Source organism: Gymnogyps californianus, chromosome 4, assembly GCF_018139145.2.
Source record: "Gymnogyps californianus isolate 813 chromosome 4, ASM1813914v2, whole genome shotgun sequence".
Lineage (NCBI taxonomy): Eukaryota > Metazoa > Chordata > Aves > Accipitriformes > Cathartidae > Gymnogyps > Gymnogyps californianus.
The window spans coordinates 69,859,182-70,003,360 of record NC_059474.1 but is presented as its reverse complement, the minus strand read 5'-3'; the positions used below and the strand labels follow the sequence as shown (position 1 = coordinate 70,003,360).

The 144,179-nt window shown below is 39.9% G+C and overlaps 1 protein-coding gene across 4 annotated transcripts; it reads left to right on the top strand.

The window, feature by feature from the left end:
• Positions 1 to 33,132: 33,132 nt before the first annotated feature.
• On the top strand, positions 33,133 to 134,912 carry GAB1 (GRB2 associated binding protein 1). 4 transcript variants are annotated; one of them, XM_050896161.1, is made up of 11 exons: positions 33,133 to 33,461; positions 91,503 to 91,797; positions 103,180 to 103,393; positions 110,684 to 111,288; positions 113,445 to 113,530; positions 113,831 to 114,041; positions 127,166 to 127,255; positions 129,460 to 129,553; positions 129,917 to 130,040; positions 132,976 to 133,098; positions 133,347 to 134,912. In XM_050896161.1, the coding sequence occupies exons 1-11, from the start codon at positions 33,390 to 33,392 to the stop codon at positions 133,503 to 133,505; spliced, it is 2,073 nt and encodes a 690-aa protein (XP_050752118.1). In that variant the 5' UTR covers positions 33,133 to 33,389; the 3' UTR covers positions 133,506 to 134,912. The 4 variants fall into 4 exon arrangements, with proteins under 4 accessions (XP_050752118.1, XP_050752115.1, XP_050752116.1 ...); XM_050896158.1 differs by having other exon boundaries at positions 113,738 to 114,041; XM_050896159.1 differs by lacking the exon at positions 127,166 to 127,255 and having other exon boundaries at positions 113,738 to 114,041.
• The last annotated feature ends 9,267 nt before the right edge of the window (positions 134,913 to 144,179 follow it).

Genomic DNA, 144,179 nt, shown 5'->3' with positions numbered 1-144,179 from the left:
ATCCAGCAAGCGGGACAGCCAGCGCAAGGAAAGAAGTAGCATTGTGCAAGCAGGAGGACGGAGGAGAAGGGATTGGGATGGAGAGGAGAGCAAATTCTCCTTTCAGTGGTTGTGAAACTTTGGTTCAGCTTAGCCTTTTTGGAAGTTGTGCTCCCAGGCCAGACCTAGTCAGCTAGGAGCTGTGGGAACACACATCTTCTCGAGGGACATGGGTAGAGAGAGTCAGGCTGGATATCCTTGGCAATTTCTTCTACTTCATCACTTCGACACAGGATATATGTTGGGGGAAGAATAACCCCTATCATAAATCTTCTCCTGTTATTAATTATACTTGTTCAATTATATGGCAGTAGTGCATAGCAGAATTCAGACCCGTTCTTGATGGTGGCTTATTACTGGGTCTTCAGACATAAAAAAACCCCAGGAAATAAGATTCAGAAATCAGATCATTAGATGAAATATATTTAGGAAGTGCTGAAATGCTTGACAACGCAACTCTTGAGGTTGTTGTGAGCATCCCTAATTTAGTCTTCTTGTGTTGTGTGCATTATGGTACCTTCTTCAGTGGCATGATCTCATCATTATCTTTCCTGCAGCTTCCCTTCACATGCAGAAATTAAAGGTTCTATGTAGGCTTTGGATGGGTAATAAGTAGGTCACTAGGTGAATTGTGAAGACTAAATATCTTACAGCTATCGAGCTCTTTAAACAGTCAATTCTGTACTTAAAGGCAGACTCCAGTGTAAAAAAATAGTTTTTACCCATAAAACTAATGATGTTATCACAAAGCTTGCGTGGAAGGGGGCTGAACAGCAGTTGTGTAGGCAATCTAAGTTTTGGCAATACCTGGGTTTAGGAGAGCTTGATTTTGCCATCTTAATTGTGTGGATGGGGCCTGCACAATTGCTTGTGTGTCATTAACATTACAGAAATGAATAACCATTCAAAAGGTCTTTCCTATGTGTATTGTGTTCTTTAGTCCATGAGGATTAACTCCTTTCTAGGCAAAGCTTCAAAAGGGAAAATTATGTACTATTAAAAGAACTCATTTTAGAGCTTCATATTTTCACTTAGATCTTAATCAAGCTATTATTGTTATTAAAATATTCTGAAGTGAATTCAGATTTCATAAATATGGATTTTTTTTTCTGAGCTGCTTTTGCATGCAGAGCAAGTTAGAAATGTGGATACAGCCTCTAATGGGACTTTATTGGTTCCCATAGTATTTGCTTACAGTTTTTTCAGTGACTCAACTGGAGACCCTAGTGATCTCTGAAGTCTTTGCCACATTTATTTCTCTGACATCTCATAAAGTCCCAATTGCAAGAGAGTCACTTGCTAACTCTTCTACATACAATTTTCTTGAGATTGTCAGACAGGTACATTAAAAATCTGAATTAAATTGGCAAACCAAAATGAAATAGCTCGGGATAAAACTCCTATTGCATGCTTAAGTCCCCTTTTTTGTGGCTAAGTATTACAGCATTCTCACAACTGGGATGCATTGTGCCTTTTAGCATCTTTATTTTTTGTTTTTGTTAGTTTAAAACCATCTTTTAATGTTTACCTAGTATATCTAGGATTTTTTAATTGAGCTTTATAATAGCTGTCATCTGTATGCTCATAAGCCCAGCAATTCTGTACTCTTTGCTTGCTTTTGTGGCCTTTCAGTAGCTATTAGTGAAAAGCTTTGCATACACAAATACACAGCAATCTTTTAACTTAAGCTAAAATAGAAATAACCATCTCCCCCCTTCCACACACACTTAGGCTGTTCCTTCTCCCCAGCATTAATTTTGCCCCTGACCTTTGGTTCCATTAAAGCGCATTTGTGATGAATGAGCCTGTAATATCTAATGTATTCAGGACATTATACATCAGGCAATAAACCACAGGAGGAGGCTGGTAATTGCTAGATTTCTCTCTTCGGGGTGTTTGGGTTACCTTCAGCTATCCAACAGCCTTTCACTGCTACATGCGATAGCTAATAGTCTCTCATGTTAATGTTTGTTTTTCCGCTTCAGTTCATTGCCGAGCCTGTCCCAATTGCCTTTTCTCTGTTCTCCATTGAGCACCTTCTAATTTTTTTTCTTTTTTTTAATCAATACTACTTCTAGTTAGCATAATGAGTAAAAAAATGTGTGCGGCACAGATCTCTTCCCTCCAGGTGACCGCTGTGAGTTTGTAAGCTACAAGGGCTTTAGAAAGCTGCAGGCGATGTGGCTTTGGGACATCTGGTAGCTCGTGGCTGCCCGCAGCACAACAGTCTGATACCAGTGCAAAGCAGGGAAGCCTAAACCCGGTTTCAGTTCCCACTTACACCCTTTGAATCTGAAATAACTGACTTCTGATTTATAGGGATGCAAAGGAGAATGGAAATGAGCCAGTAGCTAAGAGCTCCTCTTGCTGGAGCTGTTACGTGTGACGCCAGTCGGCTACGGGGTTTCTTTTCGCAAAGACTTTTACAACTACAGAGTTGCTGAATGTATCCGATGCACTGAAAGAAATTCTTTTTTAAAAAAATCACGGAACTAGCTTGTTGGAATTGCTGTTTAAACAAAGTAAAAATGCTGGAATAACTATAAAATACTGGTTTGGCTGACTGAATGTAAAGTGACCATAGGAGATAGCTGAGGAAAATAAGCACTATGGTAATAAAAAGAACTGGTATACTGGTTGTGGCTGGGACAGAGTTAATTTTCTTTGTGGTAGCTTTTATGGTGCTATGTTTTGGATTTGTGGCCAAAACAGTGTTGATAACACACCCATGTTTTAGCTATTGCTGAGCAGTGCTTGCACAGCATTTAGGTTTTCTGTTTCTCATGCTGCCCCACCAGTGAGTAGGCTGGGGGGGCACTGGGAGCTGGGAGGGGGCACAGCTGGAACACAGGATGCTGTGCTCAGCAATAAAACCTGGGGGAAAGGAGGAGGAAGAGGGGACTTTGGGCACAAGGCGTTTGTCTTCCCAAGTAACCGTTACGCGTGATGGAGCCCTGCTTTCCTGGGGATGGCTGAACACCTGCCTGCTGGTGGGAAGTAGTGAATTAGTTTCTTATTTTGCTTCGCTTGCACGTACAGCTTTTGCTTTACTTATTAAACTGTCTTTATCTCAACCCACGAGTTTTCTCACTTTTGCCCTTCCCACTCTCCCCCCGGTCCTGCCTGGGGAGGGGTGAGCGAGGGGCTGTGTGGGGCTCAGCTGCCCACTGGGGTTAACCCACAACCAACGGTTAACAGAATTAAACTCCTGGCTGGGTGCAGTTCTAAACCACTCAAGAGTCCTAGGAAGAAATGTTCTCCAGATACTGTTTAAAACAGGACGGGATACACTCCCAGGATCACAGAACTGCTGAGGCTGGCAGTCACCTCTGGAGGTGGTTTTCTCCAACCCCCTGCTCAAAGCAGGGCGAACCAGGGCAGGTTGCCCGGGTCCATGCCCATGGGTTTGATATCTCCAGGGATGGAGACTCCACATCCTCTCTGGTCCCTCTATAATTTTGTTTGGGAATAGCTCATAACCAGAGCTAAATAGAACACACTCGAACATACTGTTTTTCCAGGAATTTAGGAAACATTAATTTCTATTTTTCTAAACAAAATTCCAACCTTAAACTTGCCTCAAGTAAGTTAAACCTTTTAGAGCAATTATAGGTGACTTTGAAAGGGTATATTACATGCAAAATGGATGGTAAAGTTGCTTCCTTATTCACTTGCTCCAATCGAGCGGCTCTAGAATATTTTTTTCTCCGTTTTCTCTATTTGCTGTCTTTAGTGACCTTGCTTTAATGACCTTGAAAGTATAATGGGCCAAACTTTGTGCTGTCATACATGGGATTGGTGCCACTAATAATAGGTCTTTTTTCAGTGATCTTGACTGAGGCTTTGGTCCAGTGTTTCCCAGCAGTGCTGCAGAAGTCATGCACCTGCTCCCATCTTCAGTGCATCACAAACTCAGGCGTAAATGTTCCATGGAGTGCAGAAGTACAATTTTTCTTTTTTTAATTAAAACAAAAAAAGCATTTCCTCTATCTGACAGACAAGTGCCTACCAGATTAAAATGTGGTTGAAAAAGCTCTCCTTGTAAAACTGGTAATATGGAGTCTTTTGCCTATGAGTAATGGATTGGAATCCATACCTATTGGCCAGAAAGTCGATTTTGCTAATTTACACCACTGTAGCACTTCCAAAACCCCCTTTATGGTGGGGGTCCTGTTATGCTATCGCCAGAGGAAGACACCTACCCTGCCCCTCCTAAAGAAGCCCTTATGGTTTATATATGAAACGAGCACGGGGAGACCCCTGGGGATATAAAATAAAGATTTTTAAAAAGAAATAGAGCTTGCCATGGCCCAAGAGATTTGGATCCAGATTTTCCAAAATTCAGAATTGTTTTAGAGCCGAGCACTTACCCCACAGCCACTTTTAATTTGAAAATTAATTTCCTCTTTTTTTTTTCCCAAGGTCTTCTTAAATATCTTTAGTAAATTAAAACTAAGTACTGCCAGCTCTACCAACAACTTTGCCTGTACGGATATTCCATGAATAACTTCTACTTAAGAGAATAAAGTAAAAAAGTAATAAATTCAACCTTTCTTTCTCCCAGTGTGCAGTCCACTCCCTTGCACAGAGTTCAACTCTCAGTCCAGACCACCCACATCATGAATGAATGCTCTGATCTTGCCCTCCAACCACCTGGAACTGGATAACTGCCTTTTAAAATAGACTACACCCTCTTTTACTTCCTAATGTCTCAGGTATATTTTTCAGTGCTTAAACACTTTGCAGACAAGACTAATATCCACTCTACTGCTATAATTATTACTGCAATGTTTACCATGTGGGGAAAAGGAAAAATACAGGACAAAAGCTATCGGCACACAAAATTTTCACTAAACTAAAATTACACCTCATTATCCATTTCTGCACAACAAGAAAGTCAAGCTTTCGATAGGGAACCAGAGGACTCAGGCTTGCACACCTGTAATTCCTGTGATTCTGGAGCCTGCAGAAATTTGGGGGTACATAACCTCTTGGTTCAGCAGACTTGGTGTTACTGGTTGGTCCTTTAGGAGAAACTGGTTCCTTGAATCTGCACAACGCCCTGGTGATTTGGGCCTCACAAATCCGCCCACAAATCTGCAAGTAAATGTTCTGGAGAATTGACATCTCTCAGTGGCTGTTGTCACTCACACCACTCTTAGATGCTGGACAAGAACCAGTCTTGTCATCCTTAGGACTTCTACTCTGAGAGAGGTAATACTGAAGGGAATGTCCAAGCTTGATGAGGCTGGGATGAGAGACCTGAGAAGCAGCACCATGAACTGTGAATGGAAGGATCAGTGAGATCTCTTTCTGTCTCATGGGTCTGTAGGGGACTTTAGCTTCTTAACTCCTTGGCATACCCACTGAGAGCAGAAAACAGGCTAGAATGATATAACTATAATATAATTATCAAAAGATATCCAACTGGTCCATTCCCATCTGCCTAACAACTTCAGAGATGAGGTCTGGGAGGAAAATTACCATCTGTGCTCTGGGAAAGAAAGAACTTTAATTTCACTTCTGCTGAAAGTGTACCTGACTGCGGGAAGGGCCAGAGAGAAGGGTCCTGCTCAAGGAATCACCAAGACAAACTCGTGAAAAATAGCAATTATCTATGGAAATACCATTACGCGTTTCTACCTAAGAGCCTCCATTTCTAGACACTGTTACAGCATCAGCAATCAGGATTGTCCACCATTTCTCTACTTCCAACCTTTGTTACATTCAGAGAAAACAGATTTTTTTAGAAGATAATTTCTGCTAGCGATATGCAGTGCAGAAGGGAGAGGATTAAGGAAAATAAGAAACTACTGATAAAGACATCAGAAGTGAAATACTGATCAACACCTAACTACATAAATAAAAGATCATTTACAGTAAATGATGGACTTCGATCTTTGAGTCAAATTCAACCATGGCGTAACATCAATAATTGACCCTAAGGATTTGTTTGGCTTTTATTTTTGAAATGTTCTCATCTTGTTTCTGGAAAAAAGATGTGATAACAGATTTGCAATGTGCCTGACCTACATTCTTCAAGTTTATAATGGCCCAACCTAGCCCGCATTCACATTCCAGTGTCTCCTCCTGAATAAACCGAAGCACCTTCCAGATGTGGTTGATATACTGATTATACTTCTGCACTGCAAAAGTTATATCAAGATTTCTTAATCACAAGCATTATTGTTTGTTTAATTTAGGATTTTGCCTTCCAGTAAACTCATCTTTTCATAGTGACAAAGCCAGTTCTACACGGTGCAAACTGGAAGCCCTTTGAGGTTGATTTCCTGCCATTACAGGAGGAGTCAATCACCACTGCATTAGCATCAGTAGGAGATACGGGTTGAGAGGACTGCAGACCACCATCAAGCCAAAGAAAGGGAGGAGGGAGAAGCACAAACAAATTTGGAATTTTCCGAATTAATCCTTTGTTGTATCCTGGGTTATCTGTTTTGTCTTTCAGATTAAAAACTCCATGGGATACAGAAATGTCTACATTTTGGGATTTGTGTCACAATATTGTCACAAGAATTACAATTCAGCACTGATGAAACAATGCCAGCTGTGACAACTTTATCTGGAGACAGAAAGAAAAATATTTTTTTAATGCATCCGTACCTGTTTTAATGTGTTTTAAGGTAAAATTCAGCTCCCCTTACAGTCAGGGCTTTAGAAAATATGTTAGCTATTCATAGGCCTAATACTTTAAATTTGTTCCTCTCATTATTCATGCAGGAGGCTAAACAATATTTAAAAATGGGTTAATCACTATGGTTTTTGCTAATACGTCTAAAAACATAACCTGTTTTCCCGGACTAGATAGACACTTATTGCAACACTGCATTTTAAGCTGCATTCCACTGCTTGGAAAAGATGTACTTAGTTCTTTGGAAAGGATCTCTAAGAAGTGAGAAATTAAAAAATGCTAGCCTCATCAATTTTTAGAGCCAGTACATTTCCCTTTACTTGATGGTTGCCAAGAACTTTTATCCACTAAGAATATACTCACTTACATATATTCAGTTTGCTTACACAGATCTATACATTTTGAGATTGCCAGCAGTTACCAGACTGCAGAGTGACTGTTACACAAAATACTACTAAGCAGATCCCTCAGATCCTACAAGACCATCCATATAAATGAAAGCTAACATTGTTAAGCAAACTTTGTTAGATTAACTGGCTAATGAAGGGGAAAAAAATTTATAAAATCTGTCTAAAATTATAAAAATTAATGTAACACACTTGATGTAAATTTGACAGCCCTTACTCCGATGTACTTCTCTTTATGGCATGACCCTTGCTTACATGTCAACCTGAGATGAGTCTGGTAATAAAATATTGTGATTAATATAATACCTTCCTTTCTAATAACTGGAAATTCATTGTAGTCTCTATGTTGACATTCAAATATATTTTTCATAAGGGATTATTTTTCTTTTTGTATCCCTCAGACTTTCTTTATGCTCTTTCTGTAGTACTTTGCTATGTGAGCTGCTCAAAGATTTCTGATAATAACCTTTATCAAATGAATTGCTTTCACTTTTCTACTGGTTGTCCCCTCCCACCTTGCTATGATAAGCTTTTTATAGTTATTTCCATTGCTATGGCTGATACAATCAAAGTATATGTCTGTGGCTGCTCAGGTCTGGAAACAGAGTCTACCTTTTTCTAGCAGTGTTGCTAACATCAGTGCTGCTCTTTTTTTCTAACCAGAAGGCACACAAGGATATTTGCCAGCACCACGTTTCAGATTATCCAGTTTTCTTCCTTTCAACATTAATTTCTTGTAATTCACATTCACAAGGCCCTGTGGGAAAAGCAAGCCTTTTGTCAGACATTTTGAGATGTCATGTTTTTATTTTAACTCTAGTTTTTGTAAGGGAAACTAGCTGAACATGCTGTTCCCGGTTTTTCCCCAGTTTCTTTGGAACGTCCTCCTTGGCTGGCCATACGTGATTCCAAGCTAGCTAGTCATAGTGACTTTTTGCTTGCCTTCTACTTTTATTTAGGATAACTCATTTGAATTTTGTTTCTACCACATTCGGTGATGGCTCCTTGCTGTCTGTTTTTATTGACTCAGGTATTCGTTGCATTGTGCCAGTGACCGACAAAAAGAATAGCATGCCATTTTAATTTCATAACTTGCCCCCTTGTCAGCTGCTGATAGCGGAGGCTTGTGATGAGCTCAGTGAGACACTTGGAGATTGTGCCTGCCAGTGTTTTCCGTGGACAGTGCTGGACACAGCTTACTTCAGACCTGTTAGGGAAACTTCCCCTCAAAAGTGCTCCCTGCCCTTTTTGGTGACACTTCTGTGATTTCACAGCAGGCACTCGATCATACCTAGGGATGATAGTTTGGGTTCTGTTGTTCACTATATCCTGGGTGCAGTTTGCTCTGCTGAACAGAAATGATTTGCATGCAGTATCAAGGAAATCATACAGCTATTACAACTCCTCTGCTTGTATCTCCTCAGGGAGAGCAACTCCTTTCATCCAGCCAGTTAGCCAATTCCCAAACACCTACACAGCCAGCTACACAGGACCGGGACAGATCAATATTTTGTTTGCCAATTGCTTTTCACAACAAGCTTTCTGGTATATTCTCTCTGCCTGCTGCTTTCCCAGCCTCCCTTTTCAGAAGAGAAGATACCACTGCCTCCTGTCCTTATGGTGGCTCCCAAGGCTGGGTCCAGCTGTGCTCCTGCCGGGGACCGAGCAGCTACAAGCCGTCCATGGGATCCGCAGGGTGCAGTTTGCATCAGGCAGTGCTAACGGCAGGCTCGCAACCCCCCGACTTCCTTCCTCCCTCCCTCAAGGAACAGGGGTCTGGCCTTCAGATCCATACTTTCTCTTCTGACCTCCTATACTACGAACAGTTCTGCTGAGGTGGTCAAAATGACATCTCTGCAGTATCTCCAAATCTCCAATAGGATTTTAACACCAACTGGGTTCTTACCAGAAATATACTGTGAGTTCCAGTTGGGTGTGATAAAAACAAGCTCGCTTTTTTTTTTTTCCCTGTTGTTCTTGTGGTGGTCCTCTGCATAGCTACTAACTGAAAAGAAGAAACTCCCACTATTCCATACAGCTCTTCTGCTCTGCATCTATACATCTATACTACAAGCTTCCCTCACACAGAAACTTCATGTTGCATATTATGACATTAATTTTTTTTTTTTTGCACGAGTTCAGAACAGTCCATATTTCGGTGCAGATCTCACTACAGTTCCCTTCCCCGCGTGTTTGGTTCAGCACTGTCTTAACATAGCCAGTAGCCTTGCTGTGTGCCTTCCACAGTACAAGCTGCCATGCCTTTGTCTCGCAGGGGGAAAGTCTTATCACCCAGTGACACACATGGATTATTTTGTTCTTGGGAGTTCGCTTTGGTTTATTCTGTCCCGGGGGGGAAAAAAAAAGCAGTTTTTGGATGCCACTGTGTGAGTCACCTTTCCTTCAGCAATATGTACTCCATCAACGGAGAGAAGGGACGATTCTTTTAGGTACTCTTCTGCTGGATGCTCCTTGAGGTAGTCTCATCCTCTCAATGTGATAGCCAGCTGATTTGACCACTCTCTTGGGAAACTTTAACAGTACAAAACCACATTTTTCTGTTCATTTTTTCTCTGGAAAATTGATTTAAAAATAGTGTGCTGCCACATACATACCAGTGCAAAACATAGATGCCAGTTTCTAACAGTTTTATTGCATATGCATTATACTGAGCTTTACTATTTAAACACAGATGTCATCTGGAATGATGTATACTTTGAATTATGTATGTTCGAAAAGCTGACTGTTACTCAAAGTCATCAGAAATCTGTCTCTGTCTAATTTCATGGGTTTTCTAGTAGAAGGTGCTGAGTGACCCCAGTTTAAGGTGGGCCGAGAAACGTTTCTCTGTCTCTGTAGGCCCTGTGTGTGTCTGCTTGCTCCAGAGGAGAAGCAGAGATGTGAACTTCCCCTGCCATTCCCTCGTGGGTCAGCCTGGGAAGCCCTCTGTGCCCCGATGCAAGAGCAGAGGTGCTAAATTGCCCACCTCCATCCTGTGGAGTGAGGGGCTGAGTCTCTCTCTCTCTGCCTCCCAAATCAGCGCGGCCAAGAAATGCTCCCGTTCTGCGAGGAACACAGACAGCACAAGAAGTGGTAGAGGAGTAAGAAGAGGGTGGACCCACGGGGGTGGTGACCAGTGGTGGTGGCCCTTCCTCTGGCTGTAGAGCCAGCAGGTTCATTTCACAGCTGCCCGCCCTTCCCCTCTTCCCAGAACAGAGCAGGCTTCAAAGCACAGCATAGTTAACCAGAATAACTAAAGAAATTGACTTAGTTTGGATTTGATCGGAGCGTTTCCAACTAAATTTAGCATGTTGGTTGTCCTTTCCGGGGGAAAAACCCCTGCAAAAATAGCCTTTCTTGGGAATACACCACGCTTCCAGACAGCATACCCTCTGAAAAATAGGAAATTATCTTTTTCATATAGTACAAATCCCAGATGGAAGAAATCAAAATATTTCCCACATCCGTGAGTGAGTCTGAAAGGAAAGATTTAACTGTCACCTGCCCGTCAACGAAAGAAGAAATCAGATCTTGATCTGATTAGAGCATGACTGTGCATTTATTAGCCCAGTCCTTCTGGGCAGAGCTATTAAGCATAGGGAGAGAGAAGAGGTGATACCTGGGTCCATTAGCTCTGGGGTTCACACCGAGCCATATCACACCGTTCCGGAGGGTGCTCTGCTCCCAGCGTGAGAGCAAACAGGACTCTCTAAGCGGAGGGCACGGCACAGCCAGGAACACTACGTGATGCAGAGGCAGAAAGTTAGGCACTGGCCGATCGTGAGGGCAAACAGCAGAGAGTGAAGATGAAATCAAATACGTAATGGGGCAGATGAACAAGTGAGGGGTTAATATGTAATTAGGAAAAAAAAACTGGTGAGAGAAAAGAGGAAGACAAAGGGAAGGGTAAAAAAAGACTGCACCAGAAGGAAATTTACTGTACAGAGAATAAAAAGAGAAAGTTGGACCTGTGGATCCAGAACTTCTTTTCATAGCCCTAGGAAAATGAGAAGAGTCAATATGAATATAAGAGCAGTGAACTGAAAACCGAACAAGGGAAGATAACGATAGTCCTGTAGATATTTTAGGGAATCTTCTGAAGTCTTTGAAATGCTGACAATGACCAAAGATACATTAAGTGATAGCTACTCCGAACACATAGGCAGAAATCTTTCTTTTAGATAACCATCCTGCTCATTCCTTGAAAAATCCCAGAAAGCAGAAAGGCTTTCTAGATAGACTTTCTTATATCTCATAGATAGGTATTAATTTAAGAGGAAATGAATATTTTGTAAAAAAGTCTTATTTTGAGTTGTACTTTCTGAAGGGTCAGTTGTCTTTTTGAATTGAGTTAAAGAAGTTGGAGTAACCAGAGTTCAACCTGAGTACCATATACTTACTCTTCAGCCCCAAAGTGAGAGGAAAAATATGTTTAGTTTTTGTTTGCTTTGCCTTTTCTAAGAGGTTCAGGGAACACTCCATAACTTCCCTTGGTGAAATGTTGTCTCTGCCATTTCACCAAGGGGACAAGAGTGCACAGCTGATCTTTCTCTTCTAGGGAAGGGGTTTATTTTGAGGTTAAGGGAGACAGCTACTGAAAAAGAATCCTATTTAATAAAGAAACAAGCAATTCGTTTGGCAGAGCAGACAAAAAAGGCCTGACAAAGGAGCAATAATAGCGTTAACCTCAGGCTGTGTGTGGTCCACAGATGAAGTGTTTTGAAAGCCATGGTTTGCCTGTCCTCACTGAGCGGAGAGAAAGAGAGAAAAAAAACAAAAACCTTGTGCCATTGCTGCCTGTGAATTTTTTGTCTTGTTACAGGAAAGGCAAAGGAAACCATGAGGCCAACTTCTCTCTGCTTGAGATTGAACATCCTATTCTTGTGGTCACGGCAAAAACTAAGCAGTGGTTTGGGCTTCCAACAGGCCCCCGTTCCAAGTTCTAGATTTCACCGAGAATACCCTGAGTTTAACTAACCACTTTGTTCCTTAAATCATTGTTTTTCAAGGGAAATTTAATTTAAAAGATGTATTTATAACTGAGTGAAATCCTATGCTATGCAAACAAAACGATTATTGTTTGAAATAATTCCCGTCTTGTTGGGACTATGTCCAGAAGTCATATTTTGTCAGAGCCAAGCTGCAATGGAGTGACTGGCGTTCTCTTCCAAACCTAGTAATCCACGGCTTCAAGGGCCAAATCCTGCCTCCAGCTCCACCATTGTACATTCAAAGTTACTCCACTGACTTCACATTTGGCCCTATATGTGGAAAACAAGATTTCACCTCTGTGTCATGTTTTGCTTAATTTCTTCTTGAACTTCTCTTTGTCCATTTTGCTCTCAGATTTAAAAACAAGAATTTAATCCAGCCAGTAGATTAACTCAAGCAATAAAGAGTCCATGTAACGTGGGCCAAAAAACAGTAGAATCTGGAATATGCTGGTGCCTGGAACTGAGGTCCAAAGGCATAAAGTATCTTTTGCTCTGACTGACGGGAAGCTGCCTCCTATTATTTTTGTATTTTTGAGGAAGGGAGAGCAGTCTAGTTCATGCTATTGCATGAACTAAAATATATTTTAATTAATTCCGAACACCAGGGACTGTCAGCTTTAAGGATCTTACTTCATCATGTTTTTCAGTAAATTGTTACCATGATTGGTTCTGCCTTAGGAGCCAAACTGAGCCTGGCCCTTATGTGTGTGAGGGCCATGAGGAGGAAGGAGTCTAAGTTACCAGCCCTTCCCCTCACATGGCTCACACAAAAGTAAAATAAAATGTCAGTCTGTGCCTTCCTCCCTTTCCTCCTTTCCTCCCTGTTATGAAAAAGGAGGCAAAGAAACAGGTGGGAAAATAGTTTTGCTAACCTGAACTACTCCAAAATCATGAGACTGATTGAATGATTGTAGATCCATATGGGACATAGGATTCATCTTTCCAAACTTTTGTCTACAACCAGGAAATCTCAGACCTTTTTAGAGAAGAGTGGAAGCTGGGGCTCTCAGATGTCTCCATGTTGACATGTCTCTGGAAGCATGGGCTGTGTAAGAACACAGAAGTATGAGATTAGGCAACAAACACTGTTTTTCAGCTCCACGCTCATTACTGGAACCGGCCAGACTTGCATATGCAGGGAAAGAAATAGAAAATAATCCTGTCCCGGAAAAGTCATTCCTGCCCTATGTGTGTGAATTCAGAAACCTAAGACATGATTTATTGTTTCCTTAATGGAAATTAAAACTATCAAATACATTATTACAAACATTTCTTACAGGCAATAACATTAGAGGTGCAGAAGCAACTGCAAAGGATTATCAGTGGTCAGCATATTTAGCCTTTGGGAACTACCTAAGCAAAATATGTTTTCATATGAACACATTGCCTCAAGGTTCACACCCTAACTTTGGTTTCTATTGAAAGCGCAGATACATTTGATCAAAAATTTAGCAAGGCTGCCTTTGCATATCAAAAACATATTCCTCTCCATTAACCACATTCCCATCTGCTTTTTATTCTGTCCTTGGTTTTTTCTGTCCTCTAAAGCTTTGGCTTGCTTTATATAATTTCACAGGGTTGTGTGTGAAGGAGTTTCTGTTTATTGTTGTTTTTATTATTACTAGTGTTGTTAGGTACACCTTCGCAGGGATCGGGGATGCTGAGCAGAAGGAGGGGGTGGGAAGCAAATGGCAAAGTAGTTGGTTGCTTTGCAACTCTTCCTACAGCAGAACCTGTACTGCCTCTTCCCACCTCTTATCAAGAAAGGAGTCAAAAAGTTTATCACACCCCAAAGGAGGTATCTCGCGCGACGCATTGTTGCAAGCTACTGCTCCAGGTTTCGTTTAATGTACAAGTCACTGAACGTTATCTTCCTCCCATGGCTTCTTATAGGAAAGCATTCATGTATAAACAGCTGATAAGAGAAATGGAAAATCTCTGGGAAAAGAAAACTGCAGCTGACAGTTTTATGATCACTCTGCAGAATCTCAGGTTGTTTAACTGTAAAAAACTATTATTATTATTATTAAACCATTTTCTGCTGAGATTTTCTTTGCAACAATACTGCTTGTTGCTTCCATCACTTGCTCTCGTGCACAAAAGAGTCAAGGGCTCAACACAGTCCATTTCTCTGATATCTCCTACACCCTTTTTTGCTCATTGGGACACAGAAGAGTGTAGCGATGCATGGGGCAGGCCTGGGCCTGCTCTGCGTAAGTGCAGCCGGGCTTCAAATTAGCTTGGGGGTAGGAGATAGACTGATCTGCTCCTGTTCCCCAGGTTAAATGGGGAGATGGTCCATTGTATTTCAGTAAATTTACATGGGGAGAATATACCTAAAAAGCTCATACAAAGCTTCCCACTATGCAATTTTTGAAGTGGGAAGCAGGTAATGTTAGTAGCAGAGAAATGTCAGGTAGGGCTTTAGAAGGGATTGCTACTTCTTCAATTGTGTGTTTTAAATACCATAATTAACGAAATTCCTACAGGTATTGCTGCTAGTAAGGTCTCTCATACAGATGGTCTGAGATAGTCTCAAATGATCTTCCATCAGGAACACGCGCTAATTACTTTGCATTGTTGTACTAAGCAGGAATTTCTTTGTTAGAAGGGCCTGAAAAAGACTGTCCCCCTCCCAGTAAATAAGCTCTTCCAAGGCTTTCTCCAGACACTAATAGGAAAAGAAAGGAACTGGGAAGCCCTGAGATCCTGGCTAGTACATTTCAGGAAGAAACAAGACAGCATTATTTTTTCATTTCCAATACTGGTCTAAAATAAAAACTCAGGATAGAAAATTACACTCCAAACATTCAATGATAAGGCTATTCAAGCTAGGTTTTCATTCAGTTCAAGGACCATGCCAGAAATTGTTATAGTGCTTGTCAAAAGAAATAGTCATGATCATTTAGACAAAATAATTGCCTTTGACCTTTCGTTTCCTAGTGAATAGTCTTCCTTCTGAAGAAAGCAGACTTCCTAATGGTGGCAGTTCTCCAAAATGGTATAGAAGTGCTTATTCATTAATGGCGTGAAGTGATTATCATTGGAAAATTCGTATTAGGTTGGATTTTTGCTATTTTAAGTCAATTCCAAAAAGCCCAATCCTGATTCCTTTCATGTAAAAGGACCGATGACTTGAAGGAGAAAAAAAGAGCCAATCCATCTTAGCAGAGAGCAATGCATCCATTTCATGGATACAGCACGTAGTGCTTTATCTGTGTTCAAGGCAGGTGCACTAACAGGTACGTCCCATTGCTCTGGTCTCCCAGCCAGGGACCCGGTCGGAGCGTGATGTGGCTCCTGTGCAGTCCTGAGTGCACAACACAGCCTTGTCCATCACACAGTTTTGGGATGCAATCAAGCTGTGCAAAAGGAGCTGGATGATGGAAACCACTGCATACACAGACAACCTGCATGTTGTTAGCAAGCCAAATACAATGATACAATATTGTTCTTACTTATTGCTGTCATTCCATTTGTTATTGAGGCCTCATCGGTCCTGGTGTTAAGACTGGTACAAATATCAAGAGAGGACATGTCTGGCCAATGTAGCTTGGATCTTGATGTATGATGTATTGCTAAACGTGGTGGGGCTAAAAGATGAAATATATTTAATTTGCACAGCAAGAACCAAATGCTGCTCTAGTCCAGCAGGTGTTATTGCTGTTCGCATTATTCCTATGCCTAGAAGTCTTGTCACATCCCTAATTAGGGCATTGCTGAGCTACCTGCAGTTCAAATGATGATGAACCACAGTGGTCTAAATGGTGAGTCTAGATAGCGAGTCCAAATTGACTTCACTACCACTGCATCAGTGTAACACAAGGTAAAATTTTGCCAGCGAGTGGAGGCAGCTCCTTTAGTGGAAGCTAGGTCAGATGGCTGTTCTAGCCCTGCTCCTTCCCTGTTGCAAGCAGAGGGAGTAGCTAGAGCTAAGGGAAGGTGCAACTGAATCCTGCTTTCACCCTGGAAATCTTGGCCCCTGGATGTTCCTGCGTTTCCGGCACGTTTTGTTCACTCCAGAGCTCAAAGGGCAGATTTGCAGCTTCCCAGAGCTGTCTGATTCCTCCAAAAGATGTTTCTCCTCTGGCATTTTCCCCAAATTTGAGCCTTCACTTGTAAAACCCTCCGCCAACAGGGGTTTGCACTGTGTGTAAATGCATTGTCAGTGTGCACACCAAAGTTTGTGCAATCAGTGGTAATAAGGGTATGCATTTTTAAGCCTCCTGCTGGTGAAACACTGTCTGATACAGTGTTAATTTTTTATATGGAGAGCGCTAGAAGAGCGTTATCATCCACTCTGCCAATATGTAATTCATTCATCCGAAGCAAAGATACCCTTTCTTGGAAAGAAAAAGAAGAGTTGATGCAACTTGAAGTCGGTATGAACCTCAGTCCATAAGCACTCTCTAACATACCATGGTAGAATGACTTATTACATGGCGTGTGATACAGCTTACTCCTAGCTTTAGAGAAAGATTATAGCTAATGAGATAATCTTGAGCAGCACTTGGCTTACTGTTTGGGAAGATTAGTGATGACAGATATCTGAGTCTGTCATGATACTAAATCAAAAGCTATTATGGTATCGTTAAGGCTCATGGTACAGCTAGGATGACATGGGATCAGTGGGATTCAAAGGCTGTGTGAGGGACTGTCTGCCTTTGCTTCCTGTTCTCATTAGGTTTGGTGGATCCATCCTGGGAAACCTCACCTTACGGTGAAAGCTGTGGCGCAAAGCTGCCCTGGAGCACCTCCAGCTCCCCACAGCCTCTGCAGAAGACAGCTCTGTGTCGCAGGCCAGCCTCTTCTCTCATCAACTTGCCTCCTAGGTGCTATATGCCACAGTAGACCCCCGGGTGCAGGGCATTCAGCAGGACAGAGGGAGGAGTCCTGACATTTGGATGCAAAGGCAGCATGACCTCTATTCCCCCTGCATGAGCCGAGAGGCTATGTGGTTACAACTGCCTTACTTCTGTACAGAAGGATCTATAAATGATAAAAAGCAATGCAGAACAATGCATAAGCTACTACTATTAGTACTGACGTGCTGCAATAGCACTAGCACTTAGTTGTTTCAGTATCATTTGGTATTGTGCACACTTACAATTCTGGTTACCCTATAGTATATTCCCCACCACTGAGGAAGCGTCATTACAGGGGTATATACCTCCCCTCCCACAAGTTGCACTGCTGCATCAGCAGTAGCAGGTCTTGATGTCTGTAACAATATGCCCACAAAGGCTTTGCAAACCTTTATTAATTGTTTCAGTGTATGAGAAGAACATAAATAAAGAGTATTGATTATTTCAGTCTTCTAAGCTCATTATATCTGCGGATACTGAAAATGCTTTTAAGCCCAGGCGATTATGCAGGCAAAGCTCCTTCTGTAAAGCTCTGGAAGATTACGGGAATATAGTTATGGATGTACTCATACATGCACCTCAGTGGTACTCCATGCAATTGCGATGTCTTATGAATCAAAGTGATATTCACTTTACTGGATTTCTTAGAAAGCTGCTGACATTCTAAACTGTGTTGTTTTGCCCAAGTTTTGTTGCTGATTCCCATGACATACGGACTTTCCTGATGTGGGAGGTCTGCCTTGGTTGATAATGGTTTATGAAAACTAGCAGCGTAAGAAGTTGCGCTGTAATTATATCATATGTATGCATAGCCCTGCGCTCTGCAGAAAGGCATGCCAAACTACTTAGTGTTTATCAGTTCCCTATCTATGGGTAAGCTAGGAGAGCTGCTCTTCTTATCTTACCAAGCCCATGTTTCTGGAGCTGAAGGTCACAAATTCCAAAAAGCTAGATCACAACGTGGTGCGAGCCTGTGTTTGTGTCTGTGGCCTCTTACCAATGGCATCTCCTGTTTAAACTGAATTCCTGTCAGCGTATATATACTGCCTTGGAGTGAAAAACATTTTCACCTCACATAGAAAAGATATATACAGTGACTGAAGCATTACATGGTTACTTGCTGCTTCCCAGTTACTGTGCTTTCCACCTTTTCCACGCCAGTTACATCACAGCAAGTGAGAAAGGGCCATTTAACAACTGTCATATACGACATTTATTATAGGCTGCAGCTGTTGACAGTTATGCAACTGGGATGAAATGCATCTCCATAAAGAGCACTAGGATGAGGCCTGTGCCACCACACAGAGTCTATCTAAATCCTCAAAATAGACTCAGGTACACCACGCAGCAACTAGGAGTCTGAGTGGATGACTGCGATCCGAGACATTTCAACCATGTTCTATAATATTTTTAATGTATGATCCATCTACCCCAAGCAATTTCACTTCCCCATCTCTGGTGCTGTCTAGGCACTTTGACTAGGAAACAGCAAACGCAGCATGTTTCTCGTTTTGCTGTTTTCCCTCAGAGAAACTTAGGAAATTGCATTTTTTAAACTCTGAGTTACAGCTTGTTTAGACCAAATACTAACTTTGTACCATGATATCGTCTCTTACTTAAAATTACACTTTCTTTTTATGCAGCTTTGAAGAACGTCACGCACTTTCCTCCCTCAGTTTAGTACAGTGCAAAATTACTTCAATTCCCACTAGCTTCAGCAACTTGCAGGGCATTTCTTTTTTTATGCTGAGATTTTGGCAGGGGCTTTGTGGAAACAGCAGTACAGACGCATGGTCATGTAAGAGCAGATTTATAGTTGCACATGAACTTTTTAGTGTTTTAACTTTATAATCATAATGTCCCCTTGCATTTGGGCTTTTCACAGTGTGTTAAGTAGAATAAATATGTGTATTTGCAAGCACATCTCTTTCAGTTGCTTATGCAAATACGAAGCTGGCACAAGTTAGCATCTGCCACTGGTACAACTGGGCCTGTGTGCATGCTGTTTGTTACGCGTATATTCAGTGCCCCAGTCCTGCAAGGCACAGGGTGCTCCCCCAAAATAGCTCGCCTTATACCAGTCAAAGTCTGCCCATCTGGAGAAGTGTGACAGTGCAGCGTGTATCTGTCTGCTAGAGTAAACCTTTCATTAGGTTTGGAAAGGTCAAATACAAGATTCAACAACACTCTTAAAGTCAACAAAGCTGACCTGTAGCACTGGGTCTTATTTTTACACGTTGGCTGAGGTTTTTCCCAAAACATTGCTATGCTAAGCATTTCAAAATCAGAGGCCACGTTGTTATTGATTATTGTTTGCATGCTTGTAGCAACAAGGACCGACTCTCTACTGAGCTTGACAAACACAGGCAGTGTGAGAGCAGCCATGGGAAAACCTGGGAGTTGTTTATGGCAAGAGGCTGATCTGGATGCAAAACAGACATGGTTTTGTAGCATATTTTCTCTCTACCACAGCTCTGTAACACCATAATGACCACTGCTGTCATACTAAATTCCTGCTGTGAGCCAGAAAGGGCTTGAAGAGCCTCCGACACAGTCCCCCAATCCTGCGTCTGCCAGGAGGCGTAGCGAGTACGAGCCCCCAGGACTCTGCCTCACGGCTCTTTATCCTGTCCCCCTGGGAGGAACGAAACTGGCTTTAATGCCCGAGAAGTCCTGGAGTTAGATCTCAACACAAGGCAGAAAGACACTCCCCACCTCAAAAAATTTACAATCTAAGACAAAAAAACCCAAGGGCAATACAGGCACTGCACTCCCCTTCAGCTTACAGCTCTATTTACTTTCCCCCATCCTTACTTTTCATTTTTGGTTTTTACCTTGTCTTTGTCTTTGCTTGACTAATAACATCATCCACTTGTCCTATAATACATCTTCTTTACTTGCATGCAATGTGGTTTTGTGAATGGTGTATCTAGACTGCTAGAGAATAAAATTAAAGCAAAATCACTGTTGCCCATTAATATCAATAGACGCTTAAATCGGTTTCTTTCATGCTTTCATGCTCTGTTTTTATTAGATATTTAAGTTGCTGTGTTCTTATTAAGATTACAGGATGTTGCAACTAATGGAAGTGAGCCATTGCAACAACGTTGACATTACTAGTCAGGAACAGTTCACGTTTCATAAACCGATTTTATGGGAGCCTGTAATTATACGTTTGTAAGAAAACATGAACTATATACAGTTTGTACGCTTTTCAATTTTCAGCCAGAATATTTTAGCATAGAAGCTAGATCATTTTTAAAGGGAAGAATGTCCTATATTGAACCAAGATACTGTGTTACACTGAAAGAGATTAACTGGATACCCAGAACAGAACAACCTCTTCTTGCAAGTGAAACCTTTATTGAACAAAATGTGGTGGTGCAAATTTTGCCGTTTTGCAGTAAAGCGCCTGAGTCCTCCACAGAGATGGAGATGTATAGTCACTGACAGACATAAAAGTGATCAGGGTCATAAAATACAGCTGAGGTTTGATACTTCTTCTCACCTTATGTTGTGGTTTAACCCCAGCCAGCAACTAAGCACCATGCAGCTGCTTCCCCCTCCCAGTGGGATGGGGAGGAGAATTGGGGAAAAAAAGTAAAACTCATGGGTTGAGATAAGAGCAGTTTAATAATTAAAGTAAAACAAAATATAATATAATAATAATAATAATAATATAATAACTGTAATGAAAAGGAATATTAAAAAAGAGAGAGAGAGAAATAAAACCCAAGGAAAAAAACCAGTGATGCACAATGCAATTGCTCACCACCCACTGACCGATGCCTGAGCAGTGATCTGCCCCTCCTGGCCAACTCCCCCCCGTTTATATACTGGGCATGATGTTCCATGGTATGGAATACCCCTTTGGCTAGTTCGGGTCAGCTGCCCTGGCCATGCTCCCTCCCAGCTTCTTGCACACCTGCCTGCTGGCAGAGCATGAAAAATCCTTAACTTAGGATAAGCGCTACTTAGCAACAACTAAAACATCAGCGTGTTATCAACAGTATTCTCACACTAAATCCAAAACACAGCACTGTACCAGCTACTAAGAAGAAAATAACTCTATCCCAGCCAAAAACCAGGACACCTTATCACGTGAAGTGATTTCAAGTCACTTTTAACCTTTGGTTAGGTCATAGATAGGTCTTTATCAAGCCTGCACATGCGTGTAACAAATTAGACTTTAGCTCATTATCATTATTACCTTATCTGGCTTTGCTCAATTAGGTGTGTTGAGCACTTGTCAAATGGGATTAAGCACCTCATTTTTTACTACCGTAAACTCACCAACAGCTGGGCCAGGAAGAGAGAAATGGTACCACTGCATGTGACAAGGCGTCTTCATCCCGTGGCACACCGGGAAGGGACGCTGCAAGTGTTGGGAAAGGCACACCAAAGCTGCTCGTTTCCTGGAAGAGTCTTGGGACCGTGGAGCAAAAGTCGTGGGCTCACTGCCAAAAATGAAGGGGGGAGGGGGGGGGGAAGGAGAATTTTCATATTCTCTTGAAGTCTGTAGCTGTCCAAAAGTTTGAAAGCTTGCAGGGTTATTTTGTGATACCAGTCCTCTCTCTCTACCCGAGCTGTCTGCAGAAAGAAGTCTCTGACTTCCTGCCTTTTTGATCACAACGCTTGATTATTTCTGATTTGCTGTCTGTGGGAGGCCAAGGATTAGCACAGAATTTAGTGTTGCAAACTCAGATCTTCCTGCTATGTGACTGCGGTATTACGTACTAGAGGACTGTGAAATTACATACATGTAATAACAGACGTGTTATTCTCATGGAAAGGCTCACAACAGGTTAAAACATGAGGGGCAAGACAGCTTTCAGGGAGCGAGCTGACTGCGCACACGCAGTTGCTTGCGACAACAGGATGGTGATAGATGGGTCATTGCCCTCCATCTTTGTATGCTTGGCTCCAACCCCCCTACGTGCCTGGCCCCTCCACCCTCCCACTGTCCTCCTGCAGTTCACAACACCCCTCTCTCATCGCAAGAGAGTGAAACCTCTCTCTTCCTCTCCAGAGGGGAGAAAGCCGAGGTGCCACACTGATTTCGCACCCCTGGCAAGGCACGGCCTCTTGACGGGGTCATGAGCATCCTGTCACGCACCCTCTCCAACACCCAATGCTGGAATCGTGTGGCTGATCAAGTAAGCAACAGTTTTACTTCTTACCATGCTGGATGACCTCGACGTTGTGGACAAGGTGATGGCCTGATCGGTGAACTGGGGTTTTGTTTCCCTCAACCTCAACCTTGGGTTTCAGTCCCTCCAATGAGATGGGAAAAGGTCTTAGCCAGGGGAGAGAGACAGAGTCCCTTCCCATCCACAGCAATGTTTCCCGGCTTCCTGAAACTTCCCATTGAGCCTTCCCAGCCACCCATCCTCGTTCTGGGCACACAGTCTACCTCTCCTGCTAAACTGGAGGTTGCTGCTCCTGAGGATGAAGACAGTCTAAGTCATTTTTGTCCTTATCTGTGGGAAGGCAAAACTTGAGTTTGTCTACATTACTGAAAAGCCTTGTGCCGCCTCTATATAGAAAATTCACACATTAGAAATATTAAGAAGGAAATCAGGAAGTTAACACATTAGAAATATTTAAGAAGTAACAAGCCTAACAGTGAATTTTCTTCAGCAACACGCTTTCTGAAGGAAAAAAAGTCACTGCTTTGCCAGACAAACAGACACACTGGCTGTGAAGTTACCCACTGGGTAGAGTGCAATGCTGGACTTAAATCTTTATGTTCAGTACAACATATTGCATATGGGGTTGTGGGTGAGCCATTCTCCTTTATGGGTAAGCTTCTCCCTTTTGGGGAGCTAATGTGTCAAAAAGAGCTATTTCTTCCTTCTCTCCTTCTGCCTAAAGTGTCGAGCAGCAGCACATTGGAGGAAATGTTGTAATTAAACCAAAGAAGTAATTCAATAATGTCTGGCCATGTTACCTGCTTTTATTTGCTGGCAGTCTCTGCTAGCAGTGTAGAACCTGGCATGGGAAGCGTTGACTTGCTGTGAATCTGGCTAAAAACACCGACTATCTACAGGCCAGTCTTGAGTTTGTACCATTTTGATCAGGTCACAGCAGCCCCCCAGCTCCCTCCATCTTCCCAGACTCTGAGGAGGTGAGTTAACCACAGTTTACCCCATGTTTTTCTGTTTGCATCCTTCTCCCTGTTTTCCATGAGGATTTTGTTTGGATCACTGATTTCTTCCACGTATAAAGGAAACACTGCCAACACATCCAGCTTCCAGAGGAACAGGAATAGCCAGAGGAAGCTTTCAAGCAATCTAAAAACACTGGGAAGAAGAAACATTAAAAAAATTAATATTAACATTTTAAAAGAGAACTCTAGTAGGTGCTACCCTTTTAAAAAACCCTGTTAATCACTACTTAGCAAAATTATTATTTGAATTGCTTTTTTAACATCCAAACTCTAAAAGTGTTATTTTTTCCTCAGGAAAAAAAACACCAGAGGAATACTTTGTGAAATATTCAGTGCATGTGATGAAAGTCCTTAATGACACCTGAGGTGTACACCAACGGCCCTAGGATGAACCTCAGCAGAGTGCCTTTTTCCTACAGTATTTGTGTAATAGATACTGAGTGGCAGGAATGCCTGTGACTGCCTGCCTGCCTGCCTGCCTGCCTGCCTGCAAACAGTTACTGTTCTGGAACAGATTTCAGCACGCAGCAAATGAAGTGAGTGATTCAAGATTCTGCCATAATAGCTATGCCATAAAAATCTAGAAATATAAATATTTTGTGCCTGAAATACCAAATCCTTTAATAAAGGCTTGCATCTCAAAAACCACAGAGCTGTCTGTCTGTGAAAGCCCACAGTAAATATGGACAGCTTACAGATGAGCACAAGATCTATACTCTAGAAAAAATGGTGACATTAAATCCTTTAAAATATGATGTAATAGTCTCCAGTAGAGGTAGACAAATCAATAAGTGGAAAATATTTATTTTGAGGTCAAATGTAGCTCTTTCACCTGATCATAAGTTTCCTGTGAACAGTTTAATTCATGTTTTTTGCAAACTGTGGCTTGCTAGTGAATTGTTCATGTTGATATTCACGTATCAATATTGGAGTTGTGTGGCTGATCAAGTAAGAAACATTTTTATTTCTTACCACCTTGGATGACCTTGTGGGCAAGGTGATGGCCTAATCAGTGAACTGGGATATTGTTACCCTCAAGGAGATAGTGGCAGGTGGAAGGATGGAGATAGGAGAGAATATATGGCGATTTTTAGGAAGCTTAGATTTTTGCTTTTAAATACAAGCAGAACATTCCATCTATTCACCTGTAATTTAGAAATATTTTTTCCCATCTTTTGATTTATTTTTTTTAATTAAAATATTTGTTGGTGCCTGGAAGAAGCAAAGGGAGTGTGGCATTTCTGTTACACGACTGAGGAGCTGCAGAAGGGACAAAGCCTCTTAACACTCCAGCTCCACTGCAAAATGTCAAAGAGGCATCATTTTGTGGCAAGGAGAAAACGGACAGAGTTTTTATCTTAGTGACTTTTACTGAGCTCTTCAGATTTATCTGAATTTTGCAGTGTTGGCAAGAATGAGTCCACACCTGTCTCGAACTTTTCTCTCCACTATCCCTCAGATTCATCTCATTGTGTATTACTGACAACTCTCACTGTCCTCCAGAAGTACTGGAAATAGTGCAAGAGAAAAGGAACGATCTCCCGAAATTGTGAACCTGAGCATTGATGCTACTTGTAAAATTACATGTAATTGTCCCTTCCCCCCCCTTTTTTCTGGACTTGGCCTGAGACATCCCGAAAAAGCAGCTGTGACTCCACTGTCCTCCTGCTGTCCTGTTTCTCTTACATGTGTTTACGTTGTCTTGGACACTGTGTGACCTCGGGGCCAGGCATTTCTTTTCCCCTGACAGTGGCACCACACGTTCTCTGACTTGCCAGCTCCAATCTGATTTTTTCTTTCTGGTTTGAGGAGTACAGAAACGTTTGGAAGATGTAATTGAAGCTCCGGTGATACGGTATGTTCCACTCACTTAGCTGAGACAGTCTGCTTTGCTCCACTACGGTGCGCTCCTGATGAGATAACAATTCTTGCCAGAAAAGATCAGGTTGAGCCTGAGAGAGTTCAGATCTACAAAAAATATTCTTCTGATGGAGCCAAAGTCCAGTGTGAAAACTCTTAAAATAAAACAAAATAAAATAATGAAAATCTTGCAAAGAAAAAAATCCATGTTCCTCTGTTTGGAAAGGCAGAAAAGAAGTACACCTTCCTGTTTCATATTTTGGGGATTTTAAATGCTATAGTGATCTTAGATATTATGGTAGAGATTGATAAAATAATAATAATGGTTGAAACACATTTAAATCTCCATAGCTTCAGGCTCTGGAAGTCTCAAGCCAAAGCACTAAAGGTTTTATGAATAACTACAGAAAGACTACGTCTCTCCTGTGTGCTCTGCCTGGACAAGACTGTCCTGTCTTCAGTGCAAAGTGTTTGACTCTGGATCTCAGATCTTTTAATCCAGTTTGGAAATTCATTAGACCTCCCATCCCTGCTATCGATATAGGCTGAGGATTTTCAAAATTCTCAGAAACACGGAACTGAAATGAATAAATAAAAAAAATCCCCATTCAGGCCTGGCACTCATGTCTGAGAATACAGTTGCTTTTCTCACTCACATGCTAAGGTTTCATCTTGCCTAACTTTACATGTCACAAGCATGGCTGTCTACCTCTGAGCTAGTTGTCCAGGCTCTTTTTTATAGTCCATGGAGATAAACAAACACTTCAAGAACACAACTCACCTAATCAGTTTAGACATCTGCCTTTGGAAGAGATGAATGTTCTTCATATGTTCTAGTTGCCTATATCTCGCCACTGACTATAAAGGCGGCATAGATAAGTAGCGCTTGTGCAAACTACCACACTGTAGGTGACTACAGTGAGATGAATCCCAGCCTAGATGACTTGCACTGCTAGTTGGGTTAACGTAGTAAGGCTCCCCTTTGGGTGAGGCTGCAGGCAAGTGTCAGGACTAGCCCTGAAACTGCCCTCACTCCAGCAGAAAGAATTAGAGTTGTGAAAGGCTTACATTTCTTACTCTTCCAGTAAGATAAAAGATAAGTAAATGTGGCTGTCTGAGAAGCAACTGCTTAGAATGAGGGCTAAGCATTTCTGATGGAGGCATCCTGAAGTCTGCAGAGAAGATAATTTGTAGTGGTGCTAATTTCTCTGCAAAGTACCAGGTCCCAAACAATGTGAGTTTGGGCCCTAATGTGTCACCCTGTGGTCTGCAAACATGGTAGAAAGTCACCTTCTTGCCATCGTCTCTGTCTTGTAACATTCAGAGCCCTTTGTGCATTCATTAGATGGACCTCTCCTCAAAAGCATCTTTTTTTTTTACTGCCTAATTTCCCTGGTTTTGACTGTATGTTCCCACTGGGTATCAAAAGTATTCCAAGACATCTGGTGACTTTAATTTTTGGTTTAAATTATTTTAATAGTTTAAATTTGGGAGCACTGCAGCATAGCTCTTGGATTAATCTGTTAGGGAGAGACAGGAGTTTCAGCTAAACACATCTTAACCCTGCCTGGCATTCAGACATTTTTCCTTTTCTTCAGATACTTCTAGGTAATCTTTTGATTTCCCTACTTTATTTTCAAAATACCAGTTGCAAGGAACTGCTTAAGCGTGGAGATTCAAACAAAGAAAGGTAAGAAAAAGCAGAATATCTAGTTGACATAACTTACTATTATACTTGCATTGTAAGCTGACTTACTGAAATTGTTGTATTGTATGAAAAGGCTCTCTAACCAAAATATTCTCTGATACGAGCTTGCTTTTTTATGCTGTAACAGAAACCACCAGCCTGCAATGTCCTCATATTTGCTGCCTCTTAGCCTTTACTTGCTCCCTGGTATTCTACATTGCAATAAATTTATCTTTTGGGAGGTGTTCGTAACAACTTCCACCTTGTGTTTTTGGAGGACAAACTATGCTCAACCAAACAGCTTGGGTGATGCTTTCTTGACTAGGCGTAGTATTGGAGTATTGGTCTCTTATACGACCATGCATTAATTTTTTTCCTGAAAACATGGTCATCTCCACAGTAATTCTTATTTCTATTACAAGACCAAACCAAATGTGTCTGAACTATTAAGTTTTCATTGTGCTGAACTTGTAAAATGCTTCCTATGATAGAAAAAGTCCACACGTTTTTAGTACACGAGGTTAGGTGCAAAGGTATCGTCCTTATGGAGGGAAAATCTAGCTGATTAATTTTTGAACAGCATAGACCTGAGGAAGTTTCTGCATGGCTGGCCAACCAGCCAGCCTGCTCCTTCTTCCTTGCCTAGTCTAGAAAGAAAAGGGAAATTCCCTTGCATGAAGTAAGGTAGTCAACTGATCCCCTGGCAAAAAAACAGAGGACAAACATTTACCAGTGAATTTCCATTCCAGAAGTGGGAAGGAGAGTTTTCTACAAAAATCACAAAGGAAATCTCAATGTATTACACCAAGGCAGAACTGAAAACTGGTCCTTTTTTGTACGAGTTCTGCAGTATACTCTTGCCTTTATTTGTCTACATCAATATTAAAAGGAATAATAGAAAAGAGACAAGAGGTAGCTTAACAACCAGTAAGCAACCCTGAAGTGTGTGGACATACAGTCATCTCATTTAATTACGTCTGTTTTGTATTACTTTCCTCAATCTCTTTGCCAAATAATCTAAATAACTACAATCTGAAAGAAACAGTACATAATGTCATCCACGAACTGACCAAAATAACCCTGTAGATTAAATTTACCTGGGAATAATTTTTAAATCAAAAGGGAAATATCTGAGATGAAAACAAATGTCTAAATGCAGGGTTTTTCAAGCTTAAAAGAGTCTGTCTTTTTGCACTGATTCATTGTTGTGTAAATACCTAAAGATGTTTTGGGATACAGTTTGACATGCAAAATTTTTTAGTAAATTAATTTTTTATTAGAGTGTTGTCTCTTGTGTCATAATGAAGCACAAATTTTGTTTTCAAATGTAAGCAAAGGGCATAGAAGAGTCTAGGGATCAGTATCAGGAGCCACAGCAGACTGTGATTGCAATGTGAAACTACAGAGGAATGCATAGGTTTTCATACTATAATACAAAGTGAGGAGCTGTAGCGAGCACTGTCTTATTATGCGAGTCCAGAATTTTGAAGCTATTTGCATGAGAAATTAGCGTCAGTTATATTTTTAAAAACAAACCCATATGAATTTAATCTCCTCTTCTATCAGCTCCTGTTTCCTTTGTCAAGGCGGCTTGGCAGGCAAACCAGAGGCAAATGGATTTCCACATGACCTACTTTATCTGGCGAGATACATAAATAGTCTACTCCAAAATTTTGGAGAACCCATTTAGAACACTTTGGAACACACACGTGAAAGAACACAAAGTCAGTGGAGGAATCAAGGCGTCTTGCACGTACTCGTGGAAGGGAGGTGGTAACTGAGATGAAACCACTGTCAGAGGAGCCTGAACTCCAGCACAGTGAGCTGGAAGGTGGCACAAGCACCGTGACCGTGTGTGCAGTCATCACATAGCATGGCACGGTGTCACCTTGCCGGTCGAAGTGCATTTTATTCAGCGTTTTGTGTACTGCGTAGTTGGTCACGGTACCCGATCACAAAATGGGTACTGTTTTGGACGGCGACGGCAACTGCTACGCGGGATTCAGAACTGGCAACACACGCAATGATATGGTAGCTGGGTCTGAAGTGGTTTTGGCGCTGTAGGCAGCGAGGATGGATCCCTTCTGAGCTCCCTTCTCTAGCTGCTCTGCTGGGCACATCCTCTTCTTGACCACCGGCAGCTGCCAATCGCAAGCTCCTTTTTAAAAATGGGGAAAAAACCTCCTCAGTAATCCAACAGGCTGCAAAACGGCTGAGGGCCATTGATTGTTTTCTTGCTGCTAGTAAAAAACCCAAAAGAGGGTCTAAAGCAAGGGAACCTCATCTGAAAAATAAGGTGGCAATTCGTCACGAACACTGCCTGTTTGCAAAGCAAAAGAGCGAGACTGATCCTAGTGGGCACAATGAGACCTCCGCAGCTTTTTAGGCCATCGCTGATACACTGGCAAGGCAAAGAAAATCCTTTTTCCTCCAGGATTGGCCTTGCACAGAAACACAAAAGACCTCCGTAGTGCAATTAATTGAGCTCAAAGGGCCTTTATCCTCTGGGCTTCCTGAGTAACGGCACGCTTGTACAGAAATAACCTGCGGGGACAAAGTGAGGGGAGAGGGTGGTCATGTCCTGACGTAGGGTTACAGCAGTCCCACAAGCAGTGACTACCCTGGGGGGTATTTGGTACTTCCAAGCACAAGCCATATTGCAGGAGAATTTCAAAATGGAGCACGCTTAATGTTGTTTAAACTTTCAGAACAAAACCGTAGCAGGCAAACTAGCTGAAACATTCATTCTTGACAGAGGTCTTTGTGACTTTTATCCTAATTTCAGGAAATTATGCCCTAGCCTAATTTAGCTGAGTGTAAGGATTTTTCTACATGGAGAAACTGGCTGGCATAATTATTTCAGTCGTGCCCACTAACCTCTCTTCATAGACAGTTTTACAGCTGTAAATATGCAGATGTTAAGAGTCAGACCTAAATATTGTGCTGTTTATGCATTTCATTAGCGTTCTTAATTGCTTTGGTTTACCCTAATACAGGGTATCTAAATTATGAACTGCGGAGCATTGCTGGATGTGCACAGAAATCCACGGTATTAACATTCTTGGTTTTGCTAGCTGTTCACTTACTTGGGAAGAGACGTTCAGCTACGTGCAGGCCTCTCTCGAGATGATTAGTGAAACTGCTGGTGGAACTGTGAATGGGTAACTCAAACGGTTAAGAGCAGAAAAGGAAATCCGCCGCCATGACTAGAAAGGGAGCAGTCCATCAGACAACATCTTAACTAGTCATTTGGAAATCTTTCTTTGCTGTATTATATTTTCTTCAATTCAACAATCCAATAAATCATTTTTATGTCCAGTGTTGGGGCTTCTGATTAGGCTCAACAACAAGGTATGGTCCAAAAGACAGTTTTTATTACTTATTATTTATCGCTATTCTTGACATTAACTCCTTTTCCCTAACCTATGATTTATCGTTATATGGCAGGGATGAAACCCACGCACAAAATTTGTCTCTGGATAGCTATTTTCAAGAAAATGAATTGACAAATGAATATATGACAGATACATGAAAACTAATGCCAGACTCCAGGCTAACACTGGTTTCAGCGTGTTTTAAAATACAAATGTAATGTTTTGAAATTTGACCTCAGGGACAATTTTGTGTCTTTGGACCAGATAACTTGTTTGGTTGGTGCCTCCATAGAGTCTGCTTGAGCCCAAAGACTCTGGCTTTCTTTGATTAGCCCTCAAGACATGGGTCAATTAATGGGATTTAAATGAACCATTGGATCATGCTACAACACCCTAATGCCAATGGCATTTTTAGTAAGTTCACACTGATTTGACATGTTCTTGCTCTGACGATACTAAATTGTCTCCAGGTTTCTAAAGGAAACTGGAAAATTTTGTGGTCTTATCTGACACTTGGATAATCTCATATGTTGAGATTCTTAAACAATGACATTAGTGGTTTATACAAAAGAGCTATACTGAAACCCAGCTTGAATTCTAAACCTAACAGTACAATTTAAGTTCATGCCTACCAATGGCATGCACCAAATCACTTTTTTACTCTTTCCAATAGCCCCACTGCAGCAGCTGAAATGGTGATGTGCAGAAATGTATGTAAGGATGGTTTGCACGCTAGGATTTGTGCACTTTTAATATTGATAAAGGCCAACATTCACCATTTTTCTTTTTTCAAATGTTTTTGGCAAAATATCTTCTTTGATGATCTTTCCTTTAGTGCTTAATAGTGCTTTACCTGTCATAATTATTGTGAAAAGATTCATGGTGAAATTGATGCACTAATTTTAATGTCTCTAGGCTTTCACCTTTATTTTTCCTGTTATTTCTGCAAATGCCCCTGTTAAAACGCTTCAGCTGCTGCTTTGTAACTTTTTAATGCAATATGCCTTGACGAATCGCAGCATCGCAGCGCTCCCTTCAACAACGGCACACTAGGGGGACTATTTCTCTGCAGTGGAAGAGCACCGGTGCTACCAACCGCCACAGCGGTCCCATGCCAGAAGCCTGCAGTTAAGTAATCTGTAAAAAAATATTATACATATGGCAGAGTGGAAGAGACGGAGAGCACCAACAGCGGAGATGTTGAATGAGTTTGGTCTTTCCCTTTTAATTGAATAGTGTTTAGGATTGCCCTGCATATCACTCTCCTTTTTTTTGTTATTTATTTTTTTGGATATTTATCTATGCGCGGACAGACCAGAAAGCCCTGCCCCGAGGGGCTCACCGCCCGGCCCTCAGCCAGGAGGGAAAGGGGGGGATGAGAAAAGGCACCGACGCTGCGTACCTCCCCCGGTGCCAGCGGCGGTGTGGCGGCTGAGGGCGATCCCCGGCGCCTCCCGGCAGCAGGAACGGAGGCGGCTCTCGCCTCGCCCCCGGGAGGTGCCGCCGGCGGCGGCGGGGCCCGCTCGGGGGCCGCCTCGTTACCGCCCCGGCACCGGGGGCTCCGGCTCTTTCCCAGGGAAGCGCAGCTGGGGCCAGCCTCGCAGCCCACCGACACGCCACTTAAAAATAATAGTATCACAAATGCCGCAGATCAATAAGCAGGCACCAGCAGTCGAAACTTTATTTTTTTTAATTTTTTTTTTTTGGTGGGCTTTCGGTAGGCAACGGTGCTGTGGAGCGGAGGGGCTCGGGGTGGGGTGGGGTGGGGGGTCTGCAGCGGGGGGTGCACCCACGCGGGTGGGCGCTGGTTGTTCCAGGGGAGATTTAAAATCCCTCCGACGCTTCCACCCTAACGAGTCTACCGCGGCTGTCACAGGCCGACCCCTCGTTGCAGCTTCTTACCAGGGAAGCGCCGTCACCCCCCGGTTCGGGGACTGGCTCCGGGAAGGACCGCAGCTGGCACTTCGCCTTTCTGTGCTCGCACCCCAACTTTTTTAACATTTTTTTTTTTTTTTTGGCTAAGGCAGTTTCAGACTCGCTAAGAGGAGTTTACTTTTGCCGAGTTGTTTTTAATGCAGTTTTTATAGGGCTTTTTGGGTTGGTTTTTGGTGGGTTTCTCCCCCCCCCCCCCCCCCCAATGAACGATTTTGCGGTGGGCTTCAAAGAATCCCCATTTCAGCCGCGATTTTAATCTTTGTTATTCAGATCGCCACCCGCTTCCCAGCCCCGTCCTTTGCAACCGAAAAGAAGCCGACCGACCCCCCCCCCCCCCCCGCGCCGGGTGGGTTCGGGGCGGCGGGCCGGGGTCCGTCCCTCACCCCCTTTCTCTTCCGCCGGCAAAACGGCGGGCCCGTCCCCTCCCCGCCCCGCGCCCCCCTGACGGCCGCGCCGCCGCAGTCCCCGCCGCCCGCCGCCTACAGCTCCCAGGATCCCTCTGGGAGGCGCCGTCCCCTCCCCTCTCCCTCCCGGCCCTTGTTGTTTGAAAAGGCTCCGGCGGAGTTTCGAGGGGGGGCCCGCCGCTCCGTGGCTCCTCCGCTCGGGGCGGCGCGGGGGGCGGGGGCAGGCGGGGAGGCGAGGCGCGGCGCGGCGCCGCCGTTCGGCTGGCCGCGGCGGCCGGCGCTGTGGAGAAAAGTGGGCTGCGGGGGGGGGGGGGGAAGGACGGGGGACACGACGCCGTGAATACCAGGGCAAACCCCTCCCACGCTCGCCGGGAGGGAGCGGACCCAGCCGCCGCCGCTTCCCGCCCCGCCGCTCCCCCCGGAGGTGAAGGCGAAGGAGGCAGGAGCGCTGGCCGATCCCCTCCTCTCGGCGCAAGGGGAGGAGGAAGGGGAAGGAGCGCGCCCGGGGAGCCGCGGCGGCCGGCGCTGAGCCCGGCCCGGCGGCGGGGCGAAGGGAGGGGAAGCCCCCCGCGGCCCTTCCCCGGCGGGAGGGTCCCGGCGGCGCGGGGGGCGGTGCCACCGACGCGGGGCGGTGGCTGGATCCTGCCCTGGGACGCCGGAGCCGAAGTTGCGGCGGGGCGGCGGCCGCCCCTGTCGTCTCTCCCGATGTTCGTGTGACTCGGCGGCGGCGGCGAGGAGGAGGAGGAAGGGGGGAACCTCCCGCCTCAGCCCCGCTCGCCGCTTCGCTCCGGCTAGTTGTTGTGCGTGAGAGACAGACACACACACACCGCTCCCCCGTCCCTCCCCTTCCCTCGCCCCGCGGCCCCGGGAGGCCGGAGCGGGCGCGGTGCTGCCGCCGCGTCTCGGGGCTCCCTCGGCCTGGCCCGGCCCGGGTGCCGCTGCTGCCGCTGCCGGAGGAGAAGGAGAAGGAGCAGGAGCGCTGCCCCGGCGGGCAGGCGGCCCAGCCATGAGCGGCGGGGAGGTGGTCTGCTCGGGCTGGCTCCGAAAGTCCCCACCGGAGAAGAAGTTGAAACGCTACGTGAGTGCCCTCTCCCACTCGCGGTCCGCGCTCCCCCTCCCTTCCCCGCTTCTCCCCCGGCGGGGCTCCCCGCTCGCCTCCCGCTCCCGCCCGGCCCGGCCCGGCCTCCCCGCGCGGTCCCTCCCGGCCGGGCCCGGCGGCGGCGCCGCGGACGAGCCGTCCTCCCGGCCGCCTTCCCGTTTCGGACGGGACTGCTGCCCGCTACGTCCCGCGGGGCTTTCCGACCCTTTATTTTCCTTCCCCCGCCCCCCTTTTTCTTTCTTTTTCCCTACCCCCCCCCCCCCCTTAAAAAAGGGGCGCCGAACGGTCAGATGTTTCTGCCCTGCTTTTATCGCCTTTCCGAGGGAGTCGGGAGAGGGAGGGGGGCGGAGTTTTTTCGTCTTCCCTTTGGATCCAGGCTCGGTATATATGTATTTTTAAACGTAAACACTTGCCGTCCCGGTGCTGGTGCCTGATCGAAGGGGAGGGCGGGGGGCGCCCCGTAACGCGGCTCGGTGCGGCGGGCCGAAAGTCGCTCCTGGCGGGAGAGCAGCCGGAGCTGTTGGCCCGGAGACGGCGGGAGCCGGGGATGCCCCGGGAGCCCTCCCTGCTGGGGCTGGGGGGGGGGGGCTTTGCCCTTGGGACTGGAGCCCTCGACATCGGGGAAAAGGCGGGTGGGAGGGTGGAGGAGGGAGTTGCAAGAAAAGTGCCCTTTTCTTACTTGGAAGTTCAGCCTACTGTTGCTCTGAAGTAAATATGTTAGCAGAGGCTGTAGCGGAGCTGACATTGAGTCCGCAGGAAAATGGAGCGCGTTTGCTGAGAGGGCAGATTTCGTGACAGGGCAGCAGCGGTGCTGTTGTGCGCTGGGGCTCCGCGGTGCCGGCGGAGACGCTGTCAGGTCACGTAGGAGGAATGGGTGATGCCAGGAGTCATCTCTGCTGAGCCCTTTGCCACTGGCACCCGGGTCACTTCACGGCATCTGTGTAATTGGTACAAAATATTGGGCCTTCTTTTTTTTTTTTTTTTTTTTTTTAAATCTTCATTTAGCCAGTTAGGTGGTATTTAAATAGAAATGGTCTTTGCAGTTATCAGTGGTGTTTTTTGTTTTTTGTGTTTTTTTTTTTTGAAGCGGCTAAACCTTCAGATTCGTTTGAGAATATGTGAATGTGGGTCTTAATGTGACCATGTTATTTTCATCTGTTAGCGATTTAACAACCACTTCTCGAAGAACTGTTGCTGTTATGGATATTTTTTTAAATGCCCGGAAACTGGTGAAATGAGACTCTTTTTAAAGTAAAAAATAATATTTGGGATAGCCCATTCTCTGGTTCCCAGTGGCAAAAATCCCGTTCTTGTGAAGGACACAGGAATAGACTTGCAAGGAGAATGTCCTGATGGGTCATGGCAGGGCTGTGCTTCCCTGCCAGATTGGACACGGGCTGTATTTTTGGCTGATCATCCATGTGTATGTGTGTATTCACAGGATGCCGCTTTACCAATGTGTAGGAATTAAGAGCAGTATTAATGTTTTTAAAGTTTGAATAATTTTCCTGCTCGAACTCTAAATCCTGTACAGTTATGCTGTCTCTTAATGGAGGGAGTTGTAAGCAAGTTTGCCCTCCTAAATCGATACGATAAATCAGTCCCTAAATATGCTAGCTTTTTTCCATGTAACTGCCCTTTCAGTGTATTTATAGCTCCACTTCCATACTGGAATAACATCAGAACCTTTGAGGGGAAAACCCTGACTACAGCGTTGGTCAGGTGGTTCCCCATCCTAAAGAAGTCATTCCTTAATTTTCATTTGAAAGGGGCATCTGCTTTTGAGGAGGCAGAGTATTGGAGTGATAGTACAGCAAGCTTATAGGAGCATGACTTGGTTTAGCATCTGCATGCACTGTAGGCCATAAGGTGGTAAGTTTAAATCTCGCACGTTGTTTTAGACTGTCTTCTGCTTGTATAAAAGAAAGGTACCGTTTAAAGGGGGAGTTAAAGTAAAATTCCTCCTGCTTGTCTGTAGTGCCTGATCAGTTGTAGGCTAAAGGTTCACACTCACTTCAGAGACCTAAAAGTGACCTTGACATCGCGATCACCATCTTCAAGCAAACAAAAAGTTGACGTACTTAAGACGATGAACTTCAACGGAGTGCAGTGATTGAAGTGTTGGCTTATGCTCTCTGTAATTCTACGCTTAGGCGAAGGCACAGAAGAGCTGTGTTTTTTAAAGCCATATTTTATACTGGTGATATTTCAAGAGGCTGCACCAGATGAAAAGATGGGAAAGTGATTTCAATAGGAAACTGCTTTTCTGCAATGCATACTTTTCACATACATATATGGAAAATTGTAACTTCACGCTCTATTAGTTTTTGCATGCAAGTGTTAGGGCAAACCCAGGTTACCATCTGGGAAGGGAGATAAAAAGTCTGAAATCGCAGTTAAATGTGGTTTCAGTTCTTAGGAAGGGTGAAAAGGAGCACTTTGAAGCTAGTACATAAACATATGTTTCACAGGGACTTCAGTTTTTAGTTTGAAACAGTTGGACACGGTATTAAAGCTAGCTTACAATCATTTTGAGGCTAAAAAAAGAAAAAAAAACCCCAACCAACCCTGTCCTGCAGGTGGAAAAATCAGACTTCCTTGAATATATGCCTTAAAGCCATGGATGTCTTCCCCCCCCTCTTAAAAGGAGTCCTATTTTTGTGTCTTGTTCATGTGTTTTTGGTATGGAAGTAACTTTCTGATAACCATTGGCACCTGTTGTTGGTTCCCTGGAGCTGGTGTTCAGAACAGTTCATTTGCTGGCATAGACTGGTCCTTTCCAGCAGCAGATCACTGGGGAAGATACAAGTAACTTTTGGTGTTGGCTGGGGGTCTAAGACGAGGATGTGGATTTAGTAGGGGAGAAGGGGAAGGGAGATGGGGCTAAATCCTGCATAGGTCTCCACAGCCTATGCTGTGGTTGCATGAGTACGTGAAAGAACTTGTTTGTGCATAGAGATGGAGGACTGCTAAATTTCACAGCTTATGCTGCCCTCTGTATTGTTTTCTTCCCTCACTTGTTCTGTTGCCTTCAACTTTGCAAACACTTATGCCCTCATCTTAACCTACTGTACATTTTCTGCTCTGGTCTCCTTATTTTTAAAGATGTTATTGGAAAGACCCTTTCTGCCCATCTGTCCTTTAAAAAGTGATAGTAAACCTTGGCTTCATGGTTTTCTGCTACCTTGCAGTTCTGCTGTGCATGTGCCAGTTAAAATAGCTGATTCTTTGTGGTAGCAGCACAGAGGATTTTTTACTGCCATTATGCTAAGAAACCACCAGATATTTAAACACAGCTGTCCTTGGTAAAGCAAGGGGGAAAAGCTTGAGGGAATGGGAATAAGTCTTCTAAATTCTCTCCTAGAACTACTATGCTTTTGTCTGGAGGGTGGCTAGGGCTCAGTGTGACAACTGGATGTGCTTAAAATCAGGATTTTAGCATTGATAGTTGTTTTATGGAACTAGTTTGTAGAAGGTCTACTGATGTAATATAATAATTCTCAGTATTCTAACATGTCCCACTTAGAGTGAAATACATTTTATTTGATAAAAGTTAAAACTTCATCAAAAACATCTCACATAAATGATATTGGGAAAGGAGAAAACACTTTTTTGGGTAAGTTGGTTCAGATTTTTCTGGATCTGATAGGCTTCCCCTTCGCTTGCAAACTTATGAGAGTTTGTAAGATGATTTTGAAAGTAAATTAGGAAACCTTCATTCTGATGTAATTATTACTAAAAATCCTGTGGTTATTTGACTATTCCTATTGATTGTGCATTTAATTATTTAAAACCAAGGAGTTTAAAAATGAGAAATAGGCTTAATCTCCCCAGGACGTAAGGGGCACTGACATAATTCGGACAAGGCTACATACAGCATCCTCTTACTTATTCTAATGTTCTCAGTTGTAGACAGTGACTAAAAAGTGCCAGGCTATTAAGCTAGTTATTGATGTTTGAACTATAGGCTCAGACGGTATAGGTATAAAAGTGATAGAAGCGGAGTATTTTACTGTGGTTTTGTTTGGCAGTTGCTCTTTGGCACTAATCACATAGGTGCCTCTACTGTCTTGAGTAATACTTAAGTGTGCTAAGATATGTAATGGTGTTAAGAAATGTTTTATTCAGCAGAATAGTTGTAATCTGGTAAAAGCTGCAGAGCCTGACAAAAGCCCTTTTTCTGGAAGGCACCTGTTTGCGTTAAAGCTTTTTTTGTGATCTTGCATCAGCGTAGTGAGCAAATTTAAGAAGCCAGTTGGTTTACAGAAAAAAACGAAGATGAGCTTGTTTGACATCGCTCAGTGCTGTCCCTGTAGAGCTGGGTCAAGTTAACTCAAGACAGATGAGTGTAATCAAGTAACATTATGTGACATCTTAATATTCTGAACTTGATTGTGCTTGTGCTCCTCCAGGAGTTGCTGAAGACCTTGCAGGAATCAGTGTTCGTGCAGAAACCTTTCCTTCTGGAAGGAAGTCTGTCCCTTCCCTTCTGCTATGCACTGTTCAGGAACCAGTATTTTGACTTTTGATTTTTTTAAACGTGGGTTAGTAAACCCTAAACCATGAATTTGAAAGCACGACTAAACATAATGTATTTGTTGATTATAGAAGGAAGTTGCATTGTTTTGTGTGCTGACTGAAGGTGCTGAAATGATCTCGGGTATGACTTTGGGTATATACCTACCTCCTAAGCTTGCTGTTTGGGTGTAAGTCTCACTTGAGGAGCATGGAACTCATCGTACAAGTATTTATCATCTTTGACAGGACATTAGCAGCTGGTGTTGACTTTGTTGCCAAAGCTACAGCACTGTTAGTGCTTGACCTATGGTGTATGCTCTGAATTAACTACTAGTGGAAGGTTTCCGAGGGTAAGAGCAGGCAACAGTATATAAAACAGATTAAGAAGTCTAATATACATGTACTAAGTAAGATAAGTATCTTCCAATAGTTATTCTAATTTTCTTGTCGTATACCACACGGATGTACACAGTTAATTTAAATATTTCTGAGCTTGGACGGTCAGACGGTACCTGAACTGCTTGAATGCTTTTTTTCTTGGTGTAGATAGGAAAGTTGGAGACTCAAGTAACAGAAATTGTCCCGTTCCTCTTGAAGTGCAGGTGAACTACTGGACATATGACATAAGTCAGATATTCTAAAGATGTTTCTTGATGTGAACCATTTTTCTTAACAGCTGTTAAATAGTAACCCTTAATTTGGGACCAGAATAGCTCAGAGATGAGGTAATAGCCAAATTCTGACTTTGTGATGTTCTCAGTTGGATGTATAGCAGCTTATGGATACCCGTTCACTATGCTTCTGTCTTTTGGTAGGTGTGTTAATAAGATTTGGTGCAGCTAATCGCAGGGGATTACAATTCAGTGAAGAACTGACAGGGAGCAGGGGGAGGAACTGGAAAAACAGATTAATGTCTCATACTTTTTTGATGCTGCATAGTGGCTGCTCCTCCATGTATGCACAGAGTCCTGCAGCATTGAACATTCAGTATAAGAGACATATGTACTAACCAGAGGAAATAACGAAGTACCATGAATTTAACTTCCAATTATACGCAGATGACCTTGTTTTGCATGCCTCTTAGTCAATTGTAAGCCCAAAGCAGCTGTGTGAAAGGTGAATTGGATATATTGAGAAAAGAATGTTTTTATTGGCCAGTTTAGCTTTTTAAAAAAAAAAAAGTATAGACCTTGACTGTCAAAATGAACATCAATTCTGGTGGCCTTTGGTTGACGAGGTCACTCTTTCAGATGAGAGATAATCCTTCCATTTTCATTCATCTTTTTTGGTGTTCAACAGTCCCTTATTTAGAGAGAGGAAAGTGACAGACATAAAACTGTTTGCAGTGTCCTTTTCTCTCTCTTTAAATTTCAAAAATCTTGAAATGATGGTTTGGACACTTCTGAGGCATGGATTTTTTTTGTCTTTTTTTGACATGACTTTTGGATCAGATGATTAGAATCAAATGTAATCTCTTATAGATATTTAGAACACATTTATTTCCCATTAAATTTAGCTCATGGCTTTGACGAAAGTCTTTGCAAAAAGTGAAAGGAACATCAGTGATTCAAAATGTAGTAATTTTAAGGGAGAGAGTAATTTTGTGTATTGTAGATGGCTCTGGCTTGGGTATCTCATACTTCTTTAGTCTTGCTATCACCTTTTTCTAGATTAAAAATAGATGTCACCAAACTATTAGGTGAAATATCTTCTTAAATCAGGAAGGGGAGTACAAGTGATGAGGTGGAAGTTTTGTTTTGACGTAGAGCAAATAAACATAAAGAAAAAATACACCTTTTTTTTTTTTATCCCAACTTCTTTTGTAGTGTTGCAGTGACAGACTTCTTGAGACTTTTTCAAAATGACCTTAAAATTTTCCGTGCTTCAATGACTAATCATTTTATTGCCAATAGAAGCAATTTCAACTGTTGCAATTTAATTGCAGTATTTCATTAGGAGGGACAGACCTTATGTCATGCAAATTACTTGAGCAAGGCAGGCAGAAAGATCAGACAGAAAGAGATCATCTTGTCAAGGCAGGTATGTGTTGTGTACAGGTGTATATTGTTAGTCCAATGTAATTTGCTGCTGTTTTAGGGACTCTAATGAGAATTCAGCTCCTCATATGTACAAACAAGTATTTCTAAGGCAGTATTAAATTTTTCTTTCTTTTTTTTCTCTTGGGGGGGTGGGTGGTGGAAATTCTGCCATCTCCAGACCGAAAATAAACTATTGTTTATTCTCAATTTCCCCCTTTATCAATTCTTGACTAGGCTATTGCGGTTCCTCTTTTATGAATTCTCTGGCTTGTTTACTTTAGGAAAAGTGTTCATAGTTGTACACATAGTGTTAGCTTTGTAAATATGGTTTAGTGCAATATGCTAGTTGTATTTTTGAGCTTTTTTAAAAAAAAAAAAAAACCAACCCTGGCTTCCAATAAAAGGTTACACAGTCTGGTTTTTTGTGCTTGTGTTTGGTCTTGCTTCCAGCTGTTGACAAAAGTTTTGTTTCTCATGATTAACTTTTGAGGCTCTTTGGAACATGCCACACTGCTTTTAGTTGTAAAAAATAGTCTTACGTTATGCAGTATCTGACTGTCTCCTTAGCAGTATCCAGTAGGGAAATGTTTATAAGGTAACTTTCTGTGAGATGAAAGAGACTGAATTAACTATTAAACTCGCTAACCATCTCTTTTTTTTTTTTTTTTTTTTTTTTTTTTAACTGAGGAGAAGGAATATATTTCATTGCATTTTATGCACCAAAATTACAACTTTAAGATTAAACTCCCTGAGGTTACAGTGACACATTTTTCTTCCTTTTTTTTTTCAGGTAAATGGCAGTTATTTGGGGTAAATGACAGCATGATAGTTGTCTCTCTTGGAACTGGTGGTATAACAACATGTAATTAAAAAAAGTCAGGCAGTTATGTCCATATGGCTTGTGTGTGATTATACATAGTATCTGTACATAATAATACAAATAATTCTGTGTAAAAAACATACAATGAAAAAGAGGTGTACTTCTGCTAGGAGACTGTGCCAAGTTAGTATACCAGCTTGTCACTTCTGGACAGCTGAGTTTAGGCCCCACATCAAGAACTGAATTAAATGAAAAGATTTTGCTCGTTCTTATTTTGTACAGCAATTTATTAGTGATTTTAAAAAAACGATGCTTTTTCAGGAGCTGTGCTTGTTCTTTTCTCTGAGAATTTCTAGGAAGCCAGAAGAAAGCTTTGCCTTCTCTGCTTTTTAAAAGGAGGTGATTTTTGTCTTCTGCCACACACTGGCTAGCTCAGACGAGGAATCTTGATGTGGGGCTGCGTGCAGGCAAGGCCTGTGGCTGTACCTGGTGGCAGGGTATTGGGGGGGTCCTTGCCTAGCAGGAGAAAAACAACCTTGTCTCTTTGCCAGTTTTCCAGCCGGCTAGCTGGTCATGTGTGGGCTGTCGTGCTGCTTCATAAGTGAAAACAACACCAGATAAACCCTTCGTGGCAGTGGAGACAGTGGCTGTCACAAACTAAATCTGCTTCCCCACCCACTTTCCAGCACAGCCAGCCTTGGGGCAGGGTGATGGCAGATCTGCTGCCTGTGTTCCTCGGGGGTAAGCCTGTCTCCACCCCAGGAGGAATGCGATGGGTTTCACTGGTGCAGGCCAGCACGTTCCTCTCTCTGGGGTTACAGCTACTGCCAGGCTGTTCAGTATTTCTGCCTCAAAAGAAAAGGGGGTGGGGGGGAAACAACCCAAAAATAGAGAGACTTTGGTTTATTTTTCTATGTTGTCTGGGGCTTGGGATTTAAAAGCAAAATAAACCTTCTGTAGGTGTTTATTGCTGACAGTAGGAGTTCACAGGATTAGATTTGGGGTATGGAATAAGAATACAGGAAGCTATTCAAACACAGTTAATACCCCTGCCTTCAAATAGACCTTTGATGGAATCAACACACAAGAATTACAGTCCATTTGGGAGAGTTATTAAGAGGGTAAATACACACATGATATCAGATGAAAAATGGATTTCAGCTTTCACAATGGAATGATACCTGTTTAAAAAAAGAAGCAATTCTGAAAATAATGTGTCAGTTTGTCATTTTCCCTTTGTGTGAAGAATAACTGCACTGAGTCACGTAAAGTGCTAGACAAATGTTCCCATTCACACTTAATGCATGTTTCTTTTACAGTTTTCTGACGTTTGTGTTTCCATGTAGATTCTTAAGCAGGATCAGATGTAGTAGAGAAGCTGTGCCTGGTTTTGGGATGGTGCAGGGGAAGATTGATACTTTGGAAAGACTGCTTTTTGAAACCAGTCGGTGTAGAGCATGCGAGCAATTGTTAATCTTGATGAACTCCAAAGTCCATATACAGAATCTAGCAAACAGTTATGATTTTAAAAAAAGCATATAAAGATTTATGATCTTTAAAAATATGGTGAAATACTGACAGCAAGTCTGCCCATTCCCAGCAAACACTGAAAAGTAAGGAGCATATTAGGAAAGAGGCAGTGGGGATAATTTATCTGATGCTCCTAGTGGTTATTGTAAGGATTGGTATTGTGTTCTTTTTATCAAGAAACAACTAAGAGAGCGGATGTCAAAGTAATGCATGGACTTGAGGTGAATTGGCAATTTGTCCTTGCATAGTTTAATTAAAAGAGGAGGGGGGGTGGGAAGAGGGGAGGGTATGCAGTGCAGTTTGAAACAGAAGAGGTGGCGTTTCCCAGGACAGATGAGGCAGTGGAGCGCTCTGCCACATGGTGTCCACGTCAGGAATGCAGCAGATTCCAGGGGGCTTGGAGAGAATCCCCCAGCTGTAAGCGTGAGCTCTTGGAGGTCTGGGATGTGATAAGAAGAGACTTCTAAATTGTCATGTTGTAACAGATTCCTTTGGTTCACCTATGCGATCCAGTCTTCTCCTAGTTCTGCTGACGTGCTGGAAGTGTCAGAGGTAGGCTATGGGTGTGATCCCATCTGGCAATTCTGCTTTCCTAGAACGTAGTGATCTATATGAACTTGATTTGAAATTTAAGCCACAAACTGACAAAAACTTATCCCTTTTGAATATATCACTTGTTATATAATTCCATGATTCCTTGTGGTGCTCGTCATTAAAGAAATGTTTCTTTCTTTCAATTATGTGTTATACTGGGTGATGTTCTCATGGTGGCATTAGATAAACTTTATGTTTACAAAATCCTTTCCTGTTGCTAAGGGAGATAACTTTAAGAAGTGCAAGAGTAGGTATAAGGTGTAACAATAAGTGTATCTTCCTGAATCTTGCATGTTCTAATGCATTCCCATTTACTGCTTCTACACAGTTATTACTGAAATTATTTTCATCGTGCTATGTGGATAAGTTTTGCACTCTAATGACTTGTTACTCAGTGTGAAATAATGCCCTTAAAGCTCAAAGCTGAGGTCATGTCACGCTCTTAGTTATGACCTATCTAATACAGTCGTCGGTGTGCACAAATGAAGTTAAATTGCATAAGCTTGTCAGCACTATGAAAAATAACTTAAGTTACTCTTCAGTACTGAAGGTCTGTGGGCAAACAGAACACACTTATATGTACTCAGGAGTCAGTCATTACTAAAATAAAACCTGTTTTTCTTTTCTGGAGTTTTGGGGAGGGGAAGGGAGAAATGGGGCAGGGGAAAGATAAAAAGTAGAAGAGTAGCATTCAAACGACTCATTAGTGTAAATTGGGAAGCTTAACCCTGGTTTCATCCCAGGGTAATTTTGTCCCAGGACAAGTAACTACAGAGTTTTCTGCTATGGTGTGTACTTCAGTGCTAAGTTAATTCACACTCCTTTGTGTTTCTCCTTGACCTGATGACTCTGTTTATCTGTGAATCTCTGCAGCTCGGGGCGGGGGGGGGGCGGGGGGGGGGGGGGCGCGGAGAGAGCAGGAATTTGTCTAATTTATAAAGAGAGTGGCAGGAAGATCTTTACTGATTATATAAGGGAGGCACCATCATCATTACATAAATTTGATAGTGTTCTTTGGTGTTTTCTTACAGTGCAGCCGTAACTGACTGTGACTCAAATCTTCTTGTTTGCTGTTTTAGCCTTGGAATGGGCACGACAATTATGCAGACTATTACTGCAATTTAACAAACTTAAATCTTTTGCTAGATATGTACTGCTGAGAGTCGATCCAACAAACTGTGGAGGGGAGGTGCAAAGTCCTAAGCGACACTGCTGAGATGCTAGATTGCTTCCAACAACTGCTGGGAAGGCAGTGCTATTCCCATCGGGGTCCTTCTCCTGCTTTCTGCTTACGGGAAGAGGTTTTCCTATCAATCTCTGCAACCAGCATCTGACAGAGCTGAAGTATGTTTCCACCTCCCTTAGCTGGCTGGAAAATGAACCTTCTTTCTGTCCGCCTTTCAATCCTTTGCTTCTGGTAGCTGTTGTTAAAAGGGAGGGCAGATGGAGTGTTCCTCTCTGAAATCTCTGCCTGCTTAAACAAAATAGGGAATAAGGAAGACTGTGATCTGTCCTTTCCAACTGGGAGACTGAGCTGGACAGATGTTTCTTACTCAGTGCTAAGGAGGAAAGTCCCTGGCTAGGGGCTCTAGGATGAGGGTTAAAAGGTGAAGAAATCCTATGGGGGCCTCCTGCTGCGATGATCGCTTCAGCCCTGCACAAGTGAGAGAGAAGATCCAAAGCTTCTGTCTCTCATGTTCTTTCTTCCTCCGTCTTCCTCTCATTGCAACTATTTTGTGTTTATTTTCCTACTTTTAAATTGCATAATTTAGTCCTTCCTGTCACTTCCTAATGTCTGAATCATAGGTAGGTCTTCCTGCCTGCAGTAAACAAACATTTTACTCCTGGCACCTTTCCAAACGTTGAAACTGTATTTATGAAGTGGTGGTGGTGGGGGGTGTCCCTCTGGCAATGTGCTTGGGAAGCTAATTGACTTGCGTACAGGTTGGATAAGCTGCTTACTGCACGCTTCTGTGGCCAACTGATTTCCTTGTCTTTCCAATCTTCTAAACTGATGTAGCTGCTTGGCTGATCAGGACAAGCAGGTAGCGGATGATAAAAACAGAGTATAAACAGTGGGTTATGAGCTTCTGAAGTTAATAACAGTAGCAACTAGGTTGCCTCAAGTCTTCCTGCTGTTGGTGTTGCCTCCTCTCTCCTCTCTCTCATAGCTTGCATGTACGTACAGTGCTGAGATACACGGTGTCTGCCATTTAACCAGTCACTTGTGATAAGCACTGTCTGGTCTAACCTTAGGGCTGTGCTCATTTTTTTGGATTCTTTCACTGCAAGGCAAGAAGATAACACAGAGCACTTTGGGACATGTGGGCTGCCTCCATCAGCCTGCTGGACCTCCTAGGCTGTATTTGTAAAAGCTGCAAAATATGAGTGTGTCATCCTCACTTTTCCTATTATTACTCTTATTTCTAAGCTTTGAAAATCCTTCATTTTATTTTTGAACTGACTGTGACTCCAGAATGATGCATAGAAGACACAGCTAATGCCCGTGGGGACTCCCCATGTCTCCCGATGCACTCGTACTCTCTCTTTGCTGGTTTCTGTCCTTTATAGCGAAAAGTCGTCTTGAATTGTGATTAGACCAGCCTCACAGTTTGCTGAACACTACAGCTCCTACACTGCAACTGCATGTGGAACTGTTAAATGGACTTGGTAAATGGAGACAGCAGAGGAAAGATCCAGTCCTTGTTTTGGCAACTTTGCATTTGTACCTTCCCATCCATCTGTGCATCCTCACTTCCCTCTCTGATTCCTCCTGCTAAGATGGAAGAAGGTGAGAAAAAGTCCAACATATTTAGGACAGACTAGATGAGGTAAGAACACCCTGAATGTTATGCTGACTTCTTAATTGTGCTTTCTTGTAAAAGACAGCGAGCGCGCCTTCTTTTCAACAGTTACAACTTACCTTGATTTTTGACTGTGTTGCGTATAGCATGGGAAGCATATTCTCCATGCAGATGATTTAAAAAAAAAAAATTGGCAGGTTGTGCCAATAAAACAAAGCAACAGAATATTACTCTAGCCTAGTTTAATACCAATTTCAGAAAAGACAGTTGAAGCAAAAGAACCCTGCTGTTACATGCCATAGGAATGCCTCATGTTCCAGTTTCTCCTGGCTGAGGTTGCATAGGCACAGGGGCACGGGGTTTTCCCTTGTGCCATTTGTTCTCATCTGATCAGAAAAGGAAAGGTTGGAGTTCCTCAAAGATAAGTTTGAGAGATTTTGGACCTGGTAGCTCATCTTGAAAGTTGTGAATGGGTTGGATACCCTTTCTGTCATCATCGCTTACTTACACTATTTGCCTATGTGTAATGAAAGAATTTACATTTCTTTCCACAACAGTGGGAGGAGTTACTGATTCCTATGGTTGTGGTTGAAATGAGTTTTCTGTATTTGGAGTATGAAAGTCATTTTCTTGGGGGTGCAGTTTGGGTAATGAACAATGCTAGGGAATTGGGAAGAAAGAAGTGTGATAGCAGACAGTATGCCATTTATAATATATTCTAGTCTAAAATGATGGCAACCTATTTCTTAATAACACTATACCATGTGGGAACTGCATGTGGAAACAACTATATGAAAATATTTTTATTTTATCAATTTGTTCCATACATTTTGGAATTCTTTAAGCTAAATAGTACATATTCAAATAAACGCCATGTTAAATAACATAGAAAATACTTTTGTGTCCTTTGTACACTGTATGGTGAAAGTTTTGCTGAATCAGAAGCAAAAATGTAAGGGTTGGGTCCTGTAATTATAGTATTACAGGACCTGTCTACTATTGCCTTTTAATTTAAGCTTGTAATATAAAGTATTTCTGGTTAGAATCAAGATAACACTGACGAAAGTATAATGAAACCCAATTTTTCAATCATTTGCATTACTTCAAGTTGTCTGGTAATGTCCCACAGTACTATTTTATCAGTTCTAGTCAATAAATATCACATTGGGGTGCAAATCTTTTCATTTGAACTCGAGTTCAAATGAACTCTTGCATTGAATTTCAGTGATTGCATTATTGTCATTCATCTAAGGCAATGACAATCTTGCCTCCTCAAAGGATGTTGGGCTTTTTGTTTCTTTAAGAAGACATAAGTAGTATTAAAGTCAAATCTGGTGGAGGGTTGTATGATTTTTAGCAAATAGTTAAGCAGTGCTTCTGTGAGTTGCTTGTGAAATTCCAGTAAGTCTCAATTTAAAGTGCAAATATTTCTCTAGGCAATTGAACTACACAGCCTTAAGTTGCTATAAAACACCTTTATAGTGTTATGAAAAATATCACACTGAGCTTTATACCAAAACTTGTAACTCTGCAAGAGGCATAAGCCAAGAAAATGGTTGAGACTGTAGTAGAAACATGCTTTCCCACGAAATAAAATCCAGGGATGTAGCCACTGTAATTGTGCAATAAATTATCATAAGTGTGATGTCATAGTCTCTGCAACTTTCTGAAGGGGTAGTCAGATTTTGAAATCAACCAAGTAGTGAATAACAAGTCTCTGAATTGGCCCAGACAACAGCAGACACGTCTGCATCATTTGAGGAAAGCAGTCATCTCCTTAGAGAATTAAACTATTTCAAAATAGAAGTTGTTGACTCAATGTGTTAATCTTGGCGTTTCATGAAGAAGTGCAGCATCCCACACTGATTAATTTTATTTTTTTTTTTTTAACAGATCCCTAAACTACTGGCTATGTAGGTAAAAAGAGACTGATTGGAAGAAAGTTCATTGAGGCCATTAAATGTAGTTCCTCTGAACTGCAGTTATTCCCCAGTAGCACTCAATCTCTTATTCATCTGTGGAAGAAGGTCCCCAGATGCAGATGTGATTGCAGGATTGTAGCTTTTGATTTACAAGGATAATTTCACAGGCTTGCCCCAGGGCGTATTGTGAAGATTAGGCAGAACCCAACCAATATTTAAGGTTTCAGTAGTGTAATTCAGAAACTTTGTTTCGGGTAGTTATTGTATGTGATAACAAGGACATATTGCTTGAACCCTAGCTCTGTTAGTCATGTATTATCTTAACGTAAAAAGACAAAATGAGAGGGTCCTCTAAGTTTGTCACAGGTCTGGATTGAAAATTAAGTATTGTTAATGAAATTATTTGAAAGAACATGTTGAACTTCCATTGAGTGTGGTAAAACTTACCTTAATGTCAAATAAGTATACGTTCTAAATATAATAAAGCACAATGTATATTTTTCAGCTTTTACCATAACCTCTTGGTGTGTATATATAGTAACTAAAACAATTTAAACACCTTAGAAATTAGTGACGTGCCAACAAAAGATATCTCTTTGCCTTCCTAGTAGGAAAATCTTCACAGCTGTCCCTGTATCCTTCAGGCAAGAACCTGGGTAAATAAATAAGCCTTGCAGTATGCCCAGAAGGTCATCTGTAAGGGGGAGGCGGGAGCAAAGTTCAGAGCCAAGAGCCTTCCCAGAAAACTATCTACTGGTACATCTCTATGTTTGGGAAGCCTTGGCTTCTGCCTGGTTCAGTCTTTCCTCATGACTTTTACAGATGTCTGCGAAGGGCCTACAGGTGACCTTTTCCAAGCTGATTCTTGTGTCAATAGTTCATTCATTCTTTATATTTTTTCCCCTTTCATCTTTATTCACTTTAGAAACAATCAATAACTCCTTGCTTGAGCTCTTGTATTTAGCCTTGTGACGCTATACCCTGCTACTCTGGTAACTTGATTCGTGTCTCTAGTAAAAGGTAGTAGTCGTCTTTCTCCCCCCCCCCTTCCTTTTGGTCTCACTTTCCCTTGGGGATCTGCAGCTTCTCTGTTAGCTTGTATCTCTTCATCTTTGCTCTTTGTTGCCATGGATGACTTTCCATGCTCATCTTATGTAAGCTTTACATCAATGGCACATGCTTCAGTCTCTCTGCTCCTAAATGCTGCCACTTCTCCTCTTGACTTGTCTTCTGTATACTGCTATCATTAATGTTTTGCTACCAAATGAAGTATATTTTCTGTTTTCTTGGAAGCTGCCTTTGCAGTTCGCTTTCTCTATTCCTTTAAAATATACCCACATTTTCCTAACGATTAAGTCTCCTGACCACTAGAGTTGCCTATTCCAGGAACATGGCCCACGTTTACCATTGGGTGGGCACGTAGACTTGTTCCAGACAGAACCAACTATAGCTCGTGTCATGTTTTTTTGTCAGGCTTGCTGACCATATTGTATATCTCTAAATGCAACAACTATTTTTTCTTCATAAATTCATGAAAGTCTGACTACTTGAAGGTTGTGTTTAAAGCCTTTCATAACTGCACTGTATCTCTAGAGACTTATATCTCATTATTTTTCCCGTCTGCTCTAACAAATTTATCTCTTTGTCTTTAAACTCTGTGCTAAGTTTGGGGTGTACTGATTAAACTCTTTTCTGAACTCTTAGAACTTGAGGTTTTTTTCATTCACTTCTTAATTAAGGCTAATTTCTTCTATTATGTGTACAAAGGATTTGTAGGTTATTCTGTTCACTTGTATATTTTTGTGAAATGCTCCTATGTCTAGAAGGGTAAGGTTTGGTTTTGGACAAGGAGGACGTTAGCATTGAATATACTTGTTACTCTGGGCATGTTATTTTTTTAACATGTTATTTGTCATGTTTAAAAATGACAATTATAATTCCCCCTCCCCCCCATGCTAAATGGACATGAACGCCTTATGGAGCAAAATAGCCGAAATAACTACTTTCCCCATTTTTCTTCTGTCTTTCTGAGATTGTACATTACCAAGGGAAGGAACTGTGGAGGATGTTTTCGGGAGAGTTCATGCTGAAAAATGGTCCAGTTTCTCTCTCTGCTTGGAAAGCATGTAGCAGACTTTAAACGTAATTGCTCTTGTTTAGTCTAATCAGGGTAGAGTGAGAGATTCCTTTCTAGCTAGGACTTTGCCTGTATGGAGGTCCATTAAGGCTGAAATGGCTTGAATTTGTGCATAGAAACAATTGACAGAATACAGACTGGAGAGCATGGGAATTATCTGTGCTCTCTTAGGAGCGCTGCCAAGATAAGCTGCTGTCTTCTGTATCAGCTGTAAAGTTTCTTTGTGGTCATCCTTCAGTAAAGCTCCAAATAGCGTACATGATTCGAATTCCATTGAGATACAAAAGCAAACACAAATATGAAAGCCGACCCCTGAAAGAATGCAATTTTAACTATAAAGCCAAATTTTCTTGTTTGATGATCTCACTACTCTAATAATAAAATAAATATGTAAACCACCCCCCACCCCCCAAATACCTGAAGCCAGCAGAATCCACCACATGCATTCCTTCATCTGAATGGGGTAAAAAGCTTTGGAGTCTTCGAGGGCTTCCTACAGCATCAGTCTTGTCCTCCCTGGGCTGAGCCTCTGTCAGGTACTCTTCTCTCAACCTGTGTCAGGCAAGTCTGAAGTGATTTGGAGCTGGGAGATACCTTTACAGTGGTGATATGACCACTAGGGCTACTGCTGTTTTCACAGGTCTTTAAAATGCTCTAAAAATGTTGTGTGACAAAACAGAATTAATTACTCTGCACAGGAGGGAATCTCTGTATTCCAAATGCCATAATGTAATCCAAGCCTGTTGCTGTGAGTCACCTCACCAGGGTCCTGCATGTACCGACGGAGTTCAGGGTACCAAAGGCTGCTGCTGATCGAGTTAAAACCGATCACCCTGTATGTTTGAGTTTTGCAATGACCATGCTTGGGGGAAAAAGATAGAGCTGTCTGCATATAGATGTGAAAGCAACCTGGAAGTGGTCCAGAGCTGTTTGTGCATTCTCGCAATTGTTCTGCTGCATCTGTCTGTGCAAAGTATTCCTGGAACGGGAGGATGGAGAAGATGATGACTTGTTATTTTCTGATCTTGCTAACCTGCAGTGTTCTTAATGGGAATAACTGGAAATGAAGAGGCTACTCAGGTGTAATGAGGTTTAACTAATGTAACCAATGTTTCAACTTGTTCTACTGCATGTTTGCTCTAAGGCTTGTTTACGTATTGTATAAGCCAAACTCGCCTGTCTTGTTAGGTGAGTGTGGTTAAAGTCTGCAGAGCTAAGTGAATGTACTGTAATATCTTACATGGCATTAACAAAATATGCCCCTGTGGTATGACACATTAATGGCATATGAAATCTATATGCTTTTGAGACACACCTCATAATGGTGATATCACTTTTTTGCAGATTGTGGGAAATAAGACATACTAAAAAAATAATGTAACCATCCTTACGTATTTCAAAAATAAATCAAAGGGGGGTGGGGGGGAGCAGGGACCTGAGTTCCTAAGGAAGGTAAATGGAAGTTGAAGATTTTCTTATCGATGGTCTTTGGGCTTGTTCTGAAATGAATTGAAAATGTTTGTGTTGATGGACAGTTTGTGTTGATGGACAGTTTGTATCAAGCGAGGTGATTTTTTTTTCTTTTTTTTTTTTTTTTTTAATCCCCCTCCCAAGCTCACTGCCTTCTTGGTTTTTTGGTGAGCTTTTGCAGTTCATCATAGGAATATTTTTGGTATTTCATATAATATAGCTACTATGAACAACTTCATTCACTGAGAAGATCTAGTGTGAAAAGAATGTAATAGTCATTCAGCATAACACTTTCAATGCTAAGGAAAACTGTTCCAGTTACATTTTTTCCTTTTCTAAGCTTAATGAGTTAATACTAAGCAAAAGTTAGTAAAGAATTTTTCAAGCAAGCCAGTTAATCAGAGCTACTGTAAGTTGATCGGTATTCTATTAAACAGAATAACAAGAAATAAATCTGTTTTTGAACCAAGTTCTGCAGTTAATATATTTTTTTGCCAGTTTTGTTCATGAGAACTGCTTCAGCTATAGAATCTGGTCTGTTGTAAAAGTTTGGTTTTTATGCTTAGAATTGCTTGTTGTTGTCCCTTTTGAACATTAGCATGTAACATCTGTGTATCTCTAAGAACCTGAAGTTTCTCAAACAAGAAAGTTGACGTTTCCAACAAGAGTCATATCAGAAATGCTATCTAGATGAATTGAAATATTTCATTATGACCCATTTATTTAATAACCTTTGTAGAAAACTGTTTTGATAAAATAGAAATACTTAACTGTTATTTCTGTCACAGTAAAAAACTAGATATTTTAATTTTAACATAGAAGCAATAATAAAATTTCTTCATAAGACTAAAAATACAGCTCCACTGAAACAAAATATTTCCAGATTATTTTTTCCCTTCTGCTCTCCCCACTATCCCAAAAGCTTGGAAGGAGATGCAGCTTCATAATCTTGGGCTTTCCTGATTTTTTTTTTTTTTTTTTTTTCCTATTTTGATAGCCTTCCTAATGTGCATGTCATGGTTTGCTTAGGCTAGATTGTCCACAGTTTTTGAGGGTAACTTAAAGCAGAGATGGTAAGCATATACTCATGTATAGCTTACCTTGTGGCTTGTATCTCAATTTTTCCATGTAGTTATCTGACCTTCTTAATCTGTGTTACTGGAAAAAGGTTTGTGCAAAACGCTGGCTTTTATAACAGGAGAGGCCATGACCCGTAGTGATTTTTATCTGGAAATAGTGGCTAGAAGGGACGATGTGCCCCTGTTTGAAACTTCCCATAGGGTGGTTTTGGTTTGGGGTTTTTTTTTTTTCATTATTTCCATTTTCAGTCCAATTCTGCTGAGTGTGATGTAAGAAACCACAGTCTTCAGACTACACTGATGTTAACCCAGTGTGTGGGTACCATAGTGATGAAAATCTGGCTTTCCCCTGGGATCCAGAGGTGATAGTGGAGCCAATGAGGGGCTTGGAGCAGCGTGAAGATGCTAGACTTCACGCTTCTTTATTGCACTGTCTGACATTTCTGTGTGTCTTGGGTGGAGAAAGCTACGCGCAGAAGTTCAGCCTTGAAGTAAAGGAGATTGTGACTGGTAAACTTTTCTCTGGAGTAGAATAAATTTGTTTATCTAGCAAACTGGAGGTCGTAGAGGAATTCCTTGCTGCTTTTACTGCCTCAAATTGAGAAGACGCGGAGAAGAATTGAATAATGTGGGCTGAATGCACTATGGGTGATTGGATGGCCTTGTATATTTACATTTGACTTATTATAGTATAGTCATTCTTCTTCGTCTTCTAAAATTAGCAAAGCACAGCACAATTATAATACTTTCATGCTTCAGGATAAGCTTTGCATTTCATTAGTTCATTGGTTCTTATTTATGCTACGTCAGTTCAGGAAGAAAAATGTTAAACTGGAATAACTTGTTTTGAAAGTTCAGTACAAGTGTGTGCTTTCTTCATCTCTAATTTTGAATCTCCCACCTCTTCTCTTAATGTGAAAGTCTGTTTGCCTCGTCCTCTATGCTAAGCGGTAGACTTCACCGTGGAGCAGCATCAAAGCGGTTTATTTGCCTTCAAATACATGTATGTATTTGATTAGAAGTTTTTAGTTGACACCCCACTAAATCCTCCTTTTTCCTCCTCCCCCACGCAAATATTTTTAGGGCAAGATTTACTGGTAAAAATAGTAACAAGTTAGAGGCACCTTGCTTTAGCTTAGTTATGCTTTTCATTCGAAACGGGTGTTGGCGCATCTCTGAGGTGCGGCAGCGTTTGTCACCCAGCGGGCCGATGCCAGGCCAGCGGCACCGTGCTGTGAACAGCTGCTGGCCAACGGGCAGCTTCTTTCTCATCGTGTCAGTCGTGGCCTTCGGTGACGGTGAAGCGCAAGGGTTTCTAACCGTTTTGGGAGGAAATTTGGTTGGTAATCTGAGGGCAGGTTTTCTTCTCCCTAAACCCCGTCCAGCGTAGGGTTGAAGGCTGCTCCCTGCTCCTCTCTCCCTCCCCAGCTAAGGCCTCCGTGGGGCCCTGTCTGACCCTGGATATCGCCTTCCGAGGGGACCGCCGCACAGCTACCAAGTGCCGCTGACTGTCTGGAGCCCCCTGGGTGTGCCTGCCCACCCGCTTTGGGCTGGCACCGCCGGTTTGCTCGTGTACCTTGTTGTCTCTCTCCCACCTGGGCTGGACTTGCACTTTGCTGGTGGGAACGGCGGGCAGGGAAGATGCCCGTGTTCCTATGGGAAGGCAGGCTGTGGTGTTTATCTTCCTTGAACACCACTTTAAAGGTAGCCGGCGAGGAATGCACGCTCTTTAAAGATCACAGTCTTGTAGTATTTTTATGGATACTTTGAAAGGCAAAAGAGCATTCAACTGGGTTAGCGGGCAAATAAATGTATGTGGCCCTGGGGCCTTGTGTGCTGTTTGAGAGTTGTGTTAACGTACCTTTCAGACAAAACCAGAAGGATGAGATAGTCAGTAGTCACATTTCTCTTCCTTCTGTGACTTGTTGCAGAGACCGGAGTGAAAAATGAAACACTCGTGCTTCAGACTACTCTCCAGAGTGCGGACACGTACTTCATCTTAGTATCTTTCCCTGCAGTTGGTGTTAATGGAAGTAACCTTTTTCGCCACACATTTTTCTTGTTCACAGGCTTCTGTGTGACCTTGTAGTGAAGTCATAAAAGCTTGAATCTTTGCTATCGCAATCCTTGCCATAGCAACATGCGTCATAGCCGTATAATTATTTATTTAATGGGTTTAATTATGAAAACTGGGAAAGGCACTTATGAAAACTGGATCAGGTAGGAAAAAAAAAGCACTAGTTTCGAAGTTAAAAAAAAAACAACCCAAAAACAAACAAAAAAAACCAAAACCAAAAAACCACCAAACACTTTCATGATAACCTGAGACAGGAATAAGTTAACTACTGGAGCCTTTGTTTTACACTACTTTACTTTCTTCCCTGTCTGCCTTTTCCTCCTTTTTTAATTGTTTTTTTTGTTGTTGGTTTTTTGTCTGCTGTGTAAGAACCGTGCAGCTGCTGCAGTGATTCCCCCCCCCGTTTGCAGACTTATAAATACACTTCCTTTGTCATGTTGTTTCCTAAGAGCTTTGCTTCCAGATAGCTTTGCTATTTAAAATTTTTCATCTTTGAATTTCACAGTATCATGTAAAAAATAATTAGAAATCCTAAAAACAAATGCTCTTTATTAGTCTTTAAATTTCAGATTGTCTACAGCTTTCTCTCCTCGTGTTCAGAAATCAATTTTGCTATTGAATAGCTTTCTCAGAAAGAACTATCTACGGGATAAAATTTAAAGTATTTAAGAACATAGAGACACTAGCACACTCTTTGAGTAGAGAAACTATGTATTTTTTATAACTGTCAGTGCTATGCTCTGGAGGATTTCTTCATTTATTATCATCAGTGTATACACCAAAAGTTACATGATCTGCAGCATCTTGCAGTAGTATACTGGTGGACCGATCTCTGATTAATAGTTGTTCCTTTTCTTTAATTCATGAGGGAAGAATGAAATGAGACAAATAACTTTATTGATTCCACTTCAGACTTACTGACAGGTTGTGAATCTTTCAATTTAAATCGATAGATACCTCGGTAGCTGTAGCAGAAAAGTACCTGGACTCCTGGCAGAGATGCCCTTTCCTGTGTCTCTGCCTTCAGGCTGCACTGGAGTCTTGAATGAGAGTGGGAGCATCAGAGCAGGTCTTGGCAGCTTAGGATTTTATAGACGGTTCTTGCTACAAGTACATTAAAGGCTGGTTGCGAAATATGACTTGGTGACAGAGCAGTGAATTGTTAATCCAGGATGGGGCTAGAATTTCAAATTTGTGAACTTTTGGCATGGAGGGAAGGGTGGGGTTTTGGAATGAATTTCATTAGTTGGATCGTGATATAAAATGCAAAGACTTTTAACTGAATAACTCAAAAACTAACTTGGAAGAACTTTTCTGTTGAAGTTATTACTTGACTCAGAAGCCTTCATTAGTGAATATTCCTGCTCAGGCCTGATGCATGGAAGCAGAATTTCCTTTTTTGTTGTGTTTGTTTGGTTTTTTTGTAATGCTGAAATGTGAAACCTTTCCTGTTGGCATGCTGGCTGACTTAACCGCTTCTTTGGTAGTCTCTTTCTCGCTATGTAGGAAGAGGATACATCCACTCCTCTGCTGTCTGTGGAGAGCTTTGTGGGACATAACCTTTTTTTCCTTGGACATAACCTTTTCCTTTCCTTTTTGCTTTTTTTTCCACAGATGTGATGCAAGGCTGTGTATAGGACCCACAGACTGATAACAGTATGATGGGAGAAAAGTCTTGCATTAATTGTTCCATCTGTTTCGTTGCTGTTGTATCTTCTTGGCTGCCTGTGAAATTCTGCATTTTGGAATTGCAATGCTTATGAGAGAGTGCCTTAGTCTTGGGAGTTGTCTTGTGGTGTGTCTTGGGAGATGTCTATGCATCACTCTTCATACGAGGAATCAGGAAAACCCTTTTGGGTTAAAAACAGGTAAAAAAAAAAAAATGTAGTTCTAAAAGTAGACTGTGGGCTGGTGAATGCTCGCTGGTCCAAATGCCATGTGAGTGACAGATGTACTGTTTAATGTGTGGCTGCAGACCACCCAAGGACCACTTCACTTGTCCCCTGGGCTACAATAGTGGAGCCTCAGAAGTATGGTTCTGGAGCTTTGTGAGGTTCCCAGATAGACTTGGCGGTGGTCCAACAAAGCATACTTTTATATTCCTAATTAATCTTTACCCTGCATTGAATCCAAGCATAAATTTAACATTCACAATACTACTCTGTAAGTTTCTCTAGGCCTTCAAAGAAAAAGCCATACCAAGTTAAAAGTACTAATGCAAAGGTATGCAGAAGTGTGTACAAACTTGTAATAAGTCTCTCTGCAGCTTTTTTGACTTAAACTAATACTGTCTCCCTTAGTCAAGCATCCAAAACTTGGAGGAAACTTGAAGTGGAAAGTCTTCAATTAAAAATAAGAGGAGAGCTCCCGTTTGAAATCACTACACTTTAATGTCAAATTGGATAAGCAAGAGCTATCTAAGGGTATTGTCACTGTTGCTGAGGAACTCAGGACACCTTGTTGGTGGCTGGCTGGTATCTCCAGCAGATGCTTCTCTGTTAGGTTGAACTTACTAGGGCTCAAAAATTTGTTATTTGGGTCTAGTGCAGCCTTTGCGTTTGGAAAGGCAGGTGAAGTTCTGACAGTGTCCTTTCTTCATAAGCTTCTCTTCCCTTTTCTGGAGTAAAGTGGTCCTTCTACAAGTCTGTCACCACCCAGAGTTTGTAGTTGCTATGGGGGAATGTGTGTGTATGTATTTTTTTTGTCTGCAGCAGAAACGTAGCACATCCACAATGGAGCTCTTTGCTGTCTCTTTTACAAAGCCATTTTTTCTTAAAATGTCATTCAAACAAGATATGCAGATGGACTTCTTTCTCTGCTGTTGCTTATCTCTGCTGGATTCCTCTTCTCTTCACTTGATGAATGTTTCTCCTTCAGACAGAAGCTTTTGTTCTTATTTTGGGCTGAGTATAGAAACTTGGAGAGTAGCTGGCCTGCAACAGCAAATAGGCTGTGCTTGAGAGGAGAGGTGGTTTACTGGGAGCTTTAGAAGTGAACCTACACCTGGTGAGAAGGGAGTGGCGGGAATAGCTTGCACCTAAGAAAACAAACAAAAAAACCCCAAAAGGAATAGGAGAACTTTGTAATGTTACAGTCTCTTCCATCTCCCTAAGGCAAGGTCACTAAATGCACCCTTTGCTTCCATAAAGCTTTCGTTTGGTGTGGGAAGCCTTAGCCTTATAATCCAGAAACTACTGAAGAAAAACTGTTTCTTCCATTGCAGTTTTTATCTTTTTTTCTTGCATGTATCTTGACAATTAAACCATAGTTCTTCAGAGGAAGATCAGATGTTCTTTTAACATTGCAGCAAAACTGTACCACTTAACCATGTTTTGATGCATAATGTAATCAGCTTGATTGCTTTTTAATATGTCATTCAGAACTACAGTTGCTCTCAGCTGGGCTGAATCTGTTCTCTTGGGGAATTTCAGTAATACTTTCTGGTGGATCACAGTACCTGATGGTAACAGGGTTTTTCTTCAGGGCTAAATCTGTGTCCCAGGAGTAAATGGTGACCTTACAGGGGAAAGCTGAAGCAAGTTGTGGGAAAGGTGCTGGGTTCTTGGTCTTCCCCTACTTCTGCAGTGGGGAGGGAAGGGCTGAACAGAGTTAAGGCTCTCTGCACCTTGTGTACCAGGTGGCACAGCTGCACTGGTGTATGACAGGCATAAGTGATGCTGGGTACATACCTTGCAGCTTTTCTTAGGTGGAGAAGCTGAGGGGGATCGAGTGGCAGCCTGGAAGCTGTGCTACTGAGAAGTCTTCATTCTTGGATATTAGTTGTGCATGGCTCGTTATGGCTTGATCACTGCAAAACGTACTAAGCTGTAACAGGTTTAAATGCTGTTCTGTTTACTTTGCAAATCACAGTGCCAGGTTGCATTAAGAGACAGGGTTTTCCTTTTTGAGTGTTTTGTTCTTGAAAGGCTTTATTGACAGTATGAGGTGTGAAAATAAAGCATGCATGTGGCTGTGCTTTTTTTTTCTTCCCCATCTGAGTGTGGTAGCATTATCAGCTTTAATATGAATATGATCTCACTAAAATACCAGCTGGTTGAACGTGCGAACTTTTAATGTTATGCATTCTTGATTAATTGTGAACTAGACAGATTTGAGTAATTTTCAGTTTTCTTATTGGTATGTGCTGGTCCTATAAGATACAGGTGCTTCCATTTCTCCTTCATTAAAAGGGAGTGTAAAAAAAAAAAAGCCAAACAAAAAACCAAACCCATGTGGGCTCATTAGAAATCTGCAAGTGACATAGGTACGAAATTACATTTGGCATTTTCATGTGTTTGCTTGCTTAAGCATACTATTATAGCTTAAGCATTCAGGGATCTTTCTCTTAACAGCAGTGTGCCTAGTTTTAAACTTCTGTGGCCTGAATGAGTTAAAAATGGCAAGTAGCTGTTTTATATATACTGGGGGGGGGGGGGGGGGAAATTCTGACATAATGAAGTACTTGTGAAGTGTCCTTAAGGAAAAAAAAGTTCTCTGTGTAGGAGCGTGAGGAAGGATTAAAACTGAGACAGTCAGTAATCCCCCTCCCCTCTTTTTAAAGAAGGCTTTCCAAGTAACACTGGAGAAAAGAATAAATATTACTAATTAGAAAGACTTTATGAGAAAGAATATTGGTTAAAACAAGACTAACTACTCACCTCTTAAGGCTGATTCTGCACTGCATGTGACTTTATCTTGTGTAAAATATAAATATTGGTTTCTTATTGTCATGTCCACTTCTCTGGTCTTTCCTCCTCCCCTCTTTTCTCCGTAGAAAACTTCTTGGCGAGGCTATCGATGCAAATTTGACCTTTAAGTTTTTGACTGAACAGCTCGTGTATCAGGAAATAGCTCAGAATGTGCAAGATAATTTATTGCAGGAATTTAGTGCATTTTATCACTCTTTGAAACTTTCAAGGCCTTTTTAAAATCCATCTCTTTAATCTTACCCTTTACCATGAAGAAGTTCTGCTTGTCAAGTGTCCATGCGAGATGCTTGATCATGTGGCTGGTGCACCTTGACATGCTTACTGTGGTGAGGCTGAGGAGGCTGGGTCCGGTTGCCTTGTAAATACCTTGGTGTTTGAACAGTGACAGCTGCCCAGCGGGGAGGGGGGGGGATGTCTGTCTGTCTGGTTTTTTTGTTTTGAACCAGACTGTGGCCTGTGTTAGGTGGCACAGCAGGTGCCGGCATCGATAATGCTCCAGTGCTGGTCCCGCGTGAGTGAGCGGGTTTCTTGCTCGGCTGCCTCCTGGCAGCGGCGGGGGGGGCTGAGCAAAGGGTGCAACCCCCTCCATTTTCTCTCGCTGTCCCCTGCCTATTGCTTCTGTGGCCGTATTAATATGGAGCAGTTGAAGTCACTCAGTTGGCTGTGGGCCAGCCTGTGCTGTATGTGCAGCTTCTGTGAAGACCACTCTCATGCGCAGAGCGGTGATGTGAGTCAGAGATAGAGAGGGGCAGCGCCGAGGGAAAGGTATGTCTTGTCTTTCTGTCCTGCCATCTTCGGTGTATCCAAATCCTGCTCATGCGCTTGACATTTCCTTTCTTCTCCTTAGTAGCCTCCCTTTCTATCCCACTGGGATAATTTTACTTTCTTTCCGGTTAGACAAACCGACGCTGTTTTGTAAGCTAATGGTCTGTCTCCATTAAGTCATTAAGCAACCACGTTCCATTGATGAAAGTCTTGTTCAACAGACTTGGCGTTTAAGGTCAGTAGACTATCTCTGTGTAACAAAAGGGCAGGTGTGCAGCTATAAGCATATCATACAAGCCAAATTTTTTAAAATTGTAGCAGGAGTTACTTTGCACATCACAGCTACTGATACAATAAATAGAAGTAACAACTCAGTTCATCTTGAAAGTTTCTGTATTTACCTTTTCTTTTGGAAAAAGTCAAGCTTTTGCAGTCAAGTTTTTTGCCTAAAGTATTGTAGAGGTTACTAAACTGTGGTGAAAAAATCATGTGAAAACTGAAGTCATCTTGACAGGGATTTTATGTCATAATTTGATAAACCCATTTCATAAGCCTAGAACTTGGTATTTGTCTTTGCTTGTAACCTCAGTGACTTTTTACTTGGATGTAAAGGGACTTTAAACGTGTGGTGAAACACTAACTGGATTTACTACGGTGTTTAATATGCTTTTCCTTGAAACAATGTTGGTCAACTTTTAGAGAAAGTAGTTCCTCATAATCTTTTTATGAGCTCTCCTCAAGAACTATAATAATAAAAGGGAGAATGTTTGAAAACATACCACAGAAAGCTGATGAAAAAACCCCGATAGCTTATGCTTCCTTAGAACATTTAGCTTGGAGGGAAAAAAAATGCTATTGAGGGTTTGCTGACCATCTAGATTCTCATAACTATCTGAAAAAGCCTAATAAACAATTGAAATACAGTCTTTGCTATTAAAGTAACTTTTTTAAACAGTGATTTGTGTTTTAAATCTGTGACTACTAGTTTACCAAGGCCGTTGCAAAACATTTTGTTTCTTCCTAGTGTGTTAGATAGATGTGTCTGGCAAATGACTCACTCTGTGCTTTTAAGAAGAAAACCTGTGATAGGCAAAGAGAAAAGAGGGAGGAAAGTGTGTTTTGGAGATGTCCTACACACTTTGTCTCTCTCCCTGTGAAGAACAGACTTTTTTTTCCCCTCACGCAGCACCTCTGTTAAAGAAACCACTGTGAGATGACGTATTGTCCAGAGATACCTGGTGTTCACTCCTCAAGTGAGGAAAGGTAAAACTAACCTTGGCTGCTGTCACGTTCCAGGTACTGGTATTCTCATACTGAAAATAAACTTAACTATTGCACTATTTCTGCTTTTAGGAGTAATTGTACTGACTTTGCTTTAAAGGAGGGACTTTGCTCTGACTATGCCTTCAAATTCACCCAACAAATTACATAGCAGTAACACTCATACGAAAGGTTGTGTGGGGTTTTGTTGTGTGGTTTTTGTTTTGTTTTTTTGGTTTTTAACTGTAGACTTTTGGATATGTGCTTGTAAGACTGGGATCTGAGATATTACTTGATTTGTGTAAATTTCTGGATCTTATACATGCAGTTTCTACCTGTAACTGCCTTTTTTCCTATAAGGCTTGAACAAACACTTTCCTCTGGCTGCATTTAACTATCCAGTTAAAAGTATAGGAGAATAATTTGAAAAGTATGTTCTGAGTAGCAGGTCTCTATAACAGCCCATATGAAATATCACTAGACTTTCTTATCTCAGGTGTCAGAATCTGATAGTAATATAAAACGGGAATATCTGTAGAGAGAAGTGGAACAGTTTCCAGTCACTTATTTCAATGTGACTTAGTCTTTCTGTATGCTTAATAAAAAGAAATACAGAGTATTAAATGGCAAAGCAGAGGGGACTGGGGAGATGGCAAGGCATTTCACCTTCTCAATCTGTCAAACCAGATAGCATGAAACTGAGTGTTTGAGCTCTCTTGTGGTTTTAAATATTTTCTGTGTGCATACTTCATGTCTATATATTTTTTTTTATTTTTTTTTAATAATAGTTCTTAGGAGTACCAGGGGTATCCCTTGTGCTTTATTACAAATAGCCTATGTACTCTTGGCATAAATACCAGCCTCATTGCTTCACCCCAGTATGGATTTGTCATCAATCAAAATTTCTGTTTATGCTCTGCTTTTATCCATAGTTGTTAGATTAATTATTTGTAGCTCTCAATTATAATTTGCTGTTAAAACACTTACGTAATTGAAGTATTTCTTCTCATTCTTTCATGATCTAAAGAGAAAGGAAACATGATGCATGACAGGAGTTGGTGCTTTCTCTTCAGGAACCAATGCTTTCTCCTCATATTGACTCCTTTCAGTTGTTTGATCTACAAACTTGGTTTTATTCCACATTAACAGCATTACAGTGATAAGATGGGTTCTGTCTTTCTAATGCATCCCTAGTAAATAAGATAGATGTGTGTTTCCTAGCGATTGAAGTGAGTCAATTAGCTAATACCATGACAGCTGAGAAGTATCTATCCAAATGCAAGAGTTGTTACAGTTTGGGCTCTGTGTGTCACCTTTTGTTGTCACTGTTGATATTGCACACCTGCAAACCCAAAGCCAATATGGCAGCTGGAGTTTTGCCTGGTGCTTTTTTTGGGGGTTTTTGGGGTTTTTTTGTCTTCTGAAAAGCTCAGAGGTTAGTTTGTTCCTGGAGCTACTGCTGTTTGTGCTGGGCTGCTGAATATCTAAAAATGGACCAAGTTTGTGGTAAAAGCAGTAGCCTATAACCAAAATTTTGGAATTCACAGGTGTGGGCAAGATATCTTTGAAATTGCCATGCTACTTTTGGACCTGCAGGTGATAGCAAGAATAGTCTTGCATTCAGAGGATATTTCAGGAAAATTCCTTGCACGTGACGCAAAAGGGAAAGAACAGTGTGTAAAACAGTTGCTTGAATGTTTTTGCATATGTGTTGCCCAATGAAGAGCCATCTACAGTTCACCAAATGTACAAAACCTGTTCAAATTAGTAAAGCTTTTTGGATAATCCATTTGTGGATCTGCTGGTTGTGCTGGGCAGAAGGGGAGAGGGGTTCTAAAAATACAAATGGCAAAAAAGCCTTTTTTTTTTTTTACTTACACAGTTAATCCAACCTCTTTTTATCATAACAAGAAATGTTTTCTGTGCCTACTAAAAAGAGGATCCTTAACTTTGTATGTGGCTTAATTTTTAACTCCTTGAACTATTCTTGGTTTTATCAAGACCAAGATTGTAACTGGAAAAAAGGAATATGATGCTCTACTGTCACTAGCGCATACTGTAGTAAGCCTCAGCAGCATTGAATCAGTCAGTGTAATTCTGATTGTTTTGATTAGTTCCTCAACATTTTTAGAGGACAGTCCCCCAGAGACTGTTTCCTTCATTTAAATTCTTTGTCTGTTATCATTTAGTCTGAGGAAAAGAGTCATCCTTATAAACATGAAACTGAGATTATTTGGATTTCATTCTTCAGAAAGAATTCAAATTTCTTTCTAACAGGATACTACTGTGAAAACTTACTCTTTAAAACTAAGTACTTTTTTTGCATTGCAATTTCAGCTGGGCCTTGAATCAAAGGCAATTCAGTTCAGTCTACATCGGCTTTAGTCTGTGAAACTTATTCTCATTTTTTTTTCTGAGTAGTTGGGACAGTGTGATCAATTTTTCTATGACTTAGTATTCTCATAATAATGGTAGTAATGAGGGGATGATGAATTGAGGTAGTTGCCAAAAGTAGCAATCAGTTTCTTCTGTAAGTGACAGTCACAGTGCTGAAGTACACCAATAGCAGTCATAGTCCAAAAGAAACACATCAGTAACAGTTTAAAATCACAGCACCACATCCTGATGGCATCTTTTGTTTTCTTAATGGGAGAAGTGTCATCAGCATCTTATTGGACCAATCTTGTTCACCCATTTTTGCAAATTGGTAGCAGAAGACTGCTAAGATTCCTTTGTTGGCTCTGAGATGTAGGACACAGCTAATTTGCAAGCTCCTTCATTTGAAGCTTCTTCATTAGAGATAATGCATAATCATGGTTAATGACAGTATTTATTATAATAGTGTATAGTCTAGAGCTGCATCAAATAGTGATTTGTTACTCAATTCTGCTGGATAATTAGGTTGTTCCAGTAATCGCCCAGTCCATGGTTATTTCTTGCAAGAACATCTTGTATTGGAATACTTCTGTCTGGCTTGTCATACGTGCACTGATATAGCTATAAATTGATCCTTTCTTGGACACATGAGATGCCTAGATGATACAAACTGTCACCCTGTTTCCTGACTCCTCCTCCTCCTCAAAACGATTCAACTGTTGAATATTTTCTGAACCATGCCAGGAAATAGGACAATTCTTAAAGAGTTCAGCTGTTCTATCTTGCAGGATCTGTAAAGTTGAGGCAACATTGTCTTCTTTATTTTCCCTTACAGAAGATGTATGTTATCTCTAAGCAAGACTAACTGTAGGCTTGTGTGGCTCTAATGGCAAAACTTACTGTGCAGAATTTAGCCACCTCTTTTTCTATACACGCCCAATCATTACTAGTGTTTTGTTCAGTTTACACAATTATCTTATGTAGATAAAACAAGTTACTTTTTATAAGTATAATTTAATAAGCATTTACACAATATGGTTTAGCTTAGATGACCCTTAATCACTTGTGATTCAACTTCTTGCATGAGCAAATTTGACAGTACTTCTTTTATGGAAAACACAGAAATGAAACTTTAAAATTATGCAGTTGTGCTAACTTACACTCTAATTCAGACAACTGTGCGTCATCTTGAGCAATGCCGGGAGGACAGTTGATTGCAGGAAGTCTAAAAATACTTTGTATAAGTTCGTTGCCTCATGCACACTTGAAGTGGCTGGAAACTCAAATGTATGCTTGTTAATGTCCTACAGCTTGCAATTCTGGGATTTGGAACAGAGAGCCCCTATAGAAAAAGTAGTGAAGCTTTGAATTTGCATTTAGAACAATGTGCTTAGGCACTCAACTGTCTCATCCTGTGCAAAGTTACTACAGTTTCTCTTTCCCCTTGTAAACATCTGGGATTGTGATAATTCTCTAGATCACCTCGGAAAAACAACAGGACGTTACACTTGCAGGAAATCAATTGTTCTCCCTCTCCTTTCAAAATACATGTCTACAAGCATGTGTGCACCCATGCACAGCTGTCGGGAGATTCTTGAAGGATGAGCAAGAGTTGTTTTCTTTATGATCTTAAGAGGTGCCTCTGATCAAGTATAAATAAATACAACTGGCTTTCCCTTTTAAGACAATCGTGAAGACAAAGTATCAAAGATATAGCCACATAAAATCTATACAGAGAGCTTTCCTACAGATGGCCTCTGAAAACTGTGGCCCTAGAAGTATGTTCAGTAGGTGGTAAGGTGTGTGCTGCAGCACATCTCCCTCCAGAGCAGGAGAGGGCACAAAGCTGGTCCTGTGTAGGCAGGGCTTTGCACAAATACACATGGTGTATTACTGCTGGCTAATGCTAAGTTATTTCATCAGGTCTTTCTTGGGGCTGATTGATCGGTTTTCCCTCTTCTTGCAGGTCTGTTTCTTCCATGATGCTTTGCACCTGGAACGGCTTACCAATACATATGTCTTGTCTCTTGTTTCATGCATACACTTTAATACTTCCCCCTCTTCCACAAAAACAGCTGTACTTTCTGAAATATTTCAAGTGTGCTTTTAATCAAGTTAAATTAATGAGACTGTTCTGTTTTGCCTTTTGACTATAAATTTATACCATAAAATCTTACATAGTTTCAATTCATATGTTAACGAATGACTACTTGGTAGTCTTGGAACAATGGTTGAAATCACTGTCTTACCAAATGTCGGTAATTTATAATTGTAAAATCATGTTGTTTCTGATGTATGCATACCATATCTCTGTATGTAATAATGTATAACAGAAATTAGGGGCAGGAGGTAGAGTCCAAAAAAAGATGTTATCCTTTATTTTCAGACCTGAATCTGCACTACAGAGATTAGAAGATATCGCAGGTTGCTTGTTAGCAACATCTTAAGTCTAGGATTCGTTCTGCTAGAGCTCTGCTGCCTCTGAAGACTTGTCTAGGCCAGCTTTTTATTTTGACTATTAGTAAGACAACGCCCTGGAGCTTGTTACTTTTCAGATGGTCTGTCCCCTGATAATGGTTGTTCACTGCTCGCCCGTCTGAGAGGGTTGGTCGGGGAATAATATCAGTAGAAGTGATCAGGCTTCCTTGCTCTGAGCCGTTCAAATACAGTGTGTTTATCAGCTTATATGTGTGTGTGTGTATCTTGTCTAGTGCTGTTAATTTAGGTTTTTCAGTATACTAGACAGGAACTGCAAGGGCAGGCTGAGATATGCCTTTTTACAGACGTGGTCTTGGCGGTGCCATACAGCATATATGTTGAGGTTTGTGGTTCTGAACTATATCCATTGTAAATCCTGTAGGAGAGGTTTGAAAGCATGCTGGCCTAAGGAGCACCTGCACTTTCCCAGGACAGACTCTTTTAAATATGCAAAATTACAAAAACACCCGAACAACCCCAATCCCATACGTAATGTGGTCAAATGTCCATCTCCAGAAGCATTTTCTCATCTTTAAAGTTTTCTGTGGGTGTAAGTTCCAGTGCAGCTTCACACTCTGCTTCATCATAATGGAGTCAGAAAGAAATTACTGTCAGGTGGGAAGATATTTCTTAAAACCTTCTTTCAACATTTGTGCCTATTGCAATGCCTTGGTTAGAAGTGTGGAGCAATCTGTAGGTTCTGACCAACAAGAAATGTGTCAGAAATAGCAGGTTTTTATGACCCAAAATGACTTGTCAGACATCAAGCATTATTATGGTCTCATATACTAAGCTTGAGATAACAATTTCTTGATATATGGCAGTAATTGGAAAACTCTTTTTAATTATTTTTAAAACTGCAGTTCACAAATACCTATTTCCCGCTTGTCTTGTGCTGCAAATCAGTTAACTCCTGTCTTTCACTCTTTTCCATTCACTGGTTGTTTATGTGTTTGTGCAATTTTAGCATGCTTATAGAATACCTTGCAGAAGGAAAAGTATTTTAGGAATTAGGAGATCAATAAAAATGAGCAAATTCAGGAATTGCATGAATCTGTTACTTAGTTTCCATGAAAACGACTACTATTTCTTAGCTTAGTCTTAGTCTATTCTGAATGATAGGTCACCTGCACGAGTGAATTCTTACCTACTGCTCTTCCTCCATCCCTCCCCCCCATTCCAAATCCTCAAGAAAAATTAGCAGAAAGGTGAATGACTTGATATGTTCAATAAACTTTTTTTTTTTCCAGGGCAACATATTCTTCTCTTCCTTTTTTATTCTCTGAGCAGTCTTGGTGATTCACTGGTGTTTTACCATTATGAACAAGTACTTGGATATCTGTATGATGCTCAGACTGGGTTTAGTCAGCAATATAGTGTGCTTGTTTGAGAGTGTGTGCCTTTCTGCTGTGAATAACAAAAACTATTGTGAGAAAATTATGATACCACTGATAAATGAGTGACACAAACCCAATAAAGTCTGCACTCTACTATTAGAAATGAATTCTTGCATCCTAATGCAGCTTCCCTAGGCTTTATGTGACTCTACTACCCGGGCTTACAATTACTTTAATCTAAATGACAATTTTATAGAACATCAACAGAGGCATTAAGCAAACTTGGGATGCATGGTAAAACGAACTTCATATGAAGTTGATCTCTTTTTGGTGTTTTTTCCACGCTGAGAGTGCAACTCATACTTTTTTGACTTTTCATTTAATTAGCATTTTGAATCCCTATGGAAACTAACATAATAACATCAGGAATCTTATTACAGATAGACCAACCAATGAATTTCAAAGTTTTAGGTTGCCTAACATCTCCCATTATAGTATTGTCTTAGTTAAATCATGTTTTAACTGGTTGTGCTAATGACTTTTTGTCCTGGATATCTGTCGTAAGCTGACTGTGTGTGAGAAAGGGAGTGAAAATGAGATAATTATTGGTTTGTTTAAGGAAGATGTCCTTCCCTGTCCTCTCCCCCTCGTTAAATTCTTTCAGTAGCAAGGCTGAGAGACCCTGAGAGGCATTTTAGTATTTTTCACCAGGAACTTTTTGTGGGGGGTGGGAAGGAACATCTTGGTTTCAGAAGGCTGTTAGCAGACTTCTGGAATATTGTTCAAATTTGGAAATAATAATAAGTTGCTGGGTGGGACAGAATTAAACATTTAGGTCTATTAAAGGTGCAGAAGTTTAAAAACAGACACTTGTGCATTGCCAGTGTTCCACGCTTACAGAGACTACATTGCTCTTTCTAGGTAGATTTCAGTGCTATGCTAGTAGCAGAATAATAATGCTGCTTTTAATGTCAATATTTGGTACTTTAGATGGAGTAAAACATTATTAGAGATTTATTTTTTTGTACTCTTATTTCTTTTTGAAGCTAAGTCAAATGCATTTTCGCTCCTCTCCTCTGTCTTGTCTCCTTTTTATCAGCGCGATTATTTTGATGGAATAGTGGAAGAAGCAATGCTGATTTGTATCTGGAGTTCTGATTTTGTGCATTTTTTAAACTTTATTAACAGTTTAACCTCTAAATGGGGAGAGATCAGGTTGTGTGATAGCTTGTCTACCTGTCTTGCTGTTTCAGTTTTATTCCCTGTTTGGAGTGTCTCTCAGACCATTCAAAATTGCTTTGTAAACAGTAAGTGATTTTCTTGTTTCCAGAAAGCTCTTGCTCAGTAGATGGTGTTTCAAATGAGAAAGGATTTGAAAGTCTTTGCTTATGCAAACTGTCCTTGGGCTTGTGCATTTGTGGTAAAAATAAAACTTCAAAACAGTCAACAAATACAATGTTTGACAGTTGCTTGATTATTTATATATTCACAGAATTACTGAGATTGAAAGGGACCTCTGGAGATATACTCCAACTCCTTTGCTCAGATAACAGCAAGTTGCTCAGGACCACGACCAGTTGGGTTTTGAGCACCTCCAAGGATGGAGACCTCCCTGGGCAACCTGCTCCAGTGTTCAATCATCCTCGCAATAAAAAGGCTTTTCTTATGTTTAAATACGATTTCTTATATTTCAGTTTGTGCCCATTGCCTCTTGTCCTCTTACTGGGCACAACTGAGAAGAGTCAGACTCCATTGTCTTTACTTCCACCCACCAAGTATTTCTATGCATGGATAAGATCCTTTTCTTCTCTAGGCTAAACAGTTCCAGCTCTCTCAGCCTCTCCTCATATCATGTTCCAGCCCCCTAATTATTTCTCCAGCCTTTCCCTGGACCTTCTTCAGCATGTCCGTGTCTTTCTTGCAGAGCCCAGTACTGGACCCAGAGCTCCAGATGTGTCTTACCACACTGTGTAGAGAGGAAGGATCACCTCTCTTGATATGCTGGCAATGCTCTGCCTAATTCAGCCCAGGAAGCTGCTGGCCACCTTGGCCGTGAGGGCATATTGCTGGCTTATGGTCAGTTTGTCTACCATGGCCTTCCCTACAAAGCTGCTGTCCAGCTGGCTGTCCTCCAGCCTGCACTGATGTCTGGTGTTGTTCCTCCCAGGTGTAGGACTTTGTATTTCCTTTTGTTGAACTTCATGAAGTTCTCATTGGCCCATTTTTTTTTTCCAGCCTGTTGAGGTCCCTCTGAATGCCAGCACAGCCATCTGGTGTATCAATTGCTCCTCTCAGTTTTGTATCATCTGCAAACTTGCTGAGGGTGCACTCTGTCCCATCATGAGGGAAGATACTCTACAGTATTGGCTCCAGTATTGGTATCTGGGGTATGCCACCAGTAACTGACCTCCACCTGGACTTCACGCTGCTGATTGCAAGTCTCTGAGCCTGGAAGTTCAGCCACTCTTCAGTCCACCTTTCTGTTCACTTATCTAGCCCGTATTTCACTGGGTTTGTCTATGAGGATGTCATGGGAGACAGTGCTGAAAGCCTTCCTGAAGTCAAGATAACTAAAATTCACTGCTTGCTCATAGTCCTCTAAGCCAGTAATTTCGTCAGGTTAGTCAAGCATGATTTTCCTTTCATAAATCCATGCTGACTACTCTTGATCATAGTCTTGTCCTTCATTTGTTTGGAAGTTTGAGAAATCAAAAGTGTTAACTCAGTATAAAAGTAATTGAGTCTGGGCGAGAGAATCAGCATGACCCAGTTTTATATTCTATTCTGGAAGGTTAGTATGCATTTTGGTAGCAGGGGTAAGTTATTTGTAAGTCTCTGTTTTCTTATTTGAAATGGAGAGCTCTTTGCCTTCACTTGGGATGTGCAAGGATGATACGCTATAAAAATGTGAAGTTATTGAACTGCTTGGATTGAGTATGCTTGTGGAAAAACAGAGGAGAAAATGTAGATGCTTTTTAAAATATGATGTGTTTTATCTGGAATGTCAAATGCCACAAGGTTACCTTTTGGTATCTGCTCTCTAAAAAAAGGATTGCTCAGCAAGGCAAGAGTCCCGAGTCAGATCCTGGCTTCAGTTGGGCCAACTGAGTCAGTGGCGTACAAGGCAGTTAATTTTAGATCACAAGATCAAAAGACTTTTTTCACTGAGATTGCCATGCTGGTTTTCCCTTTTTACATTCCCATTTTAAATGAGTATCCTGGCAGTGGATTGAGAAGCTTTCAGAAGAGTTTGGGGATACTTTGTCCAGCGAAATGGGCTGATAATCAGCAACAGGGTTGTAAAGGCCTAAAGCTGCTTCATACGAGTTGTGTGTGTGTGGGGGGGGTTGTTTGTTTTTCTGTCTTTTTGGTTGGGTTTTTTATTTTGAGATTCTTGCTTTTTACAGGTTGTGTCAAGTTTTAAGTGGTTCTGTGTATTTCCAACCTAAATATGACAAGATTATAGCCTTATGTACTCATCTGGTCTCCTTTATTTAATTTCCCTTCATTTCCTTCATGTTATTGAAAGCAGCTAATGGTAAAAGGATACACTAGAGAAGGTGTTTTGGGTTAGGTAGACCTGTTTTATCATCCCCAGTCAAGTCTAGATATGTGTAGCTTTAAAAAAAAAAATCATATTGTTAACTATGTGTTAATATCTGTGCTTAAGCGTGTGTGTTTTTTCTTGCATTGAATGAAGATGTGTTGAAATTCTGGTAGCACTAATATTTTCAAGTGCTTTGGGAAAAGTGTAAGAGGTAAAGCCAGTGTGATAAGGTAAAGCTAATTTAACAGGTATGTCTTAGATTTTTGGCCATGATTCTTGTGCTTCTTTGGGCAAGCTGCTTAATCTCTCTTGTATAAAATGCTGATACTAGAGAGGCTTGTTTTGTTTGTCTTTCGAGCTGTGTAGTGTGGCTAGGGTTTTTTAACTGTGTGTACAATTGGATCCCTGTGTTACCTAGGAAGACATCAGGACTTGGCCATTTTTTCCCTTGCAACTGAAGAACAAAATATAGGCTAAGTTTAGTTTTAGTATTTAGATTTTCTCATTAGCCTCATCTGTCAAATAGAACAAGTTTTATTTGTACATGTGGTATGTTACTTTGAGGTTGGATGCTTCATGCTTTGGTAAATGAACGACATTAATTACTATAACATTTTTATATTGGTAACAGTAAAACAGCCAGTATGCTGTGCTTTGTGAGCTCCATTTGATGATAACTGGGGAAGCTTGTGTTTCAGAAAAGGCAGCTATTGATGTTCTGTGAAGCTTTGATTTTTTTCCAATGTGAAATTTATTGACTGTAACCATGTAAATTGTTATATGTAAACTTCATGTTCTCCATAAGGGAGCTGTTGTACTTTGCTATGATTGAGTATAGAACGTACGTAAAACTTAGGAATGGAACGTGGCTCATAACCTGTTGGATAGACGTGATACTAATTTTAGGATTGGAGCTAGCAATGTTTTCTGTACTGTCGTGGCAGTACTTAGTTCACAATTTCTTTTTATCCTGTGAGGTAGAAACTCTTCACGGTTTTGGTTTCTGTGTGTGGCAGTCATCTAGCTGTAGGAGTGATAGCAGAGTAAGCTGATTAGCATGATTGATACTGCATGTCAGGGGACTGGCATAATGGGCTACCATTGAGACTGCATTGTGAAACCACACACGGATGAGGTAATCTCATTAGATGATTAAAACCTTCATTGAGTCTACCAGATTGCAGAGCTTTCAGTTGTATTGCTGTTGGGAACTGATGCTAAATAAGTGTAGTGCTCTCCTTGGAGTGATGCTGAAATGGAGATCTTGCTGGGTTTTTTCTCCTGGATAGAAGTCGCAGCAGCTGGAGGCTGATGAAGAATGTTCCATCTTTCTGTGTGTTAAAGTAAGATTCTGGATGATGGCGTAGTTTTCTTTTAAAGTCAGCTTATGCTAATTTAGTTTTATCATGCTTTGCTGTTCTTTGTGAAATTCTGTAGTATTAGTGTTAAAAGGATATGTTTCTGCTTTGTGTAACTTCCTGTGTCCCTACAGCAAGGGGGAATATCACAGTGCATATCACAGTTCTGTTTTTATAAAGTAACAGTGTTTTTTCTGAAGGTTGATTTTGTCTTGACCTAGGAGGAGGTGTAGTGTAAGTGGTGCTCCTTATCCTCTTGTCTGTCCTGTTTACAAATAATGTGGCAGGCAGCACATGCTCATACTAGAACTGGTGGTATACAGAAATCCCATCCGACTTGGTCATATGCTACTTGTTTTAAGGAGCTCATTGAAAAACATTGAATTTCAAATGAGAAGTGGTATACTTGACTAGTCATATACTTGAGCTTTGTTTTGCTAGCAAGCTAAAATGAAAAACAAATGTTTCTAATTCTGGGACTCCAGTGTAACAGTATTTATAATGCAAGGGTTACTAGAACATAATTTTGGAGGGTCAAGACTACTGTTCTGAGACTGGCAGTAACTACTGTTGCTGTATAGTCGGATTTTTCTTTATTAAAGAATAGCCCAGTTAATCTGTTGTGGGGGGACACGACAAACAGAAGAAACATTTTTAACTTCCATTGCGTGTTGTGAGCAGTTGGTCCATTTCTGTTGCTTAGAGAAAGCACTGTATGACATTAGTAAGTACATACGCACATCCAGTGAGACAAAAGCACAGACACTCTATTGTTTTGGCAAGGGAGCCCCAGTAATGTAATATCTTCTGAACTCTGTTGTCAAATGTGGTCTATTTATTCAGCAGTTCTGCAAGGAAGTGATCTTTGTCTAAGACCTATTTAGGATCTGGTGTCAAAACCCCCAAAACAATATTCTGTGAAATGTGATCAGCAGAGCAGGCACACACCAAGTTTTCAGGTTTAATTTTCCTAGTTTAGTAAAAATGGCATAACTTGATGATAGGAGACATAATCTCGTGTGATTGATTTTAAAATTCAAGGTTATACTGGATATCAGTGATATGCAAATAAGAGGCAGCCCAATAATTTATATGCAAAATCAAGTTGAGTTTCATCAAATACCAAATGCTTAAGAAAACAAATGAACTGGCAAGCATTACAAATTTGTTTATTGCATTTTTTCCCCTTTTAAACTGTTCACAAAGTGTTATTTTTGTGTAGTTAAGTTTATCTTTCTGTATAGTAGACTGAAGTGAATTACTTGACTATTACAATATCTGTTATGTATAGGTACGGAAATGTTTTCCATTTCAACTTTAACTTGCTCTCCAAGTGTGCTGGCTGAGTTGAAGTATCTCAAGATCTCCTATTCAGAGACCTTGGTAAAGTCCTGACGTTGCCTGAGATGTTTGAGGGTACTCAGTTAATGGCACTACTTTGCAGTTACTTTTTACTTTATGGGCAAAGCAAGGCCTTGGTACACAGCTGTATTTTACCAGTGAAGGACCTATTCCTCTGAATAGAATTTAAAATTACAGAGTATTTCCAGTGAAACAAGGCAAGTGTTTTGATTATGAAAACAGAAACCTCCTTTGTTGGTATGACTGCAACCCAGGTTACTCTTTCCAGAGCGTCTGCTGTGAATGGAGGAGAGCAAATCATAAATGAGAAATCTCACAAGGCCCTTTTCAAAGGGAATGAGTTTTACTCAAAGGGAATGAGGGCTTTACTACTTCGTGCGGTTTTCTTCTTTCTGCATGTTGGGTCCACTTAGAAAATGAACTCACAGGGATGATATCTCAGCCCTGTTGGCTGTTGGAACAGGTAAGTGACTTCAGGCTCACCAAGACAGAGTGTAAGCTAGGGAGATTAATCCATGATTGTATTTGTTACTCTGCCTTTCTTATTTAAAAGTTGTAACCATTTTTCTGCTTCCATAGGCTGGTTGTAATATCTGAAAAATCCGTAATCTCTGTTGGTTCATATATACTTGCTTTCAACTCTGTACCTGTAAACTGAGTGCCCTGGTAAACTTCTGTAAGTAACCTGTCTCAAAACACCTCTCCTTTGATTGAAGGGGGGGGGGGGAATCTTCTTTTAATGTCATTTGTTAGAGAAATATTGGGTAGAATGAAGAATTGGGGTCAAGTGCCTGAGCTGTTGCAGAAGAGAGGGGGGTAAGGCTGAGCCCTTCTCATTAGAGACTAAGTGGGAGATCTGGACTACCCAGAAAGTATATTTTGTCCTTATTCTTTGTTCATAAAGAAAACAAACAGTTTTCTCTACTGAGTAGAATTTTGCTGATGGTGGTTGTGCTTTGAGCACTGATTTTCCTTTCACTGTAAGAAGTCTGTATCCAGTGTTTCTGTTTCTTTTGCCTTGAGTTAAGTATGCTGATTGAAACTGCTTGATGTATCTATCTCTGTATGAAATGTTCAGGAGTTATTTTGCTGAGTATGAAGCAACTCTTGAGCCTTTTTTTTTTTTTTTTTAAAAAGAAACATTCTACTCTTCTTAAAATAGCGTGTTCACAACATATTGTGCTCCACTGTTGTTCTGTGCTGTTTTCTTCCTTCCCACCCCCTGTTCCCTCTCCATAACAGCCCGGTGGGTGAACCCGAGCAGCAGCTCGTGTTCTACCTCTTCGCTGTTTCTTTTGTAATCTGTTTGTTGAGCTGGCTGGCCTGCCTCCAAAAGTGCATGAGTGTGTTTATACATCTAGCCTAACAATAGTATCATAACACTAATTTGTTAAACTGGGCTGGAAATAACAATCTAAATATTGTGAATCAAAGAGAAAGCAGTCATTTGTATATGCTTCTCTACCCTGTCAGCTCATTTCTTTTGTGTCTGATAAAATCATTGAAACTTCTCTTACGTTCTTGTGGGAATTTTATCAATTCTGTCGGTATGATGCGATACCTCTTTTAAATGCTCAGAAAAGTTCAGCTATAGCTTTTCCTGCAAGCAGCATCACATGCTGTCATCACCTTGCTCAGGCAGAAGGTGTTTAATTTGTATGTCTAATTCAAGCACACGTTGCAGAAAATCATCTATCCTCTGCTGCTGTGGGGAGGGCATTCATAGTATAGCGAACTATTAAACTGTTTGGCTATGCTTTTGTTGCAGTATTTGAGCACAGTTGTGAGAGGTGGAAAGCACGCAATTAATAATGGTTATGCTTATTTATTAGTCACGAAGTGACTAACAAATTGATTGATCAGCGTATTTTGGTTAAGGTGCCAAGACTTTGGTATAAGTGCTCTTTGTTGTTACTTTGATTCAGTGACTTTGATCACCAAAATAATTTTCCTCCGGACTGAAACAACTTGGATGGTATCCATCAGTAGCTGATGTGAGCCATCCTAGCAGTATTTACACCCTTAACATGCCATGGGGCCTCTTGTTTTAAAGTTTATAGTTTGGGGGGGGGGGGGAGCAATGCATGTTTTTGAACCAAAATGAAGTGATACTAAAATTTAAACACTCTCGCTTTATCATCCCATTGTCAAAATCTCTTCACTGTGCAGTGATACAATTTTGCTTTAGTAAAATGAGAGTTGATTTCTCCAATCTGCTGAAATCTGTCTTATTTTCTCTGAAAAATTTTATAGTGGAGAGTAAGAATGGACGTTCCCGCCACTCTGGCACGTCAGCCTGTTATCAAAAGTGAGAGTATATTTGTTTCCGTATTGCTCAGTCTTTGGCCTCCCTGCCTATCAAGAAAAATGAGTGCTCTCAAATCATGTAGTAGCTTCAGAGAAGTGGCACCTGCCTGATAGGGCGCTGACTGCAGCAGTACAAATAATGTGGCATTAGTAGGTGTCTTGCCTTCGCAGTTGGTGACAGTGAAGATATAATCATATCTTCAGCTCTGCAGCTTTCTGGAAGGAAGAGGCTTGCAGCAGAGGCAAAACCAACGTGATCAAATGTGAAGGTCAGCTGAGTATTGCTTAGAGTAGCTATTTAATTTTTTTGTGTGTATTTTTGTTAGCCTTTCAGGTCTGGGAGGGAGGGTGGATGATTCCCTGTGGAAGTAGGGGAGCCATCCACTTGGAGACCTCAATATGTGCCTTACATCTGTTTAGCATTGAGGGTAAATGACAGCTTAGGAAACCTGTGTGAGACCTGATGTTGGGTGTAAAAGTGCACTCCTCTGCCAAGTCTCACCTATTTGAAACAGAATACCGGGGCCTCTCTTATGTCAGGACCTCTGGCAGTGCTGGTGAGCAGGAGGGAGGTGTGCTTAGAGGACCGGACCAGTGGCACCTGGCCTGGCTAGCAGCGTCCCTCTCACCTTGCTGTACCCCACAGACAAGTGGATCCTTATCACACGACCTAATACAGGTGGCACCAGAATTCCCTAGGGGAGGAAAGACTTTGGATGCCACTGTAAGTAGTGGGGAAAATGAGAAGCTTCCTTTTTTTGCCTGAAGTTTGATATGATGTTATAGTGGCATATCTTTTTTTTTTTTTTTTAAATATCTGTATCTAAAATCAAATGAAATCAGTTGTGTATCTCGCTGGGTTCATATAAATGTTGTGATATATATTTTTAAGAGTTGGAAAATTTTGTACAAGATATTAAATCTTGTTTCTGATTTCATGCCTCTTGCTGTTGCCCCAAAGCTCTTCCCATTTTAAGGATTAAAAAATGGTCATCTTTGGAAATAGAATACACTTTTTCAGTGTCATTATGATACAGATATTGAAAAATAATCAGTGTTATAGCAAATCTGGCAGTCATTATTACTCATAAATAGCTCCAGAATGAAAAGGGTTATGTTATGAGTTCAGACAAAGTACCTGCTGAGGTAGGCTGTTTTGTCCATTTGAGATTACCAGCTATTAAAAATATTTTCAAAATGGTACATGTGTACCTTATAATTCTGTTAGATGACAAACAAAATGTAGAAAAACATGTTTTTCCCTTTCCACAGTTACATTGTTCCTGAAGTGCTGGCAGTAGTAAGAGCTTCCAGTCAGTAAACAAAGTAGATGCTGTTTAGACGTATAGAGAGCCAATAAATAAAGTAACAAGCCGTCCAGTTTTAGAGTTCCTTTGCTGCCTGTAAGTTAAAAATTAAACGTTTTTATAGTAAGTGAAACTAGTTATGAAACTCCCACAAAAAGGTGTAAAAAGCAGTTGGATAATGCAGTGCTTGCTTTTCATGTCAAAGAGCAAAGCTTAAAAATGTGAAGTACTTTGCAAGCCAGATAAGGTAAAGGGACTGTAACACTTGAATCTGCTCAAAACTACAAAATAAATAATTAAAATCTGATGGGGTTTAAGTTGCATAACAGTGTTGGTGGTTTAATGATAGGGGTTTTTTGTTTAATCTATTTTTAATGTTTTTCTCTATTCCGTGATGTGATCTGATACAAATGAAGAAATGAACAATCTCACTGTACTGAGCAAACAGCAGGCTAATTGTTCACTTCTTATCTAGTGCACAGAGGAGGAGGGGAATAGTTTGTGATGAGATCAGAAATTCTAGGCAATTTTTATTTTCCATGACTCTCCTAGTTACTCATCAGAAGGATGCTGTTATTAAAAACAACAACAACAAAAAACCTCCAAAAGGATAAATGCTTATAAGAAGAAATCCTTCTTAGCACTAAAAGGTGGAGATGAATGCTGATATTTAAAATGTCTCAAGTTTCTGGGCATTTCCTAGATGACGAAGGTGATCTTAAAGGGCCTTTTGCCTCATCTTGTTCTTTATCCAAGAAATGCCTGGCATGAGAATTTCATTTTCAGTGCATTTAATGTTGAAATGATGCCATTTAAATTATTTATCCTTAGATGATACCAAAGATGTTTGTATTTATCATCTGTCCACGTGCACAAAATACGACTTTTCTTATCGTGTTTAGATGTGGGATGCTTTTAACTGAGCTAAATGTGAAACACTGGCCATTTGGTAAACTAAATGCTCTTTGTCTGTTAGGTGGTGAGATGTAGGGAGCTGTTCAGCTGGGAGCTACAGCACAGCTGTGGTAGCTGGCCTTAGAAATTAGGGCTGAGAAACAAGTTCCTTCTTTCATGATACAGCTACATAAAGATATTTTTATTTTTCTGTGTTTACTTACTTTTTGTCATATGATACTTACAGCAAAAGAGTATTAGTCAAAATGACAAGAGCTCCCAGCAGTTGTTGAAGGAAATGCTTCATTTTTAGAGAAAATGACATAAAGCTTCGTATCTTTTCACTTACTTAAACTAAGCATACAGACTTAATTCAAGGTGAGTCTGGAAAGAAGCATAATTATATCTGCCACCTTCTAGTTCTTTTGTGTTCTTTTCTTCCCCCTTCTCAAATATGCTAACTCCTTTATTTTTTTTTTTTTTAAATGAAGGCTTCGTGGACCCTGGGGGTTGGCCATTAATTTTAGGCCATTGTGTGAATGCTAACTACTTAAAAATAGTCATGGAGCCAACCTTGCTTCCTCTCAGGGTTTATCAGTTGGAAGCATCTTCTTTTTATCCTATGTGTAAGCAAAGACCTCTCTGGATTGATGATTTGATCTGTATAATGGAAAATGTAGGCAGGATATCCTTTCTCTGTTATTCCTTGGTGTGATGGCATCAGGTTGTGTCTTAAAATGGGGGAAGGGAAAAGGAGGATCCTATTAGCAGACAAAGTGGTTTCAAGGGACTCTTAAACTGCAGGCTTGCAGAGAACCTTGTATTTACTCTCCTTGTTGAACCATTTGTGCTTCAAGCTACTGTTATAATGTGTCAGTGGTGGCTTCTGCTGCTATGCTCAAAAGCTTGCTTGTGTGCAATAGGGACATCTTGTATTTGGAAGTTGTTGTGGATACCGTGCTGAAATATATCATGAGGGGCTTCTCTGTAGTTATTTTGAGCACTTGCAGACCTTACTGAAATACTGCAATGACAAGCTAGATCCAGTCTTATCCTGCAGAAATGCAGTTCCTGAGCTTCCCCTGCCAAGAAAAGACTATTTCTAGTGTAATTCCATGATTCAAATGCCTCTAAAACGAAGCAGCGCCTTATGTGCAATAGAGGTACAGTGAATGCTTGATAAAGCGTGTGCATGGGGTAGCAAACGTACCAAAAATTATGTTGGAACATTATTATGACCTTGCATTTCGGCATGCTTGTAACTTTTCCACTGTAATACTCCTAGCCTGAAATTTTGCTTGGCATTTACAAGGCAGAGGACGTTACCAGCTTTTGTGATTGTGGAAGAACCTTTGATTTAGTAGTCTTGTATTCAGGACAATGAGTTTGTGTAAAAATGACATTGACTCTTTCTCCCCTCCCATTCCCTTCTCCAGAAAGCACAGTATAGCTCTTATACAAGAGGTGAGTCCCTCTCTGAGTTAGTTCATTCTGCTCTTATCACCATGACCCGCATGTGCTGTGGTGTAACCGCAAAGGAGGAACCTGAGGGCTTTGGGGAGGGATGACAGAGACAGGATGTGATTGTGGTTTGCAAAATAATAATCAGCTGGTAATTAGGGTACAAGACAAAAAACATTAAAACTAATAAAAAGAAATGCTTTAATTGCCTATCTGGACTTTGGAATCTGTAACCCTCGAGTGTTCATGCCAAGATGTTAGTAGAATTTAAAGCACATGAACTTTTTACTGGTAATGAAGATATCTATGGGGTCATTGCTTGGGCTTTTATGTGAGGAGAAGATAAAGATCCTTCCTTCTACACCACAAAGTGCACCTCAGCTACTTAGAATTAGCAAAGGTCCTTTTCGTATTAGCAAACTGTTCCGTGACTTTCCATCACCACACTTTTTTTATAGCTTTAACTGCAGTGTTTAAATGGACTGCTGGTTACTTTTCTTACCAGAATGTCATATTATTCTATGGGACATATAGTTATACCTATTACTGATGTAAAAGCGCAGATAAATAAAAATATTTGAAAAAAAAGACACAATGCTGTAAGAAACTTCTACTGCTATTGTTTACACTGTTGGAAAATTAAGTTCACTGTATGTAACGGCCTAATGACTGTGACTTAAATGCAGAATCTCAACATATGCAAGAATTTGTATCTCTGTGCTCTGAATAGTGTGTTTCACAGTTTTTACCCTCGTTCAACCTAGGATCTCTAGCAACTGTTGTAAGTCTATGTAGATAATGTCTTTTTAAGCAACTGTTGAAAAACCAAAGCAAGGGAAGTTTTTCAAATCTTAAGCCCACCCCTCATGTATTAAATCATTCGAAATCTTACAATTGCTGTTATTTTCAGTCCATTGTGTCTGCTTCCTGTTGGTCAAAGGTTATGAGGATAGGGTGGTGTAGAGTGAGGTGGGAAACCGACAGGAAAAAGAAAGCTTTGCTTATTTTGGGGTAGACACAACTACAGAAATGGCCAGGACATTGCTTAAATTTTCTGAAGACTTGAAGAGGTAAACTAGCAAAAAAACGGTTCTTGATGTTGTTTACTTTTCTGCTTTGTAACTTAGGTATATGGAGAATGAATTGGAGTAAGTAAACAGGGGCTTCCTTAAAGAATGTTATCTCTTTGCTTGAAAAATGTTTTCTGTTCAAAAAGAGGTGTAGCTTTTGTTTTGATTTACAATTTGACTTGATAAATTCTGTTTCTGAAGCACAAGCCTAAACCTTCACCTGTTTGTTCACTTGTATCACTAACTCAAAAAAAAGAAAAAAGTTTTATGCCACAAAGTGCAAGTAGAAGCTCTGTGATGTATCGCTTCAGTACGTTACAGACATACATGGGCATGCATAGGTGTGTTAATACAGCCCTCTAAAACACTTCGTTTATCTTAATATTTGTATTGTTATTCAAGAACCATCTGTAATTTCTTGGCTGTTAAAACACTAGTGCGAGTACTTCAGTTTTGTCAACAGGGAGGCTTGCGACGAGTTGCCGTGAGCAGACGCTGGCTGACTGGGGCTTGGTCCTGGCGCTCAGGTTCCTCTGGCGGGGCAGCGCAGCCTTTGTGGTAAGCAATTGTGGCAACGCCGTTCGAAGGATTTGGTTTCAGAACAAATCTTGATTCAGAAGATTGCTCTGGGGTGGGGAGAAAAAAGATAAATTAATTGGTTGTGGTGGTTAAATTCTACAAAGCTGTTGATCCTAATAATGTATGGCATGAGGGTACTGTTACAGTCTAGGAAACAGTAGAAAACTTCTTTGCGTGAGTTGATGAGAGCGAGAGGAGTGTTTTGTAAGCTAATCAAAGTAATTACACTGAAGCATCTTAATTTTCAAGTATGCTGGTATGTAGTTAAATTTGCTATTGGTATGTGATGTAGCTGGTTTTAAAATTTCTTAACCATTTTATTACTACCAGTGAGTTATTTGAATCTAAAAGTATATTGTTTGCAGTGTTGGAAAACCAGTATTTTTGTTATAATAGAAACTCAGTGTAGTTAGCATAGTAAAAGCAATTTATATATCGTAATGTCTTGCAAAGTATTTTGACTTTGTGCTTGTTTATCTTGAAATTAATTTTTCTCTGGAGTTCTTTAGGTCAGTTCTGTTCAGAAAAAACTCTGCTGAGCCTAGTTGGTAAATATTCTCAGTCATGTAAAGTGAGAATGTATGTGTTGGACACAATGCTGACTTTTACTTTAGCTTTTACTTTTCTTAGCAGCTCTTCCTGCCATATCGGCACACTTGGTTCATGCACATTGCAGATCTGATGATTTGTAATGGAAAAGCTAATAATTTTGGTCCTAAAATGTAAACACTGAGCATGTCCTTCCTAATTCTTTCCCTTTCCTAGAATAAGGAATTCCTTGCAATGCCTCACAGTATTTAAAAAGTACTGTGTTGATTCTCCCTGTAATACCTTGGCAGAACAATAGATTTCCTTTAGCTTTCCCTTTATTGTGCCTGAGTAAAGTGGCTTGAGTAAGTATCGGTCCTTTCATTGCTCTAATAGTAGCTGACTCATTTACAAAAGAAGCTCCTGCTTTGGTCTACAGATACTTGATTTGGAAAAATGGCAGCTAGTGTACAGCCTTGCTCTCACAAGGAAAGGATAAGAATGGAGTGTCAACATGTCCTAAGTTTAATTTGTAGGGATTATTTAAAACATTGTCTGGAATGGAGTGTCAACATGTCCTAAATTTAATTTGTAGGGATTATTTAAAACATTGTCTGGAATTTCCTTTGGAGACTTTTCCATGTGTGTTAATGGATATGTAGGAGCTTCTTTCATTATGCATACAACTAGTAGGTTAAAGTAGGCTTGTTAGTTGGGAGGCAATTTGTAGAAATTATGGGGTATCTTTGCACCATCCTTCTTAATTCATTGCTAAATCCCTCTTAATTCATCATTCCCTATTGAAGTTGGAGAAACTACTGCTTCTGTAGCTCAAATTCCCTTTCTTTTAAGGGGAGTACAAACCAGAGTATTTAAGCCTATGAATATTTTGTTGAAGAGAAGATGTGCAGAATGCCTGGCCTCTGTCATCTGTAGAAATCTCTATTTTGTATGCAGCATGAGCACGCTTGAGTGATCCAGATACAAAGCAGTGAAACATGTTTTGTATGTTTGTTGAAACTTCAGTGTCCTTTAAGAGATCCAAAATAGTGTCAGGAATTGCATCCTTTTACATAGTTCTAGTGTCTTGCTTTTCCTTGTATATAAGCCTCTCACAGATGATGAAGATAAGATATCTACACAGGCAAGTAAGAACGAAAAGAAAAAAAGGAAAACTGTGAATCTGTACAAAATATTAGAAAATGCATTGGGCTTGTGATCTGGAAGAATGGGGATTTTTCACACCTTGTTACAAACACTACTTCAAAATGACTGTCCTCCTAGGAAATGAGAAATGAATAGACAAAAATATATGGTGAAGTATTTCATCCCCGGCCATTAGTGGGAAAGCAGCTGTTGATATCAATGGAGTGTAGGCTTGACCTTTCAGCTTTGGATTTATTGTGTCTTTTATAAATCCTAATTTTTTTATTTTTCTGTGCATTGCTCTCGTGCAACTTGTCACAACGTACACCCATGAGCTCATGATAGTGGAACTAGAGTCAAGCAGCACAGCTGGTGTCTTCTCTGGCTTGTCTTGTTAAGGGGGCCTTGTCAGCACTGTAGTAATCCTTGTGATAAGTAATGTACAGACACCTTAAAAAAAAAAAAAAAAAAAAAAAAAAGGGCAGAACCTACCCTGAATGTTTTGCTTTCTTAGATTAAGACTTGGGGGGGGGAAGTGACTTCTAATTAAGAGCTGATGAAAAGACTGAAGCAACTTTAAAAAAAACAACAAACAAACCTTTGTCTGATGAATACACAAAAACATTACTTTTAAAATAAATCCATCCGATGCAAAGCCAAATTGTGATTTGGTTGGGTGATTGCAAGTATTATCAAAGAGGCTGATCTTTAGGAGGAATCTGAAGGAAGGAGATGTCATGCCCTTGCTTATTGATTTGGGGAGCCTTCAGAAGTTGAAGAAAGATGAGAGATGCGAGAGAGAAGGAAAAATTAACCAAACCTGGTATCGGTGGTAGAGCAAAGCAATAGGAGGTGACTTACAAGAGGGAGGGAGTCAGGTAGGTGCATTGACTTTCCTAAGAAGAAAAAGCCTGAAAAGAGGCTCAAAACTGCAATAAAGCAAGTCAATAAATGGATAACTAAAATAGAAGAGGATGTGATTAGAATGAGAGAAGGGAGATTGTTCTGGCAGTGTTATTTTAAATAGGATGGATATGGGAAAGACCAGAGAGGGAGATGATCAGAACATGTTCATGATCAGAGAGGAAAAGACCAAATTTTGGAAATGTTCTGAGAAACAGGGCAGCAAACCAAAGACCGTGTAGATGTGTGGGTAAGGGACCTGCAACAGATACACTTCTTCTTATGCTGTGACAAGCGTCATGCCATGACAAGTGTTATGTTTTCATTGCTGACAAAGCAGTGAGAGGAGATGGCAAAACTAATATCTGTGACAGGGAACATGTTGCTGGCAAGACTGTTAAGGAGTTATGTCTTAGCCGCGCAGGGTGGGTGGTGTGAAGTAGAACAACTAGAAGTGAAAAGGTAAGTTTGCAAGTGATCAGAAACAACAGAATATTTGTAGGCACAATAAGTGGATAAGATGATGTAGGAAGATAGAGGGATGATGTGGTCACTGGTCCTAGCTTGGTGGGAGTGAAATGAGGTCTGAGGTCCTGGCTCTGCTGCAGGTCTCCTGCTTTATTGCTCTATATAGCTCTCTGAATCAGTTCTCGTTTGGTGACGAGATGATGATAATTCTCTGGTGTGCAGGAGTATGGCAGAGAAATTTGTGCTTGCCATTAGAAAATTTCTGACATACTGCAGAAAGGCAAGTATTTATTGAAGTGACTGATGCTACCAGTCATAATAAACCAGTCATAATAAGGATCAGTTTAATGTGAATTAGATGATACAGACCTGGCTGCAGAATTACACTGGGAATAGGCATAAGGCTTTAAAAAACAAAACAAACAAACCAAACAAACAAACAAAAAAAAACCCAAAAAACAAGAACCCCCATGCAAAATGGAAAGGACTATGAAAATATTCAGTTAGTTTTAGATTCACAAAATAAAGCAGCAGTTAGTGCTACCTTGTCTGAATTGTATTTTGTACCTTTTTTGACGTTTTAATTAGTGGTGTAACGCTGGGAGACTAATTCCCATGTTGAAACATCAGTTATGAAACAGTGCTCACAGTAAATCTGTGTGGAAGTATTGTTCTGCTGTATTTTCAGTGTTTTGTTTATTTAACAAGCTAAAGTTAGAATCGACAGCACAAGACTAGAAAATGGTGACAATAGTTTGAAAACAGGAAATTTTGGCCTTGTGTGTATTCGGAACAGATGATCAGGATGATGGCCAGGAGAGTGGAAACTTCCACTGAGACTGTTTTTTCCTTATTTTGCTCAGTGAGAAAAGATGGTGCTTCCTGGAAAACAAGTCTTAAGTATTTAAAGAAAGTCATAATGTATTCAGTATTTTCCTCGCATCGCATTTGTTTATTTTGCGGCACTGTTTACGCTTCTTAGTATTTAACACTACTAAAAGTAGAATGTTTGGACTATTGTCAAATCTTGGAAATGCAGTTTCTGCTATTAGAATTAAGACACTAAACATGCGTTTTTGTGCTCAGATTAGTTGTTCTGTCTTATGTTTTTAAAAAAAAAAAGCATCATTTTTAGGGAAGAAGATGGCAGTTGCCAGTAGGTGTTATGACAATGGTTTTCAGAAGTAACTAGTAATTACATATTCTTCAGTTCTCGTGCTCATGATATGGCCTTTTTAAAAAAAAAAAAAAAAAGTTTTAAAAGATTTCCAGAAAATGCTTTCTGAAAAACACCCCTTAATTTATTTCCATGTAGAAATATACAAGTATTAATTTCTCAGGGAAAACGTCAGCCGAAATTTTGAAATTTCACCATGTTGGAGTTGGTTCTGCAAGCCAGGAGAGTAGCAAGTGGAAAAAGTAAAGTTCTGTACTTGAAGTATCATTACCTAATGTGACCTCTTTTGGCTACTTCCCAGCGGTCCTTCCAAATACGTGCCTTGTGGGATGAAGCTCATCAGTGACAGTTGTCACTGGTCTATGCCTGCCACAAACAGGATTTAAAAAGAAGCATAGCATGAAGGAACACTTATTTTTATTTCATTTGAGCTTCTAATGGGATGCAGAGCACAGGTCTAACACACGAGTCAGTGAAGCTATGCCAGAGGTGTGTTTGTCTCCTGTGATGAACAGAACACCTGGACACTAGAAATGTGGAGGTAAAAAGGAGAAGAAATACTCAACTTCTGTTTGTGATTCTTCTTCCTGTTGTTTGTCAAAGACATGTAGCAATTTCACTATTGTTTAACCTTTGCACTGGGGAAAAAGTGAGGGGAGAGGGATAGATGAAATAGATGGGAGCAAAAAGCATAAAGAAAATTAAATCTTGATCCCAGCAGTCAACAGTAGGTTCAGGACTTAAACAAATGTCCAGGAGAGCATTCTGTAGTGACCTTGGGCTGTCTTCCCCCCCCCCCCCCCCCCGCTCTCTGGTTCATGCTTTGCATGTCTTCTGCTTACTTTATAAGTTCTTTTGGAGCAAGGAAATGTTTTGTCGTGTGTTTGTAAAACATCAAGTGTTCTTTTGGATCCTTCCCTGTGCCCCTGGGTAAGTCGCTTCTTTCTTCCAAGTCTTAGTTGACTTCTCTGGGAAAGGAGGATGCCAAATACTGCCCTTTTAAAGTACTCTCTGTGGAGTACAGAGGCAAAAACCTAAGCACAGATGTCTGCACACTTGAGAGAAGAGAAGGAAGGTCTGAGATTTGTAATTTTATTCCTGGGTCTGCTGGTCATACATGGGGGAAAGATTTATTAGCAGTATTACCGGAGCGGGATGTAAGTGATACCCTCTTGGCTTAGCCAGTGCTCAGCAGTTTTGGAGGTTTCTTTGACTGGATGCTACCCAAGAGAAAAAAGGTGGTAAATGTACTAGAAGAAGAAAATCAGCTTTAAATGACGTGAGGATTATGGGTAATAATACTTAGCAAACCAAAGAAGGACAATTGACCAGTTCATCAGTAAGCAGAGTTACTTGACCACATGAGAGCAAATGCTGTAAAAAATTGACCAGAAAAAGTTGTCTTTGATTTAACATTTCTAAGCTTTTATTTAAACATTTCATGTAATTATTTTGGCCTCTTGAGCCAAGCTCTGGAGCTTGAGAAGATCCAAATGGAAGGTTAAATCCTTTTTAAAATATAAATGTAAATTACCTACTCTTTCCTGCCCCTTCCTCCTTCCTTTCCCTCTCCATTTACACATACATCCCCTATTTCCTACATCTTTGAACTACAGCCAGCAGCTGAATGAGGTACATCTCGAATATATATGATGGGGGGAGGGGGTGGAAAATCCATAAATGTAAAGATTAAGGGAGGTATAGCTGCAGCTTCTTCAACAGATATACCTCTTGTAAGGAGATTATACTGTAAACCCTGTGTACTGCATACAGGTTTAGCTACAGTCTTTCAAAAAAAAAAAAAAACCAAACAAACCCCAACACTGCTAAGTGATGCTTGCTGCCAGTTTTTTAGCTGATTCACTCAGTTTTAAATCAGCAGTTTGCATATATGTGAGTGGAAAAACTAATCGTAAGAATTTCTTGGTTTTGCTTTGTAACCTACTCAAAATGCTGTGTGAAAAATACAGAATTCCACTATTCCTTTGATCATTTGAAGCTCTGTGGGTGAGCAGCTTGTCACATTTTAGACTACCTCAAAAACAAGCAAACAAGCTTGTTTCTATAGTTATGATGGTCTCATGATACGATGGTCTCATGATACAAACAGGACAATGTTTGGCAAGAATGGTGATGTCCTATGTTAGGCCAGCTGATATGCTTTGCAGCTCAAAGGAGAAAACAAGCTGAGAGGCACACAAGGCCTTTCTTAGTCTGAAACAAAAGCAGCAAACCTCGTTAAACCTTGGTTTGTAATAATTTACAAAGGCTACACAGGCTTTTAGTGAACTTGATTCCCATGACATTTGCCATACTACACTTCTAAAAGGAACAATTTTACTTCAGAATTAGATATTTGATCTGCATGAAGTGTTTTCTAACTAGGTGTTAGTACATTTATAAAATATATTTTTAAACCCTATATATATTAATAACACCCATTTTATATATATGAAAAAATCTTTCATTAAAAAAACCACCTTTCCTCTATCTGCTCAAATATCTTTCCATAATCAAATGATATTGTCACTGGGACAAAATGTTTAAATCCCATACTGGCTATTTTTTTGACTTCTCAAACTTAATGCAGTTGACATTTAGCATAGAAAACCAATGTTTGATAATGTATGGCTGATAACATCAGTAACATGACAGATAATTAGTACCTGTAATTTTCCTGTGACTTAAACCAGTTGCATCTTTTTTGGTGATTGTGAGAAATAGTCTGTAACAAGCTCTGTGAAAGAAAATGCGAAGTTTTCAAACAAGAATGCCCAAAGGGATTAAAAAAAAAAAAAGGTTAAGTTTGCGTAAGTACGTATTTGCACATGTGCACCCTCTCTTTTAGAGGTTTCTTTTTGGAAAGCCATTACTGAAGAAGCTCTCTTCCTTACACATATAGCACAGTATTCTGTACTTCAGTGAGGCAGTATCCAGCTTTTGTTACAACGACAAATACTGAAATGTTAAAAATAGATCAAGCTTTAAGAATCCCAGATATTTTCAAATAACAAAGAGTGATTTATGTGGGCTCATTTTGCACTTTGACAAAATATAGAGGCGCTTTTGTACTATGATTAGCAAGGGTGCTGATGTCAGTTCACTTGTCTAGCTTTAAGCTTTATTCTGCTGCTAAATTGTGCTTTGTACTGTAATCCAGAGAACCTTTGTGTCTGCCTTATTAGTGTGTAGTTTATGGAATTGCTTTTGTTTTTGAATATAATCTGTGCCAGTTTCAGTGAGTGTGACTCATTCTATGACTGAAATGAGCGTTCACATATGCACTATGTGAAAACTCTTCAAAAATAGTAGCAGGTGCTGGTAGGCTGAATTCAGTGTTTTAAGTACTTCATAGTTGCTATTTTGTAGCCCAAAGGGCTGAAAGCAAATTCCTTTCAGCTGGTTGATTTTCTGAATTTTTAAGAGTCCTATTTATTTATTAATGCTCAACAGAGATTGTCAGGATTGCGAAGAGTCTTTCACTCCTTAACACAGTGCTAGAAATAAACTTCTAGAAGAGGCATGCTTGGTTGATACAGAGTTGATTTTTTTTGGTGGTGGTTGTTACACAAATCGTGAGACAAAATGCATCGTGCTTCTCAATTGCTCTTGTCCCTCTCCTATCTCTAATCTCTTCCCTCCTGACTGCAGCTTTGAAAGTTTAATCTGAATGACTGAAGGCTGAGGTTAAAGATAAAGCTAGTTTCTGAAGCAACAGAGTTTTGCAGTTTGGTTTGTAACAGTTATCTGTGATTGACCTTGTTTGGAGAGAGAGCCTCCAATACTGAAGTTTCCTGTTATCCCAGCATCTAAGTTGTCACTTGATTTGGAAACAGGAAACAAAACAAACTTTGCCAGTGTTTTTGGGTCGCTGTTAAACAGTGCTTATCAGCTGTCCTACTAGAAGGTGCTCACATCTGAAATCTAAATTGAAGGGGTTTCATCTGTTACATCTTCTACTTCTGTGTTTTGCTGTTCACCCAGTTAAACTTACTGCTACCATGGAAATAGTTGCTTGAGACCTTGACTTGATTCACACAGTTCACCATCTAAAGGCAGATGCTGTATTCACAACTACAATAAATATACTCGTTTTATAAAGTATAAAAGGTATCTTAAATTCAAATAACTTTTAGAGGCTTGGTAGTTGGAGAATGGATCACAAGCCTTAATTAAGCTGTCTGGCATTTTTCCATTTCTCCTGTTTTCTGTATTATCTTTTCATAATAGCTTCCTAAGCTTGATACCCAAAAAAGGCATGCCCACTTGACAATGAGGGTTTTGTGAGTCTCTAGTGCAAAGCTGACGGCGCTAGTTCAGAGCTGGAAGATGGCAGTGCAGTTCTTGCTCTTTGTCCTTTATGTCCTCCCTCCACTGGTTTATTTGAAGGTAGCAGCTACATAAAAATGAAATGGAAGCATTCTTGTGCCTCAAGAAAATGGGTCTGAATCTTTTCCTAATACATAGTAAGAAAGTCTTGTTTTCAAAGCTATGTCCCAGTGTGTAAAGGACATGATACATCTTGACCTGTTCTGGGACCATCCTTCCTGATTTCGTTCCTTTCCTTGGTTAGCATACAGCCAGGGCTGGCCAAAAGGAGAACGTGTTCACCTGTTTTGTTTTTTTTTTTTATTTCTTCTGTTGGTTTTTGTCCTTACAAAGGACATGCTGGCAAACTTGTTTGAATATCCTAAAGAAGTTTTAAATGGGGTGCCTTGGGACATGGTGTGAGTCTGCAGTGTAATGCGCAGTGGCTTGGCTAGTGCATTGATTTGCCTTTGTCTCCAACTTTGCTGAAAAGTGTAAAAACAAATGGGCAAAACAGTGATGGCTCCCACTGTGTCCAGGCTCTACTTTCAGGTTTCTAATGGTGAATGCGGTGCAGCTCTTCTAGTGGGCAATGGCAGTATGTCTAGTTTCTTCTGCTGTGCCCGTTATCTTGGCATTTGTGTGTGTAAGGAAGCTTATAGCATAGAATGCTGTATTGCTGGTAGAGGTGAGGAACCAAAATACAGCTAAGTGGGACAATAAAGATGCTGTTGGTAATGCCAGGACAGTTGTATGCAAACCTTGGTTTCTTGGTTTGAGTTAATGTTTCTGGTGAGAATTATGCCAGGTGACAGAGGCGCGTGGGAATGAAAGGCAGCTGAGGATTAGTTGGAAGATGAGGCATTTTAGTTGTGCTTTTCTCCCACACCGGTTTCTTCCTCTCTGCAGTGGCAGGAAGGCTGGTATAACAAGCACGGCATCAGATTGTGAAATGTATTTCTTCTGTGGACATACCTTCCACAGAGACTGTTTTTATGCGGTAAAACGATAACGTTTGGTCATTCTCTCCATCCCCATCTCTCTAATGGTTTCCAAAATAATAATGTAGCTCTTTTTCTGTACAAAGTACTATTGCAGAAGTATTATGAGGTTCTGAGTGCAGAGTTCCCCTAACGTTGAGGCAAGCATACGACGTGAGCATTGTTCTTTAAATGCAGGTCGCTGTCGTTGAGTATCAGTGAAAAATTCAGAGTTAAAATGCATCAGCCCGAAGCAGCAGATATTGGAAACAAGACAGTATGGAGCACTTAAAGATGTATTTTATTTTGTCTCCCCCATGCCTATGTCAGCTTCCTTCAGAAGTTTTTTGAGTGTGCTTTTTTCCCCTCTCCTGGTCCCCTCCCCCCTTTTTTTCTTTACTGGATTCATCCTTTCTCATTTTGTAAACAGTGATTTAATTATATGTCCCATATGTAAAAACAAAGCTCAAATACAGAGGAAATAAACTTTAAAATACAAATTCACTAATCCTCTAGTCCAGTGCTGTAACAATACATAAATAGATTGTATTGAATGTAGGTAACTGGTGTGTAATCTCTTAGAATTACAATTGAACTACTTATTATTACTCGGTTCAACCCAGGTTGAAACCATACACAAAAGGTAACAGTCTTAAAGTATGATTTCTTCCTTCTAATTTTTCTCCCTTTTTTCTCTCTCCAATTTTCAGGCATGGAAGAGGAGATGGTTTGTGCTTCGCAGCGGCCGTTTAACAGGGGATCCAGATGTATTGGAATACTACAAAAATGACCATGCCAAGAAGCCTATCCGTATTATTGACTTAAATTTGTGTCAACAAGTGGATGCTGGATTAACGTTCAACAAAAAAGAGTTTGAAAACAGTTATATTTTTGATATCAACACTATAGACAGAGTTTTCTATTTGGTAGCAGACAGCGAGGAGGAGATGAATAAGTGGGTTCGATGTATCTGTGATATCTGTGGGTTCAACCCTACAGATGAGGGTAAGTTCTGTTGGTTTTTCTGAGAAAGTGCGATGCTTACATGCAAACAAGGTTTCAAAGATCAGATGACTATCCTTAGCTGGCATATGTTTTAAAGCTTGTATGCATTGGCTATGAAACTTCCTTCTTACTCTGGAAAAAAAAAAGTAAGCAGGACAGAGGGAGATTTTAAGAATTGGTTACAAATTAAGTGTGCCATAGAACTTGGATGATGCTCTTCTGTTTTGCATGATTTAGGTCTTGAGAGTATAGGAAAAATCTTTAAGTAAAATCATGCAAAACAGAAGATCATCATAATCATCAAAGGAATCCCATTTGGTATAAAAACGTATGGTTATGCAAGCAGGAATGAGTGCAAAATGTCAGGTTTCTAATATTACCATTTCTCCGTCTGCTTTGCAACTTGGAAAAAAAAATAATCCGCCCCCCACCGGCCGAAAGAAACGAAAAATAACTTGTAGTTCTCCACTATCCAGCTCTAATCCTACCAAAATAGACATTGTGTGAAAGCAGCTTGTAGGAAACAGGATGGTGTGTTTAATTCCTACAAATACCTTGTGGCCATTGCTTGTCCTGAATCCATCTTTATTTATTTACTTATTATTCCTGCATTCCTTGTGGAGATTAGTGGGTTGCATGACTTGCTGTAGCTCTGTGCATAGTCCCAAGAGAAGATTAAATAGGAGCGGTAAGAGGGTTGTAAATAAAGCATGCCTGACTGAAGGGGCTGGAATTAAATCCCTGGTTTTTGTAGGATTGTGGATTGGAGGGAGGTGGGGAAAAAAGGGCTTGCATCTCTTCTACTCCAGCCAAATCTTCAAAAATGACTGGAAAATATTATTGCTTTCTGAAGAGGGACCCTTTTCTTTCTCCTTATTGCAGTTTTGAACTAAAACTTTGTTACGAAAAATTCATTTATGACTTACCACTCTAATAGCAAATTCAGTGAAGGGTACTTGTTTTGACAGTTCCAGCATGTTTTTATGACATCCTGAACATAACTGAGACCACCCACAGCACGTTTCTAAGAACGATTGCCATGTGACTCAGTATTCAGTCTGCCAGGCATCTGTTACGTACAGGAGAGAGGTAGGCAGGTGGTTGCTTTTCAGTGGATAATATACTAGTGCACCAGGGCAGCCGTGGGCAGGAGGCACGCAGAAATCATTGGTTCTGGGGACAAACTAGGAATCTGGAAAGTAAGGAGGAAATGTGTTTACCTGGCAGCTCTTGTGTATGTGAGAGCGCAAAGGGGCACGTATCCATTGCGTGGAACGGAGAGGTAGGGTCCTGTCGTGGTTTAACCCCAGCCAGCAACTAAACACCACTGGACATGATGTCATATGGTATGGAATGTCCCTTTGGCCAGTTTGGGTCAGCTGTTCTGGCTGTGTCCCCTCCTAACTTCTTGTGTACCTCCAGCCTTCTTGCTGGCAGGGCATGAGGAGCTAAAAAATTCTTGACTTAGTATAAACACTGCTTAGCAACAACTAAAAACATCAGTGTGTTATCAACATTATTCTCATACTAAATCCAAAACACAACATTATACCAGGTACTGGGAAGAAAATTAACTCTATCCCAGCTGAAACCAGGACAGGTCCCCTCAAAGCCATGGGGGCTTTCCTTGCTGAGAGGTGGTGTATTGCTAATCCTTAATTTTCTGTTGATGTTACATCTTCTGTTGAACTGAAGATGAAACGCGCTATGAATGCAGAGAGAACTAAGTACGTCCTCACTGGCTGTTTGGACCAAAACTGGTTTTTGCTTCAGTCAATTGTATCAGTAACTTATCCCCATTATACTCTCATTGCATGTTTCATCTTTGGCATTTTAGCTTTGTCTGAGTTATCCCAACACCTTTACTTTACATAACTGAGAGTTGACAGTACTGTCTGCTTTATGGGTTTAGTACTTGCAATGTGTTGAGGAAGAATTAAGAAAGGAAAATGGGAAAATCAGTTGCTGACTGTCTGTTTATTGCCAAGTTCTTATTTTTACAAGATAAATCTTCCTACCAATGGAAGAGCAAGTCATAAATGTACTTTATAAAATCTGTGTTAATGTACAGTTTATTTTGAGAAGTTAAAGAATAGGTGAAATTCACTTCAGACAATAAAAAAGCACTATTATTTTAGTATGGAACTAAACAAAAAGAGATGGTATGGGGCATAACTAACCTTCCCTTTAGCCTATGGAAGTGGAAGATAGCTTTCTTTGAAGCTGGATAAAATGTCTCTTGCCAGACTGGTTAAGGGTCTTGTTATGAGAGGACTGTCATTGGCATCCTTTGCTTGTTCAAGGACTAGGGGCACCACTGGCCTATTGTTCCTGCTGCTGTTTGTTTGGAAGCCCAGTCCAATTGCCTCCTTGGATTTACAAAGAAAAAAATTATGAGATGGTGGTGGTTAGTGCTACTAGAAAATGAATATGGAGTAGTTTTTTTGGTGTTGGGAGGAATGGGGGAGAAAGAGTTAATCATAACTGTGAAGAGACCAAAAAAATAAAGATCACTTCAGACTAGCTCTGAGCTGCTCCTTCCATACTTAGTGAAGACTCAGAAATTCCTATGGTGCGAAGTTTGTATTTTCTTTTATTACTTTTCTTAAAAATGAGTATTCACAGTAATTTCTAACTATCTAATGTTTTGTTGTGACCTTCCAACTAGAAATTGATTTATGCATGTGAAATCTGTTCATTCTGGAGATCTACAACGTTACATTTGTATTTGGACTGAGTAGATAAATTTATGTTCTCTAGTCCTATTTACAAGCCATTGAGTCTCCAGCTTTCTGATTGCATCATAGTATAGTGTGATCTGTAATGATTACATTAAAATTACATTATATGGCTTTTTATAGGGACTTTCTTTTAAGGAGGGGTTTACAGTGATTTAGGTCTTTTAAACTCACAACAAGATGGAAACATGAAGGAAATTTTTTTTTTTAAATAAGCTAAATAATTCTACTTTTGTAAAGAAATTTCTGGGTACTTTTTATGTTTTCTTCAGCTAATGCTTCTTGTTTTCAAATGGAAGCTGTAAAATGTTTGTTTCTGTAGCATCTTTCTTTTTAAAATGCATATGCAAAGGTGGGAGGAGCTACACATGAGCATAGGTTTTAGGTTTGCCACTGAGTTTCATACTGCACTTTTACTATTTCTCTGTAAGGTCATAATATAATAGGTCATTTAGAGGTTAAAATGTAACTATAAGCAAAAATGTGTTGTCAGTGTTTTGTGCGCTTTGAACTCCAGTGAGAGATGTTCTGGGATGGAGAGACTAAATGGACATGGGAAATGACTGTTGTTCTCTGCCTGGTGCTGTGGAGACCTCAGCCAAAATACTGTGGCCCGAGCTTCCAGAAGGATGAGGATAAGTGTTTAAAGAACAGTAGAAATAGAGAAATAGATTTTTAAAAGTGATCGATGAGGAGAAAAGTTGAAGGATTTGTTTTTTTCCAGGAAGAAAATACTGATGCAAGAGCTGAATTTCAAAGCATAAAAAGCTGTGATAAGCAGGACATGGATCGGTTGTTATCTGAAGAGAGAAGTAATTTGTTTCTCTTTCAGTGAGTGATGTAAGGATAAAGAAAAACCTTCTAAGGTTATTTAAGCGCAGGCTGTGAAAGCCCTTCCCTAGAATTCAGTAGACATCTGTGATGAATGTTTTATACGTGATCCAGCTCCATGTTTCTGTAATTTAGTGAATTGCGTGCTTGGCAGAGCAGGGGAAGGAGGAAATAATCTTACTATATGCAAACATGTTACTTGCATGTATTCATTTGACTGAAGATAGCAATAACAAAGTCAAGCAGAAGAAAAAAAGAGAAGGGAAGAACAAGACGCTGAAATCTACAATTACATTTACACAAATAATTACATGTGGTAAAAAAAGTTTCTGTCCTCATAAGGACCGTACTTTGAAAGAGCTACAGCTTGCTTCACACACAATGCTGTCAAAGTTTGCAGTATTTCTGTTCAGGCAGCTGCTATCTGGTATATGCCTCTCATGCCTTCTGCATTTTGAACAGTAAAATTATTTTCGGATAACCATTTTTTTTAAGTCGTGTCCTGATAATACATGCACTGAAGGTTGATCATAGCTTGGGTGCAATATCAGTGACTGGGAGGATGAACATAACTCCACCTTCTGATCCTGACTCCTTGTATTCTCTCTAATGCTGCGTGGTCAAGCATCACTGCTGCTACGCTGTGTTGGAAATCTCTGTATCAGATCAGGATACCCCTGTGCTGCCTGTAACAGAAGCGTGGAACAGAAAACAGGCTCTGCCACTAAGAACTTACTATCTGCAGTAAGAGACATCAACATAGGAGCAGAGGCATGGGAAGAAGTGAAAGCAAATAAGGTGGTTTTGACCATTATGACAGATAAGTGGTCTTAGTGCTTCAGCTGTTGGACTGTTGTTGAACTCTGGGATTTTTGAGAAGAAATTTTCTGGGGGTCTTTGATAAGTAAATAGTGGACGTTAGACGTTTTTAGGGTGCCCTTGCTGCATGAAGGGTCTGCCTGTAAGAAATAAAAAATGTTCTCCTTTGACAGCTTTAACAAGTGAATGATAGCGGCTGGCACACTTGGCAAATCAAAATAACCATCTCAATAACATGTGATGAATATTAAAGACCTCGGTCATGAAAGGGCTCAAAAGTGAGGAGAAATAGTATAAGCTTTTAGATGAAGGAGGGGAGGCTCTGGAAGAGTGTAGAGAGAAGTGCAATGACACAGTAATAAGCTTAAAAAAAGTCTTTGCAACCAATTTGCACCATAGAGATGATGTACTTAATGACAAGTTGAGATTTTTTGTATTTCATGGATATGATTAACTAGAAAGAAAGTCAGCTCAAAAATGACATGCTAGGAGGATGAGTAACTGGTGACCTGGAGTGCAGTAAAGAACATGAAAGGACTGACTTAAGCATTAGGAGAGAGACCCTCCAGACAAGCATTGTGGGTCTGTTGTCTTAGAAGTGAGGCAGTAGGTTTAGAGGGAATGGTGGCACAAGGGCATCTCTTTTTGTGGAGGCTTTTTTGGTTGGTTGCTTTGAGGAAGTAAAGGTGGGGGATAATGGCTGCTGAGATGTACAAACATGATTTTTTTGAGAGTGGAATTGCTGAGAGAAAGGTGAGGATAGACTGTGAAGGAAACTGTCAGTGTTGCAAGATTTCATCTGGCAAAATTGCAGAGGAATAATAAAATTAGAAGAAGCAGGACCAGAGAAGGACCTGAGATTTGGCATAGCAAGTTTGGTAGAGGTGGTAGCTGGTGGCTGAAGAGCGGCTGAGTAAAGGGAGGCAAAGCTGAGATAATCATTGCCTGTTATCCAAAGGAGAAAGAAGACAGCAGAGAAGACTAAGATGGCTTTGACTTGAGATGATGTGGTTAAAGGATGGGTGGCTAAGTGAGATGATGATGAATAGAGCACAAAATCTGTAACAGTAGGTCTTCCCTTACAAGTATGTGAGGAAAAAATACATATATTAAAAAGATACAATTTACTATCAGGAGTGCAGTCAGAATCTTAATCTTGAGTGTTTAGGGCTATTATCTTAAGCTGCCAGCTGCATGTGACAAAAAAATCATATGGAAGGTGATTCTACTGTTCCTTGAGGAAAAATAAACTGAATCTAATATGCCTAGGTAATTAACTTAATTTTCCCTGGTTCCTGCTGGACACCTTTTGTGGCATTAACATCACCTGATGAGTTGCTAGGAGAAGGGGATTGCAAGAGGGTGGGTTGGAAAACTGTTCTGCAGATTGCTAGTTCTCAAGTCATGAGGTGCTGTGAGGCAGTACATGGAGCACTGAAAAGCTCTCTGAAGCGCAGAGGTGCCTACGGTTCCAGACAGCGTCCTGCAGCCCCAGCTGGGTAAACTCACCATGTGGCTAGAGCAGCCTGCTCTTCCGAGGAGAGCTCTGGGCCTTTTTCGTGAAGAAAAAACCTCAAACATTTTAATGTGGTGGGCTGCACTGTTTCTCTTCACAAGCACCTACAGAAGTTAGTCTATAACAGGACTCCTTGATTATTTTTCCTGCGTCACCCAGCCTGTGTACCATCTGAAGATGGAGAGAACAGACTACAGATGTTTCTTTTTTTCCCCCTTTTGAATGAAGAGTCTTCAAAAGAGAATTGCAGGTGGAGAGGGGAATAAATTCTGAGTGGAAATGCTTTTAGTATTTTCAAATTTTAAATGGGTAACCAAAAGTGCAGCTTAAAATTACATATGAACTGCAGATAGTAAGTACTAAATTTTAGATGTGAACACTGAAAGCCAGAAACTTCAGTGTGTGATAGGAACGTGGAACAGTCAGTCATGTTTCTGGTTTGGATGCAGGAGGCAGGGTTGTCCTGAGCATAATATACAACGAGCAACTGCTGAATTCTTCCTTAGTGTTCTTTAAAGAGGGTATCATGTTTATCTTCAGAAAAAGAGAGATACATTGAGATCATATTAAACTAAGAAAACAAACTTATGAAATGCACAGGAACTGTTTATTAAAGTATTTAAAAGGATTTTCTCTGGGTATAGCAGAAAGATTCAGAATTGAGGCTCACTGCATAGATTTCATATTGATTGTAAGCTGATCACTTATGCTGAAAACCAAACCCAGACTAATGTGTCCATGCATCTTCTGGGCTGGATCTGGCTCACATCTATTGAGTTAAGTGTGCGAACAGAGCAAGCGCTTGTTTGTCTGTGCCCGTCAGCGTACACATGCTTGCGCTCTGTGCGTGCACATGCACACATGTGGCCCTTTGATTCCAGGATATTTCACTTGAGACCACGTAGAAGCTGACACTAGAGGAAACTCCAGCAGTGTATTTCAGGATGTATCTCATTACACTAAGCAGCACAGATAATGACTTAACAGACTTACTTTAAAAAAAAAAAAAGTCTTTGTAAGGATTAAAGTGGTTTGGTGTTTTTTTTTTATTACGGCTCCTACTGTTGTATCTGTAAATTTTTGTTCAAGGTTATTACTCTAATATTTTGTTGGCCATTAGTTGTTTTAATGACAGCATCTGCATCGTAGTAAATGGATTGAATGGAACATCTCAGAAGAATAGTAGAATCATGTGATTGCATATCTGTTGCTGATTCACTGTTACAATGGGAAAATCCCATTTCTATTTTAGTCTTTCTACCTACGATCTGCAAAGAATGCATTTTCTTACTTTGATTGCAATTTTGACATTTAAAGAAATGCTTACTGTAATGAGGCTTCTGTGTTTTGTTCACTATGAGAACATTTCAAGTATTTACATAATTAGAATATTAAGAGACTGCATATCATAATGTAGAAAACAATTTAATTTTTGCTGTCATTAAAAAAAAACCAAAACACAAAACCAAACCTAAATGCAAACTCCCACACTCAAGTCTTCTAGACTGTTCATAAAGCACCGATACAGAAACATGCAGAATAAAGAAGCTTTATATAGTTAAGAGAGGGGAGCCTTTTATTATTCTTGTTCAGAAAATGTTCTTTTTACCTCATTAATTTTATGATTGTTTTATTAGTGAGGCAAATACAAAAATGAATGAGGAAAAGTATACATTCTGGTGAAGATGATGCCTATAACTGCTCTTAACGTACCAACTGAGAAAAGATAAAACTCTTGCCCTGTTTTGAGAAAGCTACTTGTTCTAGCTGTACTGAATGCAGGAATTATAAAAACAAAATAGGATTCTTGTTATGCTCATTTGCATGTTAAATATTCTGGATGTTTTTCCAGCTCCCAGTTATTTCAAAGCAGTCCGAGTGTCTGAGCTCTGGGAACAAACCAAATGACTTACAGTGCTCTTTGGTGTGCAGATGACCCCTTCCCTAAAAATCTGCTAGTCCAAAGTGGAGCAAGTTGATGATTGTACTCTTTGAAATCATAATAGGCTGCTGGGAGAAACTCTTTCCTTCATATCAGCTTCTGAAGTATGTGGCTAAAGAGAATATTTGAGAGGGTACAGATAGGCAAACAGCATTCATTTGCTCAGTGATGAAAGTCGTTAACATTCCTGTTTTCTTTGTGGTCAAATTTGAAATAGCTTGAATGCGTAAAGCAAATAAGAAGTAGCCCAGTAGTGAAGTGCTTTAGACTAAGTTCAGTTGCTCTTTAAATCAGGCATTAGCCTACACTATTTAACACATAGAAAATGCCTGTATGAGGATGAATTTCAGATCAGAAAGTTGGTATTCTAATAGTTTGGTGCCCTATCCACTGCAAAAAAAAAATCCCAACGAAACCATGCAAAAAACTCCCACAACAGTTTTGGGATTTTGTCAAGTGGTACCCGTGTCAAAATAAACGAGGCAGCTCATCACAAGTATCCCTAACAATCCATTAACATTAATGGGCTCCAGATCCTTGCTCAGAGAAGAGATCATGAACCTTCTGGACAGTTGGACAGTGCCACCTTTAATACTCAGTAACAATCAAAAGGCAAATGGTTAGGATAGGAACAGAATGAATTATTGTTATGTCTTTATAAATCAATAAGTGTGTCCCAGACTTCTTTTTGCGCATTTTGTGCACTAGTTAGTTTCCCTTCTCAGGAAGGAATTAGTAGAGCTAGGAAAGGTGAGGGTGAAGGGAAACCAGATCCACAAGGGAATGGCTTCTGTACCAAGAAAAAATAAGCAGCACCAACTCGGTAAAGCTGTGACAAAGTTGTGTAAAGTTGGGAATGGGGATTATGAGTAGGAAGCAATTGTTCACTGTTTCTCTGAAGATGGGAGCTGAAGTATATCAAGTGAAAATATCAGGCAGCAGGTTCAAAATAAAAGGAAGTGTTTTTTCGTGCCACATATAATAAGGTGTGGAGCTCACTGCCACAGAATGGTAGTAGAGGTCAAAAATATAAATGTACTCAAAAGGGGTAGGACAAATTCTGACGAAAGTTTGTCAGAGGCTGGTTCAGCATAGACTGTGGATGCAGCCTTTGCACTGGGGTGCCCCGAAGCTGTAGAGCCCCAGAAGCTGGGGGCAGTATGACAGGCTTGCCTTGCTGCTTGTGCTCGGTCGGTCTGCAACAGGCCACCATCGGAGATGGCATCGTGGGCTTCAGAGACTCCAGATCTGAGCCAGTGTATTTAGCCTAATGGTCTTTACCACCTTGCCTTCTTTCACCAATTACAAGTTATAGCCAGCCTTTAATTTCTTTTTATTTCTCTCACACACTTTTTTCTTACTCCCACAAGAAAGTAACTTTTTCCAAACTTGGTGGATACATTGGTCCTCTTTCAAGCTTCTTGATTTTATTTTCCCCTGGATAGTTACCTTTGAGTCTTGTTACTCTTCCTGGGAATGGTAGTGCATGGTTTGTTTAAATGCATCAGCCTCACGTAGGCATGCATCTTACTATATACCTGTTGAGCTCTCCTGACTACCTGTGGTCTAATTGACACACCCATCTTCCCTGGAAGCTGCAGGGACGTCCTGTTTGATTTCTTTTTTCCCCTTGTGTGAACTTGGCACCAAGCAGATCTAATGACATGAAGCTCGTGTGTAGTCAGGGACAAGGAACAGGAGTGGGGATTGTGGTACACTGAAGCCGTTGAGGATCTTGTCTGTAAGTGTGGCCAAAGAATGGTAGTGTATCTTGCAGGAAACTTTTCTTCTCTGCTCTTACTCATGTGTAAATTTACTTGCATTCCTCAGTTCTGGAGGGAACAGGACAGAGAGCTGCTTGTCCTTTCTCCTGGTACCTCTTTTCCAGGAGCAAGAAATACATGCCTGGTAGGTCCATTCAGGCACCTCTCTTCCTGCTATTGAACCCCAACATTAGGGGAATGAAGAAATATCAGTAGGTGCCTCAAATAGGCTCCTTCAAGCTCTTGAAATTCCTAAATAATAGAAAATTGTTCATATTTTAATATTTTGGCATGTAGTAAAGAAACCATTTTATTTTTTTGTGTGTGTGTGACCACTGGGTGCAGTCTAGTTTTGCCTTTGTTCTGCTAACTAGTTTGATGGATAGGTCAGGCACAACCTTTTATAAAAACTTTTTTTTAGGTTATCCTACCTTTTCAGGTAGGTTGAGTTGAGGAATTTTCATACATCTAGACTTCTTCCACCCACATGGGTGTGGTGGGATTTAATTTCTGAGACTGTGTAAGTGCCATGGGAGTTCAAAGCAGGTACTGCTGTTCCTATTTCCACGTCTGAATCACTTGTACCCAGTGTACACAGGACTGGAAGCAGGAGGGCTATGTTCTGGTCTGCTCATCTGGTTCTTCCCAGGATAGTGCTAGGAAGCAGAAGCTGGATGAAGTTACTTTGTAGTCTGTAGCTGGTCTGTAAGCCTAACAGGAGCAGTCTGCATTGGATAATAATATGTTCATTTAAACAATGCTAATAATCAGTGTCCATTCTTGGGATGTGCAAATTGGGATGTACAATAAGTTGCAAGTACAATCCTTGATAATTGAGGAACGATTTGCTTAATGATGTTGTTCTTGGTCAATGTATCATTAAAACAATGAAAAAGTTAAATGATTGTTTAATGTTTGACAGTGTCAATATTCTCCAGTCTCCCAGATAATAGTCAGGATACATGTATTTGAAAGGAAAAAAGAAGTTACTCTAGAATATACATGAATAGGAAGTAGATGAGAATTATAAAGGCAAGGTTATTTAAAAAAACCCGACAATACCACCTCTCTCCCCCCCAAAAAAACCCCGAAACCAAACAACAACAAACCACAACTACTTCATTTATTGCACTAAAATAAAAAGTTGGGGAATGTAATGAGGGGTCTTAGTGGAATGTGGTACCTGTTGTACCGCTGCCTTATTTTTGTAGTCATAAGGGATCTTCCATTGCAAAAGCAGTGTTTTTTCTGTTGCTTTTCAGATATTGAAAGAGGCCAGTTCTTGACTAGTGACTAATCTCAAATGTTGAAGTGACCTTGGTCAAAAAGGGATGAATACATGCAAGTGCTGACTCAGGTTACCGTATTCAAGTAGTAACCTACGGGCCTTTGTCTGCTCTTGATTAAAACAACAGATTTGTGTTCTTAGCTGTCTTACTGCAGCTGTCAGCATCTTTGTTCTTTCTGTGACCAGAAAACAGGTTAAATAAGTCATTAAATAAGGCATAACCTCTGTTTCCAAGGCATACTTAAGAAAGTGATTACAGTTTGAAAAAATATAGAGATTATAAAGATAAATCTTTATAGATTATAAGATAAATATATAAATACTCTGAAACAAATGTTAATATCCAGATGTTCTTATGACCACTGATTTTACAATGTTGAATTAAAAACCCTGATTTTTCTCATCCTCTGTTAATAATTTTTTTTGGTAGTATTGTAAGACTATTTCTTCATTGTAAAAAGAATGCTTTTCTTCTATGTTTGCAGATGCTGTGAAGCCACCGGTCAGTTCTTTACAACCATCTGCTGAGTTACCCTTGCCCATCAACACTTCACCGCCTTCCATGCAAGCAGAATCTTCCCTACCTCCTCCTTATCAGCTTATTAACATCCCCGCACTGGAGTCTTCCTCTGGTCAAGAAGATCCTCAAGATTACCTACTGCTAATAAACTGTCAAAGTAAAAAACCTGAACCTATGAGGTAAGTGATGTTTTTTTTCTTAATGACACTTATTTGTATTACAGGCCAAGAATGTTTGTGCTAAAAGCACTTTTTTTTATTGCTGAGTCATTGAACATTTGGATGCACATAATCTGTGGGGGAAAGCTGCCTGTAACTTTTGCTTCTTTTCTTTCTATGCTTGAATTTTTTGCAGCAATAGTAAGTTGTTTGATCAGTGCTAGACCCGTATTACGTTCTTCAAAAGTGTGGACAGCAATTGCCAATATGAAGTATCAGATAAGTGCAGTGATCCAAGCATTTCATTGTAGCTTGGAGTGATGCATGGCACAGAGCAGAGAAGTACCCTTTCTTTAGCCACAATCTGGTGTGTGTAGTGTAGTCTAGTCTAGGACTAGAAAAACCTGGAGAAATTTAGCCTTTCTCCCTTCTGGTATTTGGTGCCCCAATTTTGCCAGTTAAAGCTTTCATGGAAGGGATTCGGTGAAACATGCTGATATTTATTATCACCTGCTAGGTTACTATATCACTGAATATAGCAATCCTCGAATGGTATTTGTTGACTATTACTAACATAGTTCAGACTCTCAAGCAAGAGTAAAAGATAATTATTTTATGATAACTAAGAATGCAGGAGACTTAAACCACTCAGTTTCTGTATCCTGAATTTTAACTTTTTCCAAATAACAGACATTTAAAAACAAACTCAAATAAGTGTTATTTCTTACTGAATAAAGAGCACCCATACAGTCAGTTCTCCAGAGCAGTGTGCAATAGGAAATTTTAAGGAAAGAATTGAGAACTTCTACTGAATTAAATGTATATTTATTTCTCCAACTGCTAGTTCTGACTTAAATAGATGTACAGCACCTCCTGCATAGGGGGATATGATATTTATGGTAGCTACCTGGGAAATATCACTATGGTTTTTCAGAATGGATCATGGTGGCCATCCCTGGAGCAGGCTGCCCAAGGACTTAGTGGAATCTCCGTCGTCTGAGATTTAAAAACAAAAAAACCACCACAAACAAACTTGACTGGACAAGCTCCTAAGGAGCTTCACCTGACTTTGAAGTTGGCTTTGCTTAGAGGTGTTGGAAGAGCTGGACCAGATAATCTCCAGAGGTCCCTTCCAACCTTTAGTATTCTGTGGGAGTACCTTATAAATCTCTCTGGCAAGCTTCTTTTCTGCAGTAATTTAAAATAAAATCTGCTGGGGTATTTCCAGAAAAATAAACAAAACGTCATATTCTTTTTGTGATTGCAGACAAGTACATGGAAGGCTGAGGAAAGCTTCCTTTGAAAGTGTTTTCATGAGTATTTCACATACTCCCTTAGGGCCACACTGCTTAGTGGCGGTGCCTTCTTCATCAACACCTTGATGCTCTGCCAGTTTTACCTATGCCATGTGCTCTCTGCTCCCTTGGCATTTTTATCTTGCTCTGTTGTGCCTGAGGAGTTTCCTGCTCCCTTTACTGATGATTACATGGTAGGAAAGTATCCACCCTTTACAGTCTTTCTTATAAAACGGAGGAATGAGCCTACAGTTCCCCCAGAGTATGGAATGTGCAGGTTACGGGCAGCACGGCTTGCCCCAAAGCCTCCTGCAAGAGAAGGGGAAACCCAGTGTCTGCTTTTTCAGTGTTAAAGGCTTCAATGTTTAGTGATGTTTAGAAGCCGATGGTGCCCGAGAGGTATGTCACTGTTCCTGCCAAAAGCTGTCAAAAAGTTTGCTATCGCTTCCAGAATGGCTTGGCAGAGAAATCTTGACTTTTCATTTCAGCGCCCTGGCTCATCAGAAATGTGCCGGAGTGCCTCTTTGCATCTGCAAGAGTGGATTTCTAACAACACCGTGTGAAGTGTGCTTTTAGGAATGATCAAGGTTGGGATGTGTAATTGACTTTCTGATTTGACTTCCACAGTTGTGTGATGTGTGGGTTAAGTAGAGGGAGTAAAGTCTGAGGAGACCATAAAAGGGGGCACAAAACACAGCAAGGTATAGAATCCATGAATAGCCTGCAAAATTTCTTGAGGAAGACACTGGTGACATAGGAGAGAAGGTATTTGGGTGTTGGGGAAGGCAGAAGGTCCAATGGAAATAAAATGCCAAGGGAACTGAGAAAGAACTGAACAAAGTCTTTGGGAGTGTAGAGATTGTTTAAATAAATGATGTTTTTATAGGAATATTTGAAGACAGTGAAACATTGGCATTGTGATTACTTGGAAATTATATGGACTTGGTGTATTATATTTAACTAAATTCACTAAATCGCTGTGTCCTTTTACTAAGCAGGCTGTAATAATGAAAATTCAGAATAATAGTTATGCTGGAGTTTCAGTTCCACCTAAAAGGACTGCTTATGTTTCATGTCTGGTACAGTAGGTCTTCTGCTGGAATTGGGTCAGAGTATAGAGGATATAGACCTTTTCCTGTGGAATTAGAGCTTTGTGTATCTGTGTAGCATGTTACTAAGATGATCAGTTAGAGGGCACTCCGTGCACTACCCCAATCCACATCCTTACAAGTGAAGAAAAAATTAAATGGCTGCATCATTTTCCTATTAATTTCCAGACTTGGAACAATTTGTCTGTGTGTTTCATACAACCTTTTTTTCCTTAGTGTAAAGTGCAAAGCTTAATAGATGTAGTTAAATAGGCAGGTATTGTTACTTGAATGGTTTATTTCTATGACATTGTCCCTTTAGACTTTAAAGTTGCCGATATGCAGAGGGAACATTTTCTGTTCTAATTTTTCATGTTACCTTATAGATAATCTGGGAACCACTGAATTCTATTTCAAGGCTTTGAGGTTCTTTTCCCGGTGAGGCGGGTGACTGTGAAACATAGAGGAAGTATCCGAACTGCCTCTTTGAAATTTTTAAGAATTGTGGTGTTTCAGAATGAACAAATAATTTTGAAATGCTTCATTACGGTGTCATGCAATGCACCACGTACTGTTGTGAGAATATCTTGGACACAGCATTTGCAGCTGTAGCAATCATGCTGTATTTTGTCTAAAATAGTTTTATGCTCTGATCACTGTTCACTTGAGAGAGAGCATTGTTTGACTGTAGCATTTAGTGAGATTTTAAGGTTCGTATTTGGATCCTAAGTAAGAAAATGCAGCCAAAGACAGTTTCCAAAACCCGTTTTGTTCTGGCTCATTCGAGAGGTATATTGAAATACTAAACACTGTCTTCCTCATCTTTCCTATGTTTATGAACCAGCCAAGGGTCACCCTTTCTCTCGGAAGAAGGGCAGGAATACCTGCTATTAGAAGATTTTGAAAGTAAAAAGATTCCACTGCAGTGAGTGAACAGTAGCCATTCTTGGAATGCGTGTGAGAAATTAATCACAGAGCCATTAACTTGCCTGAAAATATTGTTTGTTTGGGATGCATCTTGCATGGTGTTCTGTGAGTTTTAACAGAAAAGCTATGTAACTTTGGCTTCCATTTTCTGGAAATAGAGCTGGTTTATTATTTATTTATTTATCTATCCACATTTTTACTATGCTTGCTGTTTCTGTCCCAGATTGCTGGCACACAAGAGCAGTTTTGCTGCCACTTTGTTCATAGTATTCTGTTTAATTGGTCATATCGATTCCTGCAGATGGGAAAAGAATCAACTCGAAAGGATGAGTGGTCAAGCCAGACCGAATACAGCATATTCAAAAATGGGATGATTACCCCTCAGACTAAAACACTTTCAAAACTTTTTTCCTGGGTCTCTGTCAACAAGTAGTTTTTAGTACGTGGAGGCAGGCTTTTCACTGTGCTCCCCCTGCCTCAATACCCCACCTCTTCTCTGTGCATCTTAATGTCCAGTTGTTGTAGATCAGCAGGATGTACAGTTATGTCGTCTTGATATGTGGAAAGAGGTGTCCAGTCCTAGCACTGAGTAAGGAATAGTTTGGCCACTTAGCATAATTTGCAGATATGTGATGCCCACATGTGATAACACTGAATTCGTGCCACAGTCATCCTCTGCTTATAGTGAGGGGTTTTCATTGTGTTATATCCAACTTTGCCATTATTTTAAACTGAGGTGTAAGAAAACATTAATTCTTGTCTTAATAACCAATTGTTAATGGAATATATAAGCCAATTGATTTTTTTGTTGAGCTGTTCTGAAGTGTGTGGGGAAAAATTAAAATCTTCATGTAACTTTCTTAAGTGCAGAAGTCATCAAGCATCCTGCATCTGAAATCCTTTTTTTTTTTTTTTTTTTTTTTTTGAGGGGGGGGGGGCGCACGGGGGGGAAGGCAGGAGTATAGTCTGTCCCTGAACTCTAGTCCTAACCTAAATTTCCTTGAGGTAACATGAATCAACTATGCACTGTAGATTTTCAAAATTGTATGTGGTGTTCTTATGATCAGCGGTTAATACTGACTTTTGAAAACTAGTTAAACTTCAGAGGCTGAATTCCCTGTCTTCATTTTGGCATAAACTGCTTTCTTGACCCGTGTTTCAGACTGTCTTCAAACAAAGATTTTGGTCTTGAAAAATCAGATTGGTTACAAGCCATTCATATTTTGAAAACTATTTCAGTAGACTAAGAAGTTGATTCCAAAAGATTACTTTTAAAAACATGAAGTATATCAGAAATGCCCTCTTATAATGAGAAATGTAAGTTGTTGACATCAGCTAAGCAAATGACAGGCCTGGCTGCCTCATGTGTCATGGTTCTTGAAAGTCTTCTGTTTTCGCAAGTGCTTGTGGTCAAGAAAGAAGCAGCAGCATTCGCTTAGACCCAGAAAAATTCCTAAATTTAAAAATGATAGCATTTGTAGCTTACATATGATGGGTAATCCTTAAGCACTGGCATCATACATGTGCTGTTGTTGCATTTTAAGCTTTGGTTGTATACTCCTGCATGGTTTTGTAAGATAAATGTAGTGTTTATATTTTATTTCTGTAGTTTTGGAAATTCTTTCATTTTAAAGTATATCCTAGTGAACTGGAACTAATAATTTTGGTTCTACAATTGATTGTCAGTGTCCAGCTTCTCTAGACTGCCCACTTTATTTTTATAGCATATAAAATACAGATCACAATCCTTGCCATACTTGCTCATGTAAAACACATGTGACTTTTGCTGGGACTTTGGTCTGAATGAATGCCACAGAACTAGAAGAATATGTCTAGAAATTGAGGAACTCCTGAATGAATCCTTCAAGTGAAGAGCAAGGGCTGCAGCAGGGGCTAATCTCGAAGTGTTACTAGGCACACAGTATGTTCACAATTTATTATGCACTCTGTAACCTTATGTAGTTCCTTCAGTCCTATGTGCTCTATTTTTTGCAAGTGTGTTAAATTTCCAGTGGTTCATTAGTGAACTTTGGAAGCTCTGAGGCAAAGAAAGTAAAGTGTTAGCAAACAAGAGATACGGTTTTGATGGTCAGCATCGTAAGGAATATAGGAAGTTTCACTTCCTTGGTTGTGCTAAGGATAAATACTTAATGAGAACATTCTCTTCTTTTTTTTTTTTTTCCTCCTATTAAACCAAATGCAGATTAATGTTCAGAGTCACCTAGAAACCAACTCTGACCAGTGAAGCAGAACTTAAATCTATGTTTAAAATAGTAACCATAGCAAAATTACTGTACTTTTTCTAATGAAAAAAAACCCACACCAAAAAACCTAAGAGCAAGCTAATAGAAAAAGGTGATATAATTAAAGCCAGAGAAGAACTCTCATAAGCCGCTCGGACTGATGGAAGATTGTATCTCTGCTATTAAACAGAACAAAAACCAGTTGATTAGGTGAATGACATTTTTCTTGACTGCAGATGTCCAGTCTAAGCTAATCATGTCAGTTCCCTTGATAGCTGGCAGAGAGGCACTTAGGGAGTGATTCATCGGGTTTAGATGGATATCCAAGAAGAACGGATTGTGTTTCACACAGTCTCCATTTCTCCAATGACTGCAGAGGAAACCTAAATGAATAGCTAAACTGGATTCCTTTCTCCTCAGGTTACCAGAACCCCAGGAGATAAATCCAGCTGTCCCTTAAGAAAGTTTTGTGCAATCTTATCGACAAATTGAAATTTGAATAATAAATTCTGGTTGTGATCAATTTGACATAGAGAGCCTCTGAAAAATAAGGGGAAAAAATGCTTCCTGTGGTAGTCATGCTGTTGATTTATATGTATTTTATTCCTCAGAAGTTTTGTAAACTGCATGGTCCAGTTGCTTAATAGAGCTTAGTAAGAGTAGTATAGCAGCTATTCATTGGTACAAACGCAGGCTGAAATATTTACATATGTGTGTATAAATGAACACAATGGTATGGTACTGTGGTAATGAAAATAGAAAATATCATGGTATGATTGATCAAAAAGTATATGGACTGCATTAACTCCACCTGTGTTAGTATTTTGCCACTGTCTTGACTTTCATGTAAGCAAGGAGTCAGACTGATAACAGTTTCTCTGCCTGGAGCAAGGTAACTGGGGAGGTTTACAAAAAAAAAAAAAAAAGATTGCAATGTGTTTACTTTCCATGTAAGTTTAATGGTACTGGTTAGTACCAGTATTAATGAGTGCTATTCTCATAAAAGATGGAATCTCCAAAGAAATCAAAGGTAAACTACTGTGCAGTTTTATCTAACAGCACTGCCTTAACTTGCATTCAAGACAAAAGCACTCTATTGCATATACATCCTATGGATTTCTTTTTTCGTTTTCCCCCAGAGAGCATGCTATCTTCCTCCTATTTCTGTTCTTATCTGTTATTTCTTTGTCCTTTATGTATTTCAGACCCGAGTTACATAGTCCGTAGATAACTTCAGGCATGCACTTAAGGGTGTTACAAGCAGTCGTATTTTTTTCCTCTAACGTTTTTTTCATACTGATTAGAACTAGCAAGTACTGTAAACCCAAGGATTGAGTGTAGTATTTTTACCTTTAACAGTGCCATTAAAGTGCTGCTAGTTTGCAGCATGGGTTAAAAAAAAAAATAAAAAAAAAATTCCCTAGCCCCCAGACAAACTCTGCTCCAAGTTGGTGTCGTGCAAATCACTTGCTTTATGAAACATCAGCTTGTTTAGCTGCTGCTAAAGCTCCATACTTGTGTTATCTGTTTCATGTGCATGGATTTGTATGTATGTAGTTACTTAGGATCCTTCTTAAGTACTACTGTTTGTTTAATAATTGAGTTCCTGCATTTTATTTAAAAAAAAAAAAAAAAAAATTTGGAAGAGACTGATAGACATTTTAGTTGTTTACATTTTAAATGTTGTGTTTATTATTTGTAATGTTTGTTTTTCTTTATATGTTCATCAACATTTTAATCTTACAATCTTACGTGTAGATCTCATGCTGACTCGGCAAAATCCAGCTCTTCTGAAACAGACTGCAATGATAACGTGCCCTCCCACAAAAATCCGGCTCCATCGGCGAGCAAGCATGCTGTGAATGGCTTTTTTCAGCAGCAAGGTGTCTATGACTCTCCGCCTTCTCGTACTGGACTGACGCTGGCAGACTGCAGCCTTTATAACCTGCCTAGGAGTTACTCACAGGATGTTTTACCGAAGGCAGCGTCTCCATCTGGGACTGATGCAGAAGGAGAGCAACATGTTTTCAATACCCCATCAGTAACATCTTCATTAGATGCACACATGAGACACATCTCCATTAGCTATGACATTCCCCCCACACCTGGAGGTACTTACCAGATTCCACGAACTTTTCCAGAGGGAACATTGTCTCAGACTTCAAAACTGGAGACTATTCCAGATATTCCTCCACCTCGGCCACCAAAACCTCACCACGCTGCAGATCGATCTCCTGTGGAAACATGTAGCATTAGTCGCACTGCTTCAGACACTGATAGTAGTTACTGCATCCCTACAGCAGGAATGCCACCCTCACGCAGTAATACCATTTCAACTGTAGATTTGAATATCTTTCGTAAAGGTCAGTATTCCGTATTTTATCCTGCTCTTCCAGAATTTTTGTGTGAAGTGATGTAATCTTGTGATGAATGATACGAATGGGCCGAGTGATATGAGAGGCATTTCTTGCCTTTAAAAACAAGTGTGTAGCTCTTCACAAAGTGATCTGTGGTCGCAATGCTTACAATACGTAAGAAAGAGGAAAAAGAGAAGATTGTTAAAGGACACCATCAAAACAGCAAAGCACAGAACATCGATAAGGGATGTATACTGCACTGTGGCATTCAGTCTTAGCTAAAGAGTTTTGAAGACCTAGACATATTTATGGTGTCACTCGTCTTTAGAAAACAGCAGTGAAGAGCTAATCATCTTTTTTTTTTTGCTAATAAGCTCATATAGCTGAGTTCAATAGTGCCATTATCAATCTTTCAGAACAACTGAAGTAAGGTTAGCGTGTAGTGGTCCAAATCTGCAGAAGCTGAAAGTGTTTCATGAAGGTCAGTGGGACTTGGTGTATACCCAGAGCTTTGAGATCAACTCTGATCTGGTGATCGTTGCCACTGACCTTTATTTCTCTCCTTGTGATAGATATGCATACTGCAGTTTGTTCCTTTATAGTCACCTAAATGTTGGTATTTCAGATGTGCTAGTGCATTTTTTTACTGTTTTCCCTTTAGCAGCTGGGTGTGTTTCAGGTCCTAGCAAATCTGGTGGAGCTACCTTTACTTAAAGAATTTGGTGTTTCTTGGGTTTTTTTTCTGCCTGTTTTTTTGTTCCTGTTCTTATTCTCTCAGATTTAAACTCGAAAAATGCAGCAAGAGGTAGAGATTGGGAAGCTGGTATTTATTGTTACAGAGAGCAGTTGTTCTAGTGTTGTTAACCACTCTTAGGCCAAGAGTTTCATTTTTTTTCAGGTTCCTGAGGCAGGTGGGCATTACAGTGTTATTTTTAAAGTGAAATTTTAAACTGGTTAGAGTCGATGCTAATGTTAGAGGGGATTTTAAAGGAGAATTGTTTGAGTTGTGCTAGGTATGGGATGGGAGGCTGAAATGAGGAAGGGGACAGGAACAGGACTTTTAGAGGAGGCACTATACAGAACGGATGTGATCATACAGGCGCTCAGATAGTATTATCCTGTTTTTAATTCATTTTGTAGGCTAAGTGTAATAATATTGGTGGTTATTAGAGTTTTTAAATGACAAAGTAACACTCTGAAAGACCCTTGTTTGCTTCGCTTCGCTTCTCTCATTTTGCTAAGTTTATAAGTGAGTACTCCTACACTAAAGCTGAGATTGTTAGCCTCAGGAAAAGAAGCCTTTCTGAAAATACTGTTTTAGTTTGGCGCTTAATAGCAGAAGTGTTTATTTTTCCTCTGAGGTGGAAATCTCCAAAAACTTGAGAGCTTTTTTTCAGGGCAAGGCAGGGATAAAACCCAGAGTTTGCCCACAGTTTCTGTCTTGGCATCAGGAGGAGGGGCATGCCTGTTGCAGAGTAAGGCAGCCTGTTGCCTGCATGGGTGAGCAGGACCTGGGAGCCAGATGTCTCACAAACACCCCTGTCCACCAGAGAAGCAACCACAAAGCTGAGGACCTTCTTAATGCAGACTGCCAAGAGCCAGGACCCTGAAAATGGAGAGGTCTTCGGTTCTGTAGCAGTTTGTTCAAACTGAAAGCCCCTGGAGACCGCACTGGGGAGCTGAGAGCAGGGATTCACCTGTTCCTGCAACAGATTGAATTCTGTTGAATCAGCACTTTCCAAGGGAAGGGTGTTCAGTCAGAAAACCTTTCTCCAGACCCTAAATGACATCTGCTGTTTGTTTATTTTAGAATAGGTTTTTCATGAGGGCCCAGTATCTCAAAACCCACTCTTACACTAAATTCTTATACCTGCCTATTTGAAAGGAGGACTTTGCTGCTTTAGAAGGAAAAATTACTTTTCCTTTTCTTGCCATGGAAAAGTGCCACTATAAGAGCTTCAAGTTGTGACTGATGAGTGCTAGGTTTGTTTGTGAACACAGTCCTCTCAAGTATATAGATAAAATCTGTGGGCCACAGCTTCAGGAGGTGTGTTTGTATGCTCTCAGAAGCAGACAGTAAATAACAACAGACTCTGGATGCCTGGTGCCAAGTGACAGGAACAGGGATGATAAATAGCCACTTTCTCTTCTTGTTTCTTTAGAAATTAGTTCTCAAGACTGTTATGATATTCCACGAACGTTTCCGAATGACAGATCTAATTCATTGGAGGGCTTCCATAACCACTTTGTAAGTATGACTTGATCTGATGAGAGGCAACAGTGACAGTGCTTGAATGCTCTTTGTTCCCATGTAAAAAAGCAAGCTGTACGGTGTTTGTGATTTTTTCAGTTTCAGTAGACTATATTAATCTGAGTAGATTAGGTTAAAAAACTCATATGATTCACAGCTGATTGCATAACTTATTTTGTTAAAGGAAATATATGTTAATTCTAGAAAAACAGAAGCATGTTGACAGTGGGAAGTGTTTCAAGTGAAGAACTAGATGAAAATTATGTCCCAATGAATCCCAACTCTCCTCCACGACAGCATTCCAGCAGCTTCACTGAACCCATCCAGGAAACAAACTATGTACCAATGACACCAGGCACGTTTGATTTTCCGTTATTTGGAAAGCAAGTCCCTCCTCCTGCTCACATGGGTTTCAGGTCCAGTCCAAAGACCCCTCCCAGACGGTCAGTACCTGTTGCAGAATGTGAGCCACCGCCAGTGGATCGGAACCTCAAACCAGACAGAAAAGGTGAGAAAAATGTCCAATAGAAGTTGATTTTCATCATCTAAGAAAATAACATAGCTCTCCCAACTTCTGATTAGTAGAAAATTATCATATTGTTAGAAATTCTAACAAAATAATTTTTATTCTATGAGATAGCCATAACATAAAGGAATCCTAGGGTTATTTTTAACCATATTAAAATATCACAATAACAATGCCGAATACAAGCATAGGTTTAAATTTTATTGCTGTAGTTACTAATGAAAAAATGACACAGAATTGCTAACACTCAGAAGTGTGAGTTTTAGTCCTTATACATAAGAGACAGCCAGCTGACTTATGATGCAGAGAGAGCATACAAGTCATTGGATAGAATACAAATCTATAGCCATAACAATGCTTGGTACAGGATTAGTACATGTTTTCATTGTATGAAGTAAAAGTTAAAAATAACATAACTATTTTAGGTATTTGCTTTTGATGTAAACATTGTTAGAAGAAATTAATTGTTACAACAAGAATAAGTTGTATATTGTTCTGCTTTTTAGTCCTACTCAAAGTATGCAATGGTCTTACAAATTCTTACACAGAACAATTCTTACAAATGTGTGCAAATGAAGGAAGAATTAGATTGAAGAAATAGTGTTTACTACTAAGTAGGTAATGTTAAGTCCTCATTTCAGTCTGTAAAAGCAAGGAAAATCACTTGATGTTGGGGCTGCTTAATGCTTAAGTGTTAGTGGCCACGTGGGGCAGTCACAGGAAGATGTTTAATATTTGGGCTGTGAGGTTACCATATATATTTTCCTTAGGATCCAAATGGGAGGAAGGAACTGCTAATTCAAGCCAGCTCTTAAGATACGTTTGCTTTATCACAGGAGCTGGGTGCTATGCTTATATTGAAATTTGTCTAAACTGTAGTAGGCGAAAATTTCCTTGCCTTTATAGACTGTGGTAGATTAAACAAAGTCGTAAAGCAAAAGGAAAACCAGCATTATGTGGAAATATTTTAAACTGCTGAATGCGTGGAAGATGACTGTTATGAGTCTGAGGCAGCTGCAACAACTTCAATGACAAAATTGAAAAAAACCCCGAATTTTAGAGGGCCCCTTCAAAGCTATCCTAAAAAATTAATCTCTTGAATCTGGTGCATACTGGGTTTACTTTTCCTTAAAATAAGGATTATTTGGGTGACCAGTGTTTTTAAGAAACAAAGAAGATACTGTTGTGTCTATAAGAGATACTTGTATAGAGAATCACTAATAAATAGCTTAGACTTTCCAGTTAGGATGGCTGATAAAACATTTTAGATTATCAGAAATGCAGGTAAATGCTTAAGGAATTTATTTCCCTACTACACAGTTTTTCAGACAAGATAACTAGATTTCTTGTAGAAGTGGGAACTAAAGAACATTAGGTCAAATGTCTGCACTATTTTGTATTCGAGTACGTCCTATTTTTAAAACTATGTGCTTGAAAAATTAGTATTTACATTGAGAATGGCTGACTTTATTTGGGGGAAAACTCAATGGCAAATATTCAGATGATCCAAAATATTCACTAACTAAAACTTTAAATTAGTATTTTTACCACTAAGTGAAAGCAGCCTGTAATTAAGTGAAGTAGATAATATCATTATGATACAGATGATCTCAGTGTGAAATGGAAAGTACCACGTCTCATTCTGGTTGTCCATCTTCAGAAAACAAGGCATGGCCTTTTTCAAGACCTTGGCGCTCTGCTTGTGTCTGATTGTTTCCGTGTTACCAGACAGTAGTTTTGTTTAGTTCTTAAGAAATACTGGACAGTACCAGATTGATGAAAGCTGATAGTGGAAAATATTCTCAAAATAAACACTGAACTGCTTTAAAATATTTTCCCTGACTGGCCAGTTTGTGTATTTTACTGATAAAACGTTTGATCTTCAAAAATAGTAAATTTCTATGTTGAAAAGCTGCTCACTTTTGCTGTTGGCAGACACAGATGTCTGCTGGGGCAGCATTGCCGCTCTTGCATCTCTCCTCTTGAAACTGAATTAGTGTTTCGCATTCTAAAAGTGGTGTGTAAGGCTCCTGCTTTGCTCCTGTCCTCAAATGCTTTACAGCTAGAAAGACCTAGCTAACATCGGGGAAAAGATTTTTAGATGTACTAACATACCTCTTAATGAGTGTAGAGTGACTGGCTGTATTTTTTGCCTGTAGACTTTTAGAAGCTGTTATCACTGTAAAATAATATGATTATTTAATATGATTTAGAAGATAAAGTGATTTTAAAGTAAAACTGTCCCCAAAAGTAAATGTTGTATAGTAAATGCTTAGGGGCTGAAAAAAACTTTGTGAAGATCTTGAGCTACCAAGAATGGTAGTGATTCTGATTTATCACTGAGGGTTTTATCTTAGTAATACACACCCTGGCTCACTCAAATTTTATCAGGTGTACTACTGCGAGTCTTCCATTGTTGTGAAGAGCAGATATGATGACACATCAGCATGGTAATATATTCCTGTTTCAGTAGCTGAGTTCTCCATACAAATAACTCCTTCCAGAAATACCTTTGGGAAAATAAAACTGCAGGTCATTTTGAATTAAAATGGGATGAAACTCTTGTTTTAGAGGACCCTTACCTAACAAAAATGAGTGTGCGCTTTATATTCTACTGTGTTGCTTTTCCAGCTGTCAAGTTCTTGTAGCAACTTCTATTATCAGGTTGTTTCTGCTTATATAAATGTACTACAATGGTCTTCCACTACCAATTAGCGCATAGAAAATATCAAGTTGGCCGGTATGTTCAGTAAAACTTAGGCAGACATAGAAAAGGAGGAAGTGGTACATAAAATAGTTACCTTCTGGGTATTGCTCCTTTAAATTTTTTTTTGTTTGTTTTTAATATGCCATTGGTTCAAGAATTTCTGTTGAAGACCACTGGTGCTTCTCTAAAAGATGGTATTACTGCAGAGATCAGGTGTGTTGGTGATAAGGCCTCCAGGTATATGAGGGCCCATCTCATGTTCTCTCTTAAAGAAGCTGCTGTATCTTTTTTATTGGTTACAGATTGCTGCAAAAATAGTGTTTGCACTGCCTCCAAGTAACAATTCCTTTTTGGTAGCTATCCTTGTTACTGAGAAATATCACCGTCACCTTTCATGTGAGCATTAGCTCTAGCTCAGCAACGCTTCTGTGTGGGCCAGGGAAGTTTGTAACATTCAGTGCTAAAAATGCATTTGACAAAGAAATAATGCAGTGAAACTAGCAGATAAAGAATTCGCTGCTTTTTGTTATCAAATGTATATGCTTAGCATCTCCTCTGTTTTTCTTTGGTTTAAGGGTTTATGGCTTACAGGCAGTATAGTTTGACAAGGGTAGAAAATGGAGGGCACAGTGATGGCAGTGGCCATTCTGTTGCATATAGCCTGCTCTCCCCTCTGCTGTTTCTGTTTTGGAAACCTGAGATGAAACAGATACTCACTCACTTCTGGTTCTGCTGTCTTTGAAGAATAATGCGTCAGGCAGCAAGGATCTGGCAATCTGTCTATCGGCAGTAGTGACTGTAATGTGTATGTCTTCACAGCTCTGATATAAGCACCTGACATTCTGGATAATTTATTAAATTGTTAAAATTCTCCAAATTTTTAAGAATAGGTACAGTTATATAGAAGTAGCAACTGTGACAGAGGACTGAGTTACGAAAAATCAATAATGTGGGTAAACTAAATGTAGGTAATAAATAGGTCTAAAATTCACTAAAGTACGTGTACATTCTTCTGAGGAGGGTACTTGTGCAGCACTGCTGTGACAGCCCGAGGCTTTTCAGTCTTCCCACTGGTAGGAGTAGACTGGGCCAGGAGCCATGGTGAGCTATGAGATACCCTGTGTCTCTTTCCACCAGTTTCTAGAAGAGCTTTGTTTTAGAAAAAGGGTTAAAAAATAATAACAAATTTTAAAAAAAATAAATATATAGCCTTGAGATTACACTACATTTGCATGTAGTTTCATTTTTCTAGCTCACAGCCGCTTCTATAAATGCAGGGAGCTTCCAGTACTTTCTGGAAGTCTTGAAAGTAATTTCAAAACATGGTGTTGGCTTCCTGCCCCAATAACTTGAATCAAAGTGCTTTACTATTTCTTTAGAGAAGCATACCAAAAGGTAAGTGATATATTGCTTGGGACAAAAGGGAGAGCATTTGGCCAGGTGCTTTTCTGCATTCACCTGTAATAGAATGACAAAAATAATCTCTTTTTTAATTTGTTTTTTCAAGGTGCTGTTTCTCTTATTATAAAGAACCATTGCCTATATTGATTTTGTATTTCTGCTTTTTGGCTGCTTTAGCTTGCCACAGTTGCATGTAGTCGTGATGCTAAATTGGAAGCTTTGCTGCTAGCAAAAGGCTTCAAGCAGAAGAAATACTGCATCCATCCATGCAGTTGGGTCTTATTCTCTGAATTGTTCAAAGACTGTGACTGGTTCTGCCACAGGGCAATTATGTGACATTTGTTTTGACAGTCACATGTTCCTTCCTCAAAATACCATTTATCCAGGAAGGAGCAGTAGAATTCAAGGTGCCCAAATGCAGTGAGGTGAAGAGTCCCTAGACAGCTAAGGCAGCAAAGAACAGCCAGGTTCTCTTCTGCTCCACCTCGTACTTCCCCTGAGGCTCTTCAAAATACCTGAAAAAGGTTGTGATACGAGGCAGTGGATCTTGTGATCTCCATCCTGCTGATAGCTTGCAGAACTGTAGTGAATGTTTCGCTGCTCCACAGGGAACCACTGTGTAGCTAGGCATGTCCCGGGTGGCTGTGCTGGCAGTCCGCAAGAAGGTTTTAAGGCCTGACAGAGGTCTGTGAGTCTAGACGATCTTAATCTTCAGTACAAACGTGATGTAAGTCAGAGATCAAGGAAAGTGTATGGTCGAAAATAAAAGGGGTAGAGTGTGAATTGGTTTTTATAGATCAGGAGGCAGCATTTGAGTGATGCAGCATTTGAGAGATGGGGGGTGTCTGCGAGCCTCTGGGCATGATAATGACCCCCTCCTGCTCCAGTATTTATTTCCAGGGGTAGGGGGGTGGGGGTTGTGATCTGAAAGCAAGAATTTAAGACCAAACAACTACAAAATAAGATTTATTTTTTTACAAGTACTTGTTTAGGAGCTGTCCAGAAGGACTCCCTATAGCTGTGTAACATTTAGAGTGTGTGTGTGTGTACCTCTCATCTGTGAAGTTCAAAGCTCTTAAGAAATATGTGCTTGCCATCTCGACTGACAAAATGTAGTTTTTCAATATCTGAATCAAACAGTTATGTCAATGATGAAATTGGTGATGGCGGAATTTAGTTCTTTAAAGTCTCGGTTTGATGCCCTACTTACTGTAACTTGGTAACTTCTCTTTTCTGAGAGGCAGCATGTCTCTGTACCAAAGTGGGTTTTTTAAGGTTCTGAAAAGAAATATATGAACCGTGAGCATACGGCTGAATTAACAATTCATGACCATGATGGGATGAAAATCAAAAGTTAAATCTCATTCATTTGACATATAGTGTAACACTGCCATTTTTGTAGTGTTTTTGATCCATAGTACTTAAAAACACTTTACGAGATAGTTCAGTTTAGCACAGATCCTAGTTCAAGGTCATGGGGAGCTGTGATAGAACAATGCACTCAGGGTCACTAAGCGCATTGCTGACAGAGGCAGTAAAGAACTTGGGGTTCCCAGCCTACAACATGGTACTGGACTTTGCTGCATTTGTCTTGAATAGCAATTGTATTTGCCCAAATATTGTTAGAGTTTAATTGCATTCAAGATTATTTTAAACAAGATTTTCAGTCTTAGTTTTGGGTTGGATTGCACAGATTATTTTGCTGATGGCAAAAATAACCAATAGCTTGTGTAGTGCATTTTCATTTTTATTTTTTTACCAAAGGCTTATCTTTCAACAAAAATATATCAGCATTTAGTCTGAGATGCTTCCTGCAACTTGAGTCCATACGATTGCCTTTAAAAGAGGCTGCTGCTTGGCCGTGGTAATTTTCAGCCCAGCAAGTGGTAAGCTAGGATTTAGAGACAGTGAGTGATGCACACATTTCTTTTCATGCCAACAAAATACCCAGTTGCACCTTGAAAACAAGAAAACAAACAAACAAAAGAAACCAAGGGAGAGGAAAAAAATTCTCATGGAGTTGGGACTTGTGATTGTTTTAAAAATGTTAAAAATTTTATCTGGTTGTTTTTCTTATAGATTTTTCTCATTTAAGATGTTACAAGACATAATTTGTGTGGTTAAACCACAAATATGTGGATTGCTCATAAAAATGTGGCTCTGTCTTTGCCATGACCACTGATGAGCATCTCCCAAACAGATTAACTTCATAAAAAATTCCGATTTTCTTTATTTAAGAGCATAGGCCCACTTTGAAGAGGTAACTGTGTACAGAGCTTTCACGTGGCAGGAAGCATCTGCCACGTTCTGGCCCCCATAGGACCCACTGTGATGCTTCTGGATGACCAGCGTAACCGCTCATTGTTGTTGTGTAGTATGATGCTGTAAAAATCCCAAGCAAAGTAGGTAGTTGTTAAGGAAATTAAGAACCCTCATTAATCATGAAGTTAGTTATAAATAGCCTAGTGAACAGTTTCCTTGTTAAATATTTACGTGTTTGAGTGTCCAAGTTGGACAATGTGAACATATTGCACATCCTGATAGAGCAGGAACACCACACCATCCTGAACTAAAACTTCAGACAAACAGTTAAGGCATTTGTGACAACAGGAGCTGACATTTTTTTTAAATAATAATAATGAGAAGTTGACAACACTGCAGTGTTCTATGCTATCATAATTGTCTTCCGTATTCTTAAATAAAGGATCACTCATTTTCTCAGGCTTTAGGACAAATAGGCATTGAAAAATTGTGAATGGTGATTTTAATCCACAGCAACAACTGAACTGAAGATCAGTTGAAAAAGAAACTGTAACTTTCATGATGACTTTTCTGAGCAGAACTGCTGTTCATTTTGCTTTTAAGAAACCCATGCATTTAATCCTTCCATTTACTTTTGGAAGCTACACCTCCTGTTCATTCCCTTTAGGAATTTAAAAAAAGAAGATTTTGGGGGATGTTTTGATGCTTCCTCAGAGTTCCTAAAGCAGGCTGAATACAAATTTATTGATTTCCCCCCCCCCTCTTTTCCTCACAAGCTCCAAAGACTTCTATTTAGCTGAAAATTACGCTTCCTCCATGGCTGTACTAAATTATTTCTACAAGGCTAGTTTTTACTTAATAGCTTTAAATGAAATTTATATAGCTCCTTGCTACGATATACCAGTCCTTAACTTGCAGCTGTGATTTGTCTTACAAAACTTTGAAAGAACAAATAATTTCAAGTAAAGAGTTTGTTTGGATGGCTGCATCACAGCTGCAAAGGAAGCTATGGTTTACTGGACATAATGGTTTTAAAGAAGTTAAACGTGAGTTTTCTGAAGACAAACTGCAAGACTTGCTCTGATACTACTGGTAGAGATGGTAGTGTTGAACTCCAAAGATGCTAGGGAGAGCAGGAACAACAGAACACAGGTAATAACACCCTATTTTTTCTTTCTTCCATACAGTCTTTCTTTTCTTCCCTGTGTGCTTAATGCCTTTTTAAGGAAACATAGTTTTTGATACACATATTGTCATGCTATTCCATTGGCTTTTTAATAGATTTAATATTAGGCTTGATTTTTCCAGGGAACAAGTTAAACTCCGGTAGATTTTTGTGTTTTGGCGTTTTTTTTTTTTTTTAAAAAAAAAAAGGGAAAGCGATCTCAAGTAGTATCCCTTGGACTTCATGAATCTTAGTGCAGCTTTAAACTACTAATCAATAAACACTCCAGAACACTGTACTTTGGTCTTAAAACACTGTCTTTGTTATTGAATGCTTTTAGTTCATCATGCTTTGGGGGCTTCTTAAATACAGACATGTAGAATTACTTGCAAATTAGAGCAGTCAAACAGTATTTGGATGATTAATAGCTTTGGTATTCTCTGAATAGTTTTTATGGCATTTGGCAAATATTTTATGAATACCAGTGAACCTTAGCTGTCAGATGCAGTTGGACTTCTTTATAATTAGATATTTTTTCCAATTCATTCTTAATTTCTGGAGCATTCAAAGTACCAGCGCTCTGAGAGAAGTTATTTTGAGAAGATAAAGATGTCTAAGAAAACTGGAGAGCCTCTCTTTAGATGACTGCTTTTTATGTTTCATAATATTGAAAGAATAAGTTGATTTCAGTTTGGTTTTACTGTCCTAAAGAGACTGTAGTTATCACCATCCATGTGATATCACTGACCAGAACTAAGCACGTTATTGATATTCCTATTTGTTGCTGAGTACTAGCACAGAAATGGATATGAATGTTGTATAACTAAATACATGTTTCTAATTAGAAGTACCTTGGCAGGAGGTAGTCTTAATAAAACCAGAGATGAAAAAGCAAATTCAGGATATTTGTAGAGCTCTGTGCTGAAGACCATGTACTCGGGAATCAGAGTTCACTGCGGTGAGGAAGAGAAAGAGAAGGAAAGGGGGAGGTTATTCTGCAGAATTGAAAACCAAATAATAAACCCAGTGGGAGTAAGACCATGAGCCTTCAGCCTTGTTTATAAGGAAAAATCCACAGTGGTTCTGAGTACTGGAATTCTTCGACCTCAGTGCAAATTTCAGTTTCCTCTAATTGCAGAGAAAAGGGGGAAAGATGTGTATTTTTTAATGGAAATGAGAAGCTGCTGTTAGTTATGTCTCTCTGAAAGTACTTTTGTGGATGCAGGGCACTTATGTGGCTCTTCTTGCCTTTTGCTCTCCCCCTGCAATTCCAAGTAAAGCACTGCTCTAGCATTCCTACATCTGATCTCCTTGTCTCCTGAGGATTAGTCCTGTTGGCCAGGAAACAGCACTAACAGATCACACATTTCGTAAATTTTATGTCACGTTAGTAGATTTACCTTAAAATTTTAAGCCCTAAATAGCTGGTATTTAAATACAGCGTTAGCTGTGAGGATGTTTGCAATTTCCTGACATAAAATCCCTTGCCAGCAAGCCATGGAGCAAGCAGCCAGTCAGAAAAGAAGCGTTCTTAACAGAAATCTTGTTGAGTATTAGTGCTTCAAGGCGATAGCCTGAAAACAAATGAGGCTCTTCAGTGAGTGGCTTACATCCTCAAAACTAAAAATGTTAGGACACACCTACTCTGATGCAGGAATTTGCTGCAGTGGGACCCCTTTTTTCCCCCCAACATTATATTCCAAGTGTTTTATGGAAAACAAAAAGAGAGAATACATTAGCCGATGGAAAAACCAAAAGGTTTTTCAGTTTAAACCGTTATTTGAAACAAAATCAAACATGTGAAATGGACTCTTCTCCTGATGGCTTCTCAGACAAAGGCAGCATTGACACACACCAAAATGCCAGGAGCAGAATTCATGCCGTCTGAGTGCACTCTAATGCCAGATCCATAATCGCTTGTTCTGCTTGGCAGTTTTTACAAGCAGTCATTTGTTAGAAAAATAGACTTCATTAGTGATTTTTCAGCTCAGGAGTGCCCTTGCACAGTATTCATCTGATAGAACGTGCAGAAGCTGAGCTTCTCTCTCCTGGCTGTAGCACTTTGCATTTCACAGGTGGTGACTTGACTGAACAGTGAAAACATCTAATTTTCACTTCTTGTTTGGTTGGTTTCACTTGCCATTACTTATTTGGGTTTTTTTTCCCTTGTAGGTTTGCATCCAGCGGTGTTGCAATACAATTTATTTCCTTTTCAGTTAAAAAAAAAAAAAGGGGGGAAAAAAAATATAAAAAACCCCCTGTGTTTTTTTACCCAGATTTATCTTTCCCAGAATAGGCGTGTAAGCTAAAAGTGTTGTCTTATGTGAGTGCCTAACATTAGATGAGGTAAATTTGGGCCTGTGGGCCTAAACCACAGGAAATGTGTTCCTCCGTATTGCTGGCGTTGGAATGCTGTATTGAGCCAGGCTTTCCATAGAGACCTACTGTCCTTCCACCTTCACTAAGCTGATTTGAAGAACAGCCCCATGACGCTTACCTTTAGCGGTTATTTCTGAATAGAATAGATGTTGAAGACCAGTCTGCTGTACAGGTGTGAGGCACTTTCTCCTCCGTATTATATTCAGCTCATTGCTTCTTGGAGGTACTAGGACGTGCTCTTGGAGAAAATCAGTGAGGTTACTTGGGAGCAGCACCAGGAATTTCGGTCGCAGCACTTACATATTTTTTTAGAACTTTATATCTTATTTCTGTTCACAGATCTGGCTTAAGATAGTGACAGAACTGGCAATTTTTAGATAAGGAATGGCACTTTTAAAATTTCTGATGGATTTATTAAAAGTATGTCTTTTGAGGGAGTAAGAGACATTATTAAGGGCTTTCTGTGCCCTACCTTATGTTACTTTATCTTCTTAAATGGGCAAAAATGGGGTGGAGGAATTCTGCACTACAGACACAAATAAGTAACCTCAGTTTTGTGATTGTGGTCCCCCCTCCCCTTTTCCTTTGCCTGGTGTGATGTCTTTTCTGTTGCACAGTATAAGCTTCTCAACAGAGAATTAGGCCTTTTGTTTTTTGTTTCTGGAGGGCGGAGGGGGGGGAACCCTGCACAAACATTTTAATTCTCTGTGACATATTAAACTAGAGGAATTGCATTATCCTGGCTGGTTGGTAGCAGCAAGCTGTTTTGCCACCAAATTTATTTAGGTTGAACAGTCTTTCAGCAGCAGGAGATGAAAGCTCAGTGAGTTTATTTTATGCTGGAACATTTTGTATGTTCTTGTCTGATGCAGAAGAGAAATATTATAGGGACCTGTACTTATTTATATAGCTCTTCTGAAAGTCTCAGAATGGTTTATAAGTGCTAAATTAAGTATGAGGCAGGCAGTTACATAATATCCACATTTTACAAATGGGGATAATCATAGTTCAGGAAGGTTAGCTGCACGAGACCATGTAGTATCATTAATAGAAGTAGAAATAATGAGTCATAGCCCTGAGTTCCTTGCGCTTATCTTCTGTATTATTGGTTTCAGGTACTTCAGCCTGTGTTTGGCTATAAGAGCAGAGAGGTTATGAAGTACACACTGGTTAAATAATTTCACTAACCCTGTTACCTCTGCTAGATTTCTCACCATACTTGGGATCTGTGCTCATATGTCAATGCATTGATTGGCATTTTAAATTGAGTTGTATTGGGCCAAATTTCTTTTAAATCAGATTATAAAACTGTGGAACACAAAATTAATACGATTAGGTAATGCTATTCAGCATCAAATTGTTCTTAATAAAAGGTGTTTGAAATTGAACTACATTTTTTTCAATCGATTTTAAGATCTTGGGTTTTTTATATAGGCAAGCTTTTATCATAGAATTGTAGGCAAGGTACTTAAGAATATCAGATCAGCTCAGAATGAATTATGCCACATGCTGGGTCATGCTTTTGACTTAGCTCCAGTCAACAGCATACTTTACAGAAATGCTTTGTGTACCACTTTACAATCTGGGTCTTTGGTCAGCATTGCCCAGCTGCTTGGCCTTTTCGTCGGCACTTCGAGCCATTTAAGGGAGCATCTGATTTTGAAATTGGAAAAGAACTGTCTGTGTGAAAATCATTTCATGTCCTTTTCTTTTTCAGGAAGTTGCTATGCAGCAGTACTAGTAAATAAATAAATTTTGTTTTATCTGCATGGGCTCTGAGAAGCACTGTGTAGAAGTTAAGATACAGTACAAAACCTTTCTGTTTACTTTTCTTGTTGTTACTTGATTATTCCCAATACTTCAGTGATAACAGTAATAGAGCACTTCATATGCAAAACCCTTGGGGTAGAGATTTGCAAACTTCTGGTGTTTGTTGCCAAGTTTATTTTTTACAAAGCATTCTCACTCATTGCTGGTAGTACCAGCCCACATCTGAGTCTGTACCAGTCCTTTTCCATTGTGTGCTGTAGGGCAACTTTCTAACATAATCAGACTTAAACTTTTCATTTGGTTTATTGTAAAGATTTACCTTTCATATGGCTTCTTGGCGTACCACTTGAAGGCACTCGCCTTTTCTAATATTAACACTTTGTCAGATAGACTTTCATGAAAGGTTAGGGTTATTATGCATTATTGATCATATTTATTTAAAATAGACAATGTGACCAGAAACACTCGCAGAGTTTGGTCAAGCTGGCTACGAACTTCCTTGTGGGGAGAGTGGTTATATTACTGCCTGTAGGGAGCTTATTGACTCTAATGTTCTCTTAGTTTGTACTCTCCACCTTGTTACCAGATTAATCTAAAGTGTTATGTTGTATGATAGCGTAACATAGGGGAATATTATGCCAATAACATGATAGCATGATAGTGTATGCTAGCATAACATATTGGGGAATGATTAGTGCATCTACTGCACTTGTATATAGGTATATACAATTAAAAAAAGGTTTCAAGAATGTAATTTTATGACAGGGTCATTTGTGGTGGAGGTTGGGTTGTGCCATGGTACTGGGACAGTATGCAGGCTGGGAGCTTGGAAAGAAAGTCCCCCTGTGTCTGCAAGGTCGGAGGGGTGTTTTTGGTACAGACACATACAGATCTGTAGGGAACAAGTTTAAGAAATACAGTGTGGAAAAAGATTTTTGGGGCTTCTCAAGTGGCAGATGCATGGTGGATAGGAGACCTCCCAAGAGTATCACTATTTCCAAAGTAATATTGTGACTAAGAGGATTTAATTTCTTTTAGGTTATTTCAACTTGCATCTGAAACATGACTATTCTCCTGTCATGCTAGATATTCCTCAAATACGGAATTTTTTATGTAATGCAACTTGAAACCAGTTAATAGTAATGATCAGTTACAATATTTGTTGATGCACTTTTTAGCCTTTTTGCACACCTTTTATGCTTCCCTCCAACAAATTACTTGCATGCAGTGTTTTCTTTGTTTCTGGTTTGGTGCTTAAGCCCTTAGTGTGAGACCTGGCTAGACTGTAAAAGCCTCCTTCAGCAGCTTGCTTATGCTTGTGGCGTTAACCTTTCTGCAGGGGGTTGTGCTGTTTATTTACAAAATTCCATTTTCCAGTTACAAATAGAATATTATTAAGAGAGTCTTCTTTTTACCAATTAGGTCAAAGTCCTAAAATTTTAAGACCTAAACCACATGGTTTAGAGCGAACTGATTCACAAACCATAGGTGACTTTACTACAAGAAGAAAGGGTATGTACTTTAGCACTGTATGTATATGGAGCTTTATAAAAATAAGTAAAACAAAAATTAAGAAAACTGTTATTCTAGAATAACTTTAACTCTTGTATAGTCTTTTTATTTCTATTATAATCTAAGATCATGGATGCATTTTCCTTGCCAAGCAAAACGTTTCGTATATAAGGAATTAAAGTCTTTCTGGCTTGAACAGCACATGGAAACATTTCCTTGACATTAACATGGGTGTTCTGATCTCTTAAGTTGTAGCTGTTCATATTTTGGATTTACTTTTGTCTGTTTACTTAGAAGCAAGTATATATGACTTACCTGTAAGTTGCTTGAAATAACTTTTTGTTAGGCAATAACCTGAAATCACAGTTCACTTGGGTCTCCTGCTGTTGGCTAAACACTGAAGTAAAGCAAAATATTGATCCTCTGACCATTCACTAGTACAGAGATTTATTTATGCATCTTAATGAGCACTGCAGTTACTCTGATGGGCTTTATTGAAGGTGCTGAGTTGGTGCCTTACATAGTCACAAGAAGTAGAGGAGGTTACAAATAATGTTAAAAATTTCACGGAAGTGTCACTGATCATTACCTTTGGTTGTTAAAGCCCATTCCAACTAGATGAAATATTCCTGCTGTTCTCAGTGGGCTTTGGACAAAGTCCTGACTCTGTTTCTGCTGGAGCAGTACCTTGCCCGCCGTTTATACCTGCCAGGTAGTCTCAGGCCTTTACAGAGGACTTGAGCCAAGCAGATCATTTTTGTGTCACTCATGCTTTAGTATCATCTTGCCTACGTCAGGTTCAGTTCTGCCACTCTTATCTCATACGATACATTATATCTTGAGGTAGATGAGTTGTAGTTCCTCTTCTGAGTCTGTGGTGACAGCTTTTTATGAGCAAGTGAGTTAAAGTGGCAGAATTACTGGAGTAGGCTTGATATGCTTTGAGTGCATAATTATGACTTCTTAACAGAGAAAAGGAGAAAACTGTTTGCGATACTAAAGACTGATACTTATGCAGAAAATTTGAATCAGGAGTCCTTATGTTCAGTATATAATAGCTGACTTTTCAATAAACTCAATCTGAAGAGTGCATATAATGAAAATATAATGAGTACAGTTCTCCTTTTTCCTTGTGAGACAACCACGCTGATTTAAGCAACTGATTTCTGTCAGTTCCTCATGTGGTCACTTATGACAGCTCTTACTCCACATGAACTAGTGCTACATGCCTGACATTTGATCTTGGTAAATCTGCTAATAGGCAGCAAACTGATGGGGGGGAGTGAGGAGAGGAAGGGGTCTTATTATAATGACATTGCATTTTATTTTCTAAAAACAGTTTTAGGGAGGATGAAGTTGAGATTCAAACTGTGACAGCAGTTTGACTGGTTGATTTTTTTTTTTTTTTTAATTTCTTTCTCCACAAGTCCTTTTCTACTTTATTTTTTTCCTAACATTTAGGAGGGGTGAAACATACAAGCTGGAGGGAGGGATAATGCGTTTCTCACTAATACTCTATTTGTGGTTCTGTTCTGAAAATGGAATTTGAAAATGGCACCTTTTCTAGAACGACGTTAGCTGTCATTAATGGCACAAACACGCCGCTACTCTGCTAGTCTGTTGATAAGCACTGAAGCAAGCCAAGCGCCTCTTGGAATTGAAGCTGGATGTTGGCTTATCTCTCACTTTTGCAAACTTAGTCTTAGCTGCAGATTCTGCCCGCACTTTGAGCTGTGAAACCTCATCAGTAAGGGCACATATATGCAGCGTGGGCAGAGTTTGCATAATAATAATTGTCCGCGAGCCAAGAAAAGTACCCAGAGTTGGCTCTGCTGAAACAGTCCATCAACCCTATCCTGGGTTTATCAGTTCAACAAGTCATCGTGGCAGAGTAAAGACAGAACATGATGCTGCCGTTTTCAGAGTCTCTTTTCAAAACAGATTACTATGTACAAGTATATCTTGCCAAATTCTTACATTGTGGGTTTTTTTCCTAATTGATGTTGCTTTTCAGTACCTGGAAAGATTAAAAATATAAGTTAATATATCATGGCTTTCTGAGAACTGAACAGTGCCTCCTTTTCCTAACTAGTATTTACTATTTTAAAAATAGTGTTTTTTTGGTATTTAGGCTTTGAAAATCTATTAAATTTAAGTTTGTTTAGGAATGTTCTGTGCTTTAAGATTGTCTGTTTCTTATATAGCAAAGCCAGCTCCACTAGAAATAAAACCTCTGCCCGAATGGGAAGAATTACAAGCCCCAGTTAGATCACCTATCACCAGAAGCTTTGCACGAGAGTAAGTTTCTTAGCTTTTCCTCATTCGGATTAATTGTTTTCGTTGACTAGAGTGTTAATAAATGTGTGCACATCTGTATTATATTTTTAGCCTGTGTAATACAAATTGAGGTTTCCTTTGGAAGTGTGTGTGTATATGCGTGTGTGTGTACGTATATATGCTCATGTGCATTGAAAAAAAAGTGTGTCCATATGAATTTTTATCTTGTAATATTAAATATAAGGGACTGTGTATAACCAAAAAATGTGACACTCTAGTAAACTTGAATGAAAATTTCAGCTCTAATATGCTTATTTTTGTTGTTTACCAGGAGGTTTAAGATATTCGAGATGTATTGTTTGTAAAATAATTCCTGGTAATTAGCTCCTCCAGGTTTCCCATGTCTCCCAGACCGGATTCAGTTCATAGCACAACTTCCAGCAGTGACTCGCACGACAGTGAGGAGAATTATGTATCCATGAACCCAAATCAGTCCACTGAAGACCCAGTATGTAAAATCTACGTCTTAACTACTCTCTTCCTGTGCAGTCCTTACTTTTAAATTATGCAAACACAGATCCTTCCACTCAACATCACTCCCTTTATACTTCTAGATCAAAACAATAATAAAAAAAATCTCCGCAGAAAAACTGTAATTTTGGTAAGATTTCACTGAAGAAGTTAAGAGCATAATCATATATAAAGAGAATGGTTAGTATACATATCTATTGTACAAAACAGTTCAATACATGACTTTTTTTTTCCTCTTCCCTAGAAACTGTCTCCTCTTTGTAATTGCTTGTCCTGGGCTGTGCACCAGTTCAGTATTATGACATCAAGGGAAATAAACTGTCTTAGGACCTCTGAGACATGCTTAAAAACCTTTATTAAAAGGACATCTTCCAAGAAATGTGGCAGGAACAGTGGAAAAAAAAGATTGTTATTTGTTGTTTACATTCTATAAAAACTGAGCTATTTTTACTTTTATTAGGCTTCTTTCAAAAAAGAGGATAGAAGGGGTCTTTGTGTATTGAGTATCTGTATTTTTTCCCCTTTGGGGGAGAATTTTCTCAGATAATAAAGTTTCAGATATTCAGCTTGCAGTGCAGTAAGTGAAGAGCTAGTTAGGAAAAGTTAATGATGTGTGCTCTGGTTTTTGTTTGGTTGGGAGGGAAGGAGAGAGAAGAAGAAGAACCAATAATAATATTTTAAAGTAAGAGAGTAGCAGTAGACCTAGGCCTAAACTAAAATGTGGTCCAGAATACCCCTAAAGCACTGGAGGAAAACCTGTATCTTGAGCTCAGCTTTTTGTTGAGTATAGCTCAATGCATTTACCACATTTTTACGGCTTGGGTTCTTAGTAGGGAATACAGCAGCATTTTTCATCTTTAAAGCATTATGAAAGACCTTCTTTGGGGAGGGCCTGTCTAGCACCTTTTTTTTTGTTCTGTTCGTTTGTCTGCCTTCTTATATGGCATGTGCTAGCCCATTTCACTACACCCTGGACTCTCCTCCTCTCGCAGTGCTGCTTGCTTCCCCATCCCCTGCTGCTCTGGATACCCTCCCCGATCTCCTCCAGTCTCCCTCCCCTTGAGCTCACCATTGCTGCCTCGGGATGCTGCCTCTTAGGTCCCCCTGAGCGAGCCCCTCCTGCTGACTTCTGTGCGGCAGCTCTGACTCGGTGCAAGCTCACGAGCCTGCAGAGCATCCTGGCCTCTGCTTTGTACGATGTCTGACCTGCCGGCAGCGCAGGCGCGCTTCCCAGGTGAAGTGCGCTTCGGCAGCGGGGAGCCGATGATGTAAAAACTTAGCCCCTCTCTTGCAAGAGGCATTGGTAAGTAATCGGTAACGTGCCGTCTTACAGATGCAAGCAACATCCCATTCTACACAAAGGTTTAGAATCGCCTGTGCCCACAGTTCTCCCTGCAGCAGAATCGCAGTTCAAACTGGGGATTTCTGTTGATTCTTACGATGCCATTTCAGGGGTTTAACTTCAGTGCCAAGATGGTATAATTAATATCACAGCTCAGACGGCCTGTCATTAATATCTTCTGTTTGCTTGCACCGTTCATTCTTTAAGGTGGTTCTACAGATTTCCTTTTGTTTTCATTTACGTATACTTAGAGTTTCTGTTTTCTAATACATATGTTCTGCCTGTCTAGTTTGTTTGAAATAACAGATTATTTTTTGTTTAAAGAGTAATAGCTTTTTTATTATGCTGGAAACATTGATACAGAACCTGATTTTTGTATGTTAAATATGTAGAAATTTGTTTCGAGAATTTGGGCAACAAAAATGAACTTTGTCTCAGTTGTTTGTGTTTGTCCTTGTTACCACTTAATATTAAATGAGTTGGACGATACAGATATAATGGATAACTTCAATTTAAAAAGCCCAGCCCATTAAGCTTTAACCCATAAAATATTTTATTTCCTAGAGAACCTGAACGTTCCCAGATATCTCAAGGCCTTTGTTTTAAAATGTGCCAATTACATAGACATTTTGGAAATTTTTATTTGTTCCAACTGCATCTTAGAAGTCCATACTTTTTCATCTTTTCCTGTCCTCAGCTTCGAAGCATCTTGTTTGGACATGTCATACTTCTGTTTTATTTAATAAAATCAGCAATATTCTGCTTTTTCTTTCAAGTTGCTGTCAGCCTTACCCTTCTGTCTTTCCTTCTGCCTTCCTCTTCATTTTTTGCTGACTGCTGCCCTCTGTCTTCCTTTTTTCTTTATCTTTTAGAGAAGAGTCCTTCTATTGTACTGTTCCTATAACACCTGTTAAGAGGGAGGGATCAGGCTGGGAGAGGACAGAGGAGGTGAGGTTGTAAAAGTCTGGGCTAATTGAAATTTAGGTATATACAATGCAACTTCAGTTCAGGCAGCCCTACACAAATTTTCCAAAGTTTTAATCTTTTGGTCGTATCAATTGAGTAATACTTTTTGATTTTCAGCTTGATCATGATGGCTTTTGAATGAAATGTAAAAGTTTCATTTGAAGTTTTGCCACTATTGTAAGGCTGAAATTCTTGTAAGGTATTTAACAGCAATTTAAGGAAATAAAAAAGTGTGTAATTAAGTAATGCTAAATTTGAGATGTAACAACTTCATTTAAAAAGAATAAACCACACTCCATTCTTGTCTCGTGATATGAAAGGGATATTAGGTGGAAGACACAGATTGGTTTGGTGGCAACCTTAAATTTGGGGGGTTGGTTTTGGGGTTTTTCCCCCCCCGTTGGCTTTCAACTCTGTCCCAGTTTTGACTTAGAATATATCCCCTTGTTATACAATGTCAATAAAATTTGCATGATTTAACTGATTGCAAGAGCTCTCAGTTCTTTAACCTTTAATATTTTGGCAGTTTATAATAAGCATATTTGATAATGTCAACCATTAGCATGTCCATTTATAGCTGAAGTTATTTATATTATAATTTCAGAATTTGTTCGGAAGCAACAGTCTTGATGGAGGAAGCAGCCCTATGGTAAAACCTAAAGGAGATAAACAAGTAGAATATTTAGATCTGGACCTAGATTCAGGAAAATCTACCCCACCTCGTAAGGTAAGCAAATCTTCAACTCTTGCATTTCTGCCATCAAGAGTTTAGAATTTCTCCACAAGTAGTTGCTGGGAAAGAGGGAGCCTCCAGCAAGATCATCTTAACTAGTTTTTCAAATGGTCAGTTGGAGAGCCTATGTTGGACCTTACATAGAAACCTGTGCTTGTTCTATATCTGTTTGGGACGTCTACTTACTTTTTGTTGTTAATTTATTTTAACATATGTTTTTCACTCTCCCGTGCCTTTCCCAGAAAAAGAGCAGTGGTTCAGGCAGCAGTGTGGCAGATGAAAGAGTTGATTACGTTGTGGTCGACCAGCAGAAAACGCTAGCACTGAAGAGCACACGAGAGGCATGGACTGATGGGAGACAGTCTACAGAATCTGAAACACCAACGAAAAGCGTGAAATGAAAATACTGCTTTTTCTTCAAAGAACAGAAAGGAGTGAATTTTGAAGAATTACAGAACCACAATGGCAGTGTTGTTCGACTGTATAGTACCTGATTCACTGGTGTGTGAATAGGTTCTTGACTGAATAGGATGGAAGCCAAAGGACACTTCGAATATATCAAAGGAATTTTAAGATCGTAAATTGTCTCTGTGGTCTCTGGAAAAATTGCAACCTGTAAATAATATGTAAAATAGTATCGCTTAGCTTTCAGAAAACCTTTTGTTCTGTAGTTAACACATTTGTAGTATTACTATGTTTATGCACTTTTTCAGTTACAATGTTGGTTCAGGTATTCCCAGCTAGTGTACCTTAACGCCTAATTCATCTGGATAATTTTTTTTTTTTCCTTACACTACTATTCCTTACAATTTTAGGTTAATTAAGCTACATGTAGATACAGAAATTAATATTTGAACTTCATTTTAACAACTTAAAATTGATTTTGCGGAAATACTTTCACAATTGAATAATCTACTTGAAATGCCAAGAGACAACCGTTAGTTACATACTTGTTTATATTTAATACACGCAAGATTATTTGGAAGTCTACAGGCTACCTTCCTAACAAAAATTGCTGTGAGTTAATAATAATGAACTGTACTGGGTTTAGACCTACAATCCTGGCTTATATGTTAGTTGTTAGTGGTGGAACTTCTATTGTATTTTATTAATGACAGTGTTCTGTGTTCAATGGGTGAAGATTCTGCAGGGTGGGATCTTACACTTTTAAAGACTGAATAATTAAATATCAAGTAAGCCTGCAAACCACTGATGGCATGCAGTAATATTGTGATCTCACACTTATTAACAAGAAATAACCTTTATATTATTTACAGAAGGTAGAGTATATAAATCAGGTACGTACCAAGCACTATTGTGCTAATACACTGATCAGGTTTAGACAATGAGCTTTAGTTTTGTACTATTTAGAAGTTCTAATGTCAGTTTTCAGTTCAAGATTAATGGGACAGTTTGACATTCACTGTTTGTAGTACTAGCAAAATACTGTGATTTTGAATTAGACATTAATTCAAATGGAAATACTATGTTTTGACACCATAGTGCCCTTCTTATGATCTCTATTTTACTTTAATCTCCTGCTTGGCCTTATATTTAAATCCCTATGCAACTGATATTTTATATCTCTGTTTTTAAAAATTAGATAATATACTTAAATGATCCCCTTGTAAACCACGTGTTGCTCTTTCCTGGTACAGGATTTTAAGCTCTGTATACTGTGATCCTTTATTTTACTATGCCAGTTCCAAATAATAATCTGCCTTGGTTTAGAAACATTTTTTTGTTATTTGGAAGAAGATAGAGTTCTTTAAATACGTGAATGAGTTAGGTCTAGATAGAAAACTTACTAACACTTTTTTTTTTTTTTTTTTTTTTTTTACACAAGCACCCTCAAGTAAGCGGTTGGTTTTATTTTCCCGCCCAATTGTTTTATTTTGTCCAGGTCATTTAAAAGTTGAGCATAGAGCTGTGTTGTTTTCTGCCATGTTGGCCTTAGTACTGTGCCTAATCTACCATTGGTTGTTTCTCTCCCCTCACAGCCACAATCTACAGTATGTAAATTATCTTATTCTTAACAAAGGTTCTTTTTAAATTAGTGATATTTTGATGCTTTGAATGTTCATTTTAAAAAAGAAACTAAACACAATGCATTTTGAGGTGAATTTTAAATAAATCAAGTTCTTCAGTTTTGATGTGTAAACTCTGTCCTGTGAAACAGCAAACCGATGTTAATGCGTCTGTGACGGTGCCCAGATACCAACCACGCTTTTTCAAAATTGTAGATTACCTCTTAGTACCTCTCAAAACAAATGTACAGCTAAAACAATTTTTCAAAATGAATCTCTGATTTAAAACCCTGCACCAAGCAGTTAAATAATCTGAATTCCCAGTCTTCTGGGAGCCAGAAGAAGTGATGGGAGCCAGGGGACCTTGATGGCTCCATCAAAAGTAGCTCAAATCCATCAAGATTCTGGAGCTATAGCTCAACTCTGCTTTGACAGTCTTCCTATCCAACAGTAAACTCTTCTTCACTGATGCTACAGTTGAAGCACCCATAGGCATGGCGAGTACTCGGTAACTAATGTAATGATAGTTTTGTTTTAGGACACTGGCTTTGAGCATTTTATCAGTGCAATGACAGCAGTGCATCTCCACTGCTGAGAGGCCTGTAATTCGTTAACAGATGTGGTTAGATAATCACTTTGCTGTTTATCCTACATAATTGTTTTGGTGCTTGCCACTGGGGAGAAGAATCGATACTGTGGACTCCTGCACTCATGTATGCACCAGAGGAGTAAGATGGTCTTGGAATATTTCAAACTCGTGTTTCTTTATTCTCTCAATAGACGGGAGAATTTGAGGGAGAAGGTTTGGAAGGGCTGCTCATCTTTTACCTATCCCTAACCCATCTGTCCTTGAAACATTTACCAGCTACACAACTATGTATTATTTTTAAAACTCTTTGTGCTTTTTTAATCGAGCAGTGATACTTACATTTAGATATCTACATTATTTTTTCAGATGACGTGAGCATCTCTGATAGTGAAGTACAAATGCCTAAAAGAATTGGTTTCCTAGGCTGGCCTCTCTTGTTGAGCTAGTGATACAAGGTGGTTTTGCTCTAAGCTTGCTGATATCAGTCCTTGGTTTACAGATTACACTTATTCTTTCTTCATTTTAAATTTGGCAGCATTCACAATGTTAATTGTTATTATGATTGAGAATCCACTCCTAACTTCTAGGCTTTTTCCCTTCCTTTTGTTAAGGAAAAGCAGCAGTTTTCAGCCTGTACAGACAGTATAATGCTTTCTAAGTAATAATCTAAAATTTCTCTTTAATTGGATTTCTAAGCAGTTTTCTCCCCCTAATTCCAGTAATACATTTTCTCTACTTCCATGTCGTCCAAAGAATCAGGGCCATGATACTAACTCTGGATGATATATCTCATTTTCACCTATAAAGCTAGAGTGGGGCTTCATGCTGCAGGTCTGTCTGGGCTCTTGGATAGTCTAAGGATGTAAATGATAAATTGAAAATGTGAACCCTAAAATTGTAGGTGGTAGAAAGAAAGCTGATGTTAGCCTTGTGTAACTTTCAGTTACTAGCTTTGTGAGGACACTCTAGTTAGAGGGATGGGTGCTGGTGGAAACTCCAGTAGATATCGGTGCAGAAGTAGTTTGTGAGTGTAGTTTGTCAAGTCTTCTTTTTCAAACAGGTAAGTTCGTTCTTGTTTCACTAAAACAGTATGCTACCAGTTGTGGATATAGTTTTCATTGCTGTATGTCTCACAAATGAGTCATTTTAAACTGCAAATATATATGTGTAATATGTCTTTTACAAATACACAAAATCTTGCTCACAAAAATCGAAATACTTAGTGCTTTGTGCACTGAGATTGACTCTGAATATGGTTTGGTATCACTTCATGCTATAATCTGAACAACATGTTATCTGGTAAGTACTAATGGCCGCACTTTTACACACTGTGACGTCACTATTACCTCATGAAGCGCAGGTGCAAGCACAGCTATTTTGTTCTGCTAAAAATTTGTAAAGTGACATTGAAAAAGATGAAAAGATAAAAATGTGATCATTAGTCTTTTTTACTTTACTGAGATTTGTATTTATGTAAAAAAAATAATTAACAATCCATTCATATATGGCAGTTGTGACATAGTGCCACACGTAGGGTATACAGACAAATTACAATCTTGCTGTTTTAATTAAATAATTTAAAATTCATTGCTCTGTGTAGCTAAATAGGGAGTGATGGGCAGCTCTATAGCTTTCACATTGCACTATGAGCTAAGCAAGATTTTCATTGCAGTGAAATTAAGCTTAGCTATTACTGACTGCAGCAGTCAATTTATATATATATATTGTAGTCTTGCAAAACTACTTTGGAAACTTAGCAGCCCTGGACAAACCTTCCATTCTCACCTTTACTATGGAGGTTTGTGTCATGAAAAGCCAAAGGGTATTTATTTGCTCAAGAAAAAGGTATTGCCATACAACATCAGTGTGCAATTTTACAAAGCAGTAGTATCGCTTAATCTGTTTGGATATTTTACGCCTATAGCTCTTAAGAAGTCCACAGGTGAACTTAAATTTGGAGATTACCCTCCGTATTTCTTGCATCTGTTCTTGGTCTCTGTGTATTGCATGAAACACCGCTTCTTAAGGTTCATTTCTTGTTGTCAGTCTTACTACATAGGAATACTAATGTGGTCCACGAACACAAAAAAAAGTGCTTGTCCAGCAATTAGTGTAATAAATGTTCCACAAAAACACTGTGTTGATTGGGTGTAGATGAACCAAATACCAAGTTGTGAGGTTTTTGTTTGGCTTTTTGTTTTAACTGAACAAGCAATTTGGGTGCAGGTCTCAACCTGATGAGGTGCAGAGTGGGACAAAAAGAAAAGGTGCTTGAGATGGTTATGAACAATGTTTTTGACATTAAAAGTTTCCCAGTATATGTTTACGGTTCAGCATCCTTGATGTTAATTTTCAGTAACAGAAGTGGGAGAATAGCAGGTATTGAATGCATGACTAATTGAAAGGCTTTTGCCATCTCATCGTTAGATAAACAGAGCTAGACTGTTCTTATGCCAGTGGTTTTCTTTTTAGATGGTCTTTAAAAGAAAATTCCCATGTTTTATTTGAAAGGGACAATCTATGTTTGCTTCAACTTTTTTATAAGAAACAAGTTAGCTGAAGTGTACAGTTGTGTAATCTGCAGTGTACACACATAACTTAAGAAACACTAAACATTTTGGTAAAACCAACTTGCAAAATAAGTATCTCGCTGTGATGCCAAATTTAGTAAGCCAGTAGAATTATTTTGTGGTTTCTAAATGACAAGGCATGGGCCAATGCGTTTTACTTCTGTGTTTAAGAGCAAAAAGTAAATGTTAGAAAAACTAGGGTGTGGAAATCCAGTCTTCTGAAGATTTTTAAAAGGTGCGATACAAAGTAGAACCAGGCTTAGTATTACTTTTAGAATTGACTGAGCACTTTTAAGTATGAAATAAAATGCTTTTGATTTGGAAAAATAAAAGGCTCACAGTAGGGCATCTCAGTATTTTATTCAAGTTTAGCTGTAGACATTGCAGGAGAGTTGAGCTGTGCTTCAACTAGCTCTAACTAGCTAGTGACTAGCTGCATAATCTAACAGTGCCACTAGATGCCCAAGGAACAACACTTAAAGCTTACAGGTAAAGTATAGATTTCTACTCTAAAACCCTGTTTACAGAAAATATGTTGGTATCTGGAAAGCTGATCATTGGTACTGAATGCAAGCAAATACAACTGGGCAGCTGAAAGTTGCCTTTACTACTTTTTTTTTTTTAATCAGATGGCCAGAATAGGAGGAAAGTATAATTATGCCTTGTCTTTCCTGAATTCCTACCAGACTTTAAATTACGTAAGATATCATATTTTTATGCTATTTTCAGGGAATACACTTTAGAAGAAGGAGTCACTACTTGTTTCTGTGCACTTGTGCTGTGGATTTACACACTTGTAAACTATGCAGACAGAATGGAAATGGGTTTTTTAGGATTTTTTTCCTTTACGTGTTAGTGGTGAAGGATTCTGGCCTGGGAGTTTCGGAGATGCCTCAGACTGGCCTGCTGGAGTACCTCAATTTGAATCTGGAGTTAATTGCATCAAAATGGTGATTCAACCCTCTGCTGAGGTTGTCTTCATAGTAATACATATAAATCAAGGTGTACATATTTAGTAATTTTTAAAAAATTAATCGTAGTTCAGACCAAAATGTTGAAACAAATGGTGTTCAGAGTTAGGCTCCATAATCTCTAGTTAGGCATGGAGCAGCATTTTTAAACGGCATTAAGCGTAACAGGGTTGTACGTTCCTCAGGCACGCAAATCCACTGTATGATCTTTTGAGGAGCAGACTTGAATACTCAAGGCACCGGTGTACCCTGTTTAAGTAAGTGAAAGTTCCAAGAACTCTTTCAAAATAATCTCATTTCTACTCAGGTATGTAAATGTAAGTCTAGGAACTAAATTCTAAAAATACTGTTTGTGTTTTAACTATTTTTTTCCTGCATAAGTGAAAGAAGTGATGATCCTGAGGACATGTTTACCATTAGCTCTGCTCACTGACAGCTCAATATGAGGAAGCACGGAAGAGACTTAGCCCTAAAGAACTTTTTTAAAAAGAAGAAAAAAAAGTAAAGGAGCCAACCAGGACCAGGATTTAGCCTCTGATCTGCCTTGCAGTGAGCTCCCTTCCCTTCGTACGCTGTGGAGTGCAGCTACCCCCGATTCCAGCGCTCGGCTTAGAAGCGGGGACAGAAACTCTGGCCAGTGCCAGAGAGGCACCAACGAGCTCTGGAAAAGTGGTACGCTTATAAACTATATAAAGAGTTGAAGCAAAAATTTAGTTTTGGAGAGGGTTGGTGGGTGGTGGTTTTGTTTCCCTGCTGTAAAAGAAAGAAGATAAAATTTAGGACTGGGATGCAAGTACACTTGGTACTAGCCTTTACAGGCTGTGCTGCATCTTGCTGTGAATTTAATTGTTCACCCCCAGTTTTTTGTAGTGGTATCTGCGGTCTGTGTTTTTTGTAAGAGCATCCTTGCATTTGGTGTACCAGGAGGAGGGCCATCTTTTGAAGTGTGGGACTAAGGATCAGAAAATGTTGGCTCCCACCCTTTCTCGAGCCAGCCATCCAAGCTCCCCTCCATCCAAGCTCCCCTGGACAGAGTCCCCTCAGAAGACTTTGGCAAGAAGCTGCATAGGTGCTGATTTATGGTCAGGTCTGGTCTTGAACTGTGAGATGTTTTTGTGCAAGCTTATTCCGGACCTAGTTTTGTGATAATGCACTTTGTGGTGTGTGACTGGCCACACAGATTCATTAGTAGTTTCAACCTTTTTTTGTCAAGGTGTACTTGCATAAACGTTTAGGGATAAATACCCACTTGATAGTTCTAAGATCTTTCTTGAGGTTTTCTTTTAGTACGTGCATTGGGTAGAAAGATGGAAACTTTAAATTAAACAAGCAGTTATTGTTCTGTAAATGGGATGAAATTCTGCTTTGAAAAAACCCCCAACAAAACACAAAATAATCACTGAGAGAGCCTTCAAAAAAAGAGAACTTGATTTCAACTGTATATCTTTATTTAGTATCTTCTATTTATAGGTCTGACTGTCTTCAGGTAAACCGCAGCCGTGCAGACCTTTTCCGTTTCCTTCAGAAAGCATCCCTTCTGAACACAGTCAGTTCTGTTGGCTGGGGCTTTATGCTCATGGGCTGCTGAAATAACTTTGCCTGGCTGACTCCCTTCTGGTCAGATACTTCTCTAGAACTATCAGTTCTGGGCACACAATCTGTCAGACTTTTCTTTTCTCTTTAGTAGTTTTTATCTCCCCGTGCATCATAATGGTCTGAATACATGCTGTTACGTTTTCCCCGAGACACTTAGTTCTTTGGTGAAGTCTTACTTTGATTTCCTGTGTCTTTCTGACATGATTTTTTTTTCCCAAATATTCCGTTTAACTAAAGGAGGTTTGAAAAATAATTACTTTTATAATAGCTGCTCTGTTTTTCATGAGTGAGCAGTTTTTTTAACATACCAAATAATCTCTGTTGTAATTCAAAATAATCACTAATGCAGAAAGGAATTCAGATGATGTATACAAACTAGTAACTCAAAAGAAGTGAATATAGCCTAATACAAAATGTGTATTCATGTCTAATACCAAGGACTTGGAACATCCATGTGGCACAAAGCAAGCATAGTCTACAGCATGCATAAGAACACACCATTTTTGCAATAAAAACTGTATTGGAAGCCCCTGTATGTCCTATTTATTCCAATACTATAGTTACAGGGAAGTAGGGGGCAGATATTTGTCAGTATGAGTTCAGTGTCTTAAGTGTTTTTCAAAATCTTTCATGAGTATTTGTTTAAATATCTAAACACTATGGGGAAAATTGGTCCAGGTCACAACTGGGAAGACACAAAGCAGCATAAGAAAGGCAAGAAAACCATGGAAATCAGATTAAGATGCTATGGCAGAGGCCTCGATGTAGCAAATTTGGGTGTACAGGCAGATACCTGTGTATATGTGGAATCCCACTAGAACCGTTACTTTCAGGGATAAAATTGCAGCTGTAGTTTAAAAAGAAAAGTTAAAGTATTAAGTCTTTCTTAAGAAGACTCTTTTTCAGATTTATCCCTATCTTTCAGTGAAGTCCAGGTTTATATCCAACTTCTTAAAATCCTTTTTTGCTCTAAGAATGACAGCAGCAGGAGGAAGTCCGGTGGCTCAACTGCAGTGCCAATCGATGGAGGACGTGACTTTTGCAAGGGAGCCTCTTTGCTTGCATTGTCTCGCTCTGGTTGCCATGCCGTACGGTGAGGAGTGAACTTTGTGGGTGCAAGGAAACAGGGTCAGGGGAGAACCTGAGCACTGAGGGGGAGCAGAATCTGGAGTTTTGAAAAGGGAGGGACCTGTGTGTGTAACAAAGCGTGTGTGTGTGTGTATTATTTTGTATATACAAATGTAGTTTACAAATTTAAAAAAACAAACATATTTTTGCATTTCAGTTGAGCCTTTTCAGTCACAGCAGCACGCAAATAAAACCTAAAAGCATTTTATTTATTCTGGGTTTCTTCTGTGAGAGTGCTGCTTGTTACAGAATCTCCATGCTTCGAGGATTTCTAGATCAAGTATCAGCAGTTGACACTATATGGGCTTGTTTTTTTGTGTGGGTAAATTTTATTGATCAAAGGGCTTGTTTTAAACTGGACACAAGCAGAGTTTGACATGCTATGTGGATGTGCTGCTGTCACCAAATTTTCACTGGTTTGTGGTTGTGCAAAATTTGGAAGATTTTTGGTCTTTGTGTCACTGTTTTTGTAGTCTGCTTTTTGAAGACAGGCCTAAAATATAGTAGGCTTACAAACATTCATTACAGGTTGTTTAAGCACTGCAGATTAACTCAGTGCTGTTTATTTTGTATGAAACATTAATTTTGCTAGGATTGTTACACTGTAATTTGAACAACTTCAATGTCATCTTCACAGTACTCAAAATTTAAAGAGCACATGGATAGAAATTTATACACTTACAAGTGGTAAACTCTAAAACATTGTTTCCATTGCATTAAGGAATCTACTGAAATTAATGTACAATATCTTTTGCATGTGTTGATATTTTTTTTGGTGGTTTTTTTTTTTTTACAGTGAAAATCAATGTGTTATCAGTTATGACCAAGCTGTACCTTTGCTGATGGGCAGAGATTTTTTTTTTTTTTAAACAAACATAGCATGATTTTGATGGCTGATTTGACTGCTGGTTCTGTGTGTGTGTATAAATACGTCACCTGTTGCCTGTAGCACCATTAATCTGAGACTGGAGGAAAAATGATGGTGACAGAAAAGTGATGGCTTTGCAGCAGGCCTAATTATATTTAGCTTTGGATGGGATAGTCCAGCTCAACATCAGTGTTGTGAGGGGCTAGAAAAACTGGCAATATCTAATCTCACTTGTGTAGTATTTTACTTTTGCATTGTAAACTAAACTTTAAAAAACAACAACAAAACCCCCTAAGATCTGAATGCAAACCAGGCTCTCTCCCCTCTCCTACCTTCTTGAATCCAAACAACTGCCATATGTCTGATGGTGTGACCACAAACAACTCTATTTCATTCCTTTCATTTCCCAAACTTTAGGAAGATTTACAGTGTTGATACATGTGCAGCACTGCCTATTAGCATAATTGCTGCACAGCTAATAGTATCATTTAGAGTTGCTCTTACTTGTGGTGTTTCACTTTCTTGTTTAACAAGAAGTCATCTAAAGAATATTAAAGTTATGATTATGCAACTGAGGAACAAAATTGAGACACATGTCGCCTGAGAGATTTGACAAAAATCTGTAATTAAACTGTTCTTTACTAACTTCATAAACATGTTAATTAGTTGTCTCTGCAATTTACTACTAGCTGAGGGAGGATTTTTTGCCTTGTGTATTTGACCACACGTTGGTGTTCAGCACATTAGTAACCCCTGTCATGAGCTGCTTTATGCCACTGGTTGCTTTTAATTTAAAGTCTTCATATTTGGGCTCTGTATGGACTGTTATGATTTTGTGTGTTCATGAGCATCTTCATGTTAACTTGGAAAGTCCTTTCCTGCTTGGGTTGGCTTTTTTGGTTTGGTTTTTTGGAGGGTTTTTTTTTGCATAGCCTTCTGCTCTTCTTTCAGGACTTTAACAAATTTAGAACCTTTAGTCTTTCCACTTTTGACAAGAGATTATTTTTTGTTATTATTATGCCTGCCCTCTGTACTTGTTAGAAGTCTAACAGTTTGCTTTATTTTTGCCTCTAGTTGAGCCTTCTCCTCTAAGCATGGTGGCGATTTCAGTAACTCTTTCTGCTGTTTCACAGCATGGTTGTCTTCACTTGGAAATAGCTTGTCCAAAATTCTGACGTAGGAGTTGACTCCTAGTGATATTGCTCTCTTGCAGTGATACAGGGTCCATGGCAACTTCAAGTGAGTAATACTGAATAATGAAATAATGGATGGATTAGAGCTAGAGTTAGGATTTTTGTTGAGGACTCATCTATTCAGAAGCATTTG

What these genes read in the sequence shown, in the direction of transcription:
- GAB1 (XM_050896158.1), top strand. Translation starts at nt 33,390, where the DNA reads ATGAGCGGCGGGGAGGTGGTCTGCTCGGGCTGGCTCCGAAAGTCCCCA. An exon ending in CTTTACTACAAGAAGAAAGG is followed by an intron (nt 127,256 to 129,459) that starts GTATGTACTTTA and finishes TTTCTTATATAG; the next exon opens with CAAAGCCAGCTCCACTAGAA. An exon ending in AATCTACCCCACCTCGTAAG is followed by an intron (nt 133,099 to 133,346) that starts GTAAGCAAATCT and finishes TGCCTTTCCCAG; the next exon opens with AAAAAGAGCAGTGGTTCAGG.